We start from the raw sequence: 144,179 nt of genomic DNA, 5'->3' as shown, positions 1-144,179 counted from the left end.
GAGAAGTTAGGCCCTTGAAGGAAAATTACATTATGAAATATACATGCTAGGTAGGTGAATAGACCTAGAGGAACGCTATATACACTCCCTCTGTCTTGAAGGGGCACAGTACAGGGTTACAGGCAGACTTTAAGCAAACTCAAAATTGGTAGGTAAAATCCCATGGGAAGCAAGTTAAGGGGAAAAAAGAGCTTAAGAGACTTGGCAGTGTTTTTAAAGAGACATTATTAAGGACACAAGAACAAACTATCCCAATCTGTAAGAAAGATAGGAAGTATGGTAAGAGGCCAACCTGGCTTAACTAAGAGAGCTTCAATGACCTAAAACTAAAAAAAAAAAAGAGTTGTACAAAAAAGCGAAACAAGGTCAAATTACAAAGGATTAATATAAAAAGCAGCACAAGGCAAAACGAGATCCAATTAGCTAGGAATATAAAGAGTAACAACAAAGCATTTTACAGATACATGAGAAGCAAGAGGAAAACCAAGGACAGGGTAGGCCCACAACTTAATGAGGAGAAAAAGACAACAACAGAAAATGGAGTAATGGCCAAAGTGTTAAATGCTCTTCTTTTTTTTTTTCCTTCAGTTTTCACTAAAAAAGTTAACAGTGATCAGATAACTAACATAGTGAACATCAGTGTAAATAGGGTAGCAATGCCTATGAAGCTAAAAAAGAAAAAGAACAGGTTAAGAATTACTTTTAAAAGTTTGATGTCTTCAAGTTGGCAGGCCTGATGAAATACATCCTAGAATACTCAACGACATGTCTGAAGAGTTCTCTGAGCCATTAGAGATGATCTTTGAGAACTCATGGAGGATAGGGAGAGATATCAGAGGACTGGAAAAGGTCAAATATCGTACATATCTATAAAAAGGGGAATAAGGACAACGAAGGAAATTATAGACCAGTAATCTTAAATTAAGTATCTGGAAAGGATAATGAAGCAAATAATCAATTTTTAAGCACCTAGGAGAATATAAGGTGATAAGTAACAGACAATGTGGATTTGTCTTGAAAAAAATCACATCAAACCAACCTAACATCCTTATTTGACTGGATAACAAGCCTTGTGGATGGGGGGAAGCAGTAGATGTGATATATCTCAATTTTAAAAAGGCTTTTAATACTGTCTCACGTGATCTTATCACAAACAAACTATAGAAATATAGCCTACACAAACCCTTATAAGGCAGTTGCACAACTGGCCGTAAAATAGTACTCAAAGAGTAATCATCAATGGTTCACAATCAAGCTGGAAGGGCATATTAAGTGGGGTCCTGCAGGGATCTGTTCTTGGTCCGGTTCTATTCAATATCCTCATAAAGGATTTAAATAATGCATAGAGTACTCCTAGAAAGTTTGTGGATGATACCAAGGGATTGCAAGCATTTTGGAGGATTAGAATTCAGAATAATCTTGACAAACTGAAGAAATGGTCAGAATTAAATAGGATTAAATTCAATAAGGACAAAATACAAAGTACTATACTTAGGAAGGAATAATCAATTGCACAAATACAAAATGGGAAATGACTGCCTAGGAATGAGTACTGAAGAAAAGGATCTGGGGGTAATATTTAGTTTGTGATCACTATTAGTCAACAATGTAATACTGCTGGGGGAAAAAAAAGAGTGAACATTATTCTGTGATATATTAGCAGTAGTGTTGTAAGCAACACATGAAAAGTAATTCTTCCATTCTACTCAGACTGATAGGGCCTCAGCTGTTGTATTGTGTCCAGTTCTGAGCACCACACTTCAGGAACATAAGAATGGCCATACTGGGTCAGACCAAAGGTCCATCTAGCCCAGTACCCTGTCTTCCAACAGTGACCAGTGCCAGGTGCCCCAGAGGGAATGAATAGAACAGGTAATCATCAAATGACCCAACTTCTTTCGCTCATTCCCGGCTTCTGGCAAATAGGCTAGGGACACCATCCCTGCCCATCCTGGCTAATAGCCATTGATGGACCTATCCTCCATGAATTTATCGAGTTATTTTTTTGAACCCTGTTATAGTCTTGGTCTTCACAATATCAGTGAAAGGTGTGAAAAAACTGGAGAAAATCAAGAGGAGAGCAACAAAAATGATTAAAGGTCTAGAAAACATGAGCTGCGAGAAAAGATATTTAAAAGCGGCATGTGTAGTCTGGAGAAGAGGCAGCTGAGAGGGAACACGATAACAGTCTTCAAGTACATAAAAAGTTGCTATAAGGAGGAGGGTGATAAACTGTAACTACCAAGGATGGGACAAAAAGAAATGGGCAGAATTGTGGCAAGGGAGATTTAGGTTAGACATAAGGTAAAACTTCCTAACTATAAGTAGAGCCTGCGCTAGGCATAAGCACACTAAGCAATTGCTTAGGGCCCCAAGCAGTTCAACGGGGCCCGCTGTTCACTTTTTATTATGTGTGTGTGGGGGAAATATTCATGCTTAGGGCCCCCAATGTGCTAGCATCGCCTCTGACTATAAGGGTCGTTAAGCACCGGAACAAGTTACCTAGGAAGGTTGTGAAATCTCTGCCACTGGAAGTTTTTAAGAACAGGTTACACAAACACCTGTCAGATAATACTGAGTCTGCCTCAATGCAGGAGACTGGACTAGATGACCTCTCAAGGTCCTTTCTAGTTCTATATTTCTATGATTCATTCTATGATTCATTCTATGATTTTGTTGCTGAATTTAAGCCTGTAGTCCATCTTTATGATTCAACAGCAGCAATCCTCAAACAAAAGACACCTGAGGAGGAGTAGAGTGGCCTGGAAACTGTTTCAAAATGTGTGTTACTGATGTAGTTATTAGAACAACTCTGTGCCTTGCCCTTCATGGCTGAGGAAACCAGATTTATCGATTTGATATAAAGGCATGAACAAAGCCAACCAAAATAATAAGAGAGGGGAAAAAACTCTTGAAGTTTTGGGAGTTTACAGCACAAAATTGATGACATCAAAAAGGCATGAAATATAGTGCTTAACTGAAACCAATAGCTCAGGTATTTTCTGGTTTAGCTGGACTCTTTTAGATTGAGGTATAGGTTTTAAAACAAACTCTTTCTAAGGGATCCTTGGACTCAGTATATTATCAGTAATGCTTGGAATATATATGTTTCCTCTATAGTGTAGACCTTAAAACACTTTACAAAGGTGAGTAAATTCCATTACTTCTATTTTGCAAGTGAGGAAACAGAAGTACAGTGAAAAGACTTGCCCAAGGTCACATAGCACTTTGCATGAGAGCCGTCCGGAGAACACAAAAGACTCCTGGCTCCCATCCCTCTCTTCTATCCACTGGAAGTCTAAGCTGTATTAGGTCAGATATTCATGCTATGTGACAGGCAAGGCAACAAAGGGAAATGCAGAGTTTGAACTGTCAAGACACGTACAAGATTCTCAGCGCATGAGGTGCGCTATGAATTTGCTTTGATACACTTTTCCCTCAGAAGCCTTTGGTTTTTCTTTCTTCTTTTCCATTTTCTTTGCCTTAAAATGGGGATGGTATAGTTGAGGTTATGGACAGGAAGCCACTCAAAACTCCTTTTCAACCTGTCAGATATAGAAGGGCTGGGATCATAAATCCCTGAATGTGAACTTGAATCCAAGCTTTGTTAGGTAAAGGCACTCAGACACAGTATGTATCCAGTGAAATATCATCTCCCTTTAGCGTGTGTCTCAAGTGGATCATTCAGAAATTGAGGCTAACAAAATCACCAGTCACTTTTGAAAAATCTTTGGCTTCAGACTTTCTTTCACACCCTTACTCAGATTACATAGTCCCTTACTCATCTAGAAATCAGACTGTTAAAGGACCAAAGGTGGCAAGATCTGTATCTAAAGGAACAAAGATATTTTTTTAATTGATGGGCTAAGCATGCAAAATTTGTCATTTCCATAATGCCAATAATGATGTTCTATGAACAATGCAAATGTATGAACCTTCATTCCATTACAGATACTAGACTCTATCACTTTTATTATTCCACAACTATTCACATGAGTAAAACATTTATCATCAACATGTCACAATTGGTTGACTGGTATGGTACATTACATTACATTGCCCTATGTTATGTGATCATGTAATGAAATCTCATAATGCATCTGTACAAAGGGAACGTTAACTCAGTTATTGAGATTTGGTGAGTTTAAATCTATATCTTATGGACTCATTAATGTTTTGCATAAAGGCAAAATTGTGGCATTTAGAATGACAACTTGTACTGGCCCACATGACTGTAATCTCATTATCTCCTGTGAAAGTAGACAGGAAAGTGTGTTGCTCTATGTGAAAAAATTAGGTGCATCTCAGACATTCAACCTGATCATAACTCTCTACATTTCACATACCCATAATGGTCCACCAGTAAATCTACCCTGTATGAAACATTCAGAAATATTTGGTTTTGTCATGTTATGTTGCATTTATGCAAATAAGCTGCTCTATGTAGATTTAAAGGGAATACAGTTATTTTCAGACTGGATGCCTACTATGCACTCATATAGGAAACATCTGTACCATATTTATGGATATGGTAAAACAGTTAAATAACTAAATTGCTGCATCTTTATCCACCCCCAAAGTGACCTATGCTGCAGTTTGCCAATGATTTACAACCTATTCTAAATGTTCTTCCATCGTTTCCAATCTTGAAATAAGCCATAACATTGCTCTGTATGCTGACATTTCTGATCCTTTTCATCTAGAGAGAAGTTTGCTGATTTCTTTTCAGCTCAGGCAAGAATGGTATGAAGTGAGTGATTTCTTCAGCATTCCAAGATAGGCAATTAATTCAGGCAATGAATGATTCTGTATTACAGCATCACATTTGCAATGCTATCGTTACATGGTTGGGTTGCAGTTTTCATTATAAGCCCCATTTTCACAGGTTTGTAACTCATCCATAACTTACCATTAAAGTCATCAGCCCAGGAACAAATGTTATTCCAAAACTTTGTTCGAGTGGGTTTAGTTTTCTCTTTGTTTTTAAAGAGCTCAAGTATTTTTAAAAATTGATTTTAGAATTTTAAAACCTCCTTTTGACAACCTCCATACTTAGCAATGTGGTACTTGAAGGTACATTTTCAGCAAGAAAAACAACAGGGATTGAGCTGTGGAACTTGCACTAACTTTAACTGAATATCCTTCCACATCTTGTATGCCATGCGACTTCGGTACCAACATTCCCATCCCTATTCAAGACACTGCATTAACTGAGCTTCCAGTGCTAACCTTGACCACCTCACTCCTGTCTTCTGGTTGGACTTTGTCCCAGACATCATTAATTTAATAATTTTTTAAAAGAAAAAAATCACTATCTGAAAGCTCAATGCAACTAAAAGGAATGCAAAATGAATTATGCATATATAGCAGTTTGTAACATTATGGTTCATTACAACTGTAAACCCTGTCCTTCCCTACTGTCCTCCCAACCACTTGTCTGTCATTCATTTAGGGTGACCAGGACGGCAAGTGTGAAAAATCAGTACAGGGGGTGGGGTGTAATAGGAGCCCATATTTTAAAAAAGCCCCAAATATCGGGACTGTCCCTATAAAATCGGGACAACTGGTCACCCTACATTCATTAAGTCCAACTTAGATCTACATTACCTCTCCAGTGGACAACCCAAGGAGAAAACCTTGGGGGAGGGATCTCTGTATGGAGGTTCTGTGAATTTGCACTGGTTCTGGAGGACCCTCTGTCTCCTCCGACTCACAATGTGTCTCCAAGGGAATGGCACTGTTAGGGCTTCAGCCACTGGTGGCTGTCTCTGGAACATTAAAGGGGGTTCTATAGTGTGGGAGGGACTATTTATTCACTCCCGAGCTTACATGAAGGTCCCTCGAGCCATGGAACTCCCTGCATAGATAGGGTTCCGGGCATGATGATATAAATGTGGCCAACCTGTCCACTATGCTGTTGGGGGCAGACTTGCAAACATAGTTTCCTCCTGATTTAGCTCTAGGTGGCATAATTTGGACATTATTTTGTGAACCCCCCAAGGCAGGGATGTGCCTTTTTATTTCTCTGTAAAATGCCAGGCACACTTGTGGTGCCATAGGCCATAAATGGTTTGTTTCAGATGTCCAACAGCCAAAACTGTCTGGTAAATTAACAGCCTTAGATATCACACTGTAAAGAGTAGAACTCATAGAATTATGTAAACTGTAGTAGAGATGGACCAATTTGGTCATCTAGCCCATTTCTCTGCCATTACAGGATTGTTGCCTAACTCAGCATCATTCATGCATCTGGCCAAGTTCAAAACTAATGCACAGGGTACAAATTCTCTTCAGAGATGGGGTTTCCACCACTTTCCTTGGAAGACTATTCCATAATCTTATAGATCCCACTGTAAGGAAGAGTTGTTTGTTCTGGTTTTCTTCTCTCTCCCCTCCCCAACACCTTTTCTTAGTTTCATGTCTTTATTTGTGATTATATTCACTTGTACCATAGTAAATAATTCCTGTTGTCTTTAGGTGCTTCCATCTGTTCAGTGTTTGTATCATGCCCCCTATTACACTGCTTAGCCATGCTACAACTGTTATAACTACATCATTCGATTGTTCTAACTCCTGATCATATTTGCTGCTCTTCTCAGAACTCCTTTCAGACTGTCAGTAATTATTTTTGGTGATGGCATGCCCAGAGTTGAGTGCTATAGTCCAGGTGCAATCAGAACAGAATTATAGAAAGAGGTACTATATCACCTCCTTGTTTTTGTATATGCAGAACTTAATCACAGTGCCTTAGGTATACTCCAGTAAAACTGCAAAAGAAAACTGTAGCTTTCCAAGAAAGTCTCCATTCTGTGGTTTGCATCTGCAGTCTCTGAACTTTTCAGCATTATTTCTTTCCTCTCATCCTATTGAAATGTAATTATTGAAACATAATTAGATACTGATGTTTATTTCAGCACTCTTTAATCAAATGTTCTATGGGTCTATCATAACTTTAGTCCCAGATTTGGACCTTAGCGTCCAAAATATGGGGCTTAGCATGAAAACCTCCAAGCTTAGTTACCAGCTTGGACCTGGTACTTGCTGCCACCACCCAAAAAATTAGAGTGTTTTGGGGCACTCTGGTCCCCCTGAAAAACCTTCCCTGGGGACCCCAAGACCCAAATCCCTTGAGTCTCACAACAAAGGGAAATAATCCTTTTTCCCTTCCCCCCTCCAGGTGCTCCTGGAGAGATACACAGACACAAGCTCTGTGAATCCAAACAGAGTGACTCCCCCTCTCCGTTCCCAGTCCTGGAAACAAAAGCACTTTCCTCTTCACCCAGAGGGAATGCAAAATCAGGCTAGCAAATCCAACACACACAGATCTCCCCCTGATTTCTTCCTCCCACCAATTCCCTGGTGAGTACAGACTCAATTTCCCTGAAATTTCTCAGTAAAGAAAACTTTAACAGGTTTTAAAAAGGAAGCTTTATATAAAAAAGACAGAAAAATACATACAAATGGTCTCTCTGTATTAAGGTGACAAAATACAGGGTTAATTGCTTAAAAGAATATGAATAAACAGCCTTATTCAAAAAGAATACAAATCAAAGCACTCCAGCACTTATATTCATGCAAATACCAAAGAAAAGAAACCATATAACTTACTATCTGATCTCTTTGTCCTTACATTTAGAAACAGAAGATTAGAAAGCAGAAACTACTTCTCCAAAGCTCAGAGAAAGCAGGCAGACAGAAAACAAAGACCTCAGACACAAAATTCCCTCCACACAAAGTTGAAAAAATCCGGTTTCCTGATTGGTCCTCTGGTCAGGTGCTTCAGGTGAAAGAGACATTAACCCTTAGCTATCTGTTTATGACAGGGTCAAACTTATATCATTAATAAATTTAAAACTAAGTTTTGGCAAGATTACAGCACAGCTCGGAGATTTCTATGACTAAAAAGACAGACATATTTTACCAATATTAGCTGACCCCCAAAGTGTTTGAGGACAGAAAGTTAACAGTACAGATTCACATGTTTTTGTGATTTATCCTCAATTCAGGAGAAGTCTAACAGTTTGCAGTATGGATCCATTATGAGAGGGATTAAATTATTTCTGCCTAAGATTATATGTAAAGGATACATGTGAGTCACATACAAACTAGAAAGAAATGAAGCAGAATAAAACTCTTCTATTTCCTAGCTTTAGTGGGCCAAATTCAGAACTGGTATAAGAGGGAGCAACTCTGCTGGATACAACAGATATGCAGTCCCCTTCACCAGGTCTGCACTTGGCCCATCTTTGTGATTTTATCACTGTTTTAATTTAAGGAGAAGTAGATGCTGGGGCAGGAGGGAGGGGGAAACCCTTACAGGGAAATTATGGGTGGTGATGACTCATGGGGAAGCAACTGCCTAACAATAGAAAACAAAATAAACATGAATCAGATATGGATTTCTGTCTAGAAGGAAGAATTAGTATTGAAATGGTTGAGTAAGAATATTGCTGCTCTTTTGGGTTTATGCTGTTCAGCAAGCTTTCACTATTTTCAAACCTGGGGTTAGGGCTCTCTTACTCAGCATTAGCAAACTGTGTACTTTGAACTACTTTCTGAACTCAATATGTGCTACCCTGCAAAGAGAGAAAAGAGCTGCAGCAATATATTCTTTTGATGCTTGCACTTTTATTCATTATGAGCAAGTCTAACAACCTCTCATTCTCTTATTAATTCTTGAATCCCATAAATTTCACTTATGCTCAAACAATCTAATTTAGCAAAGGCAAAAAAGCACCTTGGGTTAAATGCTTTCTGGACTCAGTGAAAGCCATCATCTCACTCGATAGAAATCATATTCCCTTTCTACTCCAACGCTATTTTATTTTGGTGGACACTTGTGGCATGTTAGCAGTAACTCTCCACAGTGAGAAGGCAAGCTACAAAGATAACCCTGTAAGCATAGCTTGTCATTTCTAGCCATGCTCAATATAAATGACAAGACAAAGAATCATCAGTAGCACAAGGACATAACTTCAATGTGAGCTATTCATCCATTTCATCATCATTGCAAATCCCAAAGGAACAGAGGTTCCTTGAAGATCAAGTACTATGTGGATCAATATCTAGGTAAGCCCTTAAGATGGCCTGACTGGATGTTCAGACCACGTCTCCCAGTGGCAGTCATAACAAGCTGCTGAAGCTTTTGGCACCCATGTGTTCACTGATGCGCAGTAGCATTCCTCAATAAGTGTGCTTTGTAATTAGTTGGTTTTCATCTTAATATATTTGGACCAAGAAAGCTGCCAAACCTGAACCCAGGCTGAGGGAGGTTGTTGCACACGGGACCAAATTCAACAGTGATGAAAATGATATTGTAAGTTACATGTCAGGTGTAAGTCAATTGAAAACCAGGTGTAAATGGTAAAATCAAGTGACAAAAGCATGTATCATACATACTTAGAGGGCAGAAGTGTAAAAACACCAAACAAGAAGGGACTGTACACAGTTTTGGTGGGGCTATTTAATTTTACACCTATATGTAAATTCTTTCCCTGCTTCATACAATTCTCCCAGCCTCTCAGTGTGTAATTACATGCATTTCATATGCACTAAATGACACATCTTTTGCACAGGATATCCTGTTTTATCACTTATACCCACTTTCTGACCAAAATGCACCTGACATGCAATTTACATCAGTACAGAAGTTAACGGTTTTATCTGTGAATATTTTCATGGTTATCAGTCACTAAGACAGCCCTAGAACTACAATGATAAAAACATACAAGTCAGCCATAGTACTAGTGCTTAGCTCTGGTATCATGGAGTTTGGGTTTGTTGTAGGTCCCCATAATAGATGTGCTTGTAAAAACCAACTGTAATACCAATGCTAATAGCAAAAGGCTAGATCAGTGGTTCTCAGCTTTTTCCATCCAGGTCCCTCTGGGATTCCTCACCCATGTAGCAATATGGGAAAGGCAGGGTGGGGCCCCTCACACGCAAGTCTCCTTGTTCATGACTTGTACATAACTCCTAAATTGAGATCCTATGGTCTAGCTTTTTCTCCTATCCAAATAAAGTCTGCCGGATGAACCGGATAGCAATTATATTCTAGGCCAACGTAGTAATGCTAGACAGCACCACTCTAGGTCATGATAAAGTCTGAGGAAACTGGAACACTGTAAAAATTCTTGTCATGCTACGCCATCAGAAACATCTGTGCTAAATAATATTTGGCTGATTCCCTATGAGAATTCAGTGTTCAATATTCCTTTTGTTTGTTGAAAGAGAGTGGCCAACTTTTGGCATCTTTGGCTGTAATATAGAACTCTAAATATCCTTTAAAAGGATATTTTTCTTTCCACTGCCAGTAAGGTATAATCTCTACTTAGTGGCAAATTCCACCTGGCCCTTATATAGGTGCCAGTACAAGATGAAGCATTTTGTAGAGTATGCAAAAAGGGTGGATGACCTAAAGCTATGTGTGAGACAGTCAGCGAGGTCCTGAAGTAATGAATGTTTCCAAGTGGCTTTGCCTAACTGAGCTCTTGAGAATACGGAAGCAAAAGAGCAGTGTTCAAAGATCCAGTTAGTACTCAAAGGTGTTTTCTTACTGACTACCTTGGGCTGCTCCCCATTCAGCTCACTGGCCTTTGTGAATCCCATTCTTAGGCAGCTAACTCTCTCCATGCATTCCACAGGGAACCTGGGCACCTAACTCAGGGTTGAGGATTCTACTGGGTGGCAAGGCACCTGCAAGTTAGGCGTTGCAACACTGAGCATTGCAGAAGTCCCTTTGTGGATTTAGCCCTGAAGTCCATGTTTAGGCACCTAAATTAGGGTCCTGAATTAAAAAAAGTGTCCAGCACACAGTAGCTCAGCCTCTGTTGACTTGAATGTCATCCCACTTATTTAAGTGCCTAAATCGTTTGAAAATCCTTACCTACAATGTTTAACTGACTGCTGTGCAGGCTCTGTGTAGTCAACAATTTTTTAATCTAGCCCCTCACAGAAAGAATGGTGCACTTTAAGTATAAACTTGTAAAAAGTTAAATACTATAAACTGGTATCTAGAAACAGAATGGCCAGACCAGGAGCAACTGCCAATGTTCCCACTTCTTAGATATCTGTATGCCAAGATTAAAACACCTGTTTTAACCCTTTATAAAGTTCTGGTACAAGAACTTTATTATCTCTACTCTGTGCTATCGTGTTGTTGGGAGACCTTGCCAAGAAGCGAGTGCATGGAATAGGATAGCGAAGGAGAGACTTAAGGATCTGAAACACAAGTGGTGATATCACAGTGGGGTAGCATTCAAGAAGCTGGCACAAGACCAGAGAGTTGCTTGTGGTAATAGAGGAGAGAGGTACTACAAACCCTCATCCTCATTCCACTAGAGCAGTTGGTAGCTGTTATCTACACGCAGACTGTGAAAGGAAAATGAGAAGTGGCCACATTCTATCATAAGAAGAATGAATATAATGCATTAGGTCTCCTGCACATGAAGAATGAGAAAGTCATACAAATAAACTATTTCTGCAACAGGCACAATGCCAGCAGCAACATTGTTTTAACTGCTAGAAACCAATATGAGAGCAATGAGAAATGACAGCTACTCAAAAGACATCTTATAATAATAATAAAAAACCCACAAGAATCCGTATGTCACTCAGTATCTGATTTTTCCAACAACAGAACTACTGTGTCCACAGATAGATCAGTTTTCTTTGAGGAAATGAAGGAACCAACTTTATGAAGTGATTTAAAAGGGGAAGTGGATCCCCCAAAGTCCACACACAGCCTGGCTGGGTTTTAATAGTTTAATAGTATACTTCTTAGTCTCCTCATCTGTTTTAACTGGGCTAGTCTTTGACACAGCCAGGGTACCATTAGGAAACAAAGAGGGTCTGATTCTTCTCTCACTTACACTAGTATAAATCACAAGTAACCCACTGAACAACAATACAGAGTGGTTCAATGTGGACACTGGCATAGGACAGGGCTGCATTTTACCTCCACTGTTCAGCATTGTCATAGACTAGATAATGAAGTGTATAAGCACCACAAACATTGGTATAGCATGGGTGAATGGTGAATTGCTTAGAAGACCTAAACCTTGCTGATATCGCACTACTGAATAACACCCCCAAAGAGACAATCTGGCAAAAAATGGTAGGCCAAATAGGGCTCAAAATTAGGTTATGCTAAAATAACCATCTTTGAATCCCAAATGTTAAGCAGTAACATCAGTTTTGAAGGGAAAAAAATAAAACCAAGGAAGAGGAACAGTTCACCTACCTGGGCAGCACCACATTGACCAACTGTGACCTCAAGAAGGAAATGACATCTACAGCATTTACTAAACTCAGTGTATGGAAACCAAAGATATATAGCATCAGAACAAAACAGGCTTTTCAGTTCAAACATAATCTCAGTTACTTAACATATGGCTAACATACAGCTGCAATAGCTGGAGATCTACTGAAGTATTACAACAAAAGCTAGATTTCTTCAAAAATAAGTTCCTGCAAAAGATTCCAGCAGCTCATTTCCACAAGGATCAGAAGGAAATAATGGACTTATCCGGAGCATGTGCTACAGATGCCAAGATACAGATTCTTATGTAAAGCTATCAAGAGGAAACCAATTGGTGTGAGGAAATGGGGGTACTCAAGAAAAACATTAAGAAGAGCCCTTTAGCAGGTAGGGCAGAACAGTTGATCAACACAGTAGAACAGATGGAAGTAGCAGCAAGTGACAGAGGAGAATGGAAGAGGCTATGTGTCCCAACATTTGCATGAGAAGGATGTAATGTAATAATCCACTGAAATTAATTAGTGTAAAACTGATTTGAGATCAGAATCAGACAGACAGAGGTTGAGATTTTCAAAGCAGTTTAAAGGGTTCTAGACATACATCTGCCATTAGTTTTAATGGCAGGTAAGGGTCCAAATCCTCTAGGTTTCCCTGAAAATTTTAAACACATCAGCCACTAAACCCATAGTCTACAGTTAAAAATCACAGAGCATTGAAAGCAAAAAGGAAAAGAGGTGGTACTGCTGTAAATTCACACCACATGGCTCTGAGCTTTCTGGCATGGCACAATTAATGTAGAGAGTGAATAAAGGAAGAGTAAGGAAGAAGAGGTTTGACCAGCTCCTCCAGTTAACTGCTCCAATTGCTTCCTTCTTCGTGTTTTGTTTCAACCTTTCCAATATTTTTTCTTCTGCTAATCACTTAATAAAATGAAAAAGAAAAGCCAAATTCATACTATTTTGAACATCAAAATAGTGCCAGGGCTCTCCTACTAAGGGGGAGAGCCCCAGTGCAGCTCTGATTAACTTCTGCCTACTTTGGCAATGGAAAACTGGCAATTCTCAAAGATACAATTCTAAAGGCACAAGTGCAAGCCATCCCGATGCAAAGGAAAGAGGAAGAATAGTAAGAGATCACTATGGATCCTTCAGGAGCTCTTTAATAACCTGAAAATTAGAAATGAATCCTAAAAAAGTGGAAACATGGATCAATTGCTCAAGAAGAGTACAAAATAAAGGCATAAGCATGTAGGGACAAAATCAGAACATGTAGGTCCTCTACTTAGCAGGGAAAGAGAGAAAACTGATGGTATCAAGAAGGTGTTTAATATCTATTTTGCTTCAGTATTCACTGAAAAGATTAATGGCAACCAGCTATTCAACACAGTATTAACAACAAATGCAAGCCAAAATAGGGAAAGAACAGGTTAAGGAATATTTAGATAAATTGGATGTATTCAAGTTGGCTGGGCCTGATTAAATTAATCCTAGGGTGCTCAAGGAACAAGTTGAAGCAATCTCAGAACCATTAGCAATTATTTTTGCAAACTCATAGAGGACAGGTGAGGTCACAGAGGACTGGAAAAGGACAAATATAGTACTTATCTTTTTTAAAAAAAAAGGACCTCTGGAGTTATAGACCTCCATCACCCTAACTTTGGAAAAACCTAGAAAAATATTGGAACAAATTATTAAACAATTTGCAAACAACTAGAAGATAACAAGGTTATAAGAAATAGCCATCATGAATTTATCAAGAACAAGTCATGCCAAGCCAACCTAACAATCTTCTTTAACAGGGTTACTGGCCTAGCATATGGGGGTGGGAGAAGCAGTAAATGGGATATATCTTGATTTTAGTAAGGCTTTTAACACAGTCCCATGTGACATTCTCAAACTAGGAAAATGTGGTCTGGATGAAATTACTATAAGGTGGATGCACAAGCGGTTGAAAAATTATACTCAAAGAGTAGTTATCAATGGTTCGCTGTTAAACTGGGAGGTGATATCTAGTGGGGTCTTCCATAAACATAGGCGCCAACTGCATGGGTGTTTTGGTGCTGGAGCACCCACAGAAAAAAAATAGTGGATACTCAGCACCCACCAGCCACAGCTGTTCAGTGGCGGCCCCAGTCAGCTGACCAGGGGCGCCACCAAACAGCTATTTGGCAGCTCAAGAAGGGACTTGTTGGAGGGCATAGAGCAGTGAGCAGCAGGTGAGGGCCTTGGGATGGGGGCAGGAAGAGGTGGAGTGAGGGCAGGGCCTTGGGGGAGGGACTGGAGTGGAGCCTTTGGAGAGGGGGACGGAGCAAAGGTGGGAAGGGGCAGAGTGGGAATGGGGCCTTGGGGGAAGGAGCGAAGTGGGGGTGGGACCTCAGGCAGAGTGGAGTGGAGCATCCCTCCAGGGAAAACTAAAAAAGTCGGTGCCTATGCCCACAGGGGTCAGTTCTGGGTCTGGTACTATGCTTATAAAATTTGCGGATGAAATCAGGATATGAGGGGTTGGATGAAAGGAATAGAATTTAGTATGACCTTGACAAATTAAAGAATTGGTCTGAAATCGACACGATGAAATTCAATTAAGACAAGCACGAAATACTACTCTTCGGAAGGAAAAAAAATCAAATGCCCAACTACAAAAATATGGAATCACTGGCTAGGTGGTAGTACTGCTGAAAAGGACTTGGGGGTAGTGGATCACACACTGAATATGAGTCAAGAATGTGATGCAGTTGTGAAAAAGACTAATATCTTTCTGGGGTGTTTTAGCAGGAATATTGTATGTAAGACATGGGAGATAATGGTCCCACTCTACTTGGCACTGGTGAGGCCTCAGCTGGAGTACTGTGTCCACTTCTAGACGCCACATGTTAAGAAAGATAAGGACCAACTGGAAAGAGCTCAGAGGAGAGCAATAAAAATGCTAAAAGGTTTAGAAAACCTGCCCTATGAGGAAAGCTTAAAAAAACTGGGCATGTTACTCTTGAGAAAAGAAGAGTAAGGTGATAACAGTCTTCAAATATGTTAAGGGCTGTTATAAAGAGGACAAGGATCAATTGTTCTCCATGTCCACTGAAGGTAGGACAAGAAGTAATGGGCTTAATCTGCCGCAAGGGAGATTTAGGTTAGATATTAGGAAAAACTTTCTAACTGTAGTTTAAGGTAGTTGAGCTCTGGAACAGGCTTTCAAGGGACATTGTGGAATCTTCATCATTGGAGGTTAAGAACAGGTTAGACAAACAGCTGTCAGGGATGGTCTAGGTTTACTTGGCCCTGCCTCAGCACAAGGATTTGGACTTGATGACCTCTCAAAGTCCCTTCCAGCCCTATATTTCTGTGATCCGTGAGACTTCCAAATGCTGTCCAGTCATTTATGGATAAAGTCTAAACATTCTCACATGCTAAGCTTCCTTCATTTCCTCCTTCAAATCCCTCCTTAAATGCATTTCCTTTCAGTGACGATATCTTCACCAACATCTGTACTCACTTTATGTTGAACTAGTACCCAGTGTCTTGTGTCAGAAGTAGACTGTAAACTCCTTAAGGCAGGGCCTAGTCCTGAGTGTGTTTGCAAAGCATATTTATCTAAAACTAGATACTAGAACATAGAACTAAACTAAAACCACCCCCACCACTAGCATCTGTCCTGTAAGAAGGATTTCTATTAAGCTTCTAGTAGTAAAGTTGCTGAACGTGGCATTCAGTTTCTTAGGAAAAAAAAGAAATTTGTCATTTGCCAAACTATTCTATGTTCATATGCAGAAAGGCCACACCCCACTCTTCACCCCCACCCCATAAAACAGAAAGATAATAATTAAAATATCTTACACTAGCTCCCTCTGGGCACCCTTCCACATGGCATGTCTTTCCTGAATTTTTTTGGCTCATTGCTGTAGATTTTGTACATTTAGGTCAAAATTTGGTGCTTAAAATTGAGCAGCTATTGCCATATTTAGTCAATGGACGTGTGGGAACTCAGCAACCTTGGAAGTTAAACTACTTACTAGGTACTATGCTAGGCACTTAACTCTATATTTAGGTGCCTAATTTTCAGAGAGAGCGAGTATCCTCAGGTTCCATTTACTAAATATGGAAATAATACTTGCTTTTAGGCACCCAAGCCTGAAAATGTCTGCCTTGTTCCATAAGATACTGCTGCTTTGTTGTGCCTGACTTACATATCCCACGGATTGCTATTAAACTCCCATGCCCCTATCCTCAATATCCATTCAGAGATTTGTGCAGTGGCAATGAAAGAGTTATTCAGCATTAAGAGTCCTCGTGTATGAACAATAATTTATGTTGGCAACGTAAACATTTTGTGTTGCCAAAGGAATGTTCTACTAATATTTGCAAGTTATTTTACGGCAGGGATAATAAAATGACAGCAGAAGACAATATCTGATTGGCAAGGGGACATTTTGAGCAAGGCTACTGTCACGAGTTGCTAAGTAGAACATTAAAGCTACTAAGTCTCTGGAGCTTTGCTCCAGCGACAAGAAAATACAAACACATAATGGAGTTTCAATTATTCTTTATTTTGGGAAACTCCTCCATTATCTCCAGGAAAAGCTCCTCAGACACTTGAGTTTCAAAGTGAAATCATTAAAGCTATCAGGTTTCTGTCCAGGCATAGAAAATGTCATTATTTACAGTCTCCAGAGTATTTCTAATTCCTCAGTTTAATATCCCCAAAAAGTAGTTTTATTTTAGCCCACAGATTTTTCCAAATATGTCAAAGTTACACTGCTGACAAGACCTAACCCCTCCCATATGCACATAAATAAGTCTTTTTACAACATCCTCAGTAGTCACTATTCTAATCCTAGATCAGAAAAGCATATTGCTGCATAAGTAGTTTATATAAGAACTCAAATGTATAGCCTTAAATGTAAAAATATTCCTTCTCCCAGTTACTGGAAATTGAGGGCTGCTGTTCCACTCACTGTGGCAGTTGGAAATATTTCTTTCTCTTTCATATAAAGCGCTATTGAAAACATGTCATGGTTTGATAGAAAGAGAAGGTAGTGAGGTAATATCTTTTGTTGGACCAACTTCTGTTGGCGTGAGAGACAAGGCCTGTGTGTTTTGAAGTATTTCTTCTTTCGGTTCCTCATTTGTGCCTAGTCAGTGTATTCCATGTACAGCAGCATCTCCTAGTGGACATACTATACTACTACTTGAAGGCTAGCTAAAAAAGAGCATAGTAATTATGCATGCAATGTTTTCTTTTTACAGTTAAATGTGCATGGATTTGATTTTGTCTGATTTATTCTTCATCTCACAAATGCTAAAACTAAAGACTAAGGGCAACATTCACCTCTGGGATTTGGCAACTCTAAATTCACCTCCAGGATTTGGCTGAGACTAAGCCACTAGCAAGCCAAGCTCTTTCAGGGGATCTGGGACTTGACATCACCAGTTCACAAAGTGAATGGAGCTAGATCAATGGGGCAGAGCCAGGTGGATCAGGAAATCCTCTGCTGGCAGGGCTCTTGTGGAGTTTGTCCACATCCCATGTACATCTTGGATATAATTCTGCTCTCACTTTAGATTTTATTCCAGTGTAACTCCACTGATTTCCTGAATTACATGGGTGTAAGTGAGAGGACTCTGGCCTCCCATCTCTACTTTATAAGTAATTCAGGACAAGGACCTATTCTACAGAAACAAATAATTTCCAGATATTTCCAACCATTTGCAGACGTCATAGGAATATCAACACTTGGCATGTAAAGGAGGAAAGGAAAATTTAAATTAACAATGTATAAGCAGTGCAGAAAAATTCACTGAGGACCAAAAATTCTGAGAGATAGCTCTAAATTCTTAGCACTATCATTGCCATCACCAGCCCAACAAAACTTAACTTTAATTAGCAACATTGACCACTCCAATAACTTAAATACAGCACAAGGGCAGAAGACTACATATTTCAACCCCAGTCTTTAGTTAACAAAGTGTTAGACTAGTTAGATGTGATTCAGTGTAAGCACAATAATGTTTTCACACATTCATAGAGTGGACTTGATTTTCTGAGGTGCTGAGCACCAACAACTCCCACTTAATTCAATAGGAATTGCAAATACTCAGCACTGAACAGGGGAGCCCTATTCCAGATAGCATCCCTATTCAAGGAAGCCCATAAGCAAATTATTAGCTCCTGTTGAAGTCAAGTTAAAGGCATGCTTAGTCATAGATCATGCTGTTAGCCTGAGACAATCAAGATTAGATTTTATTTCACAGAAAATGGGCTATCTGCAGTGTCCTTCCCGCCTCTGCATCTATCAATAGTGTTTTAGTGTAGTTAAGACACAGGCAAGTTAAGGTTGCAAGCAACAAAATGGTGTTTATTGAGATACACAACAACAAACTAGGACTCCCTGCAACTAAGATAACACAAAGAATAACTGTTTGGTTGTTAACACAGATGATATAATGGGGATGCACCCCAGAGCCAAACCCTTACACTATGAGGTTAACAAAAATGATAGAGAGGGACTATACCATGTCTTGCCGACACTGGAGAACAGGAACACAACAGGAATTGGACCTCAGGAACTTCAGTGACAGGTAAGTAGATCTTCAGTATGGTGTCTTCTATCTTCTATTCTTGATCTCATCATCCTTTGTGCTGAATGCGAATGCTATCTCACGTGATGATGGAACAGCTGAGTGGAGATAAGTTAAGGGGACCTTGGTAGGTGTTACTGGTTCACCACAAGTTCTATTCACTCAGGGGTCTAGCTAATAACTAGGCAGGTACACTGTGGGAGGGCTTCTATGCCTCACTGGGATGACCTGCTTTCACAGCAGCCAGAGACACAGAATGCCCATCAGAGGGTGGACGCTCCCTTATATGCGTTCCTTGTTGCTAGCCAGATCCTACTGCCATGAGATGCTACTTTTCCTTGCTTTGGCACCAAACTCAAAAAGAGCACCAAAAAGCTGAAAGAGCAGGGGTGCCAAGATGGAGGACAGGTTGTCCTTTTACCAATCCAAAATGGCATCTATGTACACTTAGTAAATTGAACCTTTTCTACCCAACAGTATAGGAGGACATTTGAAAGATGTGGATGCTTATAGAGCATCAGCCACTGCTATGTTCTGGAGCCTTCTGCAGCCTCTGTGGTGACGTTGTGATTTCAGGCTTGTTATGAAGCTGCAGATCTCCAGAACCGCAGTTATATGACTCTATTGTACAGCAGTAAAACAGGGTCACTGAGGAAGGCTGAAGAGTGACAGATTGACTTTTTCAATCCTCATCATCTCATCAGCTGCTTCATATTAAGTGGCAGGACAAGATCAGCAATGAGGATATTCCTAGCCAAACCCAGAAATTGCCTCCATCAGCACTGGTTTTCTTTTAGCAGTTTCCTAGGTATATTAGGATATAAGACCAACTAATTATGAAGTGCAATTACCAAGGAATGCCACTACACTGTCAATGATCACATAAGTGGCAAAAGCTTCAGTGGTGTAATAAGATTGCCAGTGATGAACATCGCACCTTAAGGACCTAGCTAAAGATTGATCCGGGTAGCCTTCCATCTGCAAGGAGGCTATGTCCCCTTGGAATTTGCCATGATGATAATGATTAAGTCACGCTTAACTTTAAATGTAAGCATGTGCTTAAGTGCTTTTGTGAATCTTTCCCCTCATTCCACTGGGCAACTTCTAAACCAGGCCAAATGCCCAATCTATTTCTGTAAGCCATGTAAAAGAAATGAATGGCTTGTGAAGATACAATTTTAACCTTTACACATTATTTCCCATGTTACTATTCTCTGCACTTCTTTTTTTCTTTGCAAGTTTAGTATATAGTAGCTGCTTCATGTGATGTCCTCTGGTGATGCAAAATGTATAGAAGAAAACTCATATGGTTCCAGGAACTGTGGTATTTTTTTATTTATTGAGCACTGTCTGCATTATTGGCATTTCACAATATGCTGAGGAAGACAGACCCAGCTTGATGGGGCTCACCCTAGAGACATGATAAAGTTCAAAGCCAATGCCCATACAAAGGTCAGAGTGCAAAACAATATACAATTTACTTTTTAAAATTACTTTCTAGTTATATTAATGAGGAAAGCCTCAGTCAAAGAACTGTAATATAAGGTGGCATGGAAATGCAAAGAGTGGGTTTTGGGTGTACAAGGAGGAATTAATTCCAGGCAAAAAGGGTAGCATGGAAGAAGGCACAAAGATGAGAGTTGCAGAAGGAGACAGCCATGAACTTTGGTTGGAGCAAAGGGAGAGAGATAAGAAGCAGGAAAAAAAATTCAAATAGGAGTTTCACATGTACTTGCTCCATGAAAGGTTCCATTCGCTTGAAGAACTTCAAATCAAGATCCTCAGGTGCACTCAAGCAAGGGGGACATAACGCTCCCAGATCCTGAAAGTAACTGGGAACTTGTTCAACTACTGGTGCAAGTTGGAGCAGCCTTAGGGCCTATGTGCCTTTCCACTGGCCCAGGATCACCAGAGCACAGCACATCTCTTCCTGTTCCTGGAATGCCTGCTATGCTGGAAAGGCCAGGACTGGGCAGCACACAGCTGCTGGTTATGCAATCTTTACACCATCTAGGAATTCTCCTATGCAAGAGAGATTTAACAGACATAGCTGAGGGGAGGATTTAGACCAGGAAATTCAAGGAAAAGGGTCTAGTTCATGGCCCAGTGCTAGATTTTTAAAATAGTCTATTTTCTACAGGAAGGACTGTGGCTGGCACTGATTCAGTTGCACAGGTGGAGGCAGATGGAAGTAAGGAACCTTTCCTCCTGGCACACCCAGATAAGGACCAGTTAGAATTATATCCCCCTACAATTGAGGTACCACAGGAGTGGCTACCAAGAGGAAGCCAGCTGAAAGGCAGATGGTGAGGCTCAAAAGGAAGAGAAGCCATGACTACACCCAGTATGGGCTGGCCAGTGGGACTGGAAGGCTATGCAAGGGAAATATGGTGCACCCCATAAAAGTGGTCACAGATTGCACTACCTCATTATCTCTGCATCACAGTACCTCCCCATTGCTTTTCAAGGGGTGGTGTGCTTCTGCACCATTTCTAATGCAGTGCTGTGTGGCCAAATGTCATGCCCATGCATGAGAACAGCAAAGAATTACTTTCACAACGTTTAAGATGCATTTTTAAAGCAGAAGTGTTAGACCAAAAATATCTTGGGTGTAACATGAATCTTTTATTCGAGTGTTGTTGAAAAACATATTTTGAATATGAATAGCATATTTTGAATAATAAATAGCATGCTGAGGAGTAAGGTACTTTTCAATAATAAGCTATTATTATTTATTGCTATTTATTATTGAAAAGTACCTTACTCCTCAGCATGCAATTTATTATTGAAAAGAAGCTATTGAGCATACACACAACTTTCACAACTTTTTGTTGCATGTTGCTAGGGCAGGATAATAAATATTGTTACTGGTCAATACAAACATTTATTAGATTGATTCCCTTCAGGTGAATTAGAAGGTAGTGCACCACCATTTACTTCAACAAAAGTTAACAAAAAAGTTACCTTCACTTCATAGGAAACAAAATTCAATTGGGGGCAAGTACTGGAAAGGAGCCAATGACTCCCAGTCCACCTCCACACACAGAAGAGAGATTTGAGTTAAGATGGTTACAACACTGTTACTAACTTCTGCCTTACAATCAGAATTAAAAAAAATAATTCAGTATTTTACAGATCTGAGTTTAAAACTTAAAATTGGTTTTGAAATAAAGTTTCTCTGTTTATGCTGCACCTGTACCCCAATATAATGCAGTCCTCGGGAGCCAAAAATCCCTACTGCATTATAGATGAAACCCTGTTATATCGGGGTAGTGGCAGTAGGGTTCCAGCGGTGATTTAAAGAGCCCCGGGCTCTGGCCACTGCAGGGAGCTTGGGCCCTTTAAATTGCCAGCTGAGCCCTGCTGCCAGAGCCCCGGAGTTACCACACTATTTGCGAACCTGTGTTATATCAGGTCGCGTTATATCGTGGTAGAGGTGTACTTAGTTTTTACTTGAAATGTGAAAATGGAGGTTGTCTGGCGATATTATGGTTCTATTTGTGGCTCATACATTGTGTCATCATTTTGAGCACCCTCCTTTCTAACAAATCTACTCTTTTCTTCAAGAGCTAGGCCCTGCCACCCTTCCTACACTGAATAGTACCTTACTCCTCAGTTTGTCCCACTGGCACCCAGCAGGACTACTTAATCCAAAATCTGGATCGATTTGAAGGAGCAGAACTGCAATTATGTCCTGGTCACCTCTGAAAAGGTAAATATTTATCAATTTATATGGTATACCACAATATAGAAATATTGCCATGCCACGCAAGACCAGTGATCTGTCTATAACTCAGTATACTGCTCCAAGAACAACCAGTGCCACATACTTCAGAGGAAGTTGCACAATCCCTAAAATAGCAATTTATGTAATAACATGCTTGTGGGTGAAGCTTTTCCTAACCAGAGGTAATTTTATGTATCTTATTTCCTAGTTTGTTGCACTGAAGCCAATGGAACTACTCAGTGGAGGGAATCTGGCCCCGATCAATTCCATTCTGTAATACTTATTGACATGACAAGCTATTCGAGTATTGCCAGAGTGTCTTGTGAAAGGAATTTCTGAATCCATTTGAGAGCAGCAGTCTCTTCTCATAAAGATTTGGCCAGTTTCAGCTTTTAAGTTATTCAGAAAGTACTATACCCAGAGCACCAGAGTTTCTAAACTGTGACGGCAGAAGTCTTGACGTTTATAGCTCCCAATAAACTGTTAATCCACAGCATGGTCCTTTTGCGCTTTCATTCTGCTTCATTGGCTTAATTATCTCATACTTTAGCTTCTGAATGGTTTGCTCTACAGTTCATATGAGCCCAGTCTTGCTGCCCTCACTCGCATGAGAAATCCTTTTGAAACTAGCAGGGCTATCATGTGAGTGAGGAACTCAGGCCCTGTGTTCACAATGTACATAAATAATGAAGTTCGTGTGTTTGCAGGGTTATAATCCACAGAAAAGATTGAACTGTGTTTTGTGTCGGTGGAAGGGTTTGTTATGTAGTGCCAAAGTGAAGATAGGGAGAGGGTCAGAGCCTTAGATATACCTAAAATAGAGAGATTCTTTCTAACAACAATTTTGCACAACATTGTTATGAAAGAACAAACAGCAGGGTTAGCTTTAGGGGCAAAAAGCATATCTAGAGTCACATGAAAGAAGGCAGGAGTACTATTGGATTAGACAGCCAGGGCTCCTTTTTAATGGAAAAATGTGTAAAATGTCGAACTATAGTAGGTCTTCCAGTAGTTTATTAGTTTACAGAGCTCATTAAAAACTACTAGAAAAACAAACCTGCAATTGTTTAAAACTGAAATATCTCATAAACTCAAGCTCAACCTGTTTTGATCACAGCAGAAGGATCTCTTCTATAGTACATTTTGATCTCAAAGGATACAAAGGAAACTGATCCAGTTATCAGAATCTCACTAATGCCATGCTTTTGCTTAGGTTTAACCATCACAGAGGAACAATACTTTCCTTCACAGATGTCTCCTATACCTATAGCAAACTCTTCTTGGCATTAACTCTTCTTGGCAGTTACTGAAAGGCCAGATTAAGGCCCTGACCCTCCAAACACTTACACATGTGAACAATCCTATTATAATCAATGGTACTATGTTTGTTGTAGGGGGGCCTAAATACTACAGAGGAGATAGGTGAAAGGTTATATTGTGTATTTATAATGTCAATGGTCCTTTTAGATTTAAAAAAGGTGACCTACAACTGATTTTTAAAAATTGGAGCCTGAATGCCCTGTGGCCTCTTGGTACCCGCTACGCATGCCCAAAGGAGCAGTAGGACAGGCCTAAGCCTGATGGATGCAGGGTAACTTTGTGTAGACCTGGCTCTGCCAGTTTTGCACTAACTTTACAACTGTTCAGAGAAGCATTCTGGGATAGATATGGAGTGGGATGGACTAAAGGAGGCAATGGGTATTTCAGGGACAGGATGGAGCATAGGCAGGCACCCTTGCAAGCCTCCAGAGACCACTGAAGCAGGGTGCAACCTAGGGCCTCAGAAACACCCTAGCCTGTGCTGAGGGCCCCACTGCCCTCCTCCCCTGTGGCAGCTCTTGTAAAGGGAAGAATGGGAGCTGCCTCTCTTCTGTCTCTATGTTGGTGCCTGCATTTGTACCTTTTTTCCACTACTTAAAGTGGCTTTTCTCTTGCTTGTTCCCCACCCCCTTAGAATCATCAGAATGAACATGTCACATTCCTTGTTTTTGTGGAGGACCTCCTGGATGTCTCAGAGCATGTTTACTGTGACCTCCTGAGCCTTACTGAAGGGGCAGAGGTACCGAAACTTTAACAGAGATGTCCTTCACCCAAAATGTTAGTCGTTTATGTTAAATAAGTGTCAAGAATATCACAACATTTTAAGCAGTCTCCCTAAAAATCTCTTCTCGGTTGCTGAACTTTTATTCACTCAACTCTTGTGATATCATTTCACTAATTCCCTAGTCATCATAGAGTTTTCAGAGCAGGCGTGTCCTGAATTACTAATGTAAAAAACAAGCAGAAAAAAGTTTACATATCACAGAGAAGCAAAAAAAGATCATTTCACAACTCTTTCTTCTCTTTTCTTCCCTTTGCAGATCAACTCTAATTGAAACAGTAGCATATTAGCCCCTTTCTGTCTGGGAGAATAATGTGGATTCTTCTATTATTTTATCCAAAATAAAAGAAAAAAAGGCAAATGAGTGAAATCTTATTCCCAATATTTTCCTCATATTCTGACAACACTGATAATTCTAGTAACTATGTAACTAAAGCCCTGGTCCTGCAGACATAAACTCACATGAGTAGTCTCATTGAAGTATAGAGGGGCTATTTATGTACTTAAAGTTAGCACATGCTTAAGTGTATGCAGGAGTAGGGCCTAAATTTGTTATTTTTTCCCAAAGCCCTAGAACCTTTGGGTGTGGGTCAGCAGGTGACAATGGAAGCCAATATAAGTATCTGCCACCTGGAACTAACTCTCTTTAACAGACTTTGTCAATATGAAAGCCAGCATCAGCCCTTCAAAAGCTAATGCTATCAAATCTAAGTGAGCAAACTTGCAAGGCTGCTTTACAGATATAGGCCCTGCTTCTATAAATTCAGTATTGCCAACCTCAAAAGTTCAGAAGTCATGAGTTAGTCTCTGCCTAAATCATGAGATTGTCCCCAAAAATCACAATATTCAAGGGGAAAAATTTGATATCATTTTTGGGCTGTCTCCTAACTCATAGCCTCTGGGCTTGTAAATTTAATGCATTTTCCATTAGACTAAAGGTCATTGTGGGGTGAAGAGATTTACTCATATATTTTGCTACCCCACAGTCATGTGAGAGCTGGAGCTTTTCACATCATTGTGAGACTGCCAACAGCAGGCCAAAATTGCATTACTTCTAACAAAATCACCAGAGGTAGGCAATGCTGTAAATACCCCTGGGTGTAGTACTTACTGTTATCAATGAAATTATTCATGATAGTAAGCAGTATAGTTTACATTTGCAGGATCAAGTCCTTAATCATAGTAGTATATTTTGTTGCATTAAAATGTATTGTTGCAAAACAATTCTCACCTGACAAAAAATGTTAAAGGATTGAAATTGTGTATGAACAATAATATTTGCATTTGTGGGAATTAAAAGACACAAAGGAAACTGAACCCTGTATATCAGGGAATAAGAATGCTGACTGCTAAGGTCTGGAAATAATTTTTTTCACAGCACTGCACAAATGGCCAGCTACACGATGGCCACTTTTTTCCTTCCTCAGAATCATCAGGACTTAGTTATTGCTAGAAGCAGGATACTAGACTAGGTGGACCAATGATCTGACTCAGTAAGCCAACTCATATGTTATTGGTTGCATGGTAGTATTAACTGCTTACAGATTTAATATCCAACCCTTGCTAATGCATCCCCATTCATAATTAATGTGAAAATTAATGAATTTGGGTTTATGGTGAAATTACATTAGGAGGCTGGTGTGTTAATTGCTACCACATCTGGATGTGCTAGCACTGAATGGATTTAATCACAGTATAAATGCTATACGTGGAAAACAATTCATTAAGCTTTGTAAAACAATATTCAAAATAATTAAACAAACATCCAAAACTACATTTTCTTTTACTTTAGTATTGTAGTTTTATAATGGGGGCAGCTTGCAAATATGTCAGTCTGAAAACTCAAAGGCTTTTAACTTTTCACATATTTTCTATAATGGCTTATAATAGTTGCTAAATATTGAACATGTGTCTCTAAACAAGGGTTTTTCTCCTCACAGCTTGTCCTCTTTTTGTAGTTGCTCTTACAGTGAAGTCATTGAGGGAGATTTTAGTACTGTGTGAATTTTTCATGGTGGTTTGATGAAATACTACAAGTTCCAAAATGACCCCTTTATTTAAGTTTTTCATAGAGTTCTCTTATTTTTGGATACCCTTCACAGGAACCCTGTGCTTTACTCCACATGCACTAATTAATATGGTGTTAGTGATAACTGGCTAGTGTTTGTGTGAGGATTTTTCCTTTCCTGTTATGCCGAAAAGAAACATAGTTAACAGCAATACTGGAGCATGTCTGGCTAAAAAGTCCATCCAATACCACTGTGTCGTGGTGAGAAGGAGGGGAAGAAGAGAGTCTCCAAAGAGTACAAAAGAAGAACCCTTAAGTTAAAATACCACCTAGGAACCCTACACACACTTAAGCAAGTCTGACATTACAAGTAGTTGAGGGGAACCAAGCCCTCCAAAATGATGGGTACAAGAAAATTAAATACAGAACTGCTTGAAGTTTAAACTAGTTTTGGAGTATTCTAAAGTCTTTAAAAAGTTGAACATTTGTGTGAGCATCACTGCAGGCTATTATTCACAGACATTAGAGCTGGAGAAGGCCTATTAAATTATATGTAGTCCATTCCCTGTTTCTACATAATATTTTCTAGAACTTCCTTCAGTCTACTTCTAAAGAGTAATTTAAAAGTGTTTTCAATTTAGTCATTGGATTGGTGCCATTTTCTACATTTCAGCTTTCTGATTTCACATTTGCATAGTGTCCTGTAAATAATTTGCAATAATGAAGTTTTATAGCAATAGGATTAGAACAGTGTCACTAGCATCTTTCTTATTTTCTCCAGTTTTATCCACAGAGGTCACTTTGGTTTATAGATGTTACAGTATAGATATACCCTAACTCAACTTCTTTACCAGTGCTGCAGTTTTCCCTCTGGCAACTTCTGACCCAGCCTCCTAAGTTCCTTTCTGGGTCTCTGCACCACTTCCCTACTTAGTGAGCCTGTCTCACAGAGCTCCCTACCTGAAAAGTTTTCCTTTCTACCTAGTGGTTAGTCCAGCAAGGATTTATCACCACTTATGCCTAGCTTCCCCTTCTTTACTAGAACCACCTTCTGCTCTTTATGGGGAAGTGCCTGATTCCCTTCAGGTGGGAGGCATGCTGTAATCAGGGGAGGCAAGCCATCCTGTTACTAGTGCCCTCTGCTAGCAGATGCTGATATTATTAGATCTATCATGTACTTAAGGGAGAGGGATAGCTCAGGGGTGTGTATATTGGCCTGCTAAACCCAGGGTTGTAAACTCAATCCTTCAGGGGAGGAGGCCATTTAGGGAACTGGGGTAAATAACTGTCTGGGGATTGATCCTGCTTTGAGCAGGGGGTTAACTTAGATGACCTCCTAAGGTGCCTTCCAACCCTGACATTCTTTGATACCAATAATCATTAAGTGTTGTTTACTTTCTCATGATGGTAGTAGGAGTGGAAAGGAAATAGCTATTTCAGGTGTCTGTTCAGTGTTCCCAGACAATTGCTTCTCATCCCTACTAGTGCTATTGTGGAGTCCCACAAGTTTTCATTTTGTCACCTTTCCTGTTCAGTGTGTACACTGTGTTCTTGGGAGGGCTAGTCAGCAGACACAGGCTGCCTTGCTTTCAGTAGGCTAATGAGACCCAGCTCTGTATTTCTGTCTCATCCAATCCAGCCAGGACACAGGTTGGGATGAGAGCGAACTGGCTGAAACTCAATTTGGATAAAATTGAGGTGTTGTTGCTAGACTGGTGAATAGTGTGGGGATGACATCTGATTCTCTTCCTGAGAGTGTGTACCTGACATTTATCACCAGATATCTCAGTATCAAAGTACTGTTGGGTTCAAAGCTGTTGTTGGAAGATCACAACATCACAATGGCCAAAACAAACTTTTTTTCGTCTCCGTCTGGTCTGAAGACTGTGACTGTTCCTTTTAAATGTGGATCTTCATCCAGGGCTTTGTTACTGCCGGACTAGATCACTGTACTGTGTTCTGCCTAGGGCTCCACCTTAAATCCATCTGGAAGCTGTAACTAGTATTGGATCTTAAAAGTTGCATATCCTAGGGAGAATGCATGCCATGACTCTGCCAGGATCTGCACAGTCTTTGGGTCTCTGGATGGACTTTAAGGAGCTGATCTTACCACTCTCTCTCCTGAGAAACCAGGTCCTTCCCAAAACTTTGCTCTCAGAGCTATAATCAGGAGGAACACTCCAGCTGGTGATGGGACAGACAACAAAGGGGCCATGGCTGAAGGATTCCAGACCCCTTATCAGAAATGGCTAAAAATGAAGGAGGAGGGGACTGGTAGGGCACTTGGAGTTAGGGTTAGGGTTCCTATGGGTACGGCTTCCCGCCCTAGGGTTAGGGTTCCTAAGGTTAGGACATTTGGACCTAGGGTTAGGTTATCTATGGGTAGGGCTTCCCGCCATAGGGTTAGGTTTCCTAAGGGTAGGGCATTGGGAGTTAGGGTTAAGGTATTTATGTGCAGGGCACTTGGAGCTAGGATTAGGGTTCCTAGGGGTAGGCAGTCCCATCCTAGGGATAGGGTTCCTAAGGGTAGGGGACTAGGAGCTAGGGTTAGAGGTCCTATGGGTAGGGCACTTGGAGCTGGGGGTTAGGGTTCCTATGGGTATGGCTTCGCGCGTTAGGGTTAGGGTTCCTAAGGTTAGGGTACTTGGAGCTAGGGTTAGGGTTCCTATAGGGAGGGCTGCCCGCCCTAGGGTTAGGGTTCCTATGGGTATGGCACTTTAAGCTAGGGTTAGCGTTCCTATGGGTAGGGCTTCCCACCCTAGAGATAGGGTTCCTAAGGGTAGGGCACTTGAAGCTAGGGTTAGGGTTCCTATGGGTACGGCACATGGAGCTAGGGTTAGGGTTCCTATAAGTAGGGCACTTGGAGCTAGGGTTAGGGTTCCTATGGGTAGCACTTCCCAACCTAGGGTTAGGGTTCCCAAGGGTAGGGCACTTGGAGCTACGGTTAGGATTCCGATGCGTAGGGCTTCCCTCCCTAGGGTTAGGGTTCCAAAGGGTAAGGCACTTGGAGCTAGGGTTAGGGCTCTGATGGGTAGGGCAGCTGACCATAGGGTTAGAGTCCCTAAGGGTAGGACACTTGGACCTAGGGTTAGGGTTCCTATGGGTAGGTCTTCCCGCCCTAGGGTTTGGGATCCAAAGGGTAGGGTACTTGGAGATGAGGTTAAGGATCCTATGGGTAGGGCATTTCGAGCTAGGGTTACGGATCCTATGGGTAGGGCTTCCCGCCATAGGGTTAGGGTTCCTAAGGGTAGGGTACTTGCAGCTAGAGTAAGGGTTCCTAACAGTAGGGCAGCCCGCCCAAGGGTTAGCATACTGAAGAGTAGGGCACTTAAAGATAGGCTTAGGGTTCCTATGGGTAAGGCTTCCTGCCCTAAGGTTAGGGTTCGTAAGGGTAGGGGACTAGGAGCTAGGGTTAGGGTTCCTATGGGTAGGGCACTTGGCATTAGGGTTAGGGTTCCTATGGGTAGGGCTTCCCACCAAAGGGTTAGGGTTCCTATGGGTACGGCACTTCAAGCAATGTTTAGGGTTCCTATGAGAAGGGCTTCCTGCCCTAGATATAGGTTCCTAAGGGTAGGGCACTTGAAGCAAGGGTTAGGGTTCCTATGGGTAGGGCACTTGCAGCTAGAGTTAGGGTTCCTATGGGTAGGGTTTCCTGCCCAAGGGTTACGGTTCCTAAGGGTAGTGCACTTCGAGCTAGGGTTAGGGTACCTATGAGTAGCGGTCCTGCCGTAGGGTTAGAGTTACAATGAATATATAACTTGGAGCTAGGGTTACGGTTCCTATCGGTAGGGCTTCCCGCCTTAGGGTTAGGGTTCTTAAGTGTAGCGTACTTGGAGCTATTCTTCCTAGAGGTAGGGCATTTGGAGCTAGGGTTAGGGTTCCTATGCGTAGAGCTTTGGGATCCTAAGGGGTAGTGCACTTGGAGCTAGTTTTAGGGTCACTATGGGTAGGGCGTCCCGCCCCAGGGTTAGGGTTCCAGAGAGTAGGGCACTTGGAGCTAAGGTTAAGGTTCCTATGGGTAGGGCACTTTGAGCTAGGGTTAGGGTTCCTATAGGTAGGGATTCCCGCCCTAGGGTTACGGTTCCTAAGGGTAGGACACTTGGAGCTAGGGTGAGAGTTCCTATGCATAGGGCAGCCCACCCTGGGGTTACAGTTCATAAGTGTATGGCACTTGGAACAAGGGTTAGGGATCCTATGGGTAGGGCTTCCTGCCATAGGGTTAGGGTTCCTAAGGGTAGGGCACTTGGAGCTAGAGTAAGGATTTCTAACAGTAGGGCAGCTCACCCAAGGATTAACATTCTAAAGGGTAGGGCAGTTGACGAAAGGGTTAGGGTTCCTATGGGTAGGGGACTAGAAGCTAGGGTTAGGGTTCCTATGGGTAGAGCACTTGGACCTAGGGTTAGAGTTCCTATGGGTAGGGCTTCCAGCAATACGTTAGGGTTCCTAAGCTTAGGGTACTTGAAGCTAGGGTTAGGGTTCCTATGGGTAGTGCTGCCGGCCCTAGCGTTAGGGTTCCTAAGCGTATGGCACTTGGAGCTAGGGTTAGAGGTCTTATGAGTAGGGCTTCCCACCCTAGGGTTAGGGTTCCTAAGGTTAGGGCATTTAGACCTAGGGTTAGGGTATCTATGGGTAGGGCTTCCCACCCTAGGGTTAGGGTTCCTAAGGGTGGGGCTTCCCGCCCTAGGGTTAGGGTTCCTAAGGGTAGGGCATTTGGAGCTAGGGTTTGGGTTTCTATGGGAAGGGCACTTGGAGGTAGAGTTAGAGTTCCTAGGGGCAGGCAGTCCTGCACTAGGGATAGGATTCCTAAGGGTAGGGATCTTAGAGCTAGGGTAAGCATTCCTATGGGTAGGGCTTCCCACCCTAGGGTTAGGGTTCCTAAGGGTAGGGTACTTGGAGCTCAGGTTAGGGTTCCTATGAGGAGAGCGTGGAGCCCTAGGGTTAGGGTTCCTATGGGTAGGGCACTTGGAGATAGGGTAAGGGTACCTAGGGGTAGGGCTTCCTGCCCTAAGGTTAGGGTTCCTAAGGGTAGGGGACTAGGAGCTAGGGTTACGGGTCCTATCAGTAGGGCACTTGGAGCTAGGGTTAGGGTTCCTATGGGTACGGCTTCGCGTGTTAGGGTTAGGGTTCCTAAGGTTAGGGTACTTGGAGCTAGGGTTAGGATTCCTATGGGAAGGGCTGCCCATCCTAGGGTTAGGGTTCCAAAGGGTATGGCACTTGGAGCTAGGCTTTGGGTTCGTATTGGTAGGGTTTCCCGCCCTAGGGTTAGGGTTTCTATGGATAAAGCGCTTTGAGCTAGGGTTACGGTTCCTATGGGTAGGGCTTCCCGACCTAGAGATAGGGTTACTAAGGGTAGGGCAATTTAAGCTATGGTTAGGGTTCCTATGGGTAGGGCATTTGGAGCTAGGGTTAGGATATCTAAGAGTAGGGGTTCCTGCCATAAGGTTGGGGTTCCTACGGGTAGAGCACTTGGAGCTAGGATTACAGTTCCTATGGGCAGGGCTTCCCGCCTTAGGGTTAGGGTTCCTAGAGGTAGGGCACTTGGAGCTAGGGTTAGGGTTCCTATGTGTAGCACTTCTCAACCTAGAGTTCCTAAGGGTAGGGCACTTGGAGCTAGGGTTAGGGTTCCTATGTGTAGCACTTCTCAACCTAGAGTTCCTAAGGGTAGGGCACTTGGAGCTAGGGTTAAGGTTCCAATGGGTAGGGCACTTCGAGCTAGGGTTAGGGATCCTATGGTTAGGGCTTCCCGCAATAGGGTTAGGTTTCCTAAGGGTAGGGCACGTGGAGCTAGAATAATGGCTCCTAACGGTAGGGCAGCCCGCTCAAGGGTTAGCATTCTGAAGGGTAGGACACTTGAAGATAGGGTTAGGTCTCCTATGGGTAGGGCAGCCTGCCCTATGGTTAGGGTTCCTATGTATAGGGCACTTGGAGCTAGGGTTAGGGTTCCTATGGGTAGGGTTTTTCACCCTAGGGTTAAGGTTTCTAAGGTTAGTGCACTTTGAGCTAGGGTTAGGGTACCTAGGAGTAGGGGTTCCCACCGTCGAGTTAGGATTACTGTGAGTAGATTACTTGGAGCTAGGATTACGGTTCCTATCGGTAGGACTTCCCGTCCTTGGGTTACGGTTCCTAAGGGTAGGGCACTTGGAGCTAGGGTGAGAGTTCCTATGCGTAGGGCAGCCCACCCTAGGGTTAGGGTTCATAAGTGTATGGCACTTGGACCAAGGGTTAGGGATCCTATGGGAAGGGCTTCCCAGCATAGAGTTATGGTTCCTAACGGTAGGGTAGCCTGCCCAAGGATTAGCGTTATGAAGGGTAGGGCACTTGAGAATAGGGTTAGGGTTCCTATGAGTAGGGCAGCCTGCCCTAGGGTTAGGGTTCCTAAGGGTAGCGCACTTCGAGATACGGTTAGAGTTCCTTTGGTTAGGGCTTCCAGCCCTAGCGTTAGGGTTCCAAAGGGTATGGCACTTGGAGCTAGGGTTAGGGTTCTATGGGCAGGGCTTCCCACCCTAGGGTTAGGGTTCCTATGGGTACAGCACTACGAGCAGGAGTTAGGGTACATAGAAGTAGGGGTTCCCGCCGTAGAGTTAGGGTTACTATGAGTAGAACACTTGGAGCTAGGGTTACGGTTCCTATCGGTAAGGCTTCCCGCCTTAGGGTGAGGGTTCCTAAGTAGTAAACTTGGAGCTATGGTTAGGGTTCCTAGAGGTAGTGCACTTGGAGCTATGGTTAGGATACCTATGCGTAGGGCTTCCAGCCCTGGGATTAGGGATCCAAAGGGTAGTGCACTTGGAGCTAGTTTTTGGGTTGCTATAGGTAGGGCTTCCCGCTCCAAGGTTAGAGTTCCTAAGTGTAGGACAATTGGAGCTAGAATTAGGGTTCCTATGGGTAGGGCATCCCGCCCTAGGGTTACGGTTCCTTGTGATAGGACACTTGGAGCTAGTGTGAGAGTTTCTATGCGTAGGGCAGCCCACCCTAGGGTTAGGGTTCACAAGTGTATGGCACTTGCACCAAGGGTTAGGAATCCTATGGGTAGGGCTTCCCACCGTAGTGTTAGGGTTCCTAAGGGTAGAGCACTTGGAGCTAGAGTAAGGGTTCCTAACGGTAGGGCAGCCCACTCAAGCTTTAGCGTTCTGAAGGGTAGGGCACTTGAAGATAGGGTTAGGGTTCCTATGGGTAGGGCAGCTTGCCCTAGGGTTAGGGTTCCTAAGGGTAGGGCACTTCGAGCTAGGGTTAGGGTTCCTATGTGTACGGCACTGGGAGCTAGGGTTAGAGTTCCTAGGGGTAGGCGGTCCCGCCTTAGGAATAGAGTTCATAAGGGTAGGGAACTTGGAGCTAGCATTAGGGTTCCTATGGGTAGGGATTCCCACCCTAGGGTTATGATTCCTAAGGGTAGGGCACTTGGAGCTAGAGTTATGGGTTCCTATGGAGAAAGCGTGGAGCCCTAGGGTTAGGGTTACTATGGGTAGGGCACTTGGAGATAGGGTAAGGGTACCTACTAGTAGGGCTTCCCACCCTAGAGTTAAGGTTCCTATGGGTAGGGCTTCCTAAGGTTAGGGTACTTGAAACTAGGGTTAGGTTTCTTATGGGTAGGGCTGCCCGCCCTAGGGTTACAGTTCCTATGTGTACGGCACTTCGAGTAAGATTTAGGGTTCCTATGGGAAGGGCTTGCAGCCGTAGAGATAGGGTTTGTAAGGGTAAGGCACTTGAAGCTAGGGATAGAGTTCCCATGGGTAGGGCACTTGGAGCTAGAGTTAGGGTTCCTATGGGTAGGGTTTCCCGATCTAGGGTTAGGGTTCCTAAGAGTAGTGCACTGGGAGCTGGCGTTAGGGTACCTATGAGTAGGGGTTCCCGCTGTAGGGTTAGGGTTACTATGAGTAGAGCACTTGGAGCTAGGGTTACGGTTCCTATGGGTAGGGCTTCTCGCCTTACAGTTAGGGTTCCTAAGGGTAGCGCACTTGGAGCTATGGTTAGGGTTCCTAGAGGTAGGGCACTTGGAGCTAGGGTTAGGTTTCCCATGCGTAGGGCTTCCCGAACTTGAGTTTAGGTTCCTAAGGGTAGGGAATTGGAGCTAGGATTAGGGTTCCAATGGGTAGGGCTTAGTAAGCGTAGGGCACTTGGAGCTAAGGTTAAGGTTCCTAGGGTATGGCAGCCTAAGGATAGGGCACTTGGAACTAGGGTTAGGGTTCCTATGGGTAGGGTTTCCCGCCCTAGGTTTAGGGTTCCAATGGGTAAGGCACTGGGAGCTAGTGTTAGAGTTCCTATGCATAGGGCAGCCCACCCTTGGGTTAGGGTTTCTAAAGGTAGGGCACTTGGAGCAAGGGTCAGGGTTCCTAAGGGTAGGGCACTTTGAGCTAGGGTTAAGGTTCCTAAGGGTAGGGCACTTGGAGGTAGGGTTAGGGTTCCAATGGATAGGGTAGCCCGCTCCAGGGTTAGGGTTCCTAATGGTAGAGCACTTGGAGCTAGAGTTAGAGTTCCTATGGATAGGGCACATTGAGCTAGGGTTAGGGTTCCTAACGGTAGGGAACTTGGAGCTACGATTAGGGTTCTTATGGTAGGGCAGCTCGCCCAAGGTTAAGGTTCGTCAGGCTAAGGCACTTGGAGCTAGGGTTAGGGGCCTATGGATAGAGCACTTTGACTAGGGTTAGGTTTCCCATGGTATAGCGCCGCATCCTAGAGTTAGGGTTCCTATGGGTAGGACACCTGGAGCTAGGGTTAGGGTTCCTATGGGTCGGGTTTCCAGCCCTAGACCTAGGGTTCCTAGGTGTAGGGCACTTGGAGCTAGAGTTAGCGGTCCTATGGGTAGGGCACTTGGAGCTAACTCTAGGGTTACTATGGGTAGGGCACTTGGAGCTAGGGTTAGGGTTCTTATGGGTAGGGATTCCAGCCCTGGGGTTAGGGATACTAAGCGTAGCGCACTTGGAGCTAGTTTTAGGGTTGCTATGGATAGGGCTTCCTGCCCCAAGGTTAGGTTTCCTAATGGTAGAGCAACTGGAGCTAGGGTTAGGGATCCTATGAGTAGGGCGTCCCACCCTAGGGTTAGGGTTCCTAATGTTAGAGCACTGGGAGCTAGAGTTAGGGTTCCTATGCGTAAAGCACTTGGAGCTAAGGTTAGGGTTCCTATGGATAGGGCACTTGGAGGTAGGCTTAGGGTTCCTAGAGGTAGGGCACTTGAAGCAAGGGTGAGGGTTCCTATGGGTACGTCTTATCGCCCTAGGTTTAGGGTTCGTAAGGGTAGGGCACCTGGAGCAAGGCTTAGGGTTCCCATGGGCAGGGCTTCCCATCCTAGGGTTAGGGGTCCTAAGGGTAGGACTCTTAGAGCAATGGTTAGGTTTCCTATGGATAGGGTAGCCCACCCTAGGGTTCCAGTTCCTAAGAGTATGGAACTTGAAGCAAGGGTTAGGGTTTCTATGGGTAGGGCTTTCCACCCAAGGGTTATGGTTCCTAAGGAAAGGGCACTTGGGGCTAGGGTCAGGATTTCTATGGATAGGGCAGCCCATACTAGGCTTAGGGTTCCTAAGTGTAGGGCACTTGGAGCTAGTGTTAGGGTTCCTACGGGTAGGGCTTCCCGCCCTAGTTTTAGAGTTCCTAAGGGTAGGGCGTTTGGAGCTAAGGTGAGGGTTCCTATGGGTAGGGCAGCCCACCCTAGGGTTAGGGTTACTATGAGTAGAACAGTACGCCCTAGGGTTAGGGTTTCTAAGGGTAGAGAACTTGGAGCTATGTTTAGGGTTCCTATGGTAGGGTACTTGGAGCTAGGGCTTGGGTTCCTATAGGTAGGGCACTTGGAGCTAGGGTTAGGTTCGTTAGGGTAGGGAACTTAGAGCTAGGGTTAGGGTTCCTATGGGTAGGGCTTCCCGCACTAGGGTTAGGGTTCATAAGGGTAGGGAACTTGGAGCTAGCATTAGGGTTCCTATGGGTAGGTCTTCACATCCTAAGGTCAGGGTTCCTAGAGATAGGGCTCTTGGAGTTAGGGTTAGGGTTCCTATTGGTAGGGCTTCCCGCCCTAGGTTTAGTGTGCTGAAGGATAGGGTCCTTGGAGTTAGGGCTAGGGTTCCTATGGGTAGAGCACTTGGAGCTAGGGTTAAGGATCCTATGGGTAGGGTTCCTAGGATTAGGAACCCTATAAACCCTAGGATTAGGATTCATATGGGTAGGGCACTTGGAGCAAGGGTTAGGGTTCCTCTGGGTAGGGCATTTGGAGCTAGGGTTAGGGTTCCTATGGGTAGGGCACTTGGAGCTAGGGTTAGGGTTCCTAGATGTAGAGCACTTGGAGCTAGAGTTAGGGTTCCTATGGATAGGGCTTCCTGCCCTAGGGTTAGGGGTCGTAAGGGTAGGGCACTTGGATCCTGGGTTAGGGTTCCTATGGGTAGGGCGTCCTGCCGTAGGGTTAAGGTGCCTTAGGGTAGGGTACTTGGAGCTTCGGCTAGGTTTCCTATGGGTAGGGCACTTGGAGTTAGGGTTACTATGGGTAGGGCACTTGGAGGTAGGGTTTGAGTTCATATGGGTAGGGCTCTCCGCCCTAGGGTTAGGGTTCTTATGAGTAGGGCACTTGGATCTAAGGTTAGGATTCCTATGGCTAGGGCTTCCCGCCCTACGGTTAGGGTTCATATGGGGAGGGCACTTGGAGCTAGGGTTAAGGTTCCTATGGATCGGAAATTTGGAGCTAGGGTTATGGTTCCTATGGATAGGGCTTCGGACCCTAGGGTTAGGGTTCCTATGGTTATGGCATCCCGCCCTAGGTTTAGGGTTCCTAAGGGTAGGGCACCTGGAGCTAGGGTTAGGGTTCCTATGGGTAGGGCAGTTCCTATGGGTAGGGCACTTGGAGCTAGGTATCTGGTTCGTATGGGTAGGGCACTTGGAGCTAGGGTTAGGGTTCCTGTGGCTAGGGCTTTCTGCCCTAGGGTTAAAGTTCCTAAGGGTAGGACACTTGGAGCTAGGGTTAGAGTTCCTATGGATAGGGCTTCCTACCCCAAGGTTAGGGTTCTTATGTGTATGGGCACTTGGAGCTAGGGTTAGGGTCTCTATGGGTAGGGCGCACCGCCCTAGGGTTAGGGTTCCTATGGGTAGAGCTTCCTGACCTAGGTTAGGTGTTCCTAAGGGTAGAACACTTGGAGCTAGGTTTAGCGTTTCCTTAGGTGGGGCACCCCGCCCTAGGGTTAGGGTTCCTATGGGTAGGGCACTTGGAGCTAGGGTTAGGGTTCTTATTGGTAGGCCCGCCCACCCTAGGGTTAGGGTTCCTAAGGTTAGGGCACTTGGAACTAGGGTTAGATTTTGTATAGGTAGGGTTTCGTGCCCTAGGGTTAAGGTTCAAAGGGAAGGGCACTTGAGCTAGGGTTAGGGTTCCTATCGGTAGGACATTTTGAGTTAGGGTTAGGGTTCATATTGGTAGGGTACTTGGGTTCCTATCGGTAGGGCTTCCCGCCCCAGGGTTACGGTTCCTAAGGGTAGGGCATTTGGAGCTAGGGTTAGGTTTCCTATAGGTAGGGCTTCCCGCCCCAGGGTTACAGTTCCTAAGGGTAGGGCATTTGGAGCTAGGGTTAGGTTTCCTATAGGTAGGGCGTCCAGCCCTAGTGTTACGGTTCCTAAGGGTAGGGCACTTGGAGCTATCGTTAGGTTTCCGAGAGGCAGGGCACTTGTAGCTAGGGTTTGGGTTTCTATGGGTAGGGCTTCCCGCCCTAGGGTTAGAGTTCCCATGGGTAGGGCACTTGGAGCTAGGGTGATAGTTCCTATGGGTAGGGTTTCCCGCCATAGGGTTAGGGTTCATAAGGGTAGGGCACTTGGAGTAATGGTTTGGGTTCCTAGAGGTAGGGCACTTAGAGCAAACATTAGGGTTCCTATGGGTAGGTTTTCCTACCCTAGGGTTAGGGTTCCTAAGGGTAAGGCACTTGGAGCTAGGGTTAGGGTTCTTATGGTTAGGGTTTTCTGCCCTAGGGTTAGGGTTCATAAGGGTAGGGTACTTGGAGCTAGGGTTAGGGTTCCTATGGGTAGGACACTTGGAGCTAGGGTTAGGGTTCCTATGGGCAGGGCTTCCCACCTTAGAGTTAGGGTTCCTAAGGGTAGAGCACTTGTAGTCATGCTTAGGGTTCCTATGGTTAGGGCACTTAGAGCTAGTGTTACATTTCCTAAGGGTAGGGCACTTGGAGGTAGGGTTAGGGTTCCTATGGGTAGGGACGGGAAGCCCTAAGGGGTAGGGCACTTGGTGCCTATGGGGAGGGCATCCTTGTGTCAGTGCTGCGCATGGGAACCAGCTCAGATCACTCAATCAGGGTGAACTGCAAACCCAATGGGGCAGAGAAACCTCAGATGATGGTTGATATTCCAATACTTAGATTTACCAAGCCAGCTGTCATAAACAGATAGTTAAGGGTTAATGTCTCTTTTACCTGTCAAGGGTTAACAAGCTCAGTGAACTTGGCTGACACCTGACCAAAGGACCAATCAAGGGACAAGATACTTTCAAATCTTGGTGGAGGGAAGTCCTTGTTTGTGCTTTTTGGGCTGTTCTTTGTTCTCTCTTGGAGTTAAGAATGGCCAGATATGCAACCAGGTTTCTCCAATCTTTCTGAAACAGTCTATCATGTTCCAAATAGTAAGTACTAGATAGAAAGCAGATTAGTCTTTATGTTTGTTTTCTTTATTTGCAAATGTGTATTTTGCTGGAAGGATATTTTTTCCTCTGTTTGCTGTACTTGTATCTTAGGCTAGGGGGGAGGGGTTCCCTCTAATCTATATAAGCTGAAGACCCTGTTAACATTTTCCATCTTGGTTTTACAGAGAGAGTTTTTTACTTTTTCTTCCTTTAATTAAAAGCTTTCTTTTTAAGAACCTGACTGATTTTTTCCTTGTGTAAAACTCAAGAGGATTGGGTCTGAACTCACCAGGGAGTGGTGGGGGGAGAGAAGGGGGAGGAAAGGTTAATTCCTCTCTGTTTTAGGATCCAAGGAGTTTGGATCAGTGTATCTCTCAGGGAAAGTCTGGGAGGGGGAAAGGAGGGGGAATGGTTTATTTCTCTCTGTTTTAAGACCCAAGGGATTTGAGTCTTGGGTTCCCCAGGGAAGATTTTTGGGGGACAGAAAGTGTACCAAAACACTATATTTTTGGTTGGTGGCAGCGTTATCAGATCTAAGCTAGGAATTAAGCTTAGAAGGGTACATGCAGGTCCCCACTTCTTGGACGCTGAAGTTTAAAGCGGGAATAATACCTTGACATGGTGGAAAGCGGTGGGATGTCCAGAAGCAAAAGCCAGTAGGATTTTTTTTTCTCTCCTTCTAGCTGCTTGAAAGCAGGCTGAGAGAAGTGGATTTTAAAACCACAGCCAGTGAATTTTGTTTTCTTCTCTCCTTTCTGGCTGAGGAAGGCAGCCTGAAGGCAGAGGTGTTAAGTTCTTTAACAAGGGTCTTTGTTAAAGAGGCAGCAAGCTGTGAGCCAGCAGGCACCAGCAAAAGGCATTTGCAAACGAATTGTTTTTTTTCTTTCTAACTTTTTGGGCATAGATAGTTAGAAGTCTCTGTTAAAGAAGCAGTCTGGGCTGCAACATTCCAGGCAGTAAGCTGCAGAGGGTACAGCCAGCACAAAAAAGCAGGAACAATGAGTTCCAAGGAACGGGCAAGACTGGATGCAGAAAAACTAGCCAAAGAAGCTGCCCACAAGAAAGACATGGAGAGGAAACAAAAAGAGATAGAAATAAGAGAAAAAGAGATGGAGATAAAACAAAAAGAAGAACAAGCCAAAGAGGCGGCCCACAAAAGAGAAGAACAAGCCAAAGAGGCTGCCCACAGGAGAGAGATAGAAAGGCAACAAAAGGAACTAGAGATAAAAGAAAAAGAGTGGGAGCTCCAAAGGGAGGCCCACCAGCAGGCCATGGAATTAGCAAAGGCTAAGCCAGATGTTCCAGCCAACTCTAACAACCCTTCTCCAGGTACTGTTTCCCATCCCAGGAAATTTCCCACCTACAAGGCAGGTGATGACACTGAGGCCTTCTTAGAAAATTTTGAAAGGACCTGCCTGGGTACAACATCTCTGCAAACCAGTAGATGATAGAGCTGAGGCCACAGCTCAGTGGACCCTTAGCAGAGGTAGTGGCTGAAATGCCTAAGGAACACATGAACAATTATGAACTTTTTCAAACCAAGGCCAGAATCAGAATGGGGCTAACACCTGAGCATGCCCGTCGGCGGTTCAGAGTCCTAAGGTGGAAACCAGATGTGTCATTCACCCAACATGCCTACCACATTGGAAAGAATTGGGATGCCTGGATATCAGGAGCAAATGTTCAATCTCTGCCAGAGCTGTCCCTCCTAATGCAAATGGAGCAGTTCTTAGAGGGTGTTCCTGAAGAAATAGAAAGGTACATCCTAGATAGGAAGCCCAAAACTGTAACCGAGGCAGGGGAGATTGGAGCCAGATGGGTGGAAGTGGCAGAAAAGAAAAAAGCTACTAGCAAGGGGAGCAAATGTCACAGGGGGAAAACAGACAATAAACCCTATCTCCGAAGACAACCCAAGACCCCACCTACAACCCAAGGAAAGCCCTAGCCTCCTTACTCTCCCACCTCACCAGTCTCCAGCAACCCACCTCGGCCCAGTGACCAGTCAGCTGGGCGATGCTTTAAATGTAATGAACTGAGACATATAAAGGCCAGCTGCCCCAAGAACCCCAACCGAGTGCAGTTCACTACACCACCATCACACCAAAGATCCCCAGGCCCAGACGCCTCTCAAATACCCTTGGAGCGAAGGGAAACGTTGACAGTGGGCGGAAAGAAGGTTATCGCGTGGAGAGACGTGGGGGCACAAGTGTCAGCTATCCACCAATCCTTAGTGGACCCCAAGTTCATCAACCCAGAGGCCCAAGTGACAATTTACCCCTTCATGTCAAAATCTGTAGACTTGCCTACAGCTGAACTGCCTGTCCAGTACAAAGGCGGGTCAGGAATGTGGACTTTTGCAGTCTATGACAATTATCCCATTGCCATGCTACTGGGGGAAAACTTGGCCAACCAGGTGAAGCAGGCCAAGAGGGTGGGAATGGTTACACGCAGCCAAACCAGGCAAGCTTCCAGACACATCCCTGTTCCTGAGCCGGCCACAAGGGTCCCATCTGTGTTACCAGAGACACAGACAGAGGTGGTGGACCCGGATCCCCTGCCAACGACTGCAACAGCCACAGTGCATCCAGTCCCAGAACCGGAACTGGAAAAGCAACCAGCACCAGAACCGTTGCCAGCACTGACGCCAGCGCTTGCAAACCCATCTTCAACCCCAACGCCAGAGGGCGCCAGCGGGCCTGAACTGGCAGAAGCAGCAGCAGCCAACCCTACCCAAGAGGCTCAGCCAGAGCCTGAAATATCACATAGTGCACCAGCGGAGTGCGGTTCACCATCAACAAAAACAACCCCATCATCTACATCACTTCCAGAGGGACTAAGCCCAAGTCCACAGTCTAAGGAGGAACTGATGTCTCCAGCCTCAAGGGAACAGTTCCAGACTGAGCAGGAAGCGGATGACAGCCTTCAGAAAGCTTGGGCGGCGGCACGGAGCACCCCACCACCTCTCAGCTCTTCTAACTGATCCCGATTTGTTGTAGAACAAGGACTTTTATACAAGGAGACTCTTTCTGGTGGACAACAGGAAGACTGGCATCCGCAAAAAGAGTTGGTGGTTCCAACTAAGTACCGGGGAAAGCTCTTAAGCTTAGCCCATGATCATCCCAGTGGCCATGCTGGGGTGAACAGAACCAAAGACAGGTTGGGGAAGTCCTTCCACTGGGAGTGGAAGGGCAAGGACGTTGCCAATTATGTCCGGTCTTGTGAGGTGTGCCAAAGAGTGGGAAAACCCCAAGTTCAGGTCAAGGCCCCTCTCCAGCCACGCCCCATAATTGAGGTCCCAATTCAGTGAGTAGCTGTGGATATTCTGGGTCCTTTCCCAAAAAAGACACCCAGAGGAAAGTACATACTGACTTTCGTGGACTTTGCTACCCGATAGCCAGAAGCAGTAGCTCTAAGCAGCACCGGAGCTAAAACTGTGTGCCAGGCCTTAACAGACATTTTTGCCAGGGTAGGTTGGCCCTCCGACATCCTTACAGATTCAGGAACTAATTTCCTGGCAGGGACCATGAAAGATCTGTGGGAAGCTCATGGGGTGAATCACTTGGTTGCCACCCCTTACCACCATCAAACCAATGGCCTGGTGAAGAGGTTTAATGGAACTTTGGGGGCCATGATACGTAAATTCGTCAATGAACACTCCAGTGATTGGGACCTAGTGTTACAGCAGTTGCTTTTTGCCTACAGGGCTGTACCACACCCCAGTTTAGGGTTTTCACCGTTTGAACTTGTGTATGGCCACGAGGTTAAGGGGCCATTACAGTTGGGGAAGCAGCAATGGGAGTGGTTTACACCTTCTCCAGGAACTAACACTCTAGACTTTGTAAGCAACCTACAAAGCACCCTCCGACACTCTTTAGCCCTTGCTAAAGAAAACCTAAAGGATGCTCAGAAAGAGCAAAAGGCCTGGTATGATAGACATACCAGAGAGCGTTCCTTCATGGTAGGAGACCAGGTTATGGTCCTGAAGGCGCAACAGGCTCATAAGATGGAAGTGTCATGGGAAGGGCCATTCATGGTCCAAGAGCGCCTGGGAGCTGTTAACTACCTCATAGCATTTCCCAATTCATCCCTAAAGCCTAAAGTGTACCATGTTAATTCTCTCAAGCCCTTCTGTTCCAGAGACTTAAAGGTTTGTCAGTTTAAAGCCCACGGAGAAGATGACGCTGAGTGGCCTGAAGGTGTCTACTACGAAGGAAAGAGTGATGGTGGCATGGAAGAGGTGACCCTCTCCACAACCTTGAAACGTCTGCAATGGCAACAGATCAAGAAGCTGTGCACAAGCTTCGCCCCATTGTTCTCAGCCACCCCAGGATGGATTGAACGGGCCTACCACTCCATTGACCCAGGCAATGCTCACCCAATTAGAACCCCACCCTACTGGGTGTCTCCTCATGCCCAAGCTGCTATAGAACGGGAGATCCAAAACATGCTACAGATGGGTATAATCCACTCATCTACCAGTGCATGGGCATCTCCAGTGATTCTGGTACCCAAACCAGATGGGGAAATATGCTTTTGCATGGACTACCGTAAGCTAAATGCAGTAACTCGTCCAGACAACTATCCAATGCCACGCACTGATGAGCTATTGGAGAAGTTGGGACGTGCCCAGTTCATCTCTACAATAGACTTAACCAAGGGGCACTGGCAAGTACCGCTAGATGAACCCGCCAAAGAAAGGTCAGCCTTCATCACCCATGCAGGGGTGTATGAATTTAATGTGCTTCCTTTTGGACTGCGAAATGCACCGGCCACCTTCCAAAGACTGGTGGATGGTCTCCTAGCATGATTGGGAGAATATGCAGTGCCTACCTCGATGATGTGGCCATTTTTTCTGATTCATGGCCCGAACACCTAGAACATCTGGAAAAAGTCTTTGAGCGCATCAGGAAGGAAGGACTAACTGTTGAGGCTAAAAAGTGTCAAATAGGCCAAAACAGAGTAACTTACCTGGGACACCAGGTGCGTCAAGGAACCATAAACCCCTACAGGCCAAGGTGGATGCTATCCAAAAGTGGCCTGTCCCAAGGTCAAAGAAACAGGTCCATTCCTTCTTAGGCTTGGCCAGGTATTACAGGCGATTTGTACCACCCTACAGTCAAATTGCTGCCTCACTAACAGACCTGACCAAAATGACCCAGCCGAATGCAGTTATGTGGACTGATGAGTAACAGAAGGCCTTTACCCAGCTTAAGGCGACACTCAAGTCTGACCCTGTGCTAAGGGCCCCAGACTTTGACAAACCATTCCTAGTACCCACAAATGCATCTGAGTGTGGTGTGGGAGCAGTTTTAATGCAGGAAGGACCGGATCAAAACTTCCATCCTGTCATGTTTCTCAGCAAGAAACTGTCTGAGAGGGAAAGCCACTGGTCAATCAGTGAAAAAGAATGCTACGCCATTGTGTATGCCCTGGAAAAGCTATGCCCATCGTTTGGTGACGGCGGTTCCAGCTACAAACCGACCATGCTGCGCTAAAATGGCTTCATACTGCCAAGGGAAACAACAAAAAACTTCTTCGATAGAGCTTAGCTCTCCAAGATTTTGATTTTGAAATTCAACACATTTCAGGAGCTTCTAACAAAGTAGCTGATGCACTCTCCCGTGAAAGTTTCCCAGAATCAACTGGTTAAAAAATTGTCCTTGAAATGTGGAAAATCTTGTAGTTTACATAATTAGTAGTATATGTAAAGATGCATGTGTTTTATTAATCTGTTTATTCTAAAGTTCTAGGAAGAAATCACCGCCAGTGTGGTTCCACACTGTCTGAGATTTGGGAGGCGTGTCATAAATAGATAGTTAAGGGTCAATGTCTCTTTTACCTGTAAAGGGTTAACAAGCTCAGTGAACCTGGCTGACACCTGACCAAAGGACCAATCGGGGGACAAAATACTTTCAAATCTTGGTGGACGGAAGTCTTTGTTTGTGCTTTTTGGGTTGTTCTTTGTTCTCTCTTGGAGTTAAGAGGGGCCAGACATGCAACCAGGTTTCTCAAATCTTTCTGAAACAGTCTATCATGTTCCAAATAGTAAGTACTAGATAGAAAGCAGATTAGTCTTTATGTTTGTTTTCTTTATTTGCAAATGTGTATTTTGCTGGAAGGATATTTTTTCCTCTGTTTGCTGTACTTGTATCTTAGGCTGGGGGGAGAGGTTCCCTCTAGTCTATATAAGCTGAAGACCCTGTAAACATTTTCCATCTTGGTTTTACAGAGAGAGTTTTTTACTTTTTCTTCCTTTAATTAAAAGCTTTCTTTTTAAGAACCTGATTGATTTTTTCCTTGTGTAAAACTCAAGGGGATTGGGTCTGAACTCACCAGGAAGTGGTGGGGGGAGAGAAAGGGAGGAGGGAAAGGTTAATTCCTCTCTGTTTGAGGATCCAAGGAGTTTGAATCATTGTATCTCTCAGGGAAAGTCTGGCAGGGGGAAAGAATGGGGGGGGGGAAAGGTTAATTCCTTTCTGTTTTAGAATCCAAGGAGTTTGAATCAGTGTATCTCTCAGGGAAAGTCTGGGAGGGGGAATAGTTTATTTCTCTCTGTTTTAAGACCCAAGGGATTTGAGTCTTGGGTTCCCCAGGAAAAATGTTTGGGGGACAGAAAGTGTACCAAAACACTATATTTTTGGTTTTTGGCAGCATTATCAGATCTAAGCTAGGAATTAAGCTTAGAAGGGTACATGCAGGTCCCCACTTTTTGGATGCTAAAGTTCAAAGTGGGAATAATATCTTGACACCAGCCAAAACATCTTCTATATTACCATAAAGGTTACTCAGAAGTCCAAACAATGCAGTCCCCTTAAAGCATCGAGCCTCAGGCCTCCGTCCAGACACACCTGTCAGATATGATGATGATTCCTGAAAATCTTACCTCATCATATAAAAGAAAAGGTTCTTCCAATCCCAAAGGATAGCCACATATCCAGGTTCAATTATAACTTAGATCTTGCCCAAAATACATGCTATTAGCCAATTCTTATTAACTAAGCTAAAATTTATTAAAAAAGAAAAGAGAGAGTGTGTTGGTTAAAAGATCAATATACATACACACTTGAATTCAATTAGTTCAGATACATAGCAGAGATGAGCTTGTAGTTGCTAAAAGTCCTTTTAGAAATAGTCCATAGGTTACAGTCCAATGTCCATATTCAGGGTGACTCCAGTCAGTGACTGGGGTTCTCTATCCTTATGGCTTAATGTTTCCCCCTCTTGAAACCCAAAGCAGATCTGAGATGAAGTAGGATCGTGGCCCAGGGTTCTTATACATATCCAGCAGCCTTTCAGCCTGAGAAAACAATAGGCCTAACTCTCCTTCTCCCAAACATCATGGCAATTAGTACAGGGTAATTTATCCATTAAACAGTTCAGATACAGGTTACCACAACCTTCAAAGAGACACATAGACAATAATACTATTTTACACAAGTATCTTCCTAAATGTTAATATTCCTTTTTAGATCTTTGAAGCAAAGTGATAGCAATAGACAAGACTTGTTTGCTTACATCACAACCCCTGAGTAAACATTTACCCTTTTACCTCTAACAGTGCAGACTTGCATTTCAAAGCTCTATTCATTTACATATCTTCCTAACCAGTTTCTACAATTCACCCATGGGTTAGGTCAGTCTGAGTTAAATAACTCTTTCTGGCCCTGTCACCTTTCAATGAAATATTATATCACACTCATAACGTCACAGCCCTTCCCTAGGGTTAGGGTTCCCATGGTTAGGGCACTTGGAGCTAGGGTTAGGGTTCCTATGGGTAGGACTTGCCGCCCTAGGGTTAGGGTTCCTAAGGATAGGGCACTTGGAGCTAGGGTTAGGGTTCCTATGGGTAGGACTTCCCGCCCTAGGGTTAGGGTTCCTAAGGATAGGGCACTTGGAGCTAGGGTTAGGGTTCCTAAGGGTAGGGCATCCTCCTTCCCTGTCCCCGGCCGCTCCATCCAACCCCTGCTCCTTCCTGACTGCCCCCCCGGGCCCTTGCCCCCATTCAATCCCCCTGTTCCCTGCCCTCTGACCGCTTCAACACTAACCCACCCCCTCAACTCCCCTGCCCTCTATCCAACACCCCCTCCATGCTCCCTGCCCCCTTACCGCGCTGCCTGGAGATGGGGGCCAGGCCAGGCTGGGCCGCTTGGCCAGGGTTGGGACTGGAGCCGGGGCGCTCGGCCGGGGCTGGAGTCAGGGTGCCCAGCTGGCCAGGGGCCAGGCTGGAGCCACGTTGTCCAGCCAGCTGAGGTCGGGACTGGGCCAGAGCCATGCCACCCAGGGATGGGGTCGGGGGCCAGGCCGGAGCCGTGCGTCGCCTGGAGCCCTCCTCGCACCCCCGTCCCCCTACCCCAGCTCACCTGTGGGAAGCCGCTGCTTCCTTCTCAGCTCTCCCAGGCTTCCCGCGCAAACAGCTGATTCACGGGAAGCCGGGGAGGGGGAGGAGGCAGAGGCGGAGTGAGGTGAGCTGGGGCCGGGGGAAGGGCAGGACAACCGGTTCTAAAAGGGCTTTTAAATTTAACAACTGGTTCCGGCGAACCGGTGGGAACCGGCTCCAGCTCACCACCCAGGGAGGGAGGAGAGACAAGAAAAAGGGAAGGGTCCGTAGGGCACATGCAGTAACAAGGGCTGCAGCAGGGTCTGGAGAGGCTGGGGCAGAAGTTGGGACTTGGGAGGCGCAGGGGGGTCAGTGGGCACGGCACTTTGGAGGGGACAGTAGGGGGCGCTGTGCGTTGGAATTTAGTGCGGGACTGGGAGGGGGCGCTGTGGGCTGTCGCGGTAGAACTGGGGGGCACCGCAGGCTGTGGCGGTGGAGCAGGGCTGGGAGGCGGCGCTAGGGGGCGCTGTGGGCTGTGGCGATGGCTCCGGGCCCGGATCGGCTGCTCTCGCTCCTTCACGCGCCCGTTCCAGGGTGCAAGGCTGCGGCTGCGCGCGTTCCAGGGTCGTTTCCGTTGGTGACGTCCGGCGCGTCCGCCAAGGCAGAGGTGCAGCGAGGAGCTATGTCGGCGCCAGCCGGGATCCCCCCGCGCCCCGCCGCAGCCCCTGGAGGGGCCAGAGCGCCTGCTGCCGCGCCCAGGGCGCCGCCCTGTCAGAACGGTGAGGAGCCGAGGCCGGGGATCCGCTCGGGCCTAGCGCTGGGGCGGGGCTGGACTGGCCGAGCGGGGCAATAGCGGTGGTGGTAGAGCGGCGGGGGCAAGAGGCAGAGAGTGGGGAAGTGGGGCTGGGATGGAGGAGGGTGTAGCGGGGCTGGGGCTGTAAGAGGAGGGCGGGGGGACTTGGATGGAGGAGGGTGTAGCGGGGCTGGGATATGGGGGCTGGGACAGAGGAGGACGTGGGGGGGCAGCTGGGATGGAGGAGGGCGTGGAGGGGCTGGGGCAAGTGGGCTGAGACAGAGGAGGGCAGGGGGGACTGGGACTCTGGGCTGGGACAGAGGGCGGGGGGCTAAGGCAAGGGGGCTGGGACAGAGGAGGGTGGGAGGAGTAACTGGGACAGAGGAGGGTGGGGGGCGGTGGCTGACTCTGCCCTGTAGCATTCCCATGTTTTTTGTCTCGGTTAGCTGGGCTGTGTGTGTTCACTCACGGGTTTAGCACATGTACTTTGCGGTCTAGTCGTGCTCCCATCTAGCTGAGTGACAAGCTGGTTTAATGTCACATAACGTGCTTTTCGGGATGCAGTGTCTTTAGTTCACAGGAGGTTCTCGTAGTCCTCTGAGTGGTTAATCTCGATTGGTGATACAGACTGAGGTTCAGGAGCCACAGGTGGCTCTTTAATGTGCCTCCTGTGGCTCTTTGCAGCACATGTGTGATTTAATTGTTAACCAAACAGGATGCTTTTACCGTGGGATTGTCTAACGGCTAAATCAGCACTGTTGCTACTGATGCAGTGGTGTCAATGACAAGTTAAGTCAATGGCATGGCACTCTCCCATCGACTTCTGTGCTTCAGCTCCTGGAGAAGCATACAGTCGGCAGGAGAGCGTCTCCTTTTGACTCAGCAGGGTGTAGACACTGCTATAAGCTGACCGAAGTAACATCAATTTCAGTTATATAACTTACCTAACTGAAGTAGCATAACTTTAGTTGATTTACAGCTTTAGTGTAGGCCAGCACTATTTTGTTAATCAATTGTAGTTGATAAAATAATACTTGATCAGTCATTTTGCTGTGAGCATAATCTATGGGTATAAAAACTAAATATGAATATATAGCACTATATCAAATGAAGCCATGAATTTACTACTGTGGATCTTTTTTGGGTAATGTTGATCGCTAATTTGGCTCCTAACCACTGTGGTCTGAGTATCGCTAGCCTAGATGTTGACTTCCCTTTTTACAGACACTCATGATTTGCAGGTGGAGGTGACCTATTTAGCAGTATGAAGAGCCGGCAGGAGTGACTTTTCGTGTCATAGACAAGCATGCACAGCTATCTAGACATAGTTTGTGTTTTTTACTGTGTGGTGGTTGGGAAGTGGGCATGCAGTGTTTGAAATCAAGGAGCTGTGTAACTGAGAGGGAAAAAAACCCAACCTTTGATAAGTTTTTGACTATCACTGCAATTCTGGCTCTGAAACAGAGGAATAACTTCTTGGAATATTAAATAGTGCCAGTTAGGCTTATTCAAAATAGTAAGTGAGGTAGTACAATATTTTCCCTCAAATTTAATTTAATTTTGGAAACTTTCTAGGTGGGAAACTGCATCTTGGGAACACTTTGGAGGCTGTAACACACTCAGGCATTGGTTCTGCAAACACTTAGACACATGGTTTATTTTGTGCACCTGAATAGTTTCGAGAGGAATATTTACATTCCCAGTGGATCTGTTCATATGCACCAAATAAGCGTGTGCATAAATCTTCAGGGTTAAGACTTTAGGGATTTTCAAGAAATAAACAAGGGTCCACTGCATGATTATTCTTAAAAGGATGTGAATTACTAAAACATGATGCTTTTTGTTTCTTCTGGTGTTTTATTATAACAAATGAGAAGACATGCACTTCAAGTTACATATCCTAAAATTGAGCAAACTGCCTGTGTGTTTTAGCATAAAAATATACTAAGAGTATATGTCTTTACATATGTTTTAATCTACCGTGATACTGTCACTGATTTTATAGCTCACAATTTTAAAATTGATCGTAAAATAAGTATAATTGATTTAATGAAGTCTTTACAGCTTCTGATCCTAATCAGTTTCATTTCTCTCTGTTATTTATATTAAGCATATTTGCTAGTTTTGCATTTTAACATCTTCTCCTAGGCTCTGATTTTACAGTCAAGTTGGCATGGGCACAGAAATTGGTCTTTGTAGATCTGTTTGCAGGATTGAGGTCTTTAATTTTAATGTCCTTTGGTTATATGAACAAAGTTTTAGCTGTCATGTTTAGGCAACAGATTGTGAATCAAGTTCATGCAGATATTGCTGAAGGTTTGTAGAAACCTGGGATGATTAAATAGAAACTTTTAAAAAGCGACTTTCAACTTGAATTTTGTAATAACTGTGGCCAATGTACGTTTTTCTATGTTTATAAAATTCTAATGTAAACAGTTGTTTTCAAATAAACAGCCATTTCCATGCATTGTTGAAATCCAAATATTGTAACACTAAAAATAGGAAACTATAACTGACTTCATATATTTTTACTGTATTAAGACCATGGAAGAAATGTCAAAAATAAGAGTAAAAATAATAATGACCATTTGGATTTTTAAAATTCTTTCACTGTAATAGTTTAAGGGCTTATCAGCAACATGTGTAAATAATTTTGTTTACAACCTTTTTTTAGTTTGACCATTTACTTGTGATTCAGACAATCATTCAGACAATCATTTTTAATTCTTAGAAGTTTAAAAAATAAACTAGTAGCTGACTCTTGCATTTTGCACCTTGTTAGTGCCATAATTATTATTGAGTATCTATTCGTTTCTTGGTTTGCATATCCTTTACCTTGGGATAGATTTACAGTCATGTAGAGTTGGTGATTCATACGTAAGGTGTTAATTTAATTTGTCACTTTACATAACCACACAATAACATTTCAACATTTTTGAAAAAGATCGTTTTGTTTTTGATCTACCAGTCCTGGAAACTTACATGCAGCATTTGGGGCATTGTTTATATAAAGGAAGGGGAGAAAGAAGGGAAACAGGAAATCAAAAAACAAGACTGCCAGACTTGATTTTTTTTAGTTTTAATGCCATGTTCCATTTTGCCCAGAATGGCACTATCTGCTTCCTTGAATTTGGTCTATGTTTCTAAAATCAGTGTTTCTTATGTGTTGTGAGGAGTAAGTAATGCGTATGTAAATATAGTTACTGATGTGTTTGCACATGCTAGAGATAAGTGTGTTGCTGCTAGAATACTGCATACAATAGCCTTCATAGTTTCTGCCAGATCTTCCCCCAACTCTTGGAATTTATTGGAGCCTCACAAAGAGCTCAATCAAAAGACTTCCATCAAAAGGATTTAGTGTTTGGCAGAGGTGATAAACTGGGACTTGCAAGTATTCAAAATGATGTTAGTTCTTATGACCTTGTCCCTGGATCAGACAAATAGTAACAAGTCCATGTGAAGGATCCTTAGTGATTTTCATACTGGTACACGCTTTAAAAAAGTTATGTTTTGTAAAATTGGCTTGCCTTTTGTTTGTCCTAATAGTTTTCTTCCTTACTATTCAACTCTTCCTGTTTGATTCTGTGCCAAAGCCCTTCTTTTAAAATACCTATTTTGCTTAGCCCATCAATCTTGAAGTCCAAATGTAAGAACTTCTCACTGAATATTTGAAAGTAAAATTATTAATTATAACTGAACGTGTTGCTGGTGGCTGCTATCTAGCTGAAAAATGACATCTAGATGTAGGTAGTACTGTAATATGAATTCAGACTATTAATGATTTTTTTCCAACAGTTTTAAGGAACTGCAGTATTAAAAATTAGACATGTTAAAACACTAAACACTAAAGAGAGAATCTATTAAAAAATCCACACATTTCTGTAGGAAGACTTTTTTATAATGTTGTTACAAGTGACACCTAAGATTACAAGTAAAATAGATGCTTCCTTTTTTTCATTTTGGTTTGTGCATTTGATAGCACTTTGGGGTAGTCAGTTTCACTTAGGCCTGGTCTACCTATGGCTTTTGCACTGGTATAATTGTTGGGTAGCCTGGGTTGTTTAAATGCCAGTATAGTACAGCCCCTAATGTGGATGAAGTTGTACTGGTCTAAAGGTTTCTTAGACCATTATAGCTTCTTCCCTGTCCCATATGGGAATAAGCTATACTGGTATGACTGTGCCTACACTAAAAGAGTTTTACCACTTTAACAATATTGGTGTAGTTAAGGTGGTATAATTTTTACTTTTAGACAAAGCCTGCTTCTTCTTCTTTATCAAATTTTCCCTGTTTACATGACTCTCTTTCTGCAGCAACAGAAGAGATAAAATGGAGAGAAAGTTGTTAGTGGTTTTGAGGGGAAGTTGTAGTACCTGAATCTCCAACTCATATTTTGCAGTTATCTAGATTTCAAGTTAAAGGTGACAGGTTTTAGAGGGATAGCCATATTAGACTGTATCAGCAAAAACAATGAGGAGTCCTTGTGGAACCTTAGAGACTAATACATTTATTTGGGCATAAGCTTTCATAAAGTGGGTTATAGCCCACGAAATCTAATGCCCAAATAAATGTGTTAGTCTCTACGGTGCCACAAGGACTGCTTATTTTTTTTCAAGTTAAAGGTGTGTGATGTCCTGGGTTAATGATTATGTTGCTTTTCAGCTAGGTATCCATCACCAATAGTAGATTCAATTGTTGTAATTAAAAATGTAAGGCAGTATTTTAAAATTTAGGTGCCTGAAAAGCACCTACGTCTGTATTTAGTGTGCTAAATAAAAAGGTAGCCTGATTTTTCAGAAATACTGGGAACTCAAAGCAGCCCTGAGCGCAGGCAAACTTTATAAATGAGTCCAGGCATGGATTTAGATGTCTAATTTATGGCATCTAAGTTTGAAAATACTGGCCTTTACTCTCATAGTTTAGAACAGAGTTCGGCAACCTTTCAGCAGTGGTGTGCTGAGTCGTCATTTATTCACTCTAATTAAAGGTTTTGCATGCCAGTCATACATTTTAACATTTTTAGAAGGTCTCTTTCTATAAGTCTATAATATATAACTAAACTGTTGTTGTATGTAAAGTAAATAAGGTTTTTAAAATGTTTAAGAAGCTTCATTTAAAATTAAATTAAAATGCAGAGCCTTCCAGAATGGTGGCCAGGACCTGGGGATTTTGAGTGCCACTGAAAATCAGCTCGCGTGCCGCCTTTGGCGCGTATGCCATAGGTTGCCTACCCCGGTTTAGAACTTATTCATTGTTAGTAGTAGGGTTTGGAAAAATGACACCTACCAGCCAGACATCAGTACAAAAGATGTTCATGGGAAGGGCCAGTGGCCCAGTGAGTAGCCTATTCCCCTGTCCCACCGTTAATGACAAGAGGGGGCTATTGCTTGGATTCCGCTTGGGGTACTGTCCCTCTGCCTGTGCTCCATTTGGGAGGGGAGCAATCTTTTGGATTAGCCTCTAATTGGTTAGGGGTCTGATAAATTCAGAGCTCTTAACTCTGAGCAGCTTCAGAGGACTGGAGCTGACTGCATACTTAGCAGGAATGCACTGCAACAGTTCACATTTATTTCTCATTCCGAAGGTTATTGTTCTTTGCAATCAAACAGGTTAGAAATTTAATACTCTAAACTGAAGCTTAGGTTCTGCCAAAGTTGGTGGTGGTTGTTTCCCTGTTTGACAAGTATGAAACTCACCATGACTATGTAGCCTATGAGTGGATTTTTCAAGCTCTGGTGAAAAATGTACCTTATCTTCAAACTTTTCAAGATTGCTGAAGATATTCTGTCTAGATTCCTTGGTTGTTAGGCTGTATATCCAGTACACTGATGCTCTCCTTAATCCTGCTGACAGCCACATTCTGTAATCCTGTTGTCACACTGCTGTGTTCTACCTAGTATGGTATTTTGAGCATCCAAACCTCACTTATCCATAACCCTCCTGTTACCTAAAACAAGGTAATGTTCTCTGGGAATTTCAGTAAAGATTTGGATGAAATTTTGAGAATTCTTCATTCCTTGCTGATAGCCCATCCTCAGGTGAAGTAGAGATGGAAAAGGAAGCCATTGGGGTCCCTGAAATTCCAATCCTGCCTAGCTCCTTCACTCTACAAAATGGAGTTGCCTAGGAGTTGTGGAGCAGTAGCACTTGTGTAGAAATCATAAGATCTGGATGAACAGAGTTCTGTGGCGCTTCAGCACTAGATCCCTCTTCCAGCAGCTCCGCTAAGCTGACCAGCTGTCTATAGTAATGAGAAGCACCTTGAAGTCTTCACATACATTCTCCCCAGTTATCCAAGCCCAGTTATCTCAGTGTTTTTGTATGTCCCCCAGAGACCATTGGATGTGTTTTTGTATGTCCCCAGAGACCATTGGATGTAATATACAATATTCTGTTTGAAAGAGCGAATAAAGAGTAAAGTTATGCAGGAGCAGATCTGCAGTATGATAGAAATAGGGGGAAATGAAGGAAGGGAAAAGAACAAAGGTAGAATTATCATTAAGGTATACTTTGGTAAAGTCACTTTATTTTTTGTAATTGGGACCCCCTCAGAAATAGTCTCTGGCCTAGTAAGGGATGAATCATATCTTCCTCTGCTTGAGGGAACCTCAAGGTGTGAGTATATTCCCAAGTAGCCTAGATATTTTTTAAGATCCATGTCTTTCCTTGGTTGGTCAGGTTGTATGGGCAAGGGATGAGGATCTGAAGCTGCTGTGGGTATTCTGACCCCCATTATTATGAGTCTACAGCATTTATTTTAGTATGTTTAATATATGATAAATGCACTTAGAGCTTTGGATGAGCACTTTTTCATATTTATAAGACAATCTACTGCACCGAGGTCAGTTCCACTTTGTAGTCTCTAACAATGAGAGGCATCAGCAGAGCAGTATCTTAAATTAACTTGTTGGTGAGTTTTCTGCTTAGTTTTCAGGATTTACACTTTTTGCAAATCTGAAAGTATGTTGAGAAGTTTCCTTATGGAATTTTAGGACTCTTGAATTGCTGGATACCAGGTTGGTATTTAAAGCAAATCTCTGCTTTTGTAATGGACTAGTTCTTTTCTAGACCATAACAGTTAATATTTAAGCATATTTTAGATTGTTATTGTGAACTCTTAATTTTTTTCAGCTAATGCTGGATAAGTGAACTCTGAAACTATTTACATTATAAAATAAAGTTAATCTTTTTTAAACTATTAGACATGCTAAATTATTATTGTGCAGTTTAAATGTCACAGAAGCTGATACCAGTATTCTGTAATCAGAGAGATTTTTGTGTAAGTATACAGTAATGGCCAGATACTGCACTCCCTTTTCACTTAAAATTACTGTTGAAGGATCGAGCCTTAAATGCCCAGAACCTTTCTACTATAAATGTAAAATCTGCTAGTAAAGGACTGGAATTTTTCAAATGTAAAAGTTATGGATCTTTTTTAAATTTGTTTTTGTGTGATAAAATTGTTCTTTCTTTCATTGGCTTAGCTACAAATGAGTGTCATTTTCTTCTTCAGTTTTCGCACTTATAATCTGCCACTTGTAGTGAAAGAACAGAAATGTTTATGGTGTTAGAAGTGGCTACTGAACATACTAAAACTTATACGGTATTTAAGACTGGAAATGAAGACAATTCAGCGATTATGGGAGATGGAGATTTTTAGCAGTGAGATTATGGACTAGTGGTTCAGTCTCCATTCATTCCCAGTCTTATTTTTTCAATGCTAATTTTAAAAAGGCATAATAAAATTTTTGTACTGTGCACAGTCCTTTCACTTGGAGGTCTGGAAGTGGAAGAAGTCATATTACACACTGCGCTGCACTACAAAATACAGCTTTACTGACTTTTTTTTGTATTCAGTATAAGAAATTAAAAATACACTAAATTAGATGGTCAAATGCAGTTCACAGATACACATCGTTAGAGATGTCATAGAATTTGTTGGGTGGAAAACTAGTAAATATAAGGCGTCAAAAATATTTGAATAAAACAAGGCATGACAGACTGAATTATTGATGCCTCTTTTCAGGTGGCTTAAGGCATGAGGTCATAGTGCATCAGTAGCCCATTAATGGATGCCATAGAATAGCTCATTACTGTTAGAGTAGGGCTCATTAATTTTACATTTCATTTTTTAAAATGTTTTCTTGGGCTATGTTCACCATTGCCCTCTACTCTGAAAGCTACTTGGGAAAGAGATGTAGGCATCTTTTGGCCATTATTTGTTTCTCAGCATTTTTAAGGATTCCTGGACTATTTGGGATTTTTTTCTGTTTCTCAAAAATCCAGTAGCCCTTTCAGCAGCACTTTGTGGTCTAACAAATGCTCTCCGCTCACTTTGTATGTGGGGGGAGGAATTGAACAGCTCTCACTTTGTATAGGGGGCAGGAGTTGAACAGCTCTCACTTGAGTTTTAATGATGAGTGTGCCCAAAGGGCCATAAATTGCTGCTGAAAGGGCAGCCTGGCACTTTGGAGAAAGGCTGTTTAAACTGTCACCCTATTTTTTCTCCTTTAGCCCCTCACCGCTCTTTCCAAACTCTCTCTTGATCTCCTGCCACCACAGAGTGCATTATCTTTATTCCTCCATTACCTTTCTTCCCTGTCTGTTGAACATAATAATGTGTAATTTCAGAAAGGCTCTATCAGCTAATCAGAAGCCAGCTTTGGACAATTAGTGCATAGTCATGGCTAATTTGAATTTATTTATAGCTACAGTATTCAGACTGCTCTTCAAATTAATCAAAAAAGAACTAGATAAATGTCAAGCCAGATTAGAGTGGGGAAAAACAAATGAGAAATTCATATATAACTAAAAGTACTTGTCAATGACTGTCTTGTACCAGAGAACTATTGGGCAGTGAATGGAAATAAAAAGCTATTTTCCTGGATACTGTATGTTTATAGCTGGGCTTTTGTGGGGGCTCAGACTTCAAAAACAAGGTGAGGGAATACTGGGAAAAGCAATAGCAACTCAGCATTTCACTTTAGTCATCTCTTAAGATTTCCTAAAGCTAAATATTACTAACTTTTATCCACTGATGGATTGGTTTGAATGGAAGATTTAGTTGTCCTATCACATTTAACAGGTTGTTTTTGAAAAAAATAATATATGGAGATATACCTATCTCATAGAGCTGGAAGGGACCCTGAAAGGTCATTGAGTCCAGCCCCCTGCCTTCACTAGCAGGACCAAGTACTGATTTTTCCCCAGATCCCTAAGTGGCCCTCTCAAGGACTGAACTCGCAACCCTGGGTTTAGCAGGCCAATGCTCAAACCACTGAACTATCGCTCCTTTGCCCCCCCCCAATTGGCATTTTTCTGTTATAAATACCAAAAGTTCCAGGTAATGTTATTTATTTTTTTCTGTTATAAATACCATTCTTTTTCAGGGGCTTTCTAATATATTTGTTTAAAAAATAATCCCCCAAATATAAATATGACATGTAGCATCTTAGCTTGGGGCAATCTTTTTACAACACATTTTCAAATATCTGAGATGGAACTTTGAAAATTGTATTTTGTATGTGTACACAAACTGCTTTAAGTATTTTATTTTCACATAAATGTCTGCTACTTTAGCTATTCTGTCCTTTCCACTGTTTGGAAGTAGCTTCCTTTTTTCATGCTGTTGGCTGCTTGCTCCTCCTGCTGGCATGTTAATGCTAATAAGCACACTGATACTCCAGTCTGTGTGTATGTCAGCCAACTGCAATAAAAGTGTATGTAACCCATACAGCTTTAATACATATGACATTTTCTCATCTTTTCAGGTCCAGTGCAGAATCAGATGCAGTTCCCTTTTGGATATGGCTTACATCTTGAAAACTATAGTGCTTCCTCCGGACACTACCCACAAGTGCCCCATGAAGCCGTCCCCTCACAGTTGAATAACCAGTATGTTGCTGATTACCACTCTGCTTGCTATTCTATACCAGTTCAAAGTGTCATGACACCTTCTGTGGGTCCCAGCATGTTGAACACACAGCAGTTATACAGTGGGGCTCCTCATCCTGTAGAGTCAGCTGGAGGACTTACCCAAGGAGCAATATCATCTGCATCCTATTTACATACAAGTGTTCCACAGTCGTATTCTGCATTGAGTAGTCACTACAGTTCTTCAACTAGCTCTTCAGTGGCATCTCAGGGATTTCCCCTTTCTTCTGGTCATTATGCCATGCCTACCATCTCTAGTGCTGTATATCCTAATCTTTCCTATCCTTCCATGTCTGTTGGTAGTCCATATGGGCAGGTATTTACTTCCCAGAGTCTTCCAGCTGTTGGACAGTTCAAAGAGACTAACACCTTTCCTAATCAAAGTTCAACTGTACCTCGTACGCTGCAACAGCAAGTTCCTTTGGGATATAATTCTACACCATGGTCCACTTCAGATTTTCGGTCAGCTCAAGACAACTTCAGCAGGAATAACACTGGATCCCTGGCTAAAGCAAGCAACAAAATAAATACAGGTATAGTACTATGCGAAAATCAGGAAACTTCTAAATGAAATGAAGTATTTTTCCATAATTGAAGCAATTTAAGTGATAGTTTATAATGATGATGCCTCATGGAAATCTGAAATATTTTAAATGTAGATATTTCTGTTAATTTATTTTAATAGACGTTATCACCTCCTGTTCCTTATTAATCCCTTGAAGACATTATTTTCTGTTTCTGAGGACATAATTCTCTCCATAGCAGCTAATTGTGTTATTACTGACAGCTGTATGACTTGCAGCTCTCTCAGTGGAAGTGAGCTAAGGAAAAAGACAATATTTTTGTGCAAATGTTTCACATAAACATGCATAAACAGAACTGAAGAGTCAGAGAAGAAGTTTCTAATACCTAGTATATCTATGTTTGGGGGAAGAATAGATAAACTAGATATATTTTCTCTCCATCAGCTCGGAAGACAGAGAACCTAATCAAAAATCAGTTTATCATGCCCCAACATGGTGATTAATACTTGCAAATGCTAGTGAAGAAAAACTCTACTTATATTTCTGAGCCCATTCTGCAAATTCAAAAAGTGAAAAACCACTTATAATCTAAATGCATTTGAAAATTTTATCTCTGGTAGCAGCCATCTTGCTGATAAGTTACTTGGACATTGGCAGCATCATATATTTAGCAAGGTAGCTCTCAATGTCAACTGTAATAAGAAAAACCCTTAATTCTGTTAGATACCTTCTTTTGTTTAAGGTGGTAAGTTTCTCACATTTTTAAGTTCCTGACTGTGAGCTGAGCAAGATGAGTATAGTCTTCCTTTACTGGAAGAAATGAATTCTAAACAACTGAACGCACCTGAATTAGAAAACAGTCTATTTCAAAGTCTCATTTCACATTTGGAGATGATGTAAGAATTTTTTTAGCTGGGAAAAGGGGACTAGGGTTAGAGGCTTATTAAAAGAGAGTTTGAGAGGTGCTTATCGTGTTTCTTTAGCTGAAGGTTTGTCTTGACTAGGAAAAATGGTTGAGTTCTGGTCAGGCTAAGCCCTGGTCTACACTACTGGGTTGGGTTGAATTTAGCCGCGTTAGGTCAATTTAAAAATGAATGCATCCACACAACAAGCCCCATTCCGTCGAACTAAAGGGCTCTTAAAATTGACTTCTGTACTCCTCCCCGTCAAGGGGAGGAGCACTAAAATAGACCTTGCTGGGTTGAATTTGGGGTAGAGAGGATGCAAATTGATGGTATTGGCCTCCGGGAGTTATCCCAGAGTGTTCCATTGTGAGTGTGCAGGACAGCACTTTGAACTCCAATGCACTGGCCAGATACACAGGAAAAGCCCTGGGAACTTCTTCGTTTAATTTCCTGTTGGGTCAGCGTGGTGAACTCAGCAGCACAGGTGACGATGCAGTCCCCCCCCCCCCCCCCCCCGAATCATAGAGCGTAGAATGTTTCTACACTCCCCCTATCATCTCTGTCGCTGAGGTTATTGCAGACTAGAAGGCAAAAAAACCGCACTCGCAATGACATGTTTTCCGAACTCATGCAGTCCTCCCGCAGTGATAGGCACAGCTTAATGCATTGAGGCATTCAGTGGCAGAGGCCAGGAAAGAATTAAGTGAGCGCGAAGAGCAGAGGCAGGATGCAATGCTGAGGCTAATGGGGTAGCAAACAGACATGATGAAGCGTCTCTTGGGGGAGCAAACAGACGGGGGAGGGATAGCTCAGTGGTTTGAGAATTGGCTTGCTAAACCAGGGTTGTGAGTTCAATCCTTGAGAGCGCTGTTTAGGGATCTGGGGCAAAAATCTGTCCAGGGATTGGTCCTGCTTTGAGCAGGGGGTTGGACTAGATGACCTCCTGAGTTCCCTTCCAATCCTGATATTCTATGATAAAGCATCTGTTGGAGCTGCAGGAGAGCCAGCAAGAGCACAGACCCCTGCTGCATCCACTGTATAACCACCTACCCTCCTCCCCATGTTCCATAGCCTCCTCACCCAGATACCCAAGAATGCAGAGGGGAGGCTCTGGGCACTCAGCCACTCCACTCCAGCAGATGGCCCAGGCAACAGAAAGCTGGCATTCAAACAGTTTGCTTTTTAGTGTGGCTACAATAAGCAATGTGGCCTTGTCCTTCCATCCTCCCCCACCCCACCTGGGCTACCTTGTCCATTATCTCATATATAAAAGAAAGAATGCATAGTTTCAAAACAATAGTTACTTTATTTCAAAGAGTGGAGGGTGGTTGGCTTACAGAGAATTAAAATCAACAAAGGAGATGGGTTTGCATCAAGGAGAAACACACAGCTGTCATGAAACTAGTTTTCAAAGCCTCTCTGATGCTCAGCGTGCATTGCTGTGCTCTTCTAATTGCCCTGGTGCCTGGCTGCTCAAAATCGGACGCCAGGCGATTTACCTCAACCTCCCACGTCGCCATAAACATCGCCCCCTTGCTCTCACAGATATTATGGAGCACACAGCAAGCAGCAATAACAGTGGGAATGTTGGTTATGCTGAGGTCTAACCAACTGCATCAGCAAGATTTTAAACATCCAAAGGCACATTCTACCACCATTCTGCACTTGCTCAGCCTGTAATTGAACTTATCCTTACTATTGTCCAGGCTTCATGAGCCATGGGAAGTGGTGGAGCTGTACACCATGCCCTGGAGATTGCTAGGAACCGGACAGGGAAGATGTTCCCAGAACCCCCGGCCAAGCTACGTGTCCGGGGATGGGTACCAGTCCTGCTGCACCGTCTGCTGCTAAGGCAAGGAGCTGCTGCTGTGTAGCAATGCAAGGTGCTGTAGGCTCTTCTGCTTTGGATGCTTGGAGGTCCTGGTAGGGCAAGGTACTTCGGCCAAGGCAAAAGAGCAAGAGCCCTGGAGCTGTTACGTGTGTCAACCATAGAAGTGCTATTGGGTGTTACAGCACTGACTGGACTGGAATGTACAGCTGCAAGATTTCTTCACCAGCGACAAATTACAGGAATATGATGCACCTAAAATCTAAAAAGGCCTGCACATTTCCTAGAGTCACTACCCTTGATAACAGAATGTCAATGATTGCATTGGCTGCTTGGATCACAGCAGCCCTGTCATAAGCAGATAGTTAAGGGTTAGTGTCTCTTTTACCTGTAAAGGGTTACAAGCAGTGAACCTGGACCACCTGACCAGAGGACCAATCAGAAGACAAGATACTTTCAAATCTCGGTGGAGGGAAGTCTTTGTTTTGTGTGTTTTCTTTGTCTGTTGTTCTCTCTGGGTTCTGAGAGTAACCAGACGTACCTACAGGCTCTCTAATTTTCTGTTCAAATAGTGAGTACAAGTACAAAGGTGGTTTAGTTTTTTTGATTGTTGTCTTTATTTGCAAATATGTATTTGGCTGGAAGGATTTTAATTTGTATTTGTGCTGGGCGGAAGGCTTCTCTCTAGTGTCCATAAGCTAAAAGACCCTGTAACATTTACCATCTACGTTACAGAGACAACTTTTACTTTTTTTCTTTCTTTTATTAAAAGCATTTTCTTTCTTAAAACCTGATTGATTTTTTCCCCTTGTTGAGGCTCAAGGGAATTGAGTCTATACTCACCAGGGAATTGGTGGGAGACAGGGAGAGAAAAGAGGAGGGGGGAAAGTGCATTTCCCTTTGTTTTAAGATTCAAGGAGGTTGAATCACAGTGATCTTCCAGGGTAACCCAGGGAGGGAAAGCCTGGGAGAGGCAACGGTGGGGGAAAGGGTTTACTTTCCTTATGTTAAGATCCAGGGGGTCTGGGTCTTAGGGTCCCCAGGGAAAGTTTTAGGGGGACCAGAGTGTACCAGGCACTCCAAGTCCTGGTTGGTGGCAGCACTACAGGATCTAAGCTGGTAGTTAAGCTTAGAGGAATTCATGCTGGTACCCCATCTTTTGGGCTCTAAGGTTCAGAGTGGGGATTTATACCATAACAGCCCTCACAGTAGACTTTCCCACAACGGCAGCAGTGACGGTGAGCTGAGCAGGCTCCATGCTTGCCGTGGTATGGTATCTGCACAATTGTCTGCCATTGCTTTCACGAAGGAACGGGTGACTGATGACATGTACCCAAAACCACCTGCAGCAATGTTTTTGCCCCACCAGGCATTGGGAGCTTAACCCAGAATTCCAATGGGCAGTGAAGACTGCGGGAACTGTGGGATAGCTAGCCACAGTGCAACACTCCGTAAGTCGATGCTAGCCATGGTAGTGAGGACGCACTCTGCCGAATTAATGCGCTTAATGGGGACATATGCAATCGACTGTATAAAATCGATGTCTAAAAATCGACCTAATTTCATAGTGTAGGCATACCTTGGTTAAGCCCTGCCTAAATTCAACTGTTTGTGTATTTGAATGCAGAATACCTTTTAGTTTAATTTTAATATGTTGAGTTTTAGTTTAATGCTGGATTGACAGGGATAGTTTGTCAAAAGGTTATGAAAAAGAAGTGTGCATGTTTTTTACTTATTTTAACTATAAAAACTTGAAGATGCTTGTCCTTAGAATTCTTAGGTGAAGAACATCTATATATTTCCTTTTCTTCCCACTGTCTAATAAAAACTGCTTTCCTCACCTGTCAAAATTGAAGGTTTTCGGTTGTGAGCCCCCTCACAATCCTTGTTCACATTATCTCCTTCAATAAGCTATATTTTCAGCCTAGAACTGTGCTGGGTTGCATGCCAAGAAGTCTCTTCTGCTGCTCTGAGATGCTTATCTGCTGCTGCTTCCATTCCTACTTTATAGGGGATTTGCAATTGCAAAGAGAGGTTAGGAAGCTGGCTTCTTCCTTTCGTTGCTTGCAGATCCTCTTCCTATAATGCTACGCTCCTTAAAGATTCCTGACACACGCTGTCCCTCTTTCTTGCACTTCCCCTTCTCTCCTCCTTCCCTCAATAAATAACTTCAAAAAATTGAGAACTAAATCACGCTGATGTAGCTAGTGTCAAGCATTAAGTAACTTATCTGAAATGGAATGATGACATAAATGATTTCATTTCCCCAAATCTGCTTGACTTCTCTTCTTGCCCTAGTTCTTTTGTTTTTCTTAAAAAGATTAAATGCAGAAACCAGTTAATGCCTTGTTAAGTTTGAAAATTTAAATGAATTAGTCAGGATATTGGAAATTTGAAGTTTCTCAATAGTAATAAACTTGACCACGTTACACACATCCCAGGGAAAAAATGACAAAATATTATCAATCCAAAATACTGCCATACATATCTATAGTATTAATGTGAACCTTTTTGTGTCTGTTCAAATTCTCAGTGTTAATGTTGCATTTACAAAGATTTTCATTTAAATGAAAAATGTTGATTGTCAGACATGTTAAAATCCATTATTTATTTGCTCTGAACAACGTTGTCTCCAAGGAACATGGTTTTTAACACAGGACAATGGAGCTGGCAGAAACCTAAATGAGAATTTGAAAGATGCACGGAGTGGTATTTTTGCGGTCTTCGGTTTGTTCCTTAATGAAGAGGTCAGATAAGAAATCATTTCTTAATTGAAAGTATGAGTGCTAAAGTAGTGTTTACATACAATTTTTCATTCAGTAAATTTGTCTGGTTTTAACTGATTTCTGAAAAACATCTATATAAAATTTCCACTACATGCATCCGATGGATGAAGTGGGTATTCACCCACGAAAGCTCATGCTTCAAAACTTCTGTTAGTCTATAAGGTGCCACAGGACGCTTCGCTGCTTTTATAGATCCAAACTAACACTGCTACCCCTCTGATATCTGTATAGATTTCACTTTAACCTTCAGATTTCAACTAACTTAACATTTGCTTAGATTGTAAGCTCTTTGGTGGCAGGGACGGTCTATTTGGTCTGTGCTTGCTTGTACAGTACCTATCACAAAGGGGCACTTATCCAGACGTGGGGCTCCTAGATCAGGGGTTCTCAGACTGGGGTCGGGACCCCTCAGGGGGTTGCGAGGTTATTACGTGGGGGGTCGCAAGCTGTCAGCCTCCACCCCAAAGCCTGCTTTGCCTCTAGCATTTATAATGGTGTTAAATTAAAAACACTTGTTTATATATTGGGGGGGTCACACTCAGAGGCTTCCTACGTGAAAAGGGTCACCAGTACAAAAGTTTGAGAACTACTGTCCTAGATGCTCCCATAACACAAATAAATAATAATTCTTGGGCTTTTAAAAATCAAAGGTGGGGGATGGAATTGCCTAGTATGGTGTAATGTAACTTCAAAATAAATATATACCTATTTACAGTTACATACCTAAGAATAAGCACTAATACAGTATTCCTTTTCTACTGTACTAGAGCAATATAACACCTAACTCATTGAATGTGAGGTAGATAATTATGCCACTGGCTGATCCAAAGATTAATTTTTCTAAGTCAGTGAGCTGTACCCAATTTAAGTTTATTTTGTTCTGTTTGAGATTATCGTGTTACATATAACAGCCTGAATATTCTTAATGTTAACTAGGCAAAAGCCAATTCTGTAATAAATTTGCACCATTTGTGAACCTGGGATAAACAAAGCATTTATAAATGTCCATGTGGTGGTAAATTCCAGACTTTTGCTGAGATTTAGAATTTTCCAGCTAAAATTGCTCAGTAGATTTTTATCCATGACTAACGTGGCATTCATTATATTGAAAGTGTAACCTGAATTGCTGCAACAGTCAGGTCAGGATGCCAAATATTTCTTTGTTCCTGGTGTAATTAATTCACTGAAGGGGGGAGTGATATAGCTTTAGTTACTTTTTCAGGTTGTTGATGCAGGCTTAAAGCATTTTCAGACTGAGTAAAATTTGTTTGGTATTGCTATAAAATTTCCTGTCTTCAATCCTGCGCTACATATATTTAGAAAAAATGTAGTTACAAGCATAAATATTTTTCTTGATTTACTTTCCTTTCATCTTCATTACCTCTGTTTCTTATTTCTTAGAGAGTAACATATTCAGTTTAGCACAAGAAGTATTATACAGTTTATGTGTCCTGTGCTTAGGGAAGATTGACTTAAAATTTGCAGCAACTCCTTAAAATCTTCTTGCAGCTGATCACTTTAAATGGGTCCTACTCCATTTTTACCTGCTTGGTTGGCTATCCAAACTGTTTTGGTATCAAACATTAAAGATGCTACACAGACCTCCTCTTTTTGCATAGTTTTAAAGTAAATAGTTTTACCTGGAAGTAATTTTTTGCATGTTAGGAGCTGGCCACTATAGACACAAATTTCCTATGCAGAAAACTTCATCCATGTAGAGATTTCTTTCACACCAAAACAGATGGAAAGATAAAGCCAAAAATCCAGTAAGCCAGGCACAACTTAAAACCAAATTGATATTCTCCAGGTATCTCTGAAAAGTATCAAAAACAAAGTAATTCAAAAGGAAACAGGATTTCAAGAAATTACAGGTATCTCAGAGGCAGATATTTTCCAGAATGTGTACCCTCACCACTTTGCTTTCATGGATACAGTACACAGAAATGATCAACAAAATAACCTCAAACCCTTTCAAGGACATCTAGAACACATTTTCTGGAATTGTCCATAGAATGAAATGTTTTAACTCATATATGTAAATAAATTTACAGAAAACATTGGACATAGACTTTGATAAGATAGTCAAAGGCTTTAAGATTAAACCTACAGTTTAAAGTATGTCTAAACAAGATATGGCAAAGATCACAGCTCAGGAGATTGTCCTAAAGCCATTTAGAGGAGCAAAGTGAACTTCTTGTAACATGCAGGAAACAGCAACCTGTAATTAAAATTACTTTTTTATTTAAAATGTCACTTTTGTGTAATAAACAAAACCTGCATGCATGCCCAACTAAGGCCAGATCTACACTACAAACTTTTGCTGGCAGAGCTCTTTCAGTGAGGGGTATGATTTGTGACCAAGGAACCTGTGCCAGCAAAAGACCCTAGTGTAGGTGCAGTTATACTGGCAAAACTGCTTTTTTTTTTTCCTGATATAGTTTACTTTTGCCAGCATAGCTTATTCCAGCCACTTGCTTGAGCAGAATAAAGTTTTGCCAGTATAAACTGTCCAAATTAGGAGTGCTTTGCCAGTATAATATAAATACTAGTTTGGACCTGGGCTAAAACAGCACTATGCCGTGTACCTGTGCCCTGTGTACCTATAGTGCCTGTATAGAAATCCTTTAGGCGATCTACTTGTTCATCTACATCTGTGCTTATTGTTACTTAATCACATAAGTGTACACGTATGTATAACGGCACCTCACAAAGAAATTGTATTTTTACCCATATAACATTACATATAAAATGCTTGACAGTTAATCAAAATTAAGAAATGCAGAAGTTAAAATACCAGCAGCTGTGTTAAACTGGCCACATTGTCTACCCAGTGTTTTCTATTCCTGTTTAAATAGTTATCATAGCTTTATGTTATAGTATACCACAAAATATACAGGATATAGTGTGAGACTTAGATTATATTGCTGTAGCTGCACATGGCCCTGGCTATAACGTTAAGTCTTCTAACTGCAGAATGTTACCACAAATGCTGGAAAGACTGTCCACCAAAATATAGAAAGAGTACTTTTAAAGGGTATCTTCATAACTGTGAATGGTGCCACTGTACTGACTAATGATTTGCAGTAGAGGGTCTAGCTTGACGTTTAAAAGCAGAGAGGAATGCTCAGCGTTGGAATCCATGATAAGCCAAGAGGCTGCCATGGTTGCAAGGCAACTGGTTGAACTATAGTTAGTTAACAAAATACATTCAATTTAAACATTGACTTCCCTTTGTCATGCAATAGTACATTGACCGCTCTGTGCCGAAAATGGTAGCTTCATATTATTTTAATTTATATTTAAGGTTCTAGCTCATTTTTAGTGATTAATTCTTCACTGTAATGTCATAAAATATATTTTATATTATATTGCAGTTTTCCTCTAATTCTGGTTAACTTTAAAGGGTTTTCTGCACTTTTTCACATTTACTGTGAGCTACAAAATATTGTTAGTTTCATGGGTACATTTTTATGACATCTGCTAGCTGGAATATGGTAGTGGCTAATCAAGTTTGTCTAGGATAAGCCAATAGAAAATATGTACTTAAACAGATGTTCAGTCAAGCTTTATCTTAAGCTTGATTACTGTATTGTAGGTTAGTCACTACTTGAGTATTTACTTCATCTCCTTGTCAGCTGAGAAAAAAACTGTTAGCAAAATTAAAACTGCTGGAGATTGTGGTTCAAGAGTGAATGGCATACTTAAAGCAGTAACAAAGGTTATAGTTAAAGTTGTGAACGTGTTCTTATTGTAATACCCTGTTTTCAGTTGCTCAGGACTCTCCAAAACTTTTCTCTGTGAATATGTAATTTTTCCAGGCCTTATTTCTGCATTTTTTTAATCATGAGAGAAACTGTTCTGATGTTTTGAGGGAGTATAGATAAAAGCCCCAAACTTTTCCCTATAAATTTGTGAAACCTTTTTGGATAGCTTTCTGCTGCAACAATTTTGTAATAAAATTAACATTTAGCAAGGAGATAAATCATTAAGAATCTTTGAATGTTCCAGTGAAAATTAGTTAGATTTTTTTTAACTGAGTTATGAACAATTGATCATAGCACTTTGTGCATATAGGTACTCTGGGGCTACTGCTTTTAGTGCTTTTACCAGTATTCTAAGTAATAGAAAAATATCATTGCTCATCTTTTATATAAACTATCTCAATTCACTCTGTCTGGCATAATTAATAAGTAGTGCCCATTATTAGAAACTGTCAACATTTGTGTATACACTATAGAAAAAGGTATATTGTTTCATTGATGTTTTTTATTTATTTTAGATTTCAGCAATAAAACATTCAGAAAGTGTTAGGCAGCCTAGTAATTAAACAAACTTAAAATACAATGACTACTTAGTATTGTTATTCATGTACAGTTAACGCTTTAACTTAGCCAGCAAGTAAATAAAACGAACAGAATTGTTGCTTTAAATGCCCTCTTTCCCCTCAAGTGTTCCTAAAACCCACTCAAAAAATATTGTACTATTTTGAGAAAAAGTATAGTATCACATGATAGTCCAATTATCTGATCCTAATATATACACAGGAGGTAGAGTTAAGGTTGCACATACAAACTTGGGCTTTCCTGATTTGAGTTGTAACTGCAACTGTAACAATATTTATTATTTAAAAATATAATGCATATTTATCTTTTTTTACTTATAACAGTTGTCTCACTTGTAATGCTGGTGGTCAGGTGAATTTCTTTTGGTTTTATTTTTGCCATTTTAATAATCTGATCTGGTAAAATAATCATCAAAGACTTGATCCTGGCTTCTGGTTTATTGGTTTGCATTGGCAGATGTTACCTTGTAAAAGCAGGTAATCTGCACCTGTATATAAACCGATTTTCTAATAGCTCTCAGGAATATGTATTCATAAGGAGAGAAATGAGCTTGAAGTGTTAGAACAAAGGTTGCTAAAAGTACAGTTTATTCAGACTACATTGATTTTTGGTGGAAACAAAAAATTTTCATAACTCTATTCGACCTACTCCCTTTTACAATATCTGTGCCCCTTTAAAACTCACTTCACTGAAGTGAGGATAGTTTTGATATGGTAAGTATTCCTAATGAGTTATATCCTGCCTCTTGGCAATTGTTTGAGTTTTAATGGGAAGTTCCTATCATGTTCAGATGTTCAGAACAATATTGCAAAGTCCCTGTAAAAATATTTTAAGATTCCATGTGATACTAATTGCTGATTAAAGCATAATCCCAGGTTTCTGGGACCCGTAGTTGGAAAGGACCAATGTCGTAAGGAAGCAGAGCAGTGGAACACTGCACAGCTGATTGCTGCAACTTGACTGTGCCACCTTACTTGAAGAAAGGTTAGTGACTGGGCAGTACAACAGTCTCTCAGGCTGAGAGAGTGATTTTTGAGGCAGAATTACAGGGCATAGGTTTGGGGATGGATCAAAAATTTGATGTATCCAGGGTCTACTTAGCATTAAACCATCTATCTGATGCTTTCTATGTGAAATTACAGTTTCTTCTTTAGTTGTTGGTACAATTAATATTCAAAACAGTAGTCTCTTCATCTCAGTGGAGTGTTTACTTAACAGAATTGGTGTTGAACTGAAAAAACACATTTTTCTTTCTTAGCAATCTAGCTGTTTGAAGCTCTTGTTCTTTGAAATACTTTATCTTAGGAACTCTGAAACCAGCATTAAGTTAATTGTTGTCTGGTATTTGTGCAATTGTCTTTGCCAATGAGTAAAATGTTATCTTCCTTTTTCACTCTGTTTTTCAGTTGGTGTCTTAGATTCATCGCATCCTGTAAGCCAGAATGTTCAGTTTACCAAGCCTAGTGTAGAAACATCTGTAGTTTCTTCTGCTGTGACCTCTTCAATAAGAACACCTGTGGGAGACCACTTAACTGAACCTGCTTCTGTGCCTTCCAATACACAGCCATCGGAATCACTGCTTCAAGAAGGTATTAAAAGCAAGAGGAGAGTTAGCTTATTTTAGAATATATGTAATAGTGTCTTAACTTTTTAATATTTATAAAGGTTTTAATATTTTTAGTTTTATTTTCCATTTTTTTTCCTGTTGACAAAACATATCTGACAGTGAGCATGTAGGGAAAGTCTCTGTTTTGTCTTTTGATTTTTTTTTTTTTAAAAAAGCACAATTTGGATTTTTTTAATAGACGTATTTGCAACTTGTCCTACATACATTTATGTACAGTAGAGATTATAGTAGGGTTTTTGCTTTCTGTTGAAACCCCTCAGTGGTTGACTAGTGCCAGGGCACCCCTTGCTGCATTCTTTCAAAATGCTGTGCACCATTATCTTGTGTCTGCATTTATTCTGTCTACTCTCCTCTTTTTTGTTTCCATTCTCTTCTCACACCCCTTTTTTGACCTTTTTGCTGTTTTCATTTTTACTCCCCTCCCTTAGTCATTCCTGGCTATTCCAGTTCCTAATTTGCCAAAAGGCCATGTGCTGTTTGGGTAGTGTGCATCCATTGGTGATTCTGTGGGATCTGGTCACATGCTGTTGCTGCTGATCTATGTTTAAAAAGCAGACATAAAAAAAACTTGGGCTAGGGAGCTGTTTCCTGAGCCTGTAGCCCTATATAAATTGCTCTTGTGGCAAGCTGCAATAGGGACTGTTGTAGGAGCAGGGAGGTAAGCTGTCAAAGAAGCTTCTTGGTGCTTTATTCAGGGCAGCACCTTTGTAGTGGGGAACTGGAATGAATCTAAGCTCTTGCACTTTCATCATCCTCACTGATTCTCAGTGGTCCCTTCTGGCTTGCCTTCCAAGTTGTAAAACACTACTTTATGTATAGATGGAGATTCCAATTTCCATATTCTTTTTTTTACACATTTGCAGTGTTTTCTCTTGGCTACTTTAGTGCTCTGTAACTTCCTACAAAATAACATTTTAATATATTTGTTTAAATAGTGAATACATAAATTTGAGCAAATACCAGTTTCAGTTACAATAAAATATGTGCAGGTGTAAAAAAAAAAAAAAAATTCTCAAAAGCTCTTAAATTTTAAGTACTTGACTCTGATACAGTGTTTTCATACGTAGGTCTCAAAGCCCTTTTGTAATCTGTGTTATTATCCCTATGTTTATCAATGAATAAAAAACCTAGGAAAATCCATTAAAGTAATCTATTGTCTATCAACCGGACTTTTATCCCCAAACATGCAGAGATTAAAACTATTCATTGTTTGAAAAGTACTATCCCCACACTAAATCTTTTTAAAATCATTATAGAAAGTGATATTTGTGGCAATTGATTCGCAGCTGCCATTTGGTTCTTAAACAGTTTTACAGCCATGTTAAGTAGCTGAACAGAATTTAAACCCTACTGCTGAAAAAAATTTAATTTCAGTATGGACATGCTAAACGGAGTTTGCTACAGCACAATGTTCCTTAATCCTCCTAGGCAGTTTCACAATAATAGCTGTCACATACAAAGCGCGTACAGAGTCTGTGTCCAAACCAGGGAGAAAATATGACATTGCATGGTAAATGTATATATTTATCTTAATGTGCAGTATTCCATATATACATACTAGCAGTGATTTGTATGGACAGTGTAGACATTTGATACATTCTGTACAGATCATTGCAGGTATTGCTGAATACACTGCCAAATGTAAACATCTTCATAAATTCAGTCTCTTTGAGTGTATATAGCACAGCTGGATAATCATACTTTCAAGACAGAGATATCCAAATGGTATGAAAGCAAGGCCCTTTTTAATTTGTTAGGAGCCTGAGGATTCTACTGATTGCATATATTTGTTTTAATTTTATCAATAATAAATGCACATAGTCACATTTCTTATACTTGCATCTTCCTTGATATAGGAATGAAAGTTGTTGGCATTCATCAGCGATAGAAACCTGTAGTTGATCAGCATTATCCTCTTCATTTACAGGTTCATTCCAGGTCTCTGAAACGCTGCAGTTAAGACACTCTTGAAATATTTGTAGTAGTGATTATTTGAATGTGGGATCACACAATACTTTTTTCTCCTTCTCGTTTGAGAAGGGATTCTGCCTATAGTGCAGATGAGTATGAAGTGTCACAGATTATTTTTTAGATTTAATAAAGTGTGCTCTTCCTCATGGCATGTGCCCACTCGGGGTTACTACTTTACCTTGTCCTTATCTCATTCATGTAAGACTGTGTGGATGTTCCTAACTCTTGCTTAAGTGCTTTGTGAAATTTGACTTAATGCTTAAATGCTTTGCAGAAGCAAGTGCTTAAATGTCTTCAGTGGGTTAAACATGAACTTAAGTGTTTTGCTGAATCAGGGCCGCAACTGTGAAAGTACCTGAATTTTTTACTGTTGTATATTTGGAAGCTGGGTTAATGTTGATCCAGTATGAACAGGGCTTAAAATAGCAGTGTTGTGAAGATGGTCAGAGAAACGTCTATAAACTCAATTTTTATTTTAAAAGTAGAGTCTACAGAATCTCAGTGTAACTTTTTGGAAGTTAATTGAAGTTTTAATGCTCTAAATGCATATTTGTCTTGACACAGGCTGTAACACATAGATTAGGTGAGCTGATTTTTGTCCTTGCATATAGTAGGTAAATTTAAATAATTTATGACCTGCATAAATTCTCAAACAGAAGCTGATGAGTGAATTAAAAAACAGTTTAAAAGCAGCTAAATCTAAGAATGTTGAACGGCAGGGTCCATTTTGCAAATGCAAGTTTAATCTTAGTCATTCAGTCAGTGCCTAGGTACTGTGGTGATGATTGTATTGGAAATCTCAGGGTAATGAAAAGGAAGACTTGTTAAAAAACTACTTTATAATCTAATTTCTTTTCACTTAATTCTTGTTTTATTTTTGAAATTGCTACTATTATGAAGCCCAAACCCAGTAATTGTATAATTTACATTTTGGGAATCTTTCATATTGTGCTAGAATAGTCTTGTTTTAGCAACAAAAACAAAACCCTGCAATATTGTATAACTGGGTATTTTTTTTGTAAATGAAATATTTTCACATTTCATCCTTGCTCTTTCTCTCAAGTTGAGCCTCATTTGTCTGTAAATGTATTGTATGGAACAGTGATGCTTAGACTGCGGTTTTCGAGCCACAGGTGGCTCTGTAAAGCGTCTTCTGCTGCACTTTGCAGCACGTGATATTAAAACTGTGTGATTTTAATTAATAACCAGTTAGGATGCTTTTACCATGTTATTAGCCAATTAAGTTATCAAGTTGCTCAAGTTATTAACTTATTTGCTGTGAGAATAATACAGTAACTAAATATTTCCCGTCACACAGTTTAAATATGAATAGTGCTATAGTAAATGAAACAATAAATTTACACTACTGTGACTTTTTTTGGTAATGTTGATCACTAATTTGGCTCTTGAACCACTCAGGTCTGAGTATCACTGGTATAGAACAAAGATTTGAGTGTTTCAAGAAAATCTGTTCATGAATTGAAGCACCACGAATACAAGCAAACTCAACTATTTGAGTGGGTTAGCTATAATTAAAAAATTTTAAGGAGAAGCTTTATTTTGGAATTTCTTTGCTGAAAAATGCCAAATAAAATATCCTCGTAGAATTACCTTCCTTCTCCTGTTTTTTGTGTTTGTTGTTTTTGTTTTTTTGGTCTCACTTTCCCATTCTTGTGTTTTGTTATTTCTTACCCCCAACCTTTCCATTTTTTTCTCTTTCATTCCCTTTCGGTGTGTGATATATCCTGGAATCCCTCCTTTTTTAATAATACTTAGTTGAGGAAGTATGGCTCTCTTCAGTCAGCTTTTGTAAAATCACAGAAATTTAGGGCTGAAAGGGATCTCAAAGTCATGAAGTCCAGCCCCTTACACTGAGTAAGGATCAAGTAAATCTAGACCCTCCCTGACAGGTTGTTGTCCAACTTGTTTTTAAAAATTTCTGTTGATAGGGATTCCACAACCTCTCTTCCAGAGCTTGACTACTTTATACTGTAGTTAGAAAGTTTTTCCTTCCTGCAGATTAAGCCCATGACTTCTTGTCCTACCTTCAATGGATATGGAGAACAATGGATCACCATCCTGTTCCCTAACATATTTGAAGACTGTTATCAGGTCTTCCCTCAGTCTTCTCCTAAGACTAAATTTGCCAGTTGTTTTAACCTTTCCTCCTTGGTCAAGTTTTCTAAACCTTGTAGCATTTTTGTTGCTCTCCTTTGGACTCTCTCTAGTTTGTCTACATTTTTCCTAAAGTGTGGTGCCCGGAATCAGACCCAATACTGGTGTGGCCTCAGCTGGACAACTGCCTCCCATGTCTTATATGCAACAGTCCTGTTAATACATCCCAGAAAATTAGCTTTTTTTTTTTTTAGAACTGCATCACATTGTTGACTGTCATTCAATTTGTGATCCATTCTAACCCCAAGATCCTTTTCAGCAATACTACCACTTAGCCAATTATTCCCCATTTTGAAATTGTGCATTTAATTTTTGTTCCTAAGTGAAGTGCTTTGCACTCGTCTTCAATGAATTTCATTTTGTTGATTTCAGACCTATCCTCCAGTTTGTCAAGGTACTTTTGAATTCTAATCCTGTTCTCCAAAATGTCCTTATAATCTGTTATCTGCAGATTTTATAAGTATACTCTCTACTCCACAATCCAAGTCATTTAGGAAAATATTGAATACTACTGGATCCAAGACTGATCCCTTTGGAGCTCCTTTTGATACACCATTCCAGTTTGACAGCAAACCACTGATAACTGCTCTTGGAGTATAGTCTTTTAACCAGTTGTTCACCTACCTTACAGTAAATTCATCTAGACTGCATTTCTTTAGTTTGCTTATGAGAATTCCATGTGGGACTACGGAATAAAATCAAGAGCTTTCATGTCTTCTGCTTTCCCCCTATTCACTTGGCCAGTAACCCTCTGAAAGAAGGAAATTAAGTTTTAATGTTCTTGGTGGATCCATCCTGGCTATTCCTTAAATTCCTATTATCTCCTCTTTACCAAGTGCACCCCATAGCATCAAAGGATAAGAATATCTGAACAAGTTTTTTCCACATTCTAGCAGCAGAGAGAAACCAAAGAGTTCATCAGTTTCATTTCTGTTGGTTCTGCCTGTGTCACACTAGCCAGTTATTACATGTAGGAGCTTCAGCAGAGTGTGATCGTCCCTGTGGGAATGTTAGTGCATAGTGTATTGGAAAAACTGGGATACCCTCAGCCTTGCTCTGTTTCTAAACCCCTCTCATATGTTATGGCATCTGACAACTCAAGTTCTCAAGAATGTGCTCACTACAGCTATATGTGGTGAGTCCTTGTTAGGCTGGGGATACCTCTGGCTGATGAAAAAACAAGGGCCCTCTGCTAAGCTGACCTATTTAGGAGCAGGATAGATAAACAGACTGGTGTTCCTCCAGTGTATCCTGTGGGAATCTAGATACGTTTGGGATTGATTATCAAGGCTATAGTGGTAAGGAAGCTGCAATCTGTTATTGGGCACCTTAACTTTGTATGCTGAGCGGTGGCCACAGGGTCATTTTGGGCATTTTGCACCAGACTGTCAGCTGCCATTGGGAATATCAAAACCCAACCATTGTATAAGCTTAATGAAGAGGTGAAGGAGGATTTGGGGACTTGGGAACAGTTTCTGAATCATTTTAATGGAGTGTCTTTTTGAAGGGAGGAACGGATTATAGAGGCACAGTTATAGATCATTCGCTTTTACTTTTGATCCACATGAATAACTTAGTACTCAGCACCACGGTTAAAGCCCCTTCTTTACTCTCTACTGTAGATGACCTGCCGGTGTCTTCTTCTCTCAGAGCAAATGTGAAAGTCTAATGCCAAAGACCGCCTGGGAACGCATGTCCTCTGATATCAGCAGTATACCATGACAATGTATTCAATCATAGCTGGTTCTCACCAACCCATGAAAATTACAACCTGGAACGTTACAACTCTTCACAGGTGTGGTTATCAGGTCACTGTCTCGAGGCAAAGCCAAGTCCTTCTTGATAACCTGGATGCCTGGGTCTTCTCTGCTACTTATTGCACATCTTAAACATTGGCACGGTCACCTCACTATCATACTAGTCTATGCACTGACAGAGAAATCTGTTGATTCAGTCAAAGACCTTTTCTATGATCAATTGGAATTTCTAGTACACACCGTCCGTCCACATGACAATTTCGTGATTTCGGACAACCTAAATGCAGGTACTGGCTACCTGCGAATTGGGCTTGAACAGGTCATTGGCCATTACAGTTCAGGTACACTCAACTATAAGCTGCTTTCTCACCTTCTGCGCTTCTCAGAATCTTTCGATTCTTGGGTCATGGTTCACGTGGCAATGCATACACCAGATGTCATGGATCTCTCACGATGGCATCAATCAGAAGGAGTTGGACCATATCATCACACGTGACAGGTGTCTCTTCAACTCCTGTAGAGTATATTGTGGTGCAGAATATTCCGCGAAAACAGATCACCACCCAGTGGTTGACTGCATGGCTTTGACGCTCTGACTAGCGAGTAAGCCCTCTGCGATGAGGAAAAAGTTTAACATTGCTGCACTTCTCTGTGGGCCAGGTTTAGCCAACAGGTTTTGTATCAACATCAGAAATAGATTCTCGGCTCTAGCTGACTTTCCAGATGATGTTGAGGTTGCCTGGTCTCTGGTGGAGGATGGAGGTGAACAATCTGCTGAGCAGACGATTGGCTATTAGGCACCTAGCACTCTGACCATGGTTATCAAAGGAGGCCTTCCAGAGAGTTAAATTGAAGGCCGCATTCCATCAGTGTGGCGATAAGCACACTTGTACTCAGCTGAAGTGAAAGTTCAACACCCTGGCACTCTGGGATCTTGAGGCATATTATAACCAAGTAGCAGATGATGATGAATTTGGCTTAGCCCGGGGTGACTTAAAACTGGCATTCCACATGATTAGCAACCTCAGCGGTCTAGAGGTAGTTACTATGAAAGGCATCTTGAACGACAGCCAAGGCCATCCAAGTAATTTGGATGACATCCTTTCTCGCTGGGTGGAACATTATCACAGTGCCCTGAATCACCCTCCAGTTGCCGCTTCTTTCAGAGCTGGATGTTTTGGCAGTCACTGTGGTTTCAGACCCAGATGCTTGTACTGATGCACCAACGTTGGATGAAGTGTGCCATCCGTTAACTGAAAACGGACGCTCAGCCAACACTGATGGCATTCTCCGAGAGCTGCTAAAATGTGCTAATGACTCTGTAGCGGAATCACTTCTGATATGGAGAACTGGAACCTTGCCAACTGCTTGGAAGCACGGTATTGTGATCTCATTTCATAAGGGCAAGAGACCACACAGTGAATGTCAGAGCTACAGCCCAATCACCTTGTTGTCCATGCCAGGGAAGGTGTTTGTGCATGTTCTGCTGGTGCGTTTGGAGCCCCTGCTACATCAGACGTGTTGCCCCCAACACTCAGGCTTTCCAGGGGACAGGTTCAATTAGATGTCATTTTGGTCCTCTGCTTGTTGTCGGAGATACATGATGAGTTCAAGAGGCCCCTATGTGTAGCGTATGTCAATCTTAAGGCTTCATTTGATTCAGTTGACCAAGTCACACTATGAAAGGCCTTAAAGGAGGTAGGTTTCCGAAATGCTCTGCTGGACTTGATTAGCATGCTGCATAATAGAACCACTGCCCATGTACATTTGGGGAATTGGATGTTGGCACCTTTTAAATCAGTATCTGGTGTCAGGAAGGGCTGTGTCTTGGCCCCTGCACTCTTTCATTTGTTGAGCAGTGGATTTTGTAATACAGTATTCTATCAGTTCCGTAGGCATTAAGATTGGTGATCTCTCACTCTCAGAGCTTGACTATGCCAATGACGACGTTCTTCTAGTACAGAGCCCCGACAGGTTTCGTGAGGCACTCCAGCAAATGGAGGAGGAGTTGGCTACGGTTGGCCTCCATGTTTTGTGGTCAAAGACAAAGCTGTAAAATCTAGGACCAAGTCCACTGTGACTCCAATTTCTTTGAATAATGAAACTGTTGAAACAGGCCCCAGTTTTTGCTATTTGGGGTCTATACTCACCAGTTCATTCGAGCTGTCACATGGAGATTCTCCATCAGATGGGTATCACAGCATCTGCCGTGGGGCATTTACAATGAGTATGGACTCAACATCAGCTCAGCATGACAACCCAGTTTAAGATCTATTTGAGCTGTATCCTTTCGATACTGTTGTATGGTTGTGTCAAGGTTTTTTCCCCCACTTTGAACTTTAGGGTACAAAAAGTGGGGACCTGCATGCTTTTAAGCTTAATTACTAGCTTAAATCTAGTATGCTGCCACCAGCCAAAATTTAGTGTCTGGCACACTTTCTGTTCCCCCAAAACCTTCCCTGGGGAACCCAGATCCCTTGGGTCTTAAAACAAGGAGAAATTAACCATCCCCCTCCTTTTCCCCCCAGACTTTCCCCTCCCTCGGTTGCCTTGAGAGGCTTCACACCGATCCAAACTCCTTGGATCTTAAAACAAGGAGGAATTAACCATCCCCCCTCCTTTCCCCCCACCAATCCCTTGTGAATTCAGACTCAATCCCTTGGATTTTAAAACAAGGAAAAATCAATCATGTTCTTAAAAAGAGAACTTTTAATTAAAGAAAGAAAAGGTAAAAATTATCTCTGTAAAATCAGGATGGAAAATGCTTTACCGGGTACTCAGATTCATATAGACCAGAGAGACCCCCCTGCACCACAGCCTTAGATTCGAAGTTACAGCAAACAGAGGTAAAAATCCTTCCAGCAAAAAGACACATTTACAAGTTAAGAAAACAAACATAAGACTAATCCGCCTTGCCTGGCTATTACTTACAATTTTGAAACATGAAAGACTGATTCAGAAAGATTGGGAAAGCCTGAGTGTACATCTGGTCCCTCTTAGCCCCAGGAGCGAACAATGAACAAAAAAAAAAAAACGCAAACAAAGACTTCCCTCCACCAAGATTTGAAAATATCTTGTCCCCCTATTGGTCCTCCGGTCAGGTGTCAGCCAGGTTTACTGAGCTTCTAAACCCTTTACAGGTATAAGAGACATTAACCCTTAACCATCTGTTTGACAGGTTGCGAAACAGGACACTGTGTGGCTCAGACTGGGCAAAGCTGGAGGCTTTCCACACAAAATGCCAACATTGGGCATAAAGTGGAATGACTTAATTTGTAATGCAGATGTTTACGGTTGCTCCAGTCTACAGATTACTGGGGCCGTTGTCCTCAGACTGTCCTACACTTTTTGGACTTGTCACAAGAATGCCACAAGACATTCCCATAACTACTGTTCTCGAATGGCTTGTAACATCTGGGATAAAATTCCACCAACTAGGGTGTGTCGGTGTCCCAGAGGCAGACCCCCTATTACATCAGTTCATCAAGTCTGTTCCGATGTTGGACTCTCAGGCTGTCAAGCCCTTACAGTTGCACAGGAATGGACCAAATAGTGAATGATCACTACAGCTAACTGTTCCACTAAATGTTGAAGAAGAAGAATAATTATAGATTCATTCAGATGCATCAGGAGGAATAAGTTTGGAGGAATTCTGCTGAGGTGGGTGGTGTGCCCAGAAGGGCCCTCAGATTGGATACAGAAATACGTAGTAAAGAATATAACGTTCCTGGAATTCTTTCCCATTTTGGTAGCTATAAAGTGTTTGGGGAACAGATTTTGCAAACAAAAGTGCATTTTTGGAGTGACAACATGCAATGATGCATATTCTCAATTGCCAGTCCTTCCGATTACCTAAGGCTCTGAAGTTGGTAAGAGCTTTTGTACTACAATCTTTAAATCTTGACATATGGTTTTCCGCCAAACCTGTTTCCAGGATCAATAATGAAATAGCTGATGCATTGTCATGATTTCAGGTGGATGAATTTCAGGACCTGGCATATTGACCCAACAAGGAGCCAGAATGGATGCCAATAGCATTCTGAAATCTTGGCATATAATGGAATAGTACAGAGATTGGTAGCACCACAGCTGTTTAGGGCTGATGGCAAGAGTTTTTAACAATTTTGTGCAATTTCAGAGGAGGGGGAGGGCCTGTCAATGATATGACTTATTCTGGAAGATCTGAAACTTCAGTACGTTGTGTCTGGCAACCTGTGGGCTGGCATCTCTGGTCCCTTCTCAGGCCTTACATTTGCCAGTAGAATAAGGGGTTACCCAGATCATTGTAGTGGGTTCTTAGTTTGGAGCTTTTTAGTAGCGTAGCCTCAAAACATGGGCCCCAGAGAGGATTGCTGTGGTCCAATCACTGTTCAGACGCTTGGGGATTTGGTGCAAGTTCTCACCCAAATATGCAGAAGTAGACAGGAGTCAGCCTTGTTCAAGACTGCATTCCTTGTAGTTTTTTGGAACTTTTAGAATAAGTGAGCTAGCACTTGGGTCAGTGAGGGATACTTTGAAATGGGCTTTGGAGTGGAGGAATTTACACTGGGAGGTACAATCAGTTATCTTGATCCTGAGGATATTGAAAACCATACAGGGGATGAGGTAAGTCCATCATACTACAGGAGAGGAGTGAGGCCAGAATTTGCCCACTAAGGACTTAAAGAGAGAAGAGACCAATTGGAGAGGGGCCCCTCTTGATTCTTGGTGACGGAAGGCCCCTCGCAAAATACCAACTTGTTAGTTTTCAGAAGAGGGCTTTTAGAGTTCACATAACTGGTGCTTAATTTGGTCTCCACTCATTCCAGAGCAATGACATTCAAATGCATATGGAACATATGTGAGACCCGAGGTAGAGAATCTGAACTAATTTTACTGTTTCCAATTTCAGAATCATGCAAATGAACCAAGCAAACAGTAGTGTGGATCTGTAGGTACAATAGTGTATACCGGATGCACAAGTGGGCTTTCAGATCATCTGGCAGTTCACATCTGTGTCTAGGTAGGGTGGTAGTCCTGAGCTAATGTGGATGATAGAGCATGCTATGGGAACAGTTGATGCCCCTTGTACGCTCTTTGGCAGCCCAGGAGCAGAAACTGATTGCAGTTATTGTTCTCTTCATTGAAACTATTTGTGAAGATGTAAGGGAGTTGAATTGATGCTCAGAGTTAAGGGTGATGTGGTGCAGATCCAGGAGTTTTTCCCTGGGGTGACAATTATTTGGTCTCATATGTTGCAACATAGGATATAGAAGGGGGCCATGAATCCTCCTTGGGTCAATATAATGGGGAGGTATGTGAATTGGGAGGTGGCTAAATTCATATGTAACCAAGGCAGTTTGATGATTTCTCATTGGGACATATCTTAGTGGCACCTGAATTATTCAGGGAAAATTGAGTACACCTGTTTCTCTAATATTAAGGGAGGAATCTGTCAATATCTAGGAGCCTGTCAGGGACAGGATGAGAGGAGGTAGCCAAGCATACGTGTACTCGTTATGTAAGGGATATGGTTATTGGATAAAATGGATTGGAAAAGGATTTGAAGGGAAGCATGAAGGGGCTCCTAAGTCTGCTACAGTGTGGAGGTGACCACCTTCTTTTTTTTTTCTTTTCCCCCTTAAAGCTGATAGAGCAGGGAGTGGCCCTCCCTCCTTTCATAGCCCCATTTTATCTCATGTGAGGGGAGGATGGTAGGGGTCCAGCAGCAGAATGGCTGGAAGCAGGTTGGACATTAGGTGGATATGATTAGGGAAATGCCTGCATTGTACTACTTTTTGCCAGGTACTTGAAAATATTTTAAGTGAATAAACTTGCGGCCTAATTAAACCATATCCATAGCCTCCTGTGTTTCTTCTGGCATGGCTGGACAATGTTCTGGTTTCTCTTTTGTTTCTTATTTCCCTTTTCCATTGGCTTGGTAGCTGCTCTTCAAATTGTCCCCGCTGAGTTGTATTAAGTATAATTTAAAGACTCCTGATTTGTTCATTTGAGACTTTCTTTTTAAAGCAGGATGATGTGGTGGCTAGATTTTGTATTTTAATAAAATACATGTTAATATGGCTCACTGTATAACAGTTAAAACAGTTTGAGTTAGTAATTGAATGTTGTTACATATACACATCATTGTATGTATACATGAATGCCAAGGTGTATATGATTTATCTGCAACAATTTTATGGTAATAGAATGTTAAATATATAGTCAAGTCTAATATATGGTATACTAGTCCAGTGTAAATTCAGGACTTCTATTTAAAAAAACACAGAACTCTTTAAAACTTTGGAAGTATCTGAGTTAATTTTTTTTAAAGCATTGTAGTCCATTGAGCTGCCAAGAAGAAAACTATGGTAAGTTGCATCTATAAAATCAGCAGATGTTCAAGATTTTGAGTATTTGCGTAGTTTGTCAAGTCAGTAGTTCTGCATACACTAAGTGTCAACTGATCAGTACTTAACATCGCTATACATCACATCTTTACACAATACATGTATCTAGTGCCTTGTGTATTCTTTGTATCTGTGTACAGTGTCTATTGTACTACACTGTTGGTTTGTTGTAGAATGTTCTGTGGTGATGTTCCTGGGTGCTCAGTGCTTTTGAAAATCAGGCCATGTATTTAGGTGCCTGATATAGCCTTATGAGCCTAGCTTTTAGGCCCTCATTTTTGACAATCTTGACCAAGTCAATCGGCACAGTAGTGCTAACACTTTTTAAAGTGGCATATCTTGTTTAAAGTGCATGGTAAGAGTGTGATGGGAAACACAGGAAGGTGGAAGATGTGTACCATTATACAGTGAGGCAGTGATATATTTCATTGCTCTTCTTGCTAAACTGCAAAATACTAAAGAATTCAGATGATTCGATTTTAAAAGCGCAAGTTTGCCAAGCAAACATATTCTTTCTTTGTCCAGAGGAAAAATATTTAATTTTATATATATATATATGTATATATATATATATACACACACGCACGCACGCATATAATATATTCATTCATTCTTGTATGTATACCTTCCTACTAGTTTTCCTTAGGCACTACTAATGCTGAACCAAACTAGTTCACTAAAAAGCTGCTTCTGCTAAACTACTTAGAGAGATGATCTAGTTCTCTTAGGCTATTAATGAACTTTCATCACTTGCATGTTAGGATGTTCTCTGGAATGCCTGATTTCTCTCACTTTTAATGCAATGATTTGTGACTTTTGTTTCTCATCTTTCCTGTCTGTTTGACTCTTGTGTTTGTGCTTTCCACTTCACAGGCATGCAGTATGGTGGATATATTAATAATCAAGCTAGCTCTGCACCAGCTCCCTTGTCATCAAGTTCAGATGATGAGGAAGAGGATGAGGAGGATGAGGAAGCAGGTCTGCTTTAGCTTTACACTAGTATATTGCTTTTTTTCTACCCAAGTTTTGTATTCATATTTCCACCTCCTTGAATTATTAAAATTAAACATTTAAATCCAAAAGTAGTTGCAAGTCTTCAGACAACTAGCAAGCTAAGGGAAAATTTACAACTCTTGTATGAATGTGGTAGTTAAAAATGGAGTATAGTAATTGGCAATTGTTCAGTACCATGTTTTTTTTCCTCTGAGGTAACACACATCTTTGTATTTTATAGTGTAAAGGTTGCACTTTACAAGGCTGTTTTAATTTCAGTATGCTAACTTTCAGCAAACTTGTAATATTCTAATGGAATGTGTTTGGATGTAGAGTTTTTGGATGATGATTGGTTTAGCTCTGTTACGGCTATATATGTAGATATTTTACCACCTATGATAGTTAAATTTATCAGTTATTTTTTGATATTTCTCCTTCTAAGTATAGAAAACATTGTAAATACTGTAATAAAGGAAAATATGTTGTAATGTGGTAAATATTATTTTTAAGGCAATAACTGTATATGGAACCTGTCCTCAAGTACTCTCCAGTTTCAGGAAAAACAAGTCTGTTTTAGTTTGAGGAGACAGAGAAAGGAAAATAGTAAAACTCCTGATGTACTCTGTCTGGTGACTTAAGCTCAAGATCATCCTCTCTCTCCTTTTCTGATATGCCAGTGAGCAGTATATCATCACCAGTGCCTCTTGGCATGGCTTTTGGGAGGATAGTCTTTATAAAGAGAAATATAGATCTCTGAGAAAATGATTGCCATGTTTCTGTTGACCCACAAGTAGTTCATCTCCACATCTATTGCAAAATGGTAGACCTTCAGAATTTGGCACACTTCAAGAAAGTTCTGCCCCTCTCCACTCAACCTTTGTGGTGATATTTCATATCCTAAAAAAAAAAAAAAAAAAAGAGAGAGAGAGATGTAACAGAGTATCGGTTTTGTGCAATTTCATAATGGAGCCTTAATTATGTGTAATAGAGTATTTGTCCACAGGCACTTACCTGAAAGTATTTAGGGTGGCAGATAAAGTGAGACCAAAGCTGTCCTCCCTTTTTCTTGTGGGATCTTAACCCTGCTTGTCTTTATGGATTATCTCTCCCCAACCCTTGTGAATAATTTAGAGAGGTCACTTACTTTGAAAACTGTTTTACTTATGACAGTTTGTTTGGGTAGGATTGTTGGGAGTTTCAGGCTTCTCACTGCAAGGATCCGTGTCTGTTTTTTATCAGAATGGTTTAGTTTCAAAACTAGTTCAAAGTTTTCTGATAGTTTCTCAGGTCACTATTTATTTTTCTTGCTCTGCATGAACCCTAAAAGAGAAGTAGATCTACAGCCTTGATGGTGAGGAGAATGTTAAATATCTCCTTTAAGAGAGCCCTCTTGAGAGATTGAGATATGTAACCATTGATTCATCCTACTGGTAAACATATGCAACCGCTTGTATGGCTTACTACTAAGTGTGCTGTTGGTTTTGAGGATTATTGGGAAGTCCTACTGTTAAAAGCTGAAGAGGCTCCAGCCTCAATTTATGCTTATTTCATAAGGACATTCACTGCTTTGGGGGTGTAGAGAATGGTTACTTCTCTGGGACAATGTACAGGAGCCACACTGGAAGCATATTTCTATGCTTTTACCAGTTGTCATAGCTCCTGCAAGTGCCTCTTTTGAAAAATGTGCTCAGCAGTCTGTTAGTCTTGAAAGTTTTACTCAGCTGTTGTATGCTGTGTAAAAGTTTGTTTTCTGCAGTGATTTAGAAGGATGTTTTGAGACTAATTTCTTGTCTCTGATTTGTTTGCTTGTGTCTTACATCGGCTCACGTATCCTACTCATTGAGGTCAATTGGAGGATGCTTTTTCATTGAATGTTTTTTGTTCAGAAAGCATTTAACTGAACATCAAGAAGTGTTCCTTGAGAGTCCTCTTAACAAAAAGGCATACTTACAGTAACATTCCCCTCCCTCCTCCAAAGAAAAAGATTGGTTTTGCAATCCCCATGTATTAAAAGACTAATTGTTAGCATTTTGCAGAGGCCAGAAATCTATTTCTGAATGAAATGAAATTAATCCGTTTAGTCTTCAGAGTTTTTGAAAATTAAAATTGAATAAAAGCAGAATTCAGGTTTGTTCGTGAATGATCTTAAATGAAATCTTTATCCTGCTCAATTTTAAATTGTTTATCCCTATCTTTTTTTATAAATCTGAGGAATGTTTTCTGCTAAATTGTTCTTTATAACAGTTGCTCTCTATGTAATCTGATTCTCTAGTTTGTTACCTACTTAGAAGTGGTGCTGAAGAAAGGTGGTAAAATATGTATAGTTATATTACTATCATGATCAGTTTTTTAACTAATAATATTTTTACATTGGTCATTAGATGTTCATTTTGAATTTTTTGTGAAGATTAAGAGGATAAATTTAGACGTTTACCCTCACAAATAGCACTACTTAACTCTAGGCTCACTGCTTTTGTTGACTTCAATGGGAACAGAATTGGACCCTCTGTCACAGGGGTACTCAAACTGGGGATAAGGACCTCTCAGGGAGTCATGAGTTTATTACATGGGGGTCACGTGCGGTCAGCCTCCACCCAAACCCCGCCTTGCATCCAGCATTTATAATGGTGTTAAATATATAAGAAAGTGTTCTTAATTTATAAGGGAGGGTTGCACTCAGAGACTTTCTAGGTGCAAGGGGTCACCAATACAAAAGTTTGAGAACTACTGCTCTGTCACTTCAAGCAGAATAATACCATTAAAGTCTTGGCAACAAAATGCCACGTTTTTTTGCTTAGACTAGATATTGCATGTAGGGGACTTTAATAGTAGGTCTGTTTCTTAGATTTCACTGTATTGAACTAATGAGTCAGAGGTACAAAATAGATACTTCCTTGTGCAACAAGTATACCACTACTGTGGTAGAAATCTGGTTACAAAAGTGTCTCAAATTCCAGCTGCAGTGATTGCAGAACAAACCACAGGACCGATGGCAACATTACAGTTTATGGTATCAACGACATTTTGTGTATATTGTACTGATGGTTATTTTGTACACTGGTATTCGAGTCACTTAGTACATGATACTGGAAGAGTCAGTAATGTGGAGGGAACTCTGATACTAATATATAAGGTATACAAAGAAATGAATACTGTTATAATCCTGATTCAGCAAGATAAGTGACTAAATTTAAGCATATGAGGATTCCTACTGAAGTCAAATAAATATGTAAGTACCTCGCTGAATCAGAGCCCAGTCGTAGGTTGAATCAGAGCCCAGTCATAGTCATATCAGTAAAATACAACATGTCAGAATAATAGTATGGAGTACTGCAATCAACAAAATATGCCTTGCAATGGGGGAAAAAAATCTGTAGACCTCCTCAGAATTCTCAGTATATGTTGGCACTCCGATTAATTTTTCAGGGGGTAGGGACAGTACATAAAAGATTTTCAGGGTGATGGAGTCAAACGTTTCTTATAGGATAGGAGGAGTCATATTCTTCTTTTCATCATATTAGACTTATTAGTAGAACCGTTACACTGAAAACCTGAGATGTTTCTTTCCAACTATAATCCTCTTTCATACTGTATCTTTCTCCTAGAGTTGGCCTGGAGAACTTTTGTGGAAGAAACCAAAAATAATTCAGATTTAATTACATTTTTAACATGACACTGGAAAAAAAAAAAGTTAACATTTGTGCTTCCAAGCTGCCATTCATCTCTCAAAGATCTTCATATTATTCTTTGGAGATATGTACTTTGACTTCATTGTATTCATTAAAATATATATATTAATTTCTGCATCATAGCTATTGATTTTATGCCAGTACTACCTAATTAGAGTGCTACATCTTGAGATATATATTTTTCATGCTTAATTTTAGCATGAAATTTTGCATAGTAATCAGTTTTTGCTATGCATTCATTAAAGTGAAGCTTTGAAGCGTCTGCTTTATTCTGCCATATAGTCTGATCATTACATAGTAACATCTTAATGAAAGACTAATGCAAACTGATTTGACATCTTATTGATAGTGTGGATTGATACAATAAATTGTATGGAATCTAATTTACTGTTGAATAAATAAGAAATATTTTCTGCAACTAACCTGTGACATCAGAACATTCACAAAACTTGACCTACCTTAAATGATTATAATTGGGTAGTAGTGTCCTCTTAGAGTGTGTGCTCCTACCATATATTGTTGGGCTTGGAAATAATCTCCCCTTTTGGCTTTTAATTAGTGTTGATTAACCAAATTTACAGAAGCTATGCTGCTGCTGAATAAACAAGAATGTTGTTTACTTCAGCTCCTAGGATTTTTCACCTAATTGGGGGAAAAAAGAGAACTTGGTAGGGAAAGAAATGTTATTTTTCAAGCTCATGAGTGAATATAACAAAGGAAAGTGTTTACTAAGTTCACAAGTTTATTTTTAATTAACACTGTACTTTAAAACAGATTTTAAAGAGGCAAGTAAAACTTTGTTCCTAAGAGTAACTGATTTTGAATGTTGAGTTTAAGCCTTGTTTTGCACCCTAGTTAAAAACTTCATAGAAATAGTTATTGAAATGCTAAAGTAATCATTATAATAGTGGTGTCTCCATTTTCTAGTAATGTTGTCTCTCTCATGCGTTTCACTCTACTCTTATGCATGGAACACTTTCCCCATTCCAGTTTGCTAAGCTAGCATGCTCTCTCCATTAATGTCTTTCTGAAACCCACTTTGGCTTCACTAGGAAGGATGAGTTGTAATAGCTGGTAACCTTGAGGCAGCAGTGGAGGACTCTCTTAAGGCCTTCCATCCCGTCTCTCTCATCCACAAAAATTGTATGTAGCTTTGTTCTGTCTGAACTCTTACATGTCCTATTTTCTTTGTGTTGCATTTTATGACTTGTAGTTCAGATACCAGATTTCAGAGGCCAAAATTATCCGTTTGTGTTTTTGTTTCTAAGGAGCAGGCATACAAAGTCTTTCTACTCTCCTGTCCCATTCTTGTGGCAAATGTATATGAAACTGCAGTAACAAACACTTTTAAAACATTTTCTTATTTTTATTTAACGTATTACAATCCAGACAGTCAGTTAAATAGAGAATAAGTATGTGGCACTAGGAAGAATTAATTATGTATCAGTAGTCTACACAATTAAAAAATATTACTCTTTACCTGACTTATTTTATTAGTGTGTTTAGGTATGTCTTTTGTCTACACCAGATTTTCCTCTGTTACGTCTAGGGCAGAGAACTTTAATAAGCAATATTCAGTAGAGTGTATTAGAGCTTTTGCATTTAACAATAAAACAAGCCACTCTTTATTACAACAGCATATGAAAGAAAGGACGTTGGAAAATTTCAAATGAAAAGATTACTTCAAAACACTCTATCCAGCACTCTCAACTTAGGCAAAACTCCCTTTGAAGATCTTTGGAAGTCGCCCATGATATGGGAGTGCTGAATGCTGCCATTGAGGCAGTATAAATAGAAAGGCTTTAAACTACCTGAATTCTTTTAGATTAAAAAGAATTTATAAATGGTTGTCTAAAAACCTCTTTGAAATAAGAAATAATTTTAATTTTATTTTTGTCCTTATCCATTTGTTGCTTTTTCCATATTTTCTGAATACCAAATTGGCTATATTTAGGTATGATCTTTGTGTTTTCCAATAGTAATAACTTTGTTGGATTCTTAGTACAATATTTTTCCTGTATCTCTATAACAGTTTCTTAATAGAAGTTTAAGAAACAATGTTCTCTGAAGACCTGTCCTCATGGAAGTTTGCCATTCCTTAAAGCAAATCTTTGTTTTATTTTTGTATTTATTTTTAGCTATTGACAGCTCCTCCACTACTAGCAGTGCCTCTCCTGTTATCAACAATTATGATGCTCTTGAAGGAGGTGGATATCCAGGTGAGCTTTTTGCTGCATGTTAATTCCGAATTGTTGTTATTAATGTATAACAAAACAAAGTTACTTTTATAATATACAGTTCTAGTTTTTCAGGTTGTTCTTTTTTTAAAAAAATCACCCATTTCCTCTTACTCTAGATTCCCTGTAATCTCATCATATATTCCTGCTTATCCTTAATGCCTCCCTTTCAATCATCAGCAATGAGATATCCATTAAATTATAAATTCAGCTGTTTTATTACAAAACATTTATATAGCACTATAGAGTTGAGTAGCATTTTACTCGTGTCAGCTTTGATTCTTTCCTGTGGGCACCCCCTGCTTGAGAGAATTTACCTTTTGGGGGTGGGATGAGGGTGCCAGGTTTAAATTTCTCTGCAACCATCCCCAGAGTCTCTGGCCTTGTCAACTTTCCCGGCTTTCACAGGCCAACTCTTGCCCCTTAGGGAGGTTGTTGCAGGTGACTTGCACTACCATGCCTCTACTCCAGGTAGACCTTCTAGCCTCTATTCACCCTGGCGGTAGATGATAGTTTAAAGTGTATTGTTCCACATGTTAAAGTTGCTGAGCTGTTGTGCCAGTTTCAAAACTACTGTTTTTTCCCCTCTGAGAGCTCTTGAGACATCTCAGTCCATAATCAGTATGCTGTGCTTCTGTTTCTTGTCCAGTCTACCTCTCCTTACCACTTTGTAACAAACTATCTGAATAGTAGCTGCAGTGCTACAAATAACTTGGCCTTTTAAAACTGTTAAGCCATATTCTGTCCTTGGATACATATGTGGGGCTTACATTGACTTCAACAGAAATCCCATCTACACCCTTGAAGACAGAATTAGCCTCTTAGTAAAATTTATAAGTCTCATCATGGGTGATTAAGAGAGGCTACAGATCAATAGGTCTTGGTGCAGTTTGCAAGGCAGGGGAGATATGAGAGCATGAGCCATCTTGGAGAAAAAACTGTAATTAAGGGGATTTTATTTTTTATATTTTTGCAATTTATTTACTCTCCCCTTTCTATTAAAAAGGGGAAACTATAAAATGACATTATGAAGTTGCAGTTGCTTAGTAGATCAAATACATTTAATTAAATGCAGAGGAGAGTTAGAAGACAGTGCTCCCCAGTGTATTGCCCCAGGTACTAACAGTGAGAGAAACTTTTTCTGCTGGTTTACAATATCCATTTGGTCAATGCAGAGAAATTTTTGAGTTGTTTCTTTATAATTAACAAAAGCATTATTCTCATTATCAGCTGCTGTATTTTGCTGCTTATTGTATTTAAATGCAATAGACAATTTTAAAAAATATTTGTTTTCCCTATCCTAGAAACAAATTCTGCGGCAAGTAGTCCAGTTCCTACTCCTCAGACATCAAGGATGCCTAAGCCCTTTGGTTACGGATACCCAACTCTTCAACCTGGATACCAGAATGCAACACCATCTACTTCTGCTATGCAGCCCAGTAATCCAGGGCACCATTCTGGGTTTCAGCAATATCCTCAGGTGAGATTTTTAATTGAGAAATTATTTGATGTTTCTTTTCAATCCTTTTATAAAGCTTATAGTGATGTGCCTTTGACATAGTTCCCTATAGTCTCTTTTAAAAATGAGTAGTTTTAAATGTGAGAACTGTAAATATCAAGCAAGTCTGAATATTGATGTAGTAGCATTAACTTCAAAATAATGAATGAGATGGCTACTTGAATTATTGAGGAGAGGACCAACAAATTTCTGTAGCCCATGCAATTACTTGTTAACTTTTAGGGGGGAAAATACTTTTCAAATTTAATATTTTAAGCTTTTATTAAATTGTTATTTTTGAAGGAGAAAGAAACTGAAGATTTGTTATAGTTAAACATTCAGTAAAGAGGAGGACAAGTAATTTCCCAATATACAATCCAAAATTCCCTTTAATCTATGTACAGTAGTACTAGATGACAGTATACCCATAAGACAGTACTTTTTCACTTTGGGGAATGCAGATTGGTTAGTATAAGCAAAAATTCTTTTAAAGGAAAAGGGAAAGTATAACTCTGTTTAACCTAATGTTTCCCTTTCTGTGCTTGGTTCATAGTCTTAACCCCTCCATACTTTATTAATAAAAAACAATTGGGCATTCACCTGGAAACTAAGATTAGAGCCAAAGGGATATTTTTAAAAGCTGTTTTACAACCTTCTTTGTGATAATACTACAGTTCGTTGACTTCAGGCAGTTATGGGTAATGAAATTGAAGCATTTTTGAATTTTAAAAAATCATATTCGATTAGGTTTTTGTTTTAAATTGAGAGAGCTTTTACAAATACTTATTTAAAATAATCTTTCTAAATGCTACAGAAACAAGGGAATGCACAACGTAATCTGGGGTTTACCCCGGATTGGAGAGAGAAAATAGAATGTATAGCCTGTTTTTCTGGTTTGGCAAAAGAAAAAAGTGACCTCTTTAGAAGAGGGGGGAAAATATCAGTTTTCTTGTAATATCTGGGCTGATTTATCTCTAGGTTTCTTTAGACAATGTTGAATAAGAGTGTCTTGAAAATGAGGATTATACACCTCCTGTAAAATTATCTTTTATGCTGTAGACTGAATGTTATTCAATGAAGTATATGCTAAGATTCTGGGAAGTGTTCTCCGCTTGTGTAACCCTTTTAAAATTGCAAGTCTCTTCTCATCAGCAAAGGATTATTAGCCACTGCTATATCTTCCTTAAAGATGATCTGAAAGAATAGTGTAATGAATTAAGATTATGTTCATTAAACATATAGTATAACTGTTTTGCAATGCTTTTTTTTTTTCCAGCAGTATCCTGGTGTGAACCAATTATCATCCACCTTAGGAGGATTAAGTCTACAGCATTCTCAGCAGCCAGAAAGTTTGAGACCAGTAAACCTTACACAAGATAGGAATATTCTTCCTGTTTCTCCAGTTCTAGCTCCTGTGCCTAATTTGAATTCAGACCTTAGAAAATTAAATTGCAGTCCAGAGTAGGTATACTGTTTTCAATTTTGGATATATTAGACATCGCATTTTTCTGTGACATTTAATAATTTAGTTAAGAATAATAATAAAAAAAATTTATAAGGGATGAAATTGACCACAGTATTCTTCTTTCATTGGTCAACCAGTGTAGTCTGTTTCCTCTGGAGAGAAGAGGTGAAGTCCTCTTCACTTCTGTGTGAACACTGAAGCGGTTTCTAATTTAATCTCCTGCCATCAATGGCTGCTATTCTTAGGGCAACTAGATGAGACCTTTTTAGAGTCTACTAATAGTGTTGCTTTATGTTTGGGGAGGTCCCTGTTGAGTAACTTATGGTATTCCTTTCTACTGGAACAACATACTGTTCTCACCTCAAGGCCCTGGCATTCTTAAATCGAGAACATTTTATAAACTAGCTATTGAAACAATCTTCATGAAACTTACCATAATAAGACTAGGCAGCATTCTAGTTCCAACTCTACCACTGATATGCTTTTGACATTGAGCAAATCACTTAACCTCTCTTTGCCTCATTTTACTCATTGATAAAATCTATTTACCATCGTTTGTGGTGGTCACAAAGACAAATTGAGATCATACGCAAAAAGCAGTAAATTTATAAAAATCAAAAATACTCAGTTTCTGATATATTTTTTTAAGTGTGGAATTTTCAAAAGCACCCAGCGTCGGTCTAATTGCTTGCGGTAAAGTCATTGGCAGTTTTACCATTGCCATCAGTGGGAGCAGAGTTCAGCCAATGATGAGATCTAAAAAATCCCTTCTCACTGTATGTGGCTAGTGATCAGTGTCAACACTGGAAGATCTGTTGTTAAAATATAACCCCATAATCTTAAAGCTGGGCAAAAGCCTAAGGAAAGAGATATGCTTTACACTGTGCCCTAACAGCCCAACAGATTTGGTCTTTGGGAGACCAGTGGAAGAAACAAGTTTCAAATTGAACTTCCTTATGGTGAGAATGTCTTGGGATTCAAATCAAGGGACTAGAAGGGAAAGGATTCCAACTGATTTCAGCTGCAATGGTAGCACTTTAGAAGAGAGGCAGTCTTTCAAGTAGCCAGGACTCAGAACATGACTGACTTTATATTTCAGTCTAAGTACGTTGGCTTGCAGCTGAAACAAATAGGAACCTACGGTCATGCAATCTTGGGAAATTTTATGTAGTATTGCATTGCCTGTCACTAGCATGCAGCTTTTGAAGGATGTACCAGGCATACTGCAATAATCCAGCCATTTGTGTGTTGATAATAGAGACATTATGATTATTATGATGAAACATTTAAATTGTAGTAGTGTATAAAGGCCTCAACTAAGTTGGGACCCATTGTGCCAGGCACATGCAAACAAAGAAAGAGTCTCTGCTCCAAAAAGCATAGCTGCAATGCTGAAAGAAGCTTTAATCCAGTAGATAAATTTGGGTCAGCTTGGTGGTCTAATGGCAACGTATTGTTTTGGGAGCAGGAGGGAAAAGAGAGTGGGTCATATTCAGTCCCACGCCTGGAGCACTTTGGAGGCAGTACTCCTATTCTGGACTCGTTATGTATGTCTGGAGCTATTCCCCTTTGGTTACTGTATTGAGTGGCATTAATAAGTTTTTGGGAAGTCTCATCTGTTCCTTGTCCATCAGAGATGAGGATGACTCATAACAATTCTTTGTGGGAGGGAAACATTGAGATCCTCCTATATTTCCTGTCACATTAAAATAACTTTTCAACAACTAGCAAGTACAATTTTCCTTTAGTGAGTTCTGAGATCAGGAAATATTTATCATGAATGAAAATACCATCTCAAAGTTTAAATTACTTTGGGTACTAGACCTCCCCCCATTGTTTGTTCTTTTTTAAAACTCAATAATAGTTCCAATGTGCCTTTCCTGTTGAAATGCAATACTTTCAGCTTTTCATTTTGTGCCGCACTTATAGTTAAATATTATTCTCTCTGGAGGAGACTTTCGCTGTTTTAGGCGATCGTTTCTGTTTATTTTGAAACTAGGTTTAGTAATATTTAAAATTTAACAACTCTTTGAATTGCAGAGAATATAGTTGCATGCTAATACAACATATGTGTTCAAGTTTGCTTTGCAAGCTAATTTTTGTATGATTTCTTTCCAGTTCATTTCGATGTACGCTGACAAATATTCCACAGACTCAGGCTTTGCTAAACAAAGCTAAACTTCCCTTGGGTTTGCTGCTGCATCCTTTCAGAGACCTAACGGTAAAATTTAAATATTTTTTATTTTGAATATCTTCTCATAGTGCTTTGCTTTTTACTGTATGGTGCTTTCTTATCTTGTCTAAGCCTTATTGAGGAGTAAGTAATAGCAGGAAGTGTGGAACTATTTTTAAGTAGAATTTCTATTCAACTTGTCTGTTCGGGTGTTTGTTCTTTGATACAGTCAAATTTTGTTTGTTTCAAAATTCTATCTTAAATATAATAGGATGAACTGATTCAGTTACTGTAAGATAAAAATTATGGCTGTAATTCTTTCATCCTTTTTTTAAAATGAAATGTAACATCTAATAAGCTGAACAAGGTTGTTAGAGAAACTACACAAATTGCAACAGTTAAGGCTTTTTATGTACCTTAGTGTGGTTGGAGTGGTTCAGGCAAAATTTTCTTTGTTTGTTTTTATTTAAAGCTTCATCACAGTGAACAATGTACCTTGGTATTTTTTAAATGTCATGTCTTGTGCTCTGTGCCTGCGTACATTGATTGTTCTTCTTAATTTAATAGCTATTCGAAGTTTTGTCTCTTGACTTCTTAATTTATAAAGTGAAACTTGAACTAGAGGGAGAGATCTGAAAGATTCCATCCTTTCCAGGAATCTCTTCTCAACGAGCACAACTGATCAGATTCTGGGGAAGCAGGGCAGGGAGCAGCTCCTCCTATTTCTCTGGTTATTTTACAGTATTCAGCACTAAAATTTTAGAGTAATTTGCATATCCATTTGTCCATCTAGCCTGTTTATTCATGATATTCCTGAGTAAGACAGGGAGAATTGCCGATGTAGTGGTCATCTGACTTTCCTCTCTGGAGGGAATGGAATCTTTCAAATTGCTCCATATCCACAGAGGACCTCCTTAGTAGATGAGGATCAGAAGTCCAGAGGAGTCTATTCCCCATTAACTGCAAGAGTGACTGCTGCTGTTGCAGAATAGGATAGGGTTTTAGATTAGTCCAAGGAGAGGAGTTAAATAACAGATAGGCAATGCTCAAATAACAGAAAAAGATGGTCTCTTGTTCTAACAATGCTGTTTCAAAAGTGCTAGCTGTTTCATTTCATCCACTCTCTCTAAACAGGTTCAAAAATACATAATACACTATACAAGTAAAAAACTGTATTCCTCCTTTAGTAAATTGAATCTAATTTCTACAGATACTGTGTTGAAAATACATCTGTGCTTGAGAAAGTGTGCACACAATAATTGTCCTTATTAACTTCTTATGAAAACCTATGGCTCTCTCTGTATTAAGTGCTATTGCTTATACATAAAAAAGCATGAAGCTATACCACATGGATATTCACTTGTCTTGGGTATTCTTTCAGGCACAAGATCCAATTGCTAATGTCCTCAGTCATCTAAGATGTACAAGTATTTCTGCATAATTTAAGCAATAACACTGTTGAAGTTATCTAGAATTACAATAAAATGATTGCTGATCTGACCCTTGTAGTCACGGGAATCAATCAGATTCCTTTTATCCAATTAAATATATTAATGTCCATTATCAGACCAGATTCTTCTCTCCGACATTTTGTAGGCAAGTATAACACAATAGACTTCAATGAAATTACTCATGATTTACACTGGTATATGGGAGATCAAATTCTGGTTCAGTCAAAATAATACTTTATTATGTCTTCCTATTGTAAAGAGAGAATGTTTATAAAGGTGTGAATATTGCACTGTATATAAATGAGCTAAAAGGACTAAGTGGGAGACAAGATTAACAGAATATTTTGGTTTTATGAAGCTTTCAGAGATTGAGATATTGCACAATTCTGTCCTCTAAAAATTTTACTAGGATCCTCCTTGCTACAGCTTTTCAATTATTATACTTTTTAGCAATTACCTGTAATAACATCAAGCACCATTGTGAGGTGCAGATCCTGCAGGACATATATCAACCCATTTGTTTCCTTCATTGACCAAAGGAGGTGGAAATGCAACTTATGCTATCGAGTTAATGATGGTAAGTTTTATTACGAAGGTAAGTAGCTGGATTCTTTCAGCACCTAACGTATTTAAAATTCTTGCATTTGTATCAACAACTGAGATGTCTTTCACCTAGAATATCTGGGATTTTTAATATCTAATTCATTTTCAGAAGCACCTGTATTTTTCCCAAGTGAAGGCTACCGTGCAACATGTCAGGAGCCTGAGAGGACCATATCAGATTGAATAACCTGAGCTATATAATTCAAAAGCAGTTTTCTCCACTGACTGCTAGCATAATACACAGTCAAGTCAAGTTCATAAGTAACAGCAGTCAAAGACAAAGACCAGTTTCATAAATACAGTGCACGTTGAGACATGTCATTGTAGGGCACTGAAAGCACAGAGTTTACATGTATTTTGTTGTCCATAAAATAGACATTCTTGTCTCTGATTCTTTAACTTGATGTTTAGGTTTCACAACACTGATTGTTTTCTTATTTACATACTTTTAAAATGTTTATGTCTAATTGCTGCTTTTTGTAATTAAAATACATATAATGCAATTAACATTATGTTGAATGTTGCTAATAGGCACAAAATCTGTGTATCTGTCACAGAATAATTTACTTTGGATTCACAATTTTTGTTTAGTTCCTGAAGAATTTATGTATAACCCATTGACACGATCCTATGGGGAGCCTCATAAACGGCCAGAGGTCCAAAATTCTACAGTGGAGTTCATTGCTTCTTCAGACTACATGGTAAAAATATATATTTTTAAGTATGTGAATTTAATACTAGTGCAAGATGCTAGAGTGATAACCCTATTTACCACTAAAAAGTGTGTACATCACTCGCATTTCAAACTTCCTCACAGTGCCCTACCAGTGTGCCTCAGTTGTCACTTGGAGGGGCCCTTAGGCTCCAATACTAATTGTCTCAGTTCCCATTTGAATCTCTCTCTGCCAAAACTGACAGTAAAGGTGTCAGTTAATGCGAATTGTGATGTGGGCACCTACACGCTAATTTGCCAAAGGGCTTGTCTACATCACAAAGTTGCATTGCTGTTGAGGGGGTTATAGCGCTGCAACTTAGGAGGTGTACACATCTGCAGGGCATCACCAGCGCTGCAACTCCCTGTTTGCAGCGCTGGCCATACTCCCGTTTTGTCTCGGGTGTAGAGGAACCAGCGCTGGTGATCCAGCGCTGGTAATCAAGTGTAGACACTTACCAGCGCTTTTCTTGACCTCCGTGGAATAAGCAGGTATCCCAGCATACCTGAGGAAGCCTCTCCTTCAAGCAGGTCTCTTTCCCTGCGGTTTGCAGGGGGGTCCGGGGAACGCGAGAGCAAACCGCGGGGAAGCTGGTCTCCTTCCCTGCGGTTTGCTCTCACGTTCCCCGAACCCCCCGTGCAAGCAGGTCTCCTTCCCTGCGGTTTGCTCTCGCGTTCCCCGAACCCCCCGTGCAAGCAGGTCTCCTTCCCTGCGGTTTGCTCTCGCGTTCCCCGAACCCCCGAGCAAGCAGGTCTCCTTCCCTGCGGTTTGCAGGGGGGTTCGGGGAACGCGAGAGCAAACCGCGGGGAAGCTGGTCTCCTTCCCTGCGGTTTGCTCTCGCGTTCCCCGAACCCCCGAGCAAGCAGTTCTCCTTCCCTGCGGTTTGCTCTCGCGTTCCCCGAACCCCCGAGCAAGCAGTTCTCCTTCCCTGCGGTTTGCTCTTGCGTTCCCCGAACCCCCGAGCAAGCAGGTCTCCTTCCCTGCGGTTTGCAGGGGGGTTCGGGGAACGCGAGAGCAAACCGCGGGGAAGCTGGTCTCCTTCCCCGGTTTGCTCTCGCGTTCCCCGAACCCCCGAGCAAGCAGGTCTCCTTCCCTGCGGTTTGCTGGGGGGTTCGGGGAACGCGAGAGCAAACCGCGGGGAAGCTGGTCTCCTTCCCTGCGGTTTGCTCTCGCGTTCCCCGAACCCCCGAGCAAGCAGTTCTCCTTCCCTGCGGTTTGCTCTCGCGTTCCCCGAACCCCCGAGCAAGCAGTTCTCCTTCCCTGCGGTTTGCTCTCGCGTTCCTCGAACCCCCGAGCAAGCAGGTCTCCTTCCCTGCGGTTTGCAGGGGGGTTCGGGGAACGCGAGAGCAAACCGCGGGGAAGCTGGTCTCCTTCCCCGGTTTGCTCTCGCGTTCCCCGAACCCCCGTGCAAGCAAGTCTCCTTCCCTGCGGTTTGCAGGGGGGTTCAGGGAACGCGAGAGCAAACCGCGGGGAAGCTGGTCTCCTTCCCCGGTTTGCTCTCGCGTTCCCCGAACCCCCCTTGAAGCCGCCCAACAGCGCTGCAGTGTGGCCACATCTAACACCACTTGCAGCGCTGGTTGCTGTAAGTGTGGCCACTCTGCAGCGCTGGTCCTATACAGCTGTACTAATACAGCTGTAACAACCAGCGCTGCAAAATTGTAGATGTAGACATACCCAGAGACCATCAAACTCATTCTGTGACTGGGAATGCTACAGCAGTCTCTGACTTTCTCCTTTCCTTTGGAAAGATGGGCAGGACCAATGATTGATCAGACAGAAGAATCTTCCAAAGAACTCCTTTTCAGCTGGAAAGTGAGAGTTCCTTTGCAGCCTGAGGCAGGTTTTAATAGTGCAACATGTGGAAGCAGCCCACTCAGCCAGCAGCAGTACAGGCAGAATGATAGTGCTTTGTGCAAAGAAGAGAGTGTTTCTAAGAGAGTGATATGAAATATTTAGGTGTTGAGGACAGTCATCTATAGGAGTGACTCTGTGATGCCAGCTTCACAAGCTAGGAAGTGTAAGTACTCATCAGGTAAAAGCCACTCCAGAAGAGATGATCTATTAAATATAGACCTAAGTCTGGGATTTAAAAGAGAGGGAGTTGCTCATTTTTTAAATCAAACTCAAAGTCTAAACTGCTTTTTGAGGCCTTCCAGAGCTGTAATGTTTGACTGTCGCCTTCCCCTATTTTCAGAGAGAGAAGGATCTCTTCCTTTATATTGTAAGAGGAAGGGATCCTTTAATTCAGTAGTGGTTATTTGTGGCCCAGGTTGACTTCAAGCTCATCCCCGCCTTCTCAGGGTTGCCATTTTCTACCATTCTCCTTTTTCCTCTATCAAGAGGAAGCCCACCTCTGGACAGTGAAATATCTCTTAGATATCAAAGCAATTGTTCAGAGAGCAGCAGCTGATGGGAATTTAATCTAGGTAATTGGTAGTTCCAAAAGATATAGAGGTGGGGACAAGATCCGCTTTGGATCTGAAGTGGGTTAAAATTCAAGACTCAAATTCAAGATGGAGTCTCTCCAGTCTATATTAGCTGTGATTGACTAGGAGAAATTTTGTTTCTTCAGTAGATTTAAAAGAAGAATCTTCATATTTCCATAACATCAAATATTCACCCTGAACTGACATTTCTAGTACAGTCCCTACCCTTTGGGCTGGCTTCAATACTGAGGGTGTTTACAAAGGTTATGTCTGTGATTGCAGCTGTCTTCTCATGGAGGGGATTCTATAAGATTCCAAATTTGGTCAGCTGACTTATCATAGTGAAGCTGCAGAGCCTTGGAGGAAATGGCTGAAATTTGGAACATGGTCAAGAACATAGACCACCTAAGTCAAGCATGGGAAGAATGCTCTTTGCTTGGTACAGTTTCTAACCTGTCTAGATGCATTGGCAGGTATTGAACAAGGCTGGGTCTTCCCCGAGGAGGAGAGAGATTAAAAACTGAGCTGGTTTTAGACCTGAGCCTGCAATTTCACTGTGCATCTCAGACTGTAGTCTTATCGCTCTGGGGCTTGAGGGTTGTGTGCTGCAATCTGGTTATGAGGGAAATGTGGCACTCTAGAACAGTGGTTCTCAACCTGGGGCCTCTGTGGGGGCCGCAAGCAGGCTACGGGGGTCCTCCAAAATAAACCAGAGAGCAGGGCCAGCATTAGACTCGCTAGGGCTCAGGGCAGAAAGCCCAAGTCATGCTCTAGGACATGCTCAGCAACTAGCAATTCCATTAGATCAAGCTCTCAGAGAGAATTTTGGACACCCGGTAAGTGAAACTCTCTACAATGGTGAAAGCACCAGTACAGGAAGGACCCATACAAAAACTGAACAGGCTGCATATCACAACTGAGACAAACCTAATAAAATGAGGACCATCACAGGTTCCATATTAGCTCAGACTGGTCTCTGAGAGAAAAAAGGCCTTTACATAACTGCACCTAAGAGGAGTGAGACTGGCTATTTTGGCATTCTACAAAAAGCAATAGCAAGTGTATCGTGATAAACCTCAGACAACTCAGCAGTAGCTGTGCACCTAAATCAACAAGGGGGAAGAAACACTCCCAATTCATATGGGCAGGGAACTTGTTCTCAGCATGAGCCCTGCACATCTTGGATGCTTGAACTTACAATCAGACTAGTTTAGCAGATCTAAAGTGCTCCAATACAAATGTTAGCAGCCAGCAGAACGTGACAACCTTGGCACCTCTTTGTGACATGAAAAAATATTAAATGCAATCAATTCTACAGCAGTTACCCAGAGTAGGACGTTCTTCATGCATGACACATTATCAGTCTTTGAGATTTCTGTGTAGCCTATGTGTTCCCTCCATTTCCTCTCACCTGGAAAGTGCTGGAAATTAGTGTGTGATGCAGGGCCCTACTGATTCTCATACCTCAGGAATAGCCTTGAAAGATGTGGATACTCAGGAGTTAAACCAGCAGACATCTGCTCATGTAGTCTTTAGTGGGAATGTGCTTACAACTGTACTTCCATAAGGGAGTCTCATCTCAGGAGATATATAGTTGAAAAAGGTGTGTCTCCTCCCTGTTTCTCCTACCTGTATCATGTATCTCCTTAGTAACCAGTATTTTATTTTGATTTTGATCCCCACCAAAAGGGTATTTGAGGATGGAGGGGACAAGTACTAGTTATGTGAATCATCATGTATGGGTATAGGTTGAGAGATACAGGTGGAAGTGATAGTTCCTCCTAACAGTGAATTATCTCCTCTTTTATTATCTTTGGGGTACTTTAAGAACCCAGGATCTATGCTGTAACAGCCCCGATCATACAGTATGTCTTCACTAGCAAGGTTAAAGCGCTGCCACTAGTCTTTGCTGGGTTAGATCTTATTTTAGAAGTGAAACTCTGTGACTAAGGGGATTGGATAATGGAATATAGAATTTCCTTAATTATACACTTAATTATAATTATTGTAGCAATGTAATGCTGATGGCTTATTGTAATTCAGAATAGTGAAATATGTCATTGTCAGTATTCTGAAAGAACAGTGCCATTTTTCAGAACAAATGCTACAGCTGACATCAAAGGCTCTCCTCTGAGCCAGCTGACAAAAGTACAGACTAAGATGATTTTGTTTTCTACATTAATGATAAACTTAACACAAGTGAGAATTTCTTTTATTTTTCTTTGTTAAAAGCCCAGAATGACAGTGTAAATCTAATTTTTGGTTAATTTAATTTAAAGCAAACTGTGAAGAACTTCAAAAGGATCTCACAAACCGAAGTCATTGGGCAACAAAATGGCAGATGAAATTTAACATGGACAAATGTAAAGTAATGCTCATTTGGAAAAAATAACCTCAAGCATACATACAATATGATGGGGGCTAATTTAGCTACAACTAATCAGGAAAGAGATCTTGGAGTCATCGTGGATAGTTCTCTGAAGACGTCCATGCAGTGTGCAGCGGCAGTCAAGCAAACAAGATGTTAGGAATCTTTAAAAAAGGGATAGAGAATAAGATGGAGAATATCTTATTGCCCTTATATAAATCCATGGTACACCCACATCTTGAATACTGCGTACAGATGTGGTCTCTTCATCTCAAAAAAGATATACTGGCATTAGAAAAGGTTCAGAGAAGGGCAAGTAAAATGATGAGGGGTTTGGAACGGGTCCAATATGGGGAGAGATTAAAGAGGCTAGGACTTTTCAGCTTGGAAAAGAGGAGACTAAGGGGGGATATGATAGAGGTATGTAAAATCATGAGTGATGTGGAGAAAGTGAATAAGGAAAAGTTATTTACTTGTTCCCATAATATAAGAACTAGCGGCCACTAAATGAAATTAATGGGCAGCAGGTTTAAAACAAATTAAAGGAGAAGTTCTTCTTCACACAGTGCCCAGTCAACCTGAGGAGTTTGTGAAGGCTAGGACTGTAACAGGGTTTAAAAGAGAACTGGATAAATTCATGGAGGTTAAGCCCATTAATGGCTATTGCCAGGATGGGTAAGGAATGGTGTCACTAGTCTCTGTTTGTCAGAGGGTGGAGATGGATGACAGGAGAGAGATCACTTGATCATTACCTGTTAGGTTCACTCCCTCTGGGACACCTGGCATTGATCACTGTTGGTAGACAGGATACTGGGCTGGATGGACCTTTGGTCTGACCCAGTATGGCCATTCTTATGTTCTTAATTATAGGATACATTTTTAAGCATTTTGCAAGCCATTCCCTTCCTTCTCTTGCTCCTCCTACCCCCGTCCCCCAAAAAAGGAAATGTTATCCATTAACATATTTTACCCTTTAAAATAAGAATTTTGAATTCTTTTTTTTATATTTTACAGCTTCGTCCTCCTCAGCCTGCAGTGTACTTGTTTGTTTTAGATGTGTCTCATAATGCAGTGGAAGCTGGATACTTGACAATTGTATGTCAGTCTTTGCTGGAAAACCTAGACAAGTAAGAATATACATCATCTTTTTGGATTGACTTTATTTTATATTTGTGAGCAGGCTGCAGTGTTAACTTATGCTGTATCTTTTACTGTAACTTTCATACAGTATTTACAGGACCTACCAATATAGGGCAGATTAGATTTTGAATTGTCTGTAGTAGTCCAGAAAAAGAATATGGCCATGTAACTTAGGACCATTTGTACAATATGGTGAAGAATATCTTTTAGATATTAGATTAGAAGTGATCTGCAAAGCATTTTGTTTAGATAACCCAAAAATTATATACTGAATACTCAAAATAGCTATGGGTATTCCTTACATCAATTCTAAATGTCTAATATTTTACCTCAGGATATAAAATAACTCTTTTGGTTTGGTTTTTCTTTCGTTCAAACTTGGGAATTTTGAGCATTTGCTATAGTTTGATAAAGTATTCTCTGCTGAAATGCCATTTTATAACTTCCATTCAATTGGTGTTTTTATTGCTGTTTGACACAGAATACAAGCATATGGGTTGTATTATGCACATCTTACATTTTCATATTAGAGTTCAAATAAACTAATCACTACTGCACTAGTTACTGGCATTTTTCTCTAACAAATGATAAAAACAAAAGATTGAATTTTCTGTTGGTGGCGGGGAGGGCATGCTCTGGAATATTATGTTGCAGATTTTGATTAAACGTATCCAATAAAGCTATAAGGAGGGGAAAGTACAAGAAGAGAAGATAGGATCTAAGAATAAAGGGAGGAGAAAAAAGAAAAGTAAAAATAAATTTAGATGAATTATAATACAACTGAGTTCTTGCTATCATAAATAAGTTTTTCAAACAAATTTGCGTTGTCTGCAGTAAACCATAAAGTACTGTTAAAGTTTGACCAATTTAAGAGGTCTGATCTGTAATGACATGTGGAAGTTTGCATAGTTCTGCTTTTTATCAGGATTGTCTCACCTGCTCAGGAAACATTGAGATCACATTCTTCCTTTTTTTAAAAAATTGTTGAGTGGTCAGCCAAGAACACACTCCTCAGTACCAGAGGGGTAGCCGTGTTAGTCTGGATCTGTAAAAGCAGCAAAGAATCCTGTGGCACCTTATAGACTAACAGATGTTTTGGAGCATGAGTTTTCGTGGGTCAGTACCCACTTCCTCAGATGCATGTAGTGGAAATTTCCAGGGGCAGGTATATATATGCTAGCAAGCCAGCTAGAGATAACGAGGTCAGTTCAATCAGGGAGGATGAGGCCCTGTTCTAGCATGGACTAAAGGTAAAAAATCCACTGCTATCTACATACTACACAGACCACAGTGAGAGATTATGCCTTACTCTATCAAAAAAACTGAGGAACCACCTGATCAGCATCCTATACAGCAAACAGGAAAACATCAAAAAAGAGCTCTCCAACCTGGAGACTCTCATTAATAACCAAACTTCTATACAAACGGACTTCATTAGAATAAGACAGGAGATCTACATTACTCACTTCACCTCTCTACAAAGGAAAAAGGACTGTAAGCTGTCTAAACTCCTACCTGCCACATGGGGCCACAACCGTGGTACCCCTAACCCACCCAGCAATATCGTCCATCTATCCAACTACACACTCAGCCCAGAAGAAAAGTCTGTCCTATCTCGGGGACTCTCTTTCTGCCCTGCCACTCCCACCAACATGATACAGTTCTGTGGCAATCTGGAAGCCTAATTTCACCATCTCCGACTCAAAGAATACTTCCAGGACAACACTGAACAGTGCACTGATACACAGGTGCCCTCCCACCAACAGCACAAGAAGAAGAACTCCACATGGACTCCTCCTGAGGGTCGAAATGACAGTCTGGACCTATACATTGAATGCTTCCGCCGGCGTGCACAGGCAGAAATCGTGGAACAACAACATTGCTTGCCTCACAACCTAAGTCTTGCAGAACGCAATGCCATCCACAGCCTCAGAAACCACCCTGATATTATCATCAAAGAGGCTGATAAAGGAGGTGCTGTTGTCATCATGAACAGGTCTGACTACCAAAAGGAGGCCGCCAGACAACTCTCCAATACCAAATTCCACAGGCCACTTCCCTCAGATCCCACTGAGGAATACACTAAGAAACTACAGCATCTACTCAGGACACTCCCTACACTAACACCAGAAGAAATCAACATACCCCTAGAGCCCCGACCAGGGTTATTCTATCTACTACCCAAGAGCCACAAACCCGGAAATCCTGGATGCCCCATCATCTCGGGCATTGGCACTCTCACTGAAGGACTGTCTGGATATATGGACTCTCTACTCAGACCCTATGCCACCAGCACTCCCAGCTATCTCCGTGACACCACTGATTTCCTGAGGAAACTACCATGCATTGGTCACCTCCCAGAAAACACCATCCTAGCCACCATGGATGTAGAGGCTCTCTACACAAACATCCCACACACAGATGGAATACAAGCTGTCAGGAACACTATCCCTGATGATGCCACAGCACAACTGGCTGCTGAGCTCTATGCCTTTATACTTACACACAACTATTTCAAATTTGATGACGACATATATCTCCAGATCAGTGGCACTGCTATGGGCACCCTCATGGCCCCACAATATGCCAATATCTTTATGGCTGACCTGGAACAACACTTCCTTAGCTCTCGTCCACTCATGCCCCTTCTCTACCTACGCTACATTGATGACATCTTCATCATCTGGACCCATGGGAAGGAGACTCTGGAAAAATTCCACCACGATTTCAACAGCTTCCACCCCACCATCAACCTCAGCCTGGACCAATCTACATGGGAGGTCCACTTTCTTGACACCACGGTGCAAATAAGTGATGGTCACATTAACACCACCCTATATCGAAAACCTACCGACCGCTATGCCTACCTTTATGCCTCCAGCTTCCATCCCGGACACATCACACAATCCATTGTCTATAGCCAAGCACTGAGGTACAACCGCATCTGCTCTGACCCCTCAGACAGAGACCAACACCTACAAAATCTCCACCAAGCATTCTCAAAACTACAATACCCGCACGAGAAAATAAGGAAACAGATCAACAGAGCCAGACGTGTACCCAGAAGCCTCCTACTGCAAGACAAACCCAAGAAAGAAACCAACAGGACTCCACTGGCCATCACATACAGCCCCCAGCTAAAACCCCTCCAACACATCATCAAGGATCTACAACCCATCCTGGACAATGATCCCACACTTTCACAGGCCTTAGGTGGCAGGCCAGTCCTCGCCCGCAGACAACCTGCCAACCTGAAACATATTCTCAGCAGTAACTGCCCACTGCACCATAATAACTCTAGCTCAGGAACCAATCCATGCAACAAACCTCGATGCCAACTCTGCCCACATATCTACACCAGCGACACCATCACAGGACCTAACCAGATCAGCCACACCATCACTGTTTCATTCACCTGCACATTCACCAATGTAATATACGCCATCATATGCCAGCAATGCCCCTCTGCTATGTACATCGGCCAAACTGGACAGTCTCTACGGAAAAGGATAAATGGACACAAATCAGACATTAGGAATGGCAATATACAAAAACCTGTAGGAGAACACTTCAACCTCCCTGGCCACACTATAGCAGACCTTAAGGTGGCCATCCTGCAGCAAAAAAACTTCAGGACCAGACTTCAAAGAGAAACTGCTGAGCTTCAGTTCATCTGCAAATTTGACACCATCGGCTCAGGATTGAACAAAGACTGTGAATGGCTTGCCAACTACAGAACCAGTTTCTCCTCTCTTGGTTTTCACACCTCAACTTCTAGAACAGGGCCTCATCCTCCCTGATTGAACTGACCTCGTTATCTCTAGCTGGCTTGCTAGCATCAGTATACCTGCCCCTGGAAATTTCCACTACATGCATCTGAGGAAGTAGGTATTCACCCACGAAAGCTCATGCTCCAAAACGTCTGTTAGTCTATAAGGTGCCACAGGATTCTTTGCTGCTTTTACTCCTCAGTACCCAACTCTCCTTGTTACTTTCTATTTAGTAATTTTGTACTGCAGTGCCAAGTGAATTGCAGTAGTAACAATGCCCAGGCTATTGTCCTATAGCTGTGATCCCCAACGCAGTGCCCGTGGGCGCCGTGGCGCCCGCCGGGGCATTTATGTGCACCCACCTACTGCCCAGCCGGGGAGAAAAGCCGCAGCCCCACGCCTGCCGGGGACAGAGAACTCCGGGGCTGCGGGCGCCGGTGTTCTCTGTCCTTGCTTCTCTCTGGATTCTCATATTATGTAATATTAAATGATGTTTTTTTGTATTGTTTAATGTGCAAATACAAAATAAGCCTTGAAAAATTGTTGGCACCTGCCCCACTCTTCTGAAAACATGAATATGCTACTGGCCACGAAAAGGTTGGGGACCGCTGTCCTACAGCAAGTCACATGATAAATGGAGAGAACTGTTTTCTTTCTTTCCTTTGGTGAAAGTGTAGCACTGTAACAGAAGTTCTTCAAGTGATGATCTTTATTGTATTCCACTGAGTATGCACACCATGCATCCGGAGCCAGAGAATTTGAAAGTAGTAGTGTCGATCCACACGTGTGCCCTTGCCTCGCCCAAGGTGATTAAGGATGGAATGGACTGACTGCGTCTCCAGTTCCTTCTCGCCACCGCATAGACTGGGTTGGAATTATTAGGACATGTCTGTACTTACCGATAGATCGGCATTGTTGTAATCGATGCAGCAAGTGTCGGTTTAACGTGTCTGCTGAAGACACTCTAAATCGAAGAGATTTGTGTACTCCACCTCCCCGAGAAGCGTAAGGGAAGTCGACGAGAGACGCTCTCCTGTTGAAACAGCACAGTGTAGCCACTGTAGTAAGTGGATCTAACTACGTCGACTTCAGTTACATTATTCACGTAACTGAAGTTGTAGTGTTGACCAGCCCTTACTGTCCTCTTACGTGACGCCCCTTTTAAAAAGAGTATAGCTGTATGTAGTTAGTTTTTTGTAGTCTTTTGCTGTTTTACTGTTTTTACATAGTTTTTAATAATTTTAGTAGTTATTTAGAGTAGAATTGGGACTGGGGGAGGGGGGTCTGTTTACATGTAAATGCCATCACCATCCACACACACGCACGAATATTAGATCATGCTGAAGACCTCAGGCTTTAAAATATTGCCTCCTTCCTTCTCGGCCAGCGATGAACTTCAACACTGCCTCCGCTGCTTGGGAGAAGTCCACTCTACATCCAGATGCCATATCTGCCAGTCTTTCACAAGCCGTACCCGAGAAGGCTGGTCTCTCCACCTCAAGAAGCACCTTGTGGAAGTCCCCATGAGACCTCATTCAGACCCAGGCTGGGGAAACCCCTTTATATCGGCCTGAGATAGCCAGGAGTGCGCTTCTGGCTGTAGAGATAAGGCCCAGCTCCAGTGGTACCACCACTATGGACCTCATGCCGAGGCCTAGTCAGGAGATAAGGAAGCATGCTCATAAGCATAGAAGTAAGTCTTCCTTCAAAGTGAAGAAAGGAGACTCTCCTTCCGGAAGCTCCAGCCATGGGGAAGCAGTGTGCTCCAAGACTCCTAAACATGACAAGAAACCATACCAATAGCAGGTACCGAGCCGCGCATGCCATCAGTGTCAGCATGCCTTAAGGTATGGGACACGCCCACACCAGGAAAGTCTGCCACTCCAGCATCGGTTCCCACTACGGAAAGAGTACCATTAACACCAGAGTGGTTGGGAAAGGTGCCAGAGCCCAGGAACTGCTTGCCCTGGGAGAACCTTCTGCTACCATCCATCTGAGGGAGGCCAGATCTCCCATCTAGGACATGCTGCGGTCAAGACACCCTTCACCACATACTCCATTGTCCTACATGCTTCCACCAGATCCAGCGGTATCGCTGATGGAACCAGTATTTGAGGTTTTTGTCCTCTGAGGATTCGGATGAAGTGCAGGGATTGTCCATCCCTTATTGCCACTGTGACTACCCAAAGGCGCTGTTTATGTTGTTTCAATATCCTCCACTCTAAGCACAGAGGAGTCACTGGTTCCCTACATCCTCAGGCCCACTGCAGCACCTCTGGATCCATCAAGCTGGCCCTAATACCCACCCTCGGAACCCGCCCATTGTGTGAGGGAGACTTCACCTCTCTCCCGTCTAGAGTGCCCTTGAGTAGACGCTCAGAGCCAGTCATGAAGAACTGCCGAGTCACGTTCCCATGGTATCGCTGGAGCCAGGAGCGTTTTCCATTATAGTCATATGTTGCTGCAGTGACTTCAGTTTCCCCTTAACACCCAGATGACTTCTGGTAATTCCAGTGTCTCCTGCGTAGGGTGGTGGATGAACTTCACATCCCCCTGGAGGAGGTACAAGACATGCAACATCAACTAATTCCTAGACATCCTTCACTCATCCTGGATAGGGCTGCTCTGCCAGTCAGCGATGCTATCCTCCAAACAGCTCGAACAGTTTGTACTGGCTAAGGGGTCCGAGTTACTTTTCTCATCACCACCACCCCGCTCTTGCATTCCCGTATGGTACAGGCCATGACGGAGCAGTTGAGATAGCAGCACCCATGCTTCACTGCAACTGTTAAAGAGAACAAATAGTTGGAACTTCTGGGATGCAAGATTGTCTCCTCAACTAACCTGCAGTTCAGGATTTCAAATTATCAAGCATTGCTTGCCAAAAACACTTCCTGAACTACAGCAAATGAGGATTTTGCTGAAAAACTGCTGCAACAAGATGGGGCCTGATTCCAGTCAATCTTAGAGGAAGGCAAACTGGTGGCAAGGATGGTGTGTCAATCAGTTGTAAACACAGCAGATACTTCATCATGCTTGATGGCTATGGGCATTGTCATGAGGAGGGAATTGTGGCTTCATTCCTCTGTTTTCCCCCAGGAGGTACAAAGTATTATTGAGCGCCTCCCTTTTGATGGATCCCATCTATTTAATCAGAAAACAGGCAGTCCCCTCCACACCCTCAAAGATGTAAGAGCCACACTTAGTTTGCTGAGTATCTACCCACCTGTGCCCAAGTGTAAATTCTACCACCTGCACAATGGTACAGGACTTCCCAGATTTTCCACCAGAGACCTTACAGACCACCATGCAAGCACCGGAAGACCCAACAATCTCATCCTCCTGGTGCACCTTCACAGCCTTCCTCATCACACATGCATCCCTCTCAGAAAAGATATTTCTGAGGAACATTAGAGAGCTGCCGACCACCTTGCCTGCTGCCATACAACCACCCCACCTCTTTCGGGGATCCTGTAGCGCTCTTCTTACTAGCTTGGAGTGCAATAACAGACGAGTGGACACTGAATGTCATCCACTGTGACCATACAATTGAGTTCATCATGCTACCTCGTCCACAGCCCCCTCCCTCCTCAGTGACCATGCCCCTGACAGCATCCTCACTCTAGAGGTGGACTTCTTCCTGCCAAGAGGAGTAATACAGAGGGTTCCTCTGGACTGTCAAGGAATGGGGTTCTATTCAACTTACTTCCTGATACCAACCATTCTTTTTGGGTGGAGACCAATCCTGGATCTCTGTCTCAGTTGCTTCAGCCGCAAATCCAAGTTTTGTATGGAGAAGGCATGTAGTTTACAGCTCTCTCTATACAGAACATATCCCATAGACATCCATCCGGCCTCCACAGGATGGGGTTAGCACCCCTCCACGAGAGCCCAGGCTTCAACAATGGCCACCCTCCGTGATGTGCCACTTTCAAGACATATGTAGCGTGTCCACGTGGAGTTCAGTACATACCTTCACTATGCATTATGCCTGGGTGTAGGACTCTGGACGGGTGTCTCATTCAGCATGGCTGTCCTCTGCTAAACTGTTCCATCATCATCCTTGCAGCCTCCTACGACTTAGGTACTCCTTGTTAATCATCCTCACTGGAATACAGTAGGAACTATCACTTGAAGAGTAGGCTACTTACCTGTAACTGGAGGTTCCTCAAGATATGTGGTCCCTATCTGTATTCCACTTCCCAGCTTGCTTCCCCTCTGCTGTGGATCTGTGCGATTTGCGGTGGAGAAGGAACTGGATACACAGTCAGTCCACCCCACCGTTTATCACCCCTACGAAACCACGGGGCAAGGGCACATGCGTGGACCAGTGCACACTATTACTTCCATATTCTCCATCTCAGGACTCATGGTGCACATGCGTAAACCCTCAGTGGAAAACAGATAAGGACCAAACATCTTGAAGAACCTCCAGTGATAGGTAAGTAACCTCCTCTCATAACTGCTTAAAATAAGTAATTCAGTCTGTCTTAGGTTATCCATGCTAAAAGTATTTTTAACTACTTTTAGAAAAATGAACTATGACACTAAGACCATGTGTCTAGCTATACTGGCAAACTCCCCTAATGGAGATGCAGCTTCTACCAGAAAAGAATTCTGTTGCCAGTCTAGCTTAATCCACTTCCCCAAATGGAATAAGCTATACTGGCCATCATAACTGCATCTGCACTTGGGCTGTACCTGGCATACCACGTCAGTTAGAGATATGACCTTTTCATACATCTAACTGACACATCTGTGCCAATATACTTTCTACTGTAGACCTGGCCTAAGTAATTAGGGCCCAGTTTTGTCTCAAATACACAAGCATAGTTTCCTTTAACATAAGTGGAAGCTGCAGATTTGTATCTGAGATCTGGATTTTTGACTTTTGTATTTAATTTGTGGGTTTTTTTTAATCTTAAGGCTGCCTGGAGATTCGAGAACAAGAATAGGATTCATAACATTTGACAGCACTGTTCATTTCTACAACTTGCAGGAAGGTTTATCACAGCCTCAAATGCTGATTGTTTCAGATATTGATGGTAAGTAGCAAGAAGAAAAGGAATCAAAAATATTCAAGAGTTTTTATTTCACGTTTTTAAGGACAGATTAAAATCTGCTAAAGTGTGATAAAAGTGATCAGTTAAAATAAATTTACTTTGAAAATAAATTGCAAAATACTTGGATCTGAAAAATGAAACTCTGATGTTAATGATACTGGCACTGATACAAAGCAGTCTTTGTCTGTACATAAAATACATTTTGTATATACAACCAGAAAGAAAATAGGGTTTATTCAATCCTTTTTTTTTTACAGTACCACAGAATTAATATTTTGTGGTGTTTAATGTGTTTTTATTCTTTAATGAAATTTGTATTTTTCCCTCCATAGATGTTTTCTTACCTACACCTGACAGCTTACTTGTAAATCTTCATGAAAGCAAAGAGGTATGATTGATCAAGAAAGTACTATTATATTTCATGGATAAAATAAACATTTTAAAAATATTTTTATGCAGTCTGCAGTTTAAATTCCATTGATTTCAAGTCTATATCCTCTACATAATGCTTAAATCCAACATTTTAATTTTGCTGGAATTCATGATAGTATTGCAGTGTACAGTTGAAATCCCGTTTTTGCTATTTTATTATTCCATTTAAAAAACTACATTTTCCATACAATATGTGTTTAAGATAAGTTGAAATATTCAGCATCATGTGCTCATGCCATGCCAGTATAGCTTCTGAGAAATTACATCCCTGTTTTGTCAATAATACCTTTCAATCTGTTTTGCAGCTGATAAAAGATTTATTGAGTGCACTACCAAATATGTTCATCAATACAAGAGAAACACACAGCGCGCTGGGTCCTGCGCTTCAGGCTGCCTTTAAATTGATGTCTCCAACAGGTGGCCGCATATCTGTATTTCAGTCACAGTTACCATCTTTGGGTGCAGGGCTCTTGCATTCCAGAGAAGATCCCAATCAAAGATCAAGCACAAAGGTACTATTAACTTTTTTTCAATGGATCATTCATTATTATTGAAACTAAAAACTTGCAGTGTTTTTCTAATCTAGTTTTACAAGCTACCTTTTGTGTTTTATTGCTGCAACTTGCTGTCTTTTAAATATCTCTTCAACACATCTATCTTAGTCTAATAAGAATTTAATTACAAACATTTTATGGTCTATTCCTCTGTCTTCAAGGCAAGCGAGCAGATTGTTCCATCTTCCTTAATGCAGAGTCAAACTGATAGTCAGACAGTGCTGGAAGAATAATACCACTAGTGCTTTTTATTTTAGCTGTTTCCATCAGACAGGGGCTTAGGAACCGCAATGAACATTTCTGCCAAACCAACAAGGATTCTGAAACATCAGTTCTTATCTTAATATTTTGTCACTTTATTTTAGAAATCCCACAAGTGTGCTGTAGTTTAAACAGGACATTGTTAGAACATTTATTTGTATTTAAACATATGTTTTCCTGAAAGGAAGATTATGGATGTAAACTAACAGGTGTAGAGTAGGAAAAAAAATATTTTTCTGCAAAAGTTAGTAAGCAACTACAAATGATTATTATAAGAAAATGCTAAATATGTGCATTTATCTTTTATACTATGTTTCTATGTAATAACACATTTATTGTGCCCATGGTAGTATGCTCCCAACTTGTACTCTTTGCTATATAATTTCCTTTACTAAAGGTTGTACAGCATCTTGGCCCAGCAACAGATTTTTACAAAAAGTTGGCACTGGACTGTTCAGGACAGCAAACGGCTGTGGATTTGTTCCTCTTAAGTTCTCAGTATTCTGACCTGGCTTCTCTAGGTAAGAAATGCTTTTTACCTGCTTCCGCAATTTGTGCTTTAAACTCACATTAAAATGAAAACTCCTTCAGGAGCCCTTAAATTGTGTACATGGGTATTTTAGCACTTCCCTAAATATGACTCTTCTGCTGTGGAGGAGCTGACATGGAAACCAACAGGAAAGTGGTGTGAGAGTCAGCTTATATTCTGGTGCTCTGCCATTGTAAGAGATAGAAAATAGTCTTGTTATGTTCAGAAAAGTAAAGAACTAGAGGAATGAGAGAGAGAGAAACTGAAGATAAGTTTATTAATGGTCAGTGTAGAACATGGAAGAAAAGTATTCTCATCTAGTTTCCTAAATGTTAAACCAAAACATGTTTTTGCATACCAGAAATTAGTTATGTCTACATGAATACTGTACAGTTCACAATGTGGCATGCAACATTAAAATGCTTATTTACTAGTGTGTGTGTATGTATGTATGTGTGTATGTATATATATATATATATAGTGGCTAGGATGACTCACTGTCCCCTCCTGGTTCTTGGCCTGAGTAAGAAGTTGGGAACTGGCAGTAACAGAGATGGATCAAATCAGAAAAATAGAATAGGGATTCCAGCAAGTTGGAACAGGCCTTACTCCATTCTGTTCTGCCTGACCTAGCCAGGTGGCTAGTGATTGTAAGCCCCTTCTCTATTATAGAACCCTTGCTCTTCAAAAACCCTATGGACTAGCTACTTAAGGCTTAAATTCCAGTTTAATATTTTTTCCTTCATGTGCTAATCTGTGTTAAAATGGCAAAGGGATTATTATTTCTTTAAAAAACAAAACTCAATTTATAAATCAATTGTATTACACCTATTCGTATATAAATATTAACCGTTTGTCTTTCTCCTCAAAAGCTTGTATGTCCAAGTATTCTGCTGGATGCATCTATTATTATCCATCTTTCCATCACAGCCACAATCCTGCTCAAGCAGAAAAATTGCAAAAAGACCTTAAAAGATATCTTACAAGAAAGATTGGATTTGAGGCGGTCATGAGAATAAGATGTACAAAAGGTATGGCTTACCTCTTGGAATTGTTTTTACAAGAAGTTTCAGATTATATATAAAGCTAGGGATTGCCTGCAGTAGATAATTGAGGTAAAGTGAGGCAAAATGTGTTTCACTTTTAAAAAGGCTCATTTGAGAACACTGGTGTGTGAGCTGCCAGCTTTTTGCTATTTTTAAATATAGTACATACATCGTTAAGCATTTGTACTTTGGGCTCTCTTTAAAAAAACATTTTTAGGATAAAATATATAGTGTGTTTTGCATCTATGCATTTTCTTGTTTTATATCAGATAGCATGGTGGCTCACATTTAAGACCTTTTTCATGCCCTGAAAAAAAAAATCAGAAGGAAAATCCTGTTTGAATGCAATACCTCAGACATGATCCACTGTGTCTACATTGCAATTTGCTAGGAAGAAACCTACAGTAGCTACTATGACTTTCTGCACAGCATACTCAAGTAATAACTTTTACACATATTAGGTAATTCTACTGGAAGAACCAAAATCTTAGGCCTCAGGTTTCTCAGGCAAGAGAAGTTGTATCTGAGGGAAAAAGTACAGTTTTCTTCCGGTCAATGTTTATATTATCACTAAAGAGTTGGTAAAGGTTTGGCTGTCCACTATCAGTACTATGGAAGAATTTTCCTTAAGATAACATGATGAATTATAGATCTGATGGTTTCTCCTGTCCCATCACCGCCTTCTGTTCTGGGTTATTTGAACCAAAATAAAATCTACCTTGCATTGCATTCAGGAATGAACAGCCCTGTCCCCTTCCTCTGATGCAGCTGATCCCTTCACCACTCTTGTTACCTATTACAAATCTTAAATAGTATTGAAAACCTTGCATGAGCCTTTCACATTGGGGGGAATTTTGCTTAACGTGTCCTTAAGATGCTCTGAAAGGAGAAATTTTGCATGCAAAAATTGGCCATTGCTTCCTAATATCACACTTGTTCAGAACTTAAAAAATGAAAGGTACATTAATTTCAAGATAGACATTTTAATCTCTTTCTAGGTATTGTATACAGTTGAATTCTCCAGCCCATATGCTGATAATTGATATGAAAAGTACAGTTCATCCTGCTTAATCAAAAATGTGGTGGTGCACGGGATGTGCAATTAAATATAACATTTCTGTTGTCTAAGACAGGTACAGCTTTCGATAAATTAAATTAACCTGTTAGTCAGTGCCATCAAAAGTTTAATTTGAGCATCGGAATCATCTACATGAGTCAAGAAATTAAATCCCACTTTGCCTACCCATTAGTATGCAAAGTGTCTAATATTCTGAATATGTAGGTTTAAAACAGTAAACTTTAGAGACTATGAGGTTAGGCTCCTTAATTTGTCTGGAATCAGTAATGCCGTCCCAAGGCATAGCCATTTGTTTGTTGTTAAATGAAAGCAATGACTTAACTCTTCCATAGTTTTTTAAGTTAGAAAAACATCAATGATGTTCTGCAGGGGCTCACTTGTTATGTAAATAAGACTCTCCGCTGCTCTAATTGACCTATTTATGCATCAGTTGAGTACATTATATACTATGTCCTATAATTCAAAATGATCTACTATATCATGGTTTATATCTGTAAAGTAGTAGTTAGAATGAAGGTTCAAAACGACTGTATTCTGTAGAAATTTACAAAATGCTCAGTGAACATTTGTAACTAATGTTAAATTCCAGAGTGTTAAAATTAGGAACGCTTCGATTTTATGTAATTTATTTTACTGAACTTGGTGATGTATGTCCTGATTTTGAATGATTCTCGTAAGTGACTGGTTTCTAAATGCATGGTAAGTAATTTGTTGCTGCGATATACATTCCTTTCTTCTTGCTCTGCTTCAATCAGATTTCACTACTAATTAACTGTAAATGCAGGAGAACAGCAAAACTTATACAATATTTTTGCTTACCCAGTGTAAAAAAATATTCTAATAGTCAATTCTGGTACATAGTATGTGTAGACACATTTAATTCATTGAGTGCTAGTCTCTAATACACCTAGACCGTCCCCTTTTAAAATTAGATTGTGAGAGACATGGTGCATGGTTTTATAAGAACTGGGTCTATGATTTCTTCTTTAGCTGTACAGGCTTGTAAGTTCAACATCTTTGCATAGTCAAAGTATTCATCAGCCTTTACGGCCAAAAATAATCTCCTGTTATTTATTTCACTGGTGGTATTTGTCTTTGCTTGAAGTGTTAATTACATTTATAACTCTGATTGTAATTTTCTCTGACCAAATTGGCTTTACTTATGACTTCTAGACTTGATTCTTGTGGACACTGATCTACTATGAATTTTTTTGAATGTCTGGCAGCATCTGTTTTGGTTTTGACCATCATCTTCCGTACCTTTCCATACAGTGTCACCTCTTAGGCTGAGAAGCATAGAACGGTTCTTCTGACAGCTCTGAGCTATCTCCCTAGTAGTGGAGCTCCATCACAAAGCAATTCTAGGGAGATGCTCACTCATCCACCCTCAACTTTTCCAGAAGCTTTGGCACGGCTAGGGGGAGGTGGGACAGGGGAAGGGAGGGAGCGTCAAAGAGCCTTTAGAAAAGAAAAAACAAAAGCAATGTGGGGATACTGCAACAAGTTATATTTTGGAGAAGGCATTTAATAGAAAGTTAGAGCAAATGTTAATGCAAAAATAAATATACAGACTTAGGTCTTGCTCCAGCATCCACTTATGTGATTAACTTCAAGCATGAGAATAGTTCCATGAGACTGCTTGAAGTTAATCATTTGCATCCGATGAAGTGGGTATTCACCCACGAAAGCTCGTGCTCCAATACGTCTGTTAGTCTATAAGGTGCCACAGGACTCTTTGCTGCTTTTGCAGATCCAGACTAACATGGCTACCCCTCTGATCATTTGCATAAGAGTTTGCAGGATTAGAGTCTAATTTTTCTTGTCCATCACTTCAAGTTTAAATGTTGGCAGTCAGGGCAGTAGTTTGTTTATAAACAGTATTCAAAAATGGATGTTAACATGAATTTTATGAGATTATCCTTCAGTTTCTTACCATTATATATTGTAGTTATGCAGTCATTGATAAATTTGCATTAGTATTTAGAAAAATTAACTTTCATTACCCTTTTCTAAATAAAATTGGAGACTTTTGGTTTTTAAAAAGATCTGATTATGGAAGTTAGGTTTTTTTATGTTGCCACTCTCCATATTTTAAATTATCTCATCTGCTTCTAGGTCTTTCAATACATACTTTCCATGGGAATTTTTTTGTGCGATCTACTGACTTGCTGTCACTTGCCAATGTCAATCCTGATGCTGGATTTGCAGTACAGATGTCCATCGAGGAAAGTCTAACAGATACATCTCTGGTGTGTTTTCAGACTGCTCTTTTGTATACTTCCAGCAAAGGTAACTGGAAAACAATCAACAATTTATTGTCTTATTTCTCCTCAAAATAAATCCAGCTGATATTTTTGAAGCAGTAGTATTTATTTCTGTACTTAATTCTATGACCTCTTAGGTATGTTCCCTCCCATTAGTTCGTGATTTCTCTTCCCTATCTTGTTGCAATTTATTTTCTTTTTTAAGGCAGTTCATCTTGCACTGAAATAAATGCTCTTGCTGGTTAATGACTCATGCAGAGGACAGTTAGTCATGTTCTTAATTGAACCATCAGACTGAGTGCAGATTTCTTTCTTGCTCATGACAGTACATTGTCTTACTACCAAGACAGCCTAGTTAATACTTTTGACATTTTTATGCTAAGCTTGAAATGTCTTAACATATAGGAACCAATCCTGCAAAGTTTCACTCACATGCTTAACTTAATGCACTTCAACTCCCTGTTGAAGTCAGTGGTACTACTTCAGCCATGTACAATTAAGCACACATGTAAGTCTTTCCAGGATCCGTGGCTGTAAACTTTGTTGCAAGTTAGAATTTTTTTTCCATATTAAATCTAATTCAGGTAAAATAAAATGGAATCTCAGGAAGTGAAAATTAATTTACAATTACATTATTATTATTTATCACCAATAATGTGCTTACCACTGTATAGTTCACTAGGAGCTGAATACTGACATTTTTGCTCTGTGAATAGTCCCATTGAAGTCAGTTGAGCTTCTTGTGGAATTGGATACTAAATTTGAGTACAGGTGGCATAATCTGGCCCAAATATAGCTCCTGCCACAAAGACTGTATGGTTTAAAAGACAGATATAGAGAAAATAAGTTGCTCCTTCCTCTGGAGTGTGTCCTAAATCTCTTCTTCAGGAGCCTCTGTATATTACCACTGATGAGATCCAAAGGACTGGTGTGAGTATAAATTGCTTGTGAAGACCAAAAGAGCAAAGTTTTTCTGAAGGTTCCAAGGATTCGAGGAGTGGGAATATACATAGGCACCTCTGGAAAATCTAGTTTCTGGTAAATAACTTTGGTTCATAAATTGTTATGAACTCAACTTGGTCATTACATTATGAAAGTAAGTTTTCTAGGGAGGATTTGAATGTAAAGAGGGTGTTAGTTTTATGAAGTCGGATTAGGAGATTTCATGCATAGTGAACAGCATGTAAAAGATATCATAGATGAGATGGAAGAAAGGAACAATTGTGGGAATCAGGACTGATGTCAGCGGTAGAGCAGAAGAGTCTGGGATGAGAGAAGGAATGCAGTAAACAATATCAATTGCCTCTTTCCTATCTGTGCATATTGAATTATTAATTTATTCATCATTTTGGTGTAGGTGAACGGAGAATTCGAGTGCACACGCTTTGCTTGCCCGTAGTCACTTCACTGGCTGATGTGTATGCAGGAGCAGATGTACAAGCAGCTGTCTGCCTCTTAGCAAACATGGGTGAGTATGGCAGTAAGTGATCAAATATGTCATTGGCCAGGTTTGCAAAAACCCCTTATGCTCAACTTGATGGCACATCTGTGTGTGTTCATTTGTAACACAATAACTTGTGAGTGCTGCATCTGATCAACTCTAATATTTTAGGGAATGTTCTAGGCATCAGTAGCCAAAACCATGTTGATTTTGGGAGAAAAGAAGGCTGCATGGAGCCTCTGCTATCTATTTAGCACAGCTATAGCTTCAAATACCTCTGCAATTGTCTGTAGATCAAACAACTAGTTGATAGTAGCCCTAACACCTTCCTGCATAATAATATTCTTATTTCATCTCTGTCCATCTTCCCAAAAGAGTTCACTATGTTAACACCCTAAATGACTTATATCCCAAACAAATAATAAGTAGGGGGAGGAACAAGCATGGATGGAATGGTGGTGTGCACACATCTCATGGCATGAGGGAGGGGAATTGGGGTGGACCCTGTTATGGGGTGAGGGAGGGCACAGAGCCCTTAGCATCAGGGGAATGTTGGGAATAGGAGACCTTGGTTAAGGCCTGAAGAGAATGGGGTGCACATAGAACCTGCGGCAGGGGAGAATGCTTGTTTGTGGTGGATGGGTGCGAAAGAGGAAATTGGGGCTTACACACAGCCACAGCCATTGCAGGAGAATGGAGATCTTTGGAATGGGGGCAGTAGGGAGTACATGAGCCCCTGTCCTTGGGTGAGAATATGGACTCTGGTATATAAGGAGGGGGCGCACAGATCAGAGGGGAGATTGGGTGGATTTCAAGGGAGTCCCTGAAGGGAGGGGATGGGAGGATGGCAGCAGAGCTAGTGGGTGGAATGGAGCTTACAGAAGCTATAAAGTGTGCTGCACCATAGCATGTTACATAAAAAACTACATTAAAATAACGTCAGTTAAGAATTGCCAGATTTATGTATTCCCGCGCAACCTTAATTTGGCCCAGTGTACATCCAAACTGTGCACTGAGTGAGGCAGGGATGCTCGAGGAAGAAATAGTATGAGATCATAACGCATACATACCAGAGAACCAAATTATGGATGCATAGCTAGCTGTACATCTGATATGTCCTTATTTTTGAGTCCTTGACCAAAATGTTCTTTTAATGTAACTTCCCAGTGTTTTTCAAGGACAAAGGCAAAAACCAATTTTGTTATGTATGTTTTGTACAGCAGTAACATTGCTGTCATCATCAGGGCTTGTACCTTGAACCTTTTATCATTGTTCCTTGATTTACAGATTTACCATGTGAGCTGACAGCAGAAGAAGGCTGTTATCCCAGTGGGGTGGGGAGTTGGTTGCTGGGTCCATGTGCTGGGTCCAGATGGCAGTAAGGATCAGCCCAATTTGGTATTCTCTTCCTTACTGTGGAAGTGGGAGGCTTTTGCTGATATGGTACCCCAGGAGCAGGATTGGGAGAGACTGACTTGGCCTTTCCTCCCCAGGGCAACTGGGGGAGCTCTGGCTTTGTATGGTGTCCTGGGGAGCTGGGCCCATATGCTAGGTCCAAGAAAAGAGGAGTAGTTTTCACTGTAGGAAGCCCAGCCTGGTTCTCTCTCTCCTTCTTCCACCACAGCTGCAGTGGCAGCTCCCAGGCATTCCCAGCAGAGTGTCTGCTGCTGCTGTTTTGATGCCACCATGGGCAAGCGTCATTAGAATGTTCAGTGACTTTGGTAGTCTGCACACATTTTTCCTGAGGAATGGAAGTGAGAATCTCTTCCCATTTACTTCATTTGGACTTGTGGGTGTTCAGTATTTCTGAAAATCAGGCGCTATGGTACTATATTATAGCTATGTAACAATAATAAAACTATAATATGATAATATATTGTATGCAGATTTATTATTGGTGTCTTCACTCTGCCAGGGTGATGTTGGATAACTAATGCTTTCTGCCTCCTGCTATTTCTATGTTTGTATGTAACATAAATATTTAGTCACTTCCAGAGTGTCAGGGAATGTTCTAGGCATCAGAGAGTAGAACCTTTTATTGGTGAAAATTGAAAAAAGAAAATTGATTCAGAGAAAAAGCATGGCCCCCAGATTGTCTGGTGTAGCAGACAGATGATGATCTCTGGTGCTGCTGTCCATACATGTCAACAGCAGCAGCAGCATAACTTGCTGTCTGGGGAGATTGACTGTGTCCTGGAGTCTAGGCTAGGACCATGTCTATACTACTGACTTCCGCTAGTCTATAGCTCTGGTCAGGAGTGCAAATAAGTGTGCAGCAGAAGCCCCTAGTGTGGACACAGCTATACCAGCAAAACTGCACTTTTACCATATAGCTTTTTTTTTTTCCTTTTGAGGAATGACTTTATTATACTGGTACAAAGCTCGTATAGCTGCATCCACCGTAGGTGTGTTTTGCCATTATAGCATACTGGTATTCATATATGGGTGAAGGGTTGCTATTGTAGACCTAGTCTAACAGAAATGAGAGCCCTGGAGAGAGAGCTTTTGTGCGGCATGCTGAAGGAAAAGTGGGGATCCAGAGAGGGAGGCAGAAGCAGCTGGAAGGATGAAGTGACGATGGGGGAATCAGGGATCCAGAAAGGGTGGAGTGTGGAGGAGGGAGCCCAGGTTCAGTTTCTGAAGTGTGAAGAACAAGGGAGCTCTCAATGCAAGGGCTGGGGAGGTATCCATAAGCCCCATAACTCCCTCTCTGCTTCCCTCCAGTTCTCATTGCCCCTCACTATACCAAATTGCAGAAGGCATCCCATGCTGCTATCTGCACGTTGCAGGTAGCAGCTTCATATGCTGCTCTCTCTCACTGTGGGGTATATAGCTTGGCCTACAGAGGAAACCAAGTGTGACCCTGTAGTATAAAGGTAGTCAGTTGTTTTTTTTTTTTGAGTGCGTGTGTTTTTTGTTGAGATCCACATTTCTTGTCAAGGTCCATGCTCCAGGGAAAATCATTTAAAAAAAATAACAATAATAGTATGTAAATAGATTTTGGGGTCTGTTCAAAGGTGTCTGGTAGTTTGGATTTGGCCACAGTCCATCTGTTGCAGGGGTCAGCAACCTATGGCATGCAAGCTGATTTTCAGTGGCACTCTGAACTTCCTTCTGTAGCTGTGGCTGTAACTCCTGGTCTAATTTCAGTTGCTGATGACTTATGACATGCAGGAGATGAGGCTAAACAAGCAGGTGGTCCCATCCGTCCCTGGATTCTCTGGCTTATCTGGCCCCTATCATTGCAGTATCTAAGCAATTCATTATTTTTAAGACACTTAGCCTCCCAGCAGTCATGCGGGGCAAGGCAGTTGTTCCCATTGTACAGAAGGAAAACTAAGGCACAAAGGAGACATCCACACCGTGATAAAAAACTCACCACACCAAGTCTCAGCCTAGGTCAGCTGACTCAGGCTTGCAGGGCTAAAATTAGCAATGTAGCTGCTGCGAGACCTTTTCTGGGATCTCAGAGCCTGAGCATCTACATCACTCTTTTCAGCTCCGTGAGCCAGAGCCAGCTGCTGGCTGTTTATAGCAGCGCAGACATATCCAAACAGGCTGAATGACTGGCCCAAGGTGACATGAGAAGCCTGTAGCAGAGGAAGACAGGAGTGGTGAGTTGTATGGACCCGTGGTGCCCGGGCTCCAGGAATTTTCAGGGCCCGGGGGCCCCGGTCCACCAGTGTTCTGATCGCTTAGAAGCCTGTGTGCAGCTTAAAGTATCCAAATACGTGCCAGACACTGGAAAACTCTGCAAGGAAGAGCAAGGGCAAGGATTGCGCTAAACTGATAAGATCTGCATTTTAATTGAAGCTTCTTAAACATTTTAAAAACCTTATTTACTTTACATACAACAATAGTTGAGTTATATATTATAGACTTAGAGAGAGAGACCTTCTAAAAAGTTAATGTATTACTGGCACCTGAAACCTTAAATTAGAGTGAATAAATGAAGACTTGGCACACCACTTCTGAAAGGTTGCCGACCCCTGGTCTATTGACTACCCTGCTCTAGTATGTACTGTGTTCCATACTAATGGTCTACTAAATAAATTGTATTGGGAGAAACTAATAGCACTTCACTTTTATAGATGCTAAATTCACATTCAGTTTGTAGATGGCTTCCTACAACCAAAACATATTTACGGCCCTGGCATTGCAATAAAGGAAAAGTTTAACTGTAGCTGCTTTAGCAAAACAGATCAACATTTCTCTTACTAGAAAAGCAGATCTCCCAGCAGTCCCATGTTTTGCCATGACCTACAAAGCCCCCTGTCCTGTGGGCTAGCTAAACTCAGCTCCACACTCCAGGCATTGCGATCGGCTTCTCCCTCCTATTCCCCCTAAACATCCCTCACAGTCCTTCCACTCCCTGTTCTCCAGTTTGCTTCTCTGTCTGGTCTTTTCTGGCACAGCTGGGCTGCTTTTGCACTTTAAGTGTAGATAGGCCCTTAGGAGGCTAAGGGCTGTGAGTCATAAGGATCCTAAAACTCTTTCTGGTTGTATAATATGATTTTTAGAATTATGAAAGATTTCTGAGTACAAAATGAGACCTGTAATATGCAGTAAATGGGAATATTGAGCAGCATTTGAAGTGCAGATAGCCTTTAAAAATAAACAGAAAAGATAAACATTTCTCAGATTTCTCATTCAAAGACATTTGGTCCAAACTGCAGAGGATCAAGGGAGAAGCTTCTGCTGAAGTTGGCATTAGTCACTTTTTAAAGTGGCATGAGACCTACAATGGCAGTCTTTCAACGCATGAAATTTAATGTATGGTTTATTAGAAACAGTTGTCATAACTTTGTTTTTGACAGACATCTTCATTTTTTCCTTTCACCCAGAAGCAATGACCATCAGCTGTTTGCCACTTCCTTACCATTGTTATGTAGCACAGAGTGTTCTTTTTTTCTATGGACTGCTTCTGAATCAATATTCTTTTTCTTATCACAGTGTCAAAGCTGGAACATAACCGAGGATTAATTGCTCTGTTCTTAATTATTCTGTATTTCCCCAATATTGTAGATCTCCAGGAATAGGGACCTAGCGAACAAAGAGAGTAGCTGCATTGGACTGCTTCTTTTGTCTTACCAAGGTGTTTTTTCGTACAGGAAGCTGCAATTTATTTGCTCCCGATAAAAATTCACTAGCATATCTATTTTTTAAATCTTACAATACACTTCTTAGAATCATACCTTTTTTTTTTAATATTTCTCATGACTGCTTTTAATAAGATTCAGCAATTAAGGCTTTTATTTATTTGTTTACTTTTGATTCTGCAGCTGTAGATCGCTCAGTTTCATCAAGTCTTTCAGACGCAAGAGATGCCTTAGTGAATGCTGTGGTAGATTCATTGTCAGCATATATCTCAACTGCCTCAAACCTGCAGCAATCCACACTGATAGCACCAAATTCCCTCAGACTGTTTCCTTTATATGTTTTGGCTCTTCTCAAACAGGTACTCTATAATATACTGTTGTTCATGTTGGACATCAAATACAAAGCAGTGTTTTTCTTTAAGTCGTCAGCTTTAAGGCAGGCTGTAAACATTGATTCATAGTCTAGCTTCTTTCCCCTCTTGTTATAGACCCTTTTGTTAAATTATTGTGAGCTATCCACTTTATTTTTGGGGAAAGTATCCTTGTACATAAATTGTTGAAGAATTTATTTGCATGAAAAAGATGTAGCTAATGATATGTCATCAGTTCCTGACTAAAATTTTCAGTTCACCCTTTTTTGAAATTCAGTATTTCATATAAATTTTATTTACATTTTCATTTCATAACAAAAACTAGAAAATCAATGTTGTAACCGTTAACATTTCTAAAATTTGGGATTGAATCAGTGTTGCTTGAAATTCTGTCTAGAAGCAATTTATTTCTTTTTTCTCAATTTCAATCAAAAAAATTAAATACTCTCAAACATGTGTGACCAATACCGTAGACCTCTAAAGAGAAATGGGTAACATCAGATGTCAGTCTCACATGTGATTAAAGAGAAACTGAAGATGAAAGTTAACATTATGTGTTTAAGTAGAGTTTCATTTCAAAGAAATGCTTAATATTGCACTAGGTTTACAAACACTTTAAAATGTTTACTTTTGAAAGTTTTTCATTTTAAAACAAAAGCAAAATCTCATTTAAAGGGTGGAGGTAGACAGAGCACTTTCTTCGGCCCTGATCCCAACAACAGATCTTGGCTTAAGTTGAGAGATGTTCATATTTAAAGCTTGCATAGTCTGCACAACATTTTCCAAACAAAGGGTCTCTCTGTAAAATTAAAATTAAATAGTAAAGTGGAATTTCTTCAAATCAGAGACTTGTAAGCTTTTATCTCCTTTGGGGTTCACAGATAGCCACAAGCCCAGGACCAACATAGGACAGTGATTAAGGCTACCCTGGAAGCCTAACAAACAAGGGTAACAAAATTGGATCTTTTAGCACTGTCAGTTCATATGAAAGACACGTACATGACATTGCTTTAAAAGTAACAGCAATTGGGGAGATTAACAGAAAAATACTTGTTTCTCATTTAGAAGCCCAGTGGGGTACAGAAAGGACAGTGGAAATATTTGAGAAACATGACATACCAAAGAATTAGAATACTTTAAATTCATGTTGGAGCAGAAAAGATACAGATCCAGCAGGGTCTGACTCTATTGTTGCAGAGGCTTCTGACTGAACATAGGCATTGCCCTACTGGATCAGACCATTCCATTTAGTCCAATGTCCTGTCTCTAACAGTGGCCAATGCCAACTGCTTCAAAGAAAATTGCAAGAAATCATGCAGAAGATAATTTATGGATTACCTTGTCCTCAAGGAAAGTCTTTCTAAGCTTCATTTGGTAGAGGCTGGTTTGTGTCTAGAAACATGAGGATTTATGTCCCAGCCAAAACTTTTGGTTATTTGTTAATCTTACTACTGTAAATTTGGATATAATCTTATTATCCAAGTAAATGTCTAATTCTTTTTTTTGACTCTTTAAAATGCATCAGATTTGCCATTCAGGTTAAACTTGATTTGTTGGATACTTTGGAATATTTTAATGCCAATGTTTGCTTTTGAAAAATTAAGTAAGTTTTTGCCAACTGTGTATCTGTGAGATTCATAACGGGTTTTTTTTTTTGGCCAGTGTCAAACCAACATTTTACCTCTATTTTGTTTAAAAGCAATACAAAACATAAAAGGTGCCTTAAATCAACATACTTTCTTACAGAAAGCATTTAGAACTGGCACTAGCACTCGCTTGGATGATCGTATATATGCCATGTGCCAGATAAAGAGTCAGCCTCTTGTTCATCTGATGAAAATGATACATCCCAACTTGTACAGAATAGACCGATTGACCAATGAGGTACAGTATGAAACCATTTCTTATGGAATAAATTATTTAATTCTGAATAAAATAGAATATCTATTGAACCTACTATAGTGTTGCCAGCAGTTCCTTTAAAAGTTTTGGGTGTAATTTTAAATATTTACTTCTTCTGTGCTTGCCATGGTAAAATACAATAGATTAAAAAAAACCTCCAAAGGTTTGTCTCAGTGATTGTGGTACCTTGTCATCATCAGTTTATATAGAGAAGAGCAGATAATATCCATTAGGTCTGTTACTAGAGGTATGTTCTTTTAGCCGTGTGGGAAGGATCAATAAAGTAGATATGCTGAGGAGTTCTAATTTGTATATACATGTGGATGAAGTTATTTGGCTCATAGTGGAATGATAAATATTTAGCTGCTTTTTCATTTTGTATGAATTAAATGGGATGTTGGTTTGCGTGTGAGGTGAGTGGGATTCTTTTAAAACTACATGTACAAAAACATTAAGGTTTTTTGTTGACTGTGAAAATGTAGATGAGGTATGATGATTGTAAGTAACGGAACTTTTAGTTAAAAGAATGGGCATTACTCAGGATCAAAGTTAACCATGCTAGCAGAACCATAAAGTCTGCATTTTAATAACTAATGCCACAATAAATGTTTGCCATTTATGAATTTACATCCTTAACTCTAGTTTAAAAGTTTTATTTGTTTGGGAATATTCTTAAGTATTTTAAAGAGCATTACATAGTAACTATTTTTATATGGTCATTGAATCTGACTAGTTCAGCTGACAAATTTCTTACAAGCTGTTTTGACCAGTGCTATTTCAGAGTTTGATTAATGACTTTAAGGAAGCTAAACTAAGCTAAGTTTACTTTACTCTGGTGTATGAATTAATAGGTGTTTCTGGCACTTCACGCACCCAGTTAACTGTCTTACAGTTTCTTTAAGCAAGCCAATCCAAGTTTTTTGTTTCTTTTGCTACGGACACTGAAACACCTATAGTCAGCATATTTGTATGTTAAGCTGTTTAGTGTTAATGCAAACACATCAGCACATCTCATTGGGAAATCCAGTTCCTGGTGCCAAAGGATTTTAACCCACTTGTCTCTTGCAGAACTATATTTTTAAAACAGTCTGGTATTTTTGTTCACTGGCAGAAGTTAATTTAAATATTTCATTCTGCATACTGTGGGTTTACCAGGGTATTTCCTCAGTTCAAAATATTTACCAAGTAGTTGCTTTGTTTATTTTTTATTCTTATTGTCCTAACAACATGTTCTTCTTCGAGTGATTGCTCATATGCATTCCAGTTAGGTGTGTGCGCGCCGCGTGCACGTTCGTCGGAGCTCATGCCTGGCTCACCGGGTTTCAAGCATTGGCCTGCTAAACCCCAGGGTTGTGAGCTCAGTCCTTGAGGGGGCCATTTAGGGATCTGGGGCAAAAATCTGTCTGGGGCTTGGTCCTGCTTTGAGCAGGGGGTTGCACTAGATGACCTCCTGAGGTCCCTTCCAACCCTGATATTCTAAGATCGGTCAGGACTTCGGCTCCAGGTTTTTCTGCTCCCCCTTGGCCGTCCAGACACACGTCCGCATCCTCCCAGGCGGACAGCTACTACGACCGGGACCGGGATACAGAGGTACCGGTGGGGGTGTTCCAGGACTCTCGGCCGCAGGACATGGGACCTCAGCAGTTGTCCTTCTGGACACCCTGGGCGTACCACCAAGCCCATGGTGCTCCTCTGGTCCAGACCCGCTCTGCTGCCTCAGAACATCAGGCACCAGAGGCCACCATTTCCCGCCCCCCCGCAGTTGAGTCGGAAGAGCAAGTCACACATCCTCCAGACTCCCCGGGGCAGCTGGAGCAGGAACCGTCCCAGGAGCAGGAGGCCGTCCAAGACCCCTCATTCCCGGGGTATCCTCCTCTTCTTCACCGGATGAGGCTGTGGCAGGGACCTCATCATCAGGGCCCCCGCCGATAGACCTCAGGGCCCATCAGGACCCCCTGCACAGAGTGGCCCTCAACACCAGCCTCCCAGTCGAGGAGGTCCCGGAAGTCGAGGACCCCGTGGTGAGCATCCTCACCGCTGATGCTCCCACCCGGGTCGCGCTGCTGTTCATTAAGACCATCCAGGCCACTGCCGGCACCCTCTGGCAGTCTCCAGCCTCCATTCCACCGACGGCAAAGGGAGTTGAGAGAAAGTACATGGTACCCTCTCAGGGGTACGAGTACTTGTACGTCCATCCTCCTCCCTCCTCAGTTGTCCAGTCGGTCAACGAAAGGGAACGATATGGCCAGCAGGCACCGGCCCCGAAGTCCAAAGAGGCCAGACAAATGGATCTCCTGGGTCGTAAGGCATACTCAGCGGGGGCCCTACAGCTCCGTGTTGCCAACCAACAGGCTCTACTGAGCCGATATAACTACAACACTTGGGCTGAAGTGGGTAGGTTCTCCGAGCTGCTACCCCCAGACTCACGCCAGGAGTTCAATGCATTTCTGGAGGAGGGCAAGAAAGTGGCCAGGACATCTCTCCAGGCCTCCCTGGACGCGGCCGACTCGGCAGCCAGAACCTTGGCCTCGGGGATTACCATGAGGCGCATCTCCTGGCTCCAGGTCTCTAACCTGCCTACGGAACTGCAGTACACCATCCAGGACTTACCCTTTGATGGCAAGGGTTTGTTCTCAGAGAAGGCTGATACCAGGCTGCAGAGCCTGAAGGATAACAGAGTCGTCATGCGCTCGCTGGGGATGCATACCCCCGTAACCCAGCGTAGACTCTTCAGGCCCCAAACTCACCGCCCGTATTTTCCACCTCGCCAGAAGCAGGACCTCAATAGAAGGCGCTGGCGGGGAGGCCGCAGACGCCAGTCCAGTTCCCAAGGAGGCCAAAGCCAGGGACCCTCTAAGGCACCACCGGGCCCCAAGGCCAATTTTTGAAGGTGCGCCCGAGGACGGCGTACCAGCCTCAGAACAGGATCCTCTCCCTCCCTTCTCCAACCGCCTCTCCCACTTCCTCCCGGCGTGGTCCCAATTAACATCAGATCTTTGGGTTCTGTGCACAGTGAAGCAGGGATACCACCTCCAATTTGCTTCATCACCACCCTCCCGCCCCCCTTCCCGGTCCCTCTTCAGGGACCCCTCTCACGAGCAAGCCCTCCTACAGGAGGTCCAATCTCTCCTCGCTGCGGGAGCTATAGAGGAGGTATCTTTAGACGAGAGAGGAAAGGGGTTTTATTCCCAATATTTTCTGATCTCCAAGTCCAAGGAAGGCCTCAGACCAGTCCTAGACGTGCGCGGACTCAACAAATGGATGCTCAAGCTGAAGTTCCGCCTGGTCTCCCTGGGAACGATTATCTCATCACTGGATCCTGGAGACTGGTATGCCGCCCTCAACATGAAGGATGCGTACTTCCATATTGCCATCTTTCCACCGCACAGGAAGTACCTTCGCTTTATGGCCAACCACCAGCACTTCCAATTCACAGTCCTCCCCTTCGGCCTCTCCACGGCCCCGAGGGTGTTTGCGAAGTGCATGGCCGTCATTGCTGCCCACCTCCGCCGGCAACAGATACATGTGTTCCCGTATCTGGACGACTGGCTCCTCAAGGGGTCCTCTCAGTCTCAGGTACGGCAGCACGTCAATGTAGTTACGGACCTATTCTCCCGGTTGGGACTACTCCTCAACACCGAGAAGTCCACGCTGGTCCCCACGCAGAGGCTGGACTTCATAGGGGCAACACTGGACTCCACTCAAGCCAGGGCCTACTTGCCTCAGCCCCGCTTCCAAGCGATCGTATCGATCATACAAAGCTTACAGGCCTCCCCGATCACCTCAGCTCGCACCTGTCTCGGACTCCTGGGGCATATGCCGTATGTACTTATGTGACAAAGTATGCCAGGCTCCACATGAGACCCTTCCAAACGTGGCTCCATTCGGTCTTCCGCCCCGGCAGGGACCCTATAGACGTCCTGGTGACAGTTCCCCCCCAGCCCTTTCTGCTCCCTCGATTGGTGGCTAACTCCATCCCTGGTATGTGCAGGGATGCCATTCCATCCACAGCCACCATCGATGACCTTAATGACGGATGCGTCATCCCTCGGTTGGGGGGCCCACCTAGGTCACCAGCGTACCCAGGGCCTTTGGTCGTCCCAGGAGCTAACACTCCATATAAACGTCCGCGAGTTGAGGGCAGTCCGCCTTGCCTGCCAGGCGTTTCAACAACATCTGCGCGGCCGTTGTGTTTCGGTGTTCACGGACAACACAATGGCCATGTACTACATCAACAAGCAAGGAGGGACCTGTTCGTCTCCCCTGTGTCAGGAGGCCATTCAACTCTGGGACTTCTGTATAGCCCAGTCGATAGATCTGGTGGCGTCCTTTCTTCCGGGGGTCTGGAACGCTTTGGCAGATCGGCTCAGCCGGTCCTTTCTATGTCACGAGTGGTCAATAAGACCGGACGTCGTCCATTCACTCTTCCGGAGGTGGGGATTTCCCCGCATAGACCTGTTCGCCTCCCGCTCGAACAGGAAGTGCTAGGAGTTCTGCTCTTTTCAGGGTCTCTCCCCGGGGTCGATCACGGACGCATTCCTACTGTCGTGGAGGCACCACCTGTTGTATGCCTTCCCTCCGTTTCCCCTGGTTCACAAGGTCCTGTTGAGGCTCCGCAGGGACAAAACGCATCTGATCCTGATCACACCTGCGTGGCCCAGACAGCACTGGTTCACCACCCTGCTAGATCTGTCCATAGACACCCCAGTTCCCCTCCCTCTCCTCCCGGACCTGATCACACAAGACCACGGCAGGCTTCGTCACCCAGACCTGCGAGCTCTCCACCTCACGGCGTGGCTCCTGCATGGCTAAACGCAGCAGAGTTGAGCTGTTCCGCGCCGGTTCAGTATGTTCTCCTCAGCAGCAGGAAGCCTTCCACCCGCTTCACGTACTTGGCAAAGTGGAAACGCTTCTCTTGCTGGTGCGCAACTCAGGGCGTTACTCCTTCGGATGCCTCGATCCCCACGGTCCTAGACTACCTCTGGTACCTTAAGCAGCAGGGCCTGGCGACATCCTCTCTGAAGGTGCACTTAGCAGCCATATCCACTTTCCGGCCAGGCGAGGGCGACCGCTCCGTGTTCTCCCACCCCTTGGTGTCTCAGTTCATTAGGGGCCTAGAGCGTCTCTATCCCCCCGTACGTCGCCCTGCCCCTACCTGGGATCTTAACTTGGTCCTAATCAGGCTCATGCTCCCGCCATTTGAGCCGCTAGCGACTTGCTCGCTCCTGTACCTATCGTGGAAAACAGTGTTTCTGGTGGCCATTACATCGGCCAGGCGGGTCTCCGAACTAAGAGCTCTCACGGTGGACCCCTCATATACTGTTTTCCATGAAGACAAGGTACAGCTGCGCCCTCATCCGGCGTTCCTCCCTAAGGTTGTGTCTGCCTTCCACACCAACCAGGACATCTTCCTCCCGGACTTCTTTCCAAAGCCCCACTCTTCTCGGCGGGAGCAGCAGCTACACTCCTTAGATGTACGCAGGGCACTCGCCTTCTACATTGAGCGTACAAAGCCGTTCCGAAAGTCTCCCCAACTGTTTGTGGCGGTCGCGGAACGGATGAAAGGCCTGCCAGTCTCTTCCCAGAGGATCTCCTCCTGGGTGACCGCATGTATTCGCACATGCTATGACCTAGCTCATGTCCCTTTGGGCCACCTTACGGCGCACTCTACTAGAGCTCAAGCATCATCAACCGCCTTCCTGGCACGCGTGCCTATCCAGGAGATATGCCGTGCAGCGACCTGGTCATCGGTCCACACCTTCACCTCGCACTATGCGCTGGTCCAGCAATCTAGAGATGATGCAGCCTTTGGCGCAGCGGTTCTTCATACCGCCACATCTCACTCCAACCCCACCGCCTAGGTAAGGCTTGGGAATCACCTAACTGGAATGCATATGAGCAATCACTTGAAGAAGAAAAGACGGTTACTCACCTTTGTAACTGTTGTTTTTCGAGATGTGTTTCTCATATCCATTCCAAACCCACCCTCCTTCCCCACTGTCGGAGTAGCTGGCAAGAAGGAACTGAAGGGTGGCCGGGTCGGCCGGGGTATATATTAGGCGCCATAGCGGCGCCACTCCAGGGGGCGCCCAGCCGACCTGCCGAGTGTTGCTAGGGTAAAAGTTTCTCCGACGAACATGCACACGGCGCGCACACACCTAACTGGAATGGATATGAGCAACACATCTCGAAGAACAACAGTTACAAAGGTGAGTAACCGTCTTTTTTAAAGGAAACCTTGCAGAGTTAAGCTATATTAGAAACAGCCAAAAAGAGGGCCCTTTCAAACCAGTTAATCCCAGTTTTTCTTTGTTCATTATAGTGATGTCATGTTTTCATAATTTATGACATGTCACAGCCAGGGCCAGTGCAACCATTTAGGCGACCTAGGCGGTCGCCTAGGGCACTAGGATTTGGGGGGCGCCCTTTTCTTCGGCAGCGACCGCAGCGGCCAGATGTTCAGCCACCCAGGTCGCCGTTGGCATTTAGGCGGAGGGAGCTGGGGCAGGGGAGCGCGGGGAGGGCCACCTGCAGCAAGTAAGGGGGGGGGCAGCATGCAGGGGAACTCCCAGCCCCAGCTCACCCCTGCCCCTAAGCTGATTGGCGCCGCAAGCCTGGGAGGTGGGAGAAGTGAGGTAGCGACGGGGTGCTCGTGCGTGGAGCAGGGGTGAGCTAGGGCGCGGGGGTGCCTCAGGGCGGAGGGTGGGGAGTGCCTCATGGCGGGGTGGGGGGGGGGAGGCCGCAAGGTGGAAGTTTCACCTAGGGTGCAAAACATCCTTGTACCGGCCCTGGTCACAGCTCCTGCTTATGGGTCATTAAGAAAGTCATTTGAGCAGGGAAAAACTTAAGATAGTTTGGACCGACAACAGGACAGGCCCATTGTTCAAGGATCAAGATAAATATAATGCACCTAGTCAGTTTATAAGCTGGAGAAAAAAGTCTTTCCTGATCTTTGCGGAGGATCACCTTATGTCCTTGTGCCGATTGATGCATGCACATGTGAAAACGGATTTGGCCCTGAAGAATCAGATTGTTTCCTTTATTGTCTTGCTTTGCATAGCTACTGTGTTAATAGTGTTATTGTATAACTTTTAAAATGTGACTATACTGTTTCTTGATGACCTCTATAACCATGAATACCATAGGTTGATTACATTTTGCCTAAATCAGTGTTTCCTGTAGTTGTTTTTAAATTTCCTTTGAGTTTCAAGGATCAGCTTTCTTGATGCTCATCATAATTGTGTGCAGCGAAGTCTCTTCTAGCTCTTCTTCTTCCAGGCTACATCCTATAATTCTCATTTTCTTTTTATGTACAAATCCCACAAGACCACCTAATGAGTTGTATTGTATTTCTGTGGACTTTTTAAATCAGTGCTACATTTTTTGAATATAATTATCATAATTCAGTCCAGATGTGGGCATGTAATCACTTATGTAAATTTCCAAATTCTTCTATGCAGAAAGGTCCATGTGTCCTTAAAATAGATCTTCAGCATTGTGGCACACAGTCACCAGTAGGGTGACCCAACATTTGTAAGGCCTGGCAATTGTATTCCTCCTCAGCTGCAGATAGGCTTTTAAACAACCTCCCTGTTGTTTAAAGCAGAAACTGACACAAAAAATTTGAAAATGCAGGACAGTTTGGTCAATTACGCCCTTTCAGAACTGTGTAGCCAAGGCCCAAGATTTGTCTGAGGGCCTTGTTAGCTGCTTTAACCTATATGCCAGTCATGATTATGACAAAAGGGGGATTTCTGCTTTCTGGGGATGGCAATGTTGTACACTCTGTAGAGTAGAATTGTAGATTGTTGTGCTCTAATAATGTTTCTGTAAGATAGGACGATGGTGGCAGACAATCTGTGGTGCTTTTGCCATGGCTGTTTGTAACTTATTTTCATTAGATATCAGAGGTTAGGTTTCTTGGCTTATTTTTAGGCTTAGAAGTTGCATGATGAGAATCCACTTAACAAAATATGTATATTTGTAACACATAAATTATATTACCACTTACATAATCATCTCTTGATCTATATTGAAGAAAGATCACTTGGCATTAGTTTTAGTAATTCACATTAGAAGGAACTAAGATTAAATGAGACTCTCTGCAAGATATAACTAGAAAACTACACTTAAAAGTCTCTTTTCTGTTTTCTTAAAAACTAGTTACGCTTGAAGCTGCTGATTATATGTCCTGTTTTATATAATAGGTTTTCTGTAACTCTTTATTATTACAGGGTGCAATACATGTTAACGACAGGGTTGTTCCTCAACCTCCTCTTCAGAAGTTATCTGCAGAGAAGCTGACAAGAGAGGGAGCTTTTCTTATGGATTGTGGATCAGTAAGCTACCTGTTTCAGTAGCTTTTATCTGATATGAATAGGACAAATGTGTTTCACTTCAGACTTTTAATTGCAGCTAACTCATAGTACCAATATTCTTAGTGAATCAACCTTAGTTACTGCAGGATTCTAAATTAATGTCTCAAATGAGAAACTTGAATGTCAGCATTGAATTTGCAAATGACTGAAATATCTAGTTTTGTGATAAATTTCTTAAACAAGCATGGATATTAACATTTGTAAGATTAATTTTTCATATTACTCTGCATGTATACCAATCAATGTTAGTTTAAATTGTACTTCCTGAAACTTAAGGCTTTCTTTTTCAATTGTTTCCTTAATGGTGTTCGTTGTTTTGAACTGAATGCACCAAGGTCCCAATCTAACAAATCATGTATGCTCACACTTGTGTCATTGAAAGCAGGGCTACAAACACAATTGAAGAAAATAGTTTTCTACTAAAGTACTATAAGAAAGTATATTTTAGTCTTGTTATCTGGAAATGAAGAAATTTGAACCCTGTATATTTAAAGTGTTCAGCATGAAGCAGCATTTTCCTGCAAATGTCACAAGTATTGACCTGCTTACTCGGAATAATTTGAGAATACTTCTTTAATTTCAAAAAAGTTTTCAAAAAGTGTTTGTACTTACTGTAGTTGCTTAGATGCTATTTAATGATGTAACTGTAGATGGTGCCAATTGATTAATAAGGCAACTATATGAAACTTTGTCAGTAGGAGACCATTTTATTGAAACTACTGCTGTTGCTGCATATCAGGTTGTTTGAATTAGAAATGTATTCTGATAACTTTAGTTCCTCGGAAGAATTATCAAATTCTGTATGAAGTTATCAGATATTATATGAAACCTCGCAGAACCAGAAAAATATCATTCTAAACATTTTAACCCCAAAACAAGTCAGAATCACTAAAACATTTCATTTAATTTCTAAAACTAAACTCCAAAACAAATAAAACATGAAAACTCAATACTCTAAAATATATGCAAAGCATTTTCTTTGTTAAAATTAATTTTTGTCCTTTACAGATATTTTACATTTGGATTGGGAAAAGCTGTGATAATAGCTTCATAAAAGATGTGCTCGGATACCCTAACTATGCATCTGTACCACAGAAACTGGTAAGTGTTTTAGTGAGTTATGGAATGTAATACATACATTGCCAAGTAATCTATGTTCTCCCTTGTATTGGCTGTATTGAATTATGAAACTGAATTAGATTTATTTTATTACATTCATAATGCTAATACTCATTTGCCAGCTTTGTCCAGTCTTTTAAACATATGTTTAAAGAATGTGGGGCACCATAAAATTCTTTGAATTGTAAAATTAATTTAACTAAGGCACTAAAAACAAAAATACCAAGGGATTCACGTAAGCAGGTTGAAATAATCATGAGATTCTGACTCAGCTGTCAAAAATGAAGGAATCCAGAATTAATATTAGAGTTCTTCCATTCATAATTTACCCTCTTGAAGTAGTGGTGTTTGGAGAATTGATATTCTGTGAACTCAGTGTAGTCCACAAGATTTACAGTACAATAGATAATAAAGGATTGAATTTAAACTTTACTTACTGAATTTTCCTAGCTTTGGTCAGTTTTAACAAGGACATCAACCATTAAAGTCACTGGGACTTGACATTCCCTGAGCTGCTTTTGAAAATCTCCCCCTAAATGTATTTGATTCAGACAGTACTAAGATTTTATTTCCGAAGGTCAGAAAACAGCTTTTTGTTTTGAGGATCGAGGGACGTTATTTAGATACTGTACTGTACAAAAAGTTCTGAACAGAATTGTATTCAGGTAGAACTAAATGTTAGTTACTGTAGAACAGGACTGCACAACTGATAAAGTGGCGAGGGCCACATTACTCCAAAGAAAACAGCCGAGGGCTGAAACCCCCCAGCCCCGCGGAAACACCCCAACACCCCCCCCAGGACCTCCCGGCCCACGGAAACATCCTGCCCCAGCACCGCCCAGCCCTGCAGAACCAAACCCTCCTTCCCCGGCGCCGCCCCACCAAAACAGCTGTGGGCCAAAAAGGAAGGTTGGGGGTGGGGGGGTGATACTTGATTTTAAATCAATTGGGGGCAAATTAAAGGGCGCAGGGCTCCAGCGGCTGGGGGAAACGGGAGCTTTGCAGGGCTGGGGCAGGGATTTAAAGGGCCCAGAGCGCCTGCCGCTGAGGAGAGCCTGAGCCCTTTAAATCCCAGCCCCAGCCCATCTGCTGGAGCCGTGGCCGGGATTCAAAGGGCTCTGGGCTGCCTGCAGCCGCCGGGGAGCCCTGAGCCCTTTAAATCTCAGCCGCGGCCGGGAAACTCTGCAGGCAGCCCGGAGCCCTTTGATTCCTGCCACGGCTGGGATTTAAAGGGCTCTGGGCTCCCCACCTCTGCGGGCAGCGCAGAGCCCTTTGACTCCCGGCCACGGCTGGGATTTAGACTCAGAGACTTTAGGTTCAGAAGGGACCAATATGATCATCTAGTCTGATCTCCTGCACAAAGCAGGCCACAGAACCCTACCCATCCACTTCTATAACAAACCCTTAACCTATGTCCGAGTTATTAAAGTCTTCAAATTGTGGTTTGAAGACCTCAAGCTGCAGAGAATCCACCAGCAAGTGACCCATGCCCCACGCTGCAGGGCCTCTGCCAATCTGCCCCGGAGGAAAATTCCTTCCTGACCCCAAATATGGCGATCAGCTAAACCCTGAGCATGTGGGCAAGACTCACCAGCCAGCACTCAGGAAAGAATTCTCTGCATTAACTCAGATCCCATCCCATCCAACATCCCATCACAACCACTGGGCATACTTATCTGCTGATAATCAAAGATCAGTTGCCAAAATTAAGCTATCCCGTCATACCATCCCTTCCATAAACTTATCAAGCTTAGTCTTAAAGCCAGATATGTCTTTTGCCCCCACTACTCCCCTTGGAAGACTGTTCCAGAACTTCACTCCTCTAATGGTTAGAAATCTTCGTCTAATTTCAAGTCTAAACTTTCTAGTGTCCAGTTTATACCCATTTGTTCTTGTGTCTACATTGGTACTAAGCTTAAATAATTCCTCTCCCTCCCTAATATTTATCCCTCTGATATATTTATAAAGAGCAAGCATATCCCCCATCAGCCTTCTTTTGGTTAGGCTAAACTAGCCAAGCTCTATTAGTCTCCTTTCATAAGGCAGGTTTTCCATTCCTCGGATCATCCTAGTAGCCTGTCTCTGAACCTGTTCCAGTTTGAATTCATCCTTCTTAAACATGGGAGACTGCCGCTGCGGGCAGCCCAGAGCCCTTTGATTCCCTGTCGCGGGCCACACAGTGAGCCATATTTTGTGCAGGCCTGCTATAGAAACACACAGGAAAACTGGTCCTGCCCTAAAGATTACCATATGAAGGACACAAAACAGATGTTGGTGGGGGAGCAGGGGGGAAGAGAAGTGAAGCATGCAGCAGAGTGGTCAGAGTGAAATTGAGCACAATAACAATAATGTTAGGTCCAAGTTTTTAAAATCTATTTTGCATGTGTGATCTAGTCCTAACTATCCCTCTACTCAGCCATAATTAGTTGGCAATTGTAGGTGACACAGCAGAAGGGGGTTTTAAGGATGGATTTGAATGAAGAAAGGGTAGTAGTATCTTAATAGAGGAAGGCAGATGGTGCAAGGATAGCTTTATTATTTTCAGTGAAAAAGCAAAGAGGGTGATGAATTTATGATAAGGAATGACATTACAGAAATGTAAGTGAAACTTTTTAATATAATTCATTCTATCCGTTTACTACAGAGGACAGTAATTAGTTTTAAAACTGTAATCCGATAAATGAATTTTTATCCCATCTTAATTGCCCCATAAACTAAGCAAGCCTCAAAGGCAGTATGATCAGTTCAGGCAGAATGAAGCATCTTTTGCTGCTCAGCAATGATCCTGCAGTCAATTAGAGAGACGAGTCCAATCTTTGTGTTGAACTTTTGGGGTTGCTGTTCAGGGCTAGTTTGTGGTAATTATATGTATGTGGGTCTCTTTAGGGCTGTAAAAGTAATCCTGAGGACAATGCTCAGGAACTTGTGTGGGGAAGAAGTTACAGTCATGCATGGGTTGGGGGAGTGAATACAGTTAAGAGAAAATTTATTTACATACTGTTATTTTTACAGGTCTGTTTCCTAAAATGTCTTGTATTTCAAATATAGTGATTAATTTTATTTAGGAATGAAATCTTTGCACTTAGGCTAATCAGAGAGAAAATGCATATGTGATACAATTCATAGTAAATGATTTTGTAGGATGAGATTGGACTATTTCCCTTATGGATCATGTCATGACTGACATCCATCTTCTCCCAAACCATTTTTAACTCTTATTCATGTACCTATTTTACTAATTGTTTTCTTATATATATGGATATCTACACCCATTCAGTACTCAGAAACATAATGTATAAAGAATGGCTGTTTAATTTGTCAGTCATCCACGATTGGGGAGCTTTACATGGAATTTATTTTTAGAGTAATTTTTCCAGCCTACCATTGATTTATTTCAGCATGATTTATTTTAATTTGTTAGGTTATATTTCTTCACATTGTAAAACTTTTATTTTTCTAATTACATTTTTCAACCAGACACAGCTTCCAGAGTTAGATACTCTTTCTTCAGAGAGAGCCCGATCTTTTATAACCTGGCTTAGAGACAGTAGACCTTTAAATCCAGTTCTTCAAGTAATAAAGTAAGTATTTTTACAGTTAAACTTTCTGTAATCTCATCTTTTATGTATCTCTGGGGAACAGAATTAGATTCCATAATAGCAGCTTTCAAATCCTGATCCTGAGAGATACTGAGCGCCCTCAGCTTCTTATTGCAATAAGTGGGAAGCAAAGGCACTCAGCACATAATAGGAGATGCTGAGCACCTCACAAGATCAGGCCCTGTGGTATCAAAGACGTCTTAATTGCAGAGATTGCTTTACAAAATATTTAAATTCATTTAATTTTAGAGTGCCAAGTCAAAGTTCAGACATGAAAATATTTTACTATTATGAAAATACTAAACAATATGTGCCCCATGATAACTTAAAGTAACTGAATCAATTTCCAGTCTCATTTTATATTAAGGCTCCATTTATAAATGGTTTATAGAGTTAATAAATTATTAACGGATGTTTTAATATTTTGTTAATCGGTTGTTATAGATGTAGTCAGACAGGTCAATAAGTAGCTTATAACCATGGTTTATAACCATCTTGAACACCTTTGTATGCCTACCACCATGTATATAACTAATGTGCTACTAATGTCTATAACATGTTTACAATTTTTAATAATTTATTAATCCTTCATAAATTATTTATAAAATGGAACCTTAATATAAAATGTGACCTGTATTCTAATTCTACTATACATACTACTGAATTACTTTACTGAAGTCTTTGTTCTATTCAAGCTATTGCCTACTTGAAAAACCAAGACCTCATAAAATGCTTGTATTTGTATCCATTCAGTAGATTTTTCATCTCTGACAATGATAGATACACCATGTCTGACAGGTTTTCAAGAGAAATTACATTGAATGTTGGCTGTTGGCTGTTGTCTATGAAGCAAATATTGGTCTTATTTTTTATATGCGGGCAAGAGGTTCAGGTAAATTAGTGTGGCATTGTTGGCTCGACTATCTTGTAGTAAAGGGTATATCAGCATTTCTTTTGACTTCTTACTTTTCAGATGTTGTTGGTTAACTGAGAATGAAATATCTGTATCTTGGGTAAATTTTTTACACCTTTAAAAATTGAATACATAAAAAACTATTTAAAGAAATGATTATTAGTAATTTCTGTTGATTTATCTAGAGCTTACCTTTGTCACCCAAATTAATAAAAGACAAGAAATTCCCTCTTTAATTCTTAGCCTAGCTGCTGCTATTTGGATTACAGTAGCATCCTGAGGCCTTAATAAGGATTAGGGCATAATTACAGTAGGTGCTGTGCAAATGATGGAGACAGCCTGTGAGTGAATTTACAGTCTAAGACCCTGATTCTGCAAAAAAGTTTGCTTAGCTTTTAGCTTGCAGTAGCTTCAAGGGTGCTGCTGTTATGCTTGAAGTGTTTGAAAGTGTTTTCTGGATTGGGGCCTTATTGCCTCTTTCACTCTCCTTTCTCTGTTCCACCTGCAGAAGGGAAAAAATTGTGGATTATAAGTCAGCACTGACTATAATCTTGACAATTATATTAAAAGTTAACCCGATCAAAGTCCGTTGCTGCCAACAGAATCATGGCACCTGCTTCCACAAAAATCCTTTTTTTCCTAACTGTTTCTTATTGAGTCTTTTGTTTTATTTTGTTTTTTAATGCTAAAGATTTTTAATGTTTTTTTTCTCTCCCTATTTTTTAACCCGGATTCTAGAGCTCCTGTTTTTATAACAGGAAAGAATTTTGATTTTTTTACTGGGGAAAACTGATACCCTTATTAGTAGAGTTGTCCAGAAAATGAAAATCCCTTACTACGGAAAAATTCATGTTTTTGAAATATTTTTGTCCAAGACTTTATAAATTCAAAATATGACACTTTCAAGAAAAAAAACTACTTTGGTCAGCAAACCGAAAAATTTGAGCACAGGCAAAAAGTGAAATTGACAAGGGCCTTCCAGCGGAGGCGGAGAGCTGGACTATCCAGGGTGTGTCTACACAGCAAAGAAAAACCTGCAGTTGACCCATGCCAGCCAACTCAGGCTCCCGGGGCTCGGGCTGTGGGGCTGTTTCATTGCTGTGTAGACTTCCAGGCTTTGGAACTCTGGGACTCTCCCCACCTCACAGGGTCCTAGAACTTGGGCTACAGCCTGAGTCGGCTGGCACAAACCAGCTGTGGGCATCTAGTTGCTGTGTAGACATACCCTCAGTTACTTACAAGCTCTGGTAACCACTCAATGTCCTCTCCCCCATCCCTTCTCTTTCTCTAGAACAAGAGAGTGGGGGTGCTCAATCTCTCTTGCCCAGGGTGGTGGGAAGGCTGTATGCTCTGATTCTCTGCCTCTAACCCTCCTGAGGTGGAAGGGAGGTGGAGAGTCAGGGTGCTCAGCCTTGGCAGCCTTTCAGCAGGGCAGACAGGAACTGTCCCTCCGGCAAAACTGAAGTTTCCTTACAGGACATCTTGTTTTTTGGGAAAAGGGCATTTTTCATCAGAAAATCGTTCAATGGAAAATTCCCTTTTAACTCTACTTAATAGTTTTTTGTTGAATCCTAGATCTCCAAGAGCAATATGCAATGTATGGACTTCCTGCTTATACTTGTCTTTACAATACTTTGTTTAGTGCTTTGACTAAATACATTTTCTTATGTTTCAGAGATGAGAGTCCCGCCAAAACAGATTTTTTCCAGCACTTAGTTGAAGACCGGACGGAGGCAGCATTCTCTTATTACGAATTCTTACTTCATATTCAACAGCAGATTTGTAAGTGAAAGTGGAAGAAAGAAGAAGAAAATTCCCAACTTTGGATACGAACGTTAGCTGTGAGAGGAGCACATAGCAACAGGCATTTGCTCTTCACAATATACAGTGCAGAGCACCGTATCAGAAGCTTTTCAGCTAAAGGAAAAATGCACACGTCCGGAGGAATTTTACGGATTTGCTTCAACCTGAAAATGATAGGAGTAATGATGCTCGTTCACTAGTACATTTTAAACTGGTTTATACACGTTTCCAGTAGTGCAGCAGTATGGTGCTCTGTTTATTGCAAGCTGTTGAATTTATGTAGCTATGTGGGATGATATTTCTTAATGATACGTAAAATTAGATGAAACCCTTTTTCTTACATTTATTATGATAACCTTTCTGGAGTCAGACTCTTGCAGAGGTGCCAAGGGCAGTGCTATATGGTGTTTGTTTATATTACTTTTGAAAAGGAATTATTCATATTCACTAAAAGACTTCAACATTTTCCCTGTGAGGACTACAGAGTTTCAATACAGTACATGAATTGTAGAAATAAAATATATAATGTACATAAGTGTTACATTTGTAAAGAAAATGTAAAAATGTAACTACACAATGAATTGCCCAGCTGTGTTGCATATTCAATAATAGATCATTTTGCCCAGTTAAAATGAGGTTGACTGGTAGATAATACATATTAAGAAATCTGAATCACATAGGAGAAACCCAACTTTGTAATCCTGTTAATTCTTTTACATGGATTTATTTATGATCAGCTTACTAATTAAAAATATTTTGCTTGATCATGTGTTTTTATATTTATGCAACTGATAATCATTTAGAAACTGAACTCTAATGCTGAATCTAACATTCACTTTTGAAGAGAATATGTTTACCACTTTATTTCACAGATTTCTAGAAGGGGAGGAGAGAATATTTCATAGTTTGAAATGAGCAAATGTATCAATAAGGGTTAGTTTGGGGTCCTTTCACATATTTGGCTTGTGAAACAGTATAACGTCCTAATATTTTGTAATCTGCAGCAATCCTGGCCCAGGTTTCTGCAACTCAGTTTTGTGGTACTCAAAATAAGCATGATTAATCATTGAATGGGATCCTGTGACAGGGTTTCTGTGTGATGAAAAATAAGGGATCTAAAAATGTTTCATTAGAGGAAGGGAAAGTAATATTTTATTTGAAAAGTTGGTAAATGTCAAAGAAGCTTATTTCAAAATGTGATCACCT

At 41.6% G+C, this 144,179-nt stretch overlaps 1 protein-coding gene across 4 annotated transcripts; it reads left to right on the top strand.

Moving 5' to 3' along the window:
• The first annotated feature begins 48,220 nt into the window (after nt 1–48,220).
• Nucleotides 48,221–143,737, top strand: SEC24B (SEC24 homolog B, COPII coat complex component). Of its 4 annotated transcripts, none has more exons than XM_050946742.1 (24): nt 48,221–48,343; nt 58,128–58,823; nt 70,083–70,265; nt 83,469–83,573; nt 89,416–89,496; nt 90,819–90,994; nt 92,292–92,473; nt 94,596–94,698; nt 96,552–96,678; nt 97,296–97,405; nt 103,226–103,338; nt 112,048–112,166; nt 112,517–112,572; nt 112,922–113,128; nt 113,829–113,952; nt 114,833–114,991; nt 118,200–118,373; nt 119,706–119,816; nt 125,072–125,247; nt 127,006–127,143; nt 135,396–135,500; nt 136,548–136,640; nt 140,136–140,239; nt 142,846–143,737. In XM_050946742.1, exons 1-24 carry the CDS (start codon nt 48,247–48,249, stop codon nt 142,958–142,960), a joined length of 3,654 nt encoding a protein of 1,217 aa, XP_050802699.1. In that variant the 5' UTR covers nt 48,221–48,246; the 3' UTR covers nt 142,961–143,737. The 4 variants fall into 4 exon arrangements, with proteins under 4 accessions (XP_050802699.1, XP_050802698.1, XP_050802700.1 ...); XM_050946741.1 differs by having other exon boundaries at nt 92,289–92,473; XM_050946743.1 differs by lacking the exon at nt 83,469–83,573 and having other exon boundaries at nt 48,222–48,343; nt 92,289–92,473.
• Nucleotides 143,738–144,179: the final 442 nt, after the last annotated feature.

This window comes from Gopherus flavomarginatus, chromosome 3, assembly GCF_025201925.1.
Source record: "Gopherus flavomarginatus isolate rGopFla2 chromosome 3, rGopFla2.mat.asm, whole genome shotgun sequence".
Lineage (NCBI taxonomy): Eukaryota > Metazoa > Chordata > Testudines > Testudinidae > Gopherus > Gopherus flavomarginatus.
This window is presented reverse-complemented; position numbering and strand designations above follow the sequence as displayed.

Bases quoted from the DNA above. Each gene is read 5' to 3' on its own strand.
- SEC24B (XM_050946741.1), top strand. From the start codon at position 48,247: ATGTCGGCGCCAGCCGGGATCCCCCCGCGCCCCGCCGCAGCCCCTGGA. The intron at 94,699-96,551 runs GTAAAATTTAAA...TATACTTTTTAG, and splicing joins ATCCTTTCAGAGACCTAACG to CAATTACCTGTAATAACATC. The intron at 119,817-125,071 runs GTGAGTATGGCA...TTGATTCTGCAG, and splicing joins CTGCCTCTTAGCAAACATGG to CTGTAGATCGCTCAGTTTCA.